A 144179-nucleotide genomic window follows, 5' to 3' on the forward strand; every position below is an offset into this window, starting at 1 on the left:
GTACTATTGAATTTGGTTTTCCAGTATTTTGCTGAGGAATGTTGCATCTGTGTTCATTAGGGATGTTGGCCTATACTCTTCTTGTAGTGTCCTTCTCTTGCTTTGATATCAGGGTAATGCTGGCCTTCTAAAATGAGTTTGGAAGTGTTACTTCCTCTTTAATTAGGAGATTTGAGAAGAATTAGTATTGATTCTTCTTTAAATGTTTGGTAGAGGGGTGCCTGGGTGGCTCAATGTTTTAAGCATCCTACTTTGGCCCAGGTCATAATCTCACAGTTTGTGAGTTTAAGACCTGCATCAGGTGAGCTTGAACCCTGCTCCAGGGCTCTGCACTCTCTCTCCCTCTCTCTGTCCCTTGCTCACTTGCATTCTATCTCTCAAAAAAATTTTTTTTAATTAAAAAAAAAAGTTTGGTAGAATTCACTAGTGAAACCATCTTGTTCTGGGCTTTTCTTTATTGGTGGCTTTTAATTACTGATTCAGTCTCCTTACTCATTATCCGTCTGTTCCAATTTTCTGTTTTTTCATGATTAGGCTTTGGCGTGTTTTGTGTTTCTTGGAATTTATCCATTTCTTCTAGGTGTCTAATTTGTTGATAGTGTCTTATCCTTTGTATTTCTGTGGTGTAAGTTAGCCCTTTCATTTCTGATTTTATTAATTTTATTCTTCTTTCTTTTCGTCCTCACTAAGGGATTGTCAGTTTTATTTTTCAAAAAACCAGCTCATAGTTTCATTGATATTTTCTATTGTTCTCTAGTCTATATTTCATTTCTTTATGCTCTGATGTCTATTTTTTCTTTCCTTCTGCTAAGTTTGTGGTAGTTTGTTCTTTTTTCTAGTTCCTGGAGGTGTCAAGTTAGGTTGTTTTTCTGAGATCTTTCTTTTTTCTTAGAGTAGATATTTATTGCTACAAATTTCCCTCTTAGAACTGCCTTTGCTGCATCCTGTAAGTTTTGGTGTGTTGGGCTTCCATTTTTATTTGTGTAAATATTGTTTTATTTGCTTTCACTTCTTAGTTCTTCAGAAACATGTTATTTACTCCCCACAAACTGGTGAATTTTAAAATTTTCCTTCTATTACTGATTTCTAGGTTCATACCATTGTGGTCAGAAAGATACTTGATGTGATTTCAGTCTTAAATTTGTTGACTTGTTTTATGGCCTAACATGTTATCTATCCTGGAGACTGTTCTGTGTAAACTTAAAAAGAATGCATTCTTGGGGCACCAGAGTGGCTCATTCAATTAAGCATCTGACTTCGGCTCAGGTCATGATCTTGCAGTGAGTTCGGGCCCCATGTTGGGCTCTGTGCTGACAGCTCAGAGCCTGGAACCTGCTCCAGATTCTGTGTCTCCCTCTCTCTCTGACTCTCCTGCTCGTTTTCTGTCTCTCTCTCTCTCTCAAAAGTAAATAAACTTTAAAAAAAAAAAAAAAAAGAATGCGTTCTTGCAGTTGTTGGATGGAATGTTCTATATTCGTTAGTTATATTTGTGTTTAGTCTTGTTCACATACTTTGTTTTCTTACTGATCCTGTGTCTGGATTATCTGTTCATTGTTGGAAATGTGGGATTAAAGTCCCCTGCTATCATTGTGTTGATATCTATTTCTCCCTTTAGTTCTGTTAATCTGCTTTATGTATTTAGATTCTCTGATGTTAGGTGCATATGTGGTTACAATTATTATATCCTCTTGATGAACTTATGCCTTTATATAATGACCTTCTTTGTCTCTTGTGACAATTTTTGACTTAAAAGTCTGTTTTGTTGAAATAAGTCTAGCCAGCCCTGCTCTGTTTTGGTTACCATTTGCGTGGAATATCTATCTCTATCCCTTCATGTAGAACCTTAAATCTGGTGTGTCTCTCGTGGAGATAGAACATAGTTCAATCTTGTTTTTTAATCCATTCATCCACTCTGTTTTAAGAATTTAAGTCATTTACATTTAAAGTAATTACTGATAGGTAAGGATTTACTCTGTTTTGTTTTGTTTTATAATTCCTTTGTCCCTTTCTTCTCTTTATAATTTAATTATTTGTTTGTGGTGCTATTTGTTTGTGGTGCTTTATTTTGTGCATCTACTATAATCAGATTGACAAAAGTCAGAGACAGAGAATTTTGAAAGCTGCAAGAGAAGCCAGTTGTCACAAACAAGGGAAACCCTGTAAGACTAGATTTCTTAGTCTTAGCATATACTTTATGTGCCAGTAGAGTAAAATCATATATTCAGAGTGCTGAAAGAAGAAAAATGCCACCAAGAATATTATACCCAGCAAAGCTGTCCATCAGACATGAAGGAGAGAGGAAAAATTTCTCTTCATGTTTAATTTGTTTGGGGTTCTTTGGGCTTAATGGATCTGGATGTTCATTTCCCTTTCTAGATTTGGGTTTTGTTGTTGTTGTTGTTTTATTTCTTTGAATAAGATTTCTGTTTCTTTGTCTTTCTCTGCTCCTTTTGGGACTACCATAATGCATGTACTTCGTTTATTTAATGATGTCTTATAAGTTATATAGGCTTTTTTTTTTTTTTTAATGTTTGCTTCTTTTTGCAAGAGACACAGAGTGTGAGTGGGAGAGGGGCAAGAGAGTGAGGGAGACGTAGAATCCGAAGCAGGCTCCAGGCTCTGAGCTGTCAGCACAGAGCCCAAGGTGGGACTCGAACTCACCAACTGTGAGATCATGACCTGAGCTGAAGTCTATGCTTAACTGACTAAGCCACCCAGGTGCCACTATATAGGCTGTCTTTACTCTTTTTTTTTTTCTTTTTGTTCTTCTCACTAGGTAACTTCAAATTCCTGATTTTAAGCTCCTCTGATTCTTTCTTCTGCTTTGGCAAGTCTGCTGTTAAAGATCTCTGAATTTTTCGCCTTAGTCATTGTGTTATTTAGCTCCAGAATATCATAAAAAAGTTTCATGGTTTCTTTTTGTTGAACTTTATTTTTTTAAGTAGGCTTCATGCTTAATGTGGGGCTTGAACACCCCACCCTGAGATCAAGAGTCACATGCTTTACTGACTGAGCCAGCCACATGCCCTGAACTTCTCATTTTTATTCATATATTGTTTTTTTCATTTTATTGAGTTCTTTTTCTTTTATAGCTCAATGAACTTTCAAAGGATTATTTTGAATTCTTTGTCAGTTAGTAGATCTCCATTTCTTTAAGGTTAGTTATTGGTACTTTATTTTGTTCCTTTGGTGGGCTTGCTGCTGGAGCACTTGGGCAGGTTGGCCTGGCTCCTAGATCCGTGGGTAGGTGGGCCTACTGCCTGGGTCCACGGAAGCGGGCCTGGCACCAGGGTCCACTCAGGCAGGCTCAAACCTGAATCTCTCCTGTCTTGCCAGGTGCCTGGGTCTCCTGGGGCAGGCCTTGTGCTGGGGTCCATTGGGGTGGTCCTGGAGCTTGGGTCCATATGCGTGGGCTGGGGCCATGAGGGTCAGCCTGGTGCTGGGTTTTCTGGGATAGTGAGTGCTCACTTCACTGTCCTTCCCCCAAGTGAAGCATATCTCTCCATGCTTGCAGGAGAAGTAATGTGGGTAATGTGAAGCTGTCCTTCCTACTCTCTTCAGTGCATCTTTTTTTAATTTCTGTATAATACCCAGGTCCTGTGATCTTTGACCTGGATCCCTTATCTCTCATGCATAGGTGGTTATTCAGATTGATGGTTCTGTGACAAGACTTGTGCTGGAAATTGCTATTCTGCCCTCTTGCTGATGTCACTGTTAGTGGTTTCTGTCCCTTCTGAAATTGCACATTTTTCATCTCTTCCCTTACTCTTGATGCTCTCCCTTGAGACTGTAAATTGTTTATTGTTAGACTAAGGAAATTGGAACAGTTAGTTAATTTTTTCTAGAAACTCTGTTGCAATTGTTGGGAATTGGGGGAAGAAGTGATCATATTTGTGTATCCCATTTTTTTTTTTTCTATTTAGCAGTATAGTCCCAAGTCTTCCTGTGTTCAAAGTACATATTTTCCTTAGTCCATTTGCTTTTTACTCTAAAGAGCCATATAAAAGCAATACAGAAGAAAATGCATTACAAGGTAACTTAGCGAAATGTTAAAAGTTAGGAAGGTTAATATCAGTTAAATTAGGAGCCTGATTTTATTTTACTTTTAAAGTTTATTTATTTCTGTTAGTAATCTCTACTCCTAATGTGAGGCTTGACCTCATGACCCCAAGATCAAGAGTCATATGCTCTTCCAACTGAGCCAGCGGGGCATCCCAGGAGTCTAACTTTAGATTAATCCTGTGTTTGTGAGAATTAGGCCCTATCAGCTTTGAAGCATTTCATAGTCTCCTGAATAACAAGGTTAACTATGTTCATGTGGCTTTATGGCAAGAGCTGAGTACATATTTAATGTTTGGCCTTTTTTCCTTTTTAAGTCTTTTTTTTTTTTTTAATTTATTTATTTATGTACTTGAGAGATAGAGACAGCATGAGCAGGGAAGGGGCAGAGAGAGAGGGAGGGAGAGAAAATCCCAAGCAGGCTCCATGCTTTCAGCACAGAGCCCAGTGTGGGGCTCAAACCCACAAAACCATGAGATTGTGACCTGCGCCACCCAGCCTCCCCTAAGGTTTTTGGTTTTTTTTTTTTTACTGTAAAATATCTTACATATAAAGGGATAGATATGACACATATATTGACTTTAAAGAATATTAAAATGAATACCCATGGACCCACCACCTTGCTTAGAAGGTCCTAGGGGTTTCTCCCCAAAAGTTTTTCTTCCTTTCCATCAAGAGGTAAGTAATATCTTGAATTTTGTATTAATTGTTTCTTAAAAATAGTTTTTTCATGTGTATCTTTTTCTAAGCAAGGTATTGTTTAGTTTTTCTTGGAGATTCTTCACTAATTTTCATGCAGCCTTACAGCTTCAAGAAATGCTTTTTATTTTGTTAAGAAAGCACTTTGGGGAGCATGTATTCCTCTGCTTCTGGATAGCAGAAAGTGTGGGAGAAGTAGACAAATGAGCATTGCTATGCACTCTTTTTGGGGGCCAGCAGGTGGCAGTAAGACAACTTAAATTGGGAAGGTTTTAGTGGGTAAAGAGGTTGGAGAATAGTGATTGGGCCCAAACTGGATATGAGAATTTGGAGTTTGTGGATTTCTAAGCTCTGTATCCACATAGACTGGTGATAAATGTAAATGTAATTTCAGAGACTTAAGTTATTATAACATTTACAACGTGTATTTAAAAAATGTGTTCAGGGCACCTGGGTGGCACAGTCACTTGAGTGTCCGACTCTTGATTTTCTGCAGATATATAAAGGGGGCACTGGTATGACCTGGGGATGTTACTGACCTACTCTTTATCAAGCGAAGTCAGGCCGGACCCACATCTCTCCTAGCTGAGAACGGTATATGAATGCAAAGGGTTATTCAACAGTCTTAATAGTGTAATTGACAGGTTTATGATTAAGTATTTAAATGAATACTGAAATATTTAGGAATGAATGTGGTTTTCTAAAGGCCTTTAATCACTGTGTAAAAGTTACTCTCTCCTTCCTGACTCATTTTTCTTTTGTGTCACAGCAACACTTTACGAGTCACCCGTTCTGCTGCCCCCAGCACACTGGACAGTTCCAGCACTGCCCCTGTTCAGCTGGGAAAGAAAGGCAAAGAATTTGAGTTCTCACAGTTGCCCCTCAAAGTGGAGTTCCTGGAGTGCAGTGCCAAGGGCGGAAGAGGGGACGCTGGCTCTGCTGACATCCGGGACCTGGAGAAATGGCTGGCTAAAATCGCCTGAGGGGCAGAGCTAAAGTGCAGGACAGTTGAACTTGTATGTGTGTGGAAAAGGGTGTGGTAGCCTTGAGTTGATAAAGAAGGGGTACAGAATGTAATAAGAAACATTTTCTTGTTCTGGAAACAAATTACTGTCGAAAGTAACTCGGAATTTTTGTTTTTAAGTTTAGTTCTCCCTCATTGCTTTCTTTTATTTGTGTGCTTCCCTTTGTTAAGGTGTTGTCCCTTTAACATAAGCTTGACGTAAGGTTAGGAGGGTATTATGAGAATATGATTATCATCTGAAAATTTCTTATCCTCTGCCTCAGTGCTTTAGTCCCTTTTGCTGAAAACAAACCCTGTCTGTGTATGGAACTAGTTGATTTCCATTTGTCCTTGGCTGGTTCACGGTCAATACATCATCTGGTCCTTTGTGAATTCTCAGATGTGTGGGTGTAGTTACAAGGTGGTCTCCTGACATGTGAAGACAGGTAGAAAACAGCAAGGCTGTGTTGACAGCAGGTCTGTTTTTCATCAGCTTGGTGACTTGTCCACACTCCAGCCTCATAACACTTAGGTTTCAAAAACATGCCCTGAACCCTTGGAGTTATTCCCAGATGACAGAACTGTAAATGCTAAATCCCCAATGCCAAGGGCCTCGTGTGTTCTGGTGGTTTCCCTTAATTGAGGAGTCTGTGGAGATTTAGAAACTGTTGTGGTTTTCTGGATGGCCAAGGGCTCCTGGATGTGTTCGTGTGCTGTTTGGCCCCTGTTTTGTACTCCTAGCTAGAATGCAGTGGAACACATAGGAATGATAAAAGTTCTCCATAGTTTTAACCAGCAGTGAATATACACTTTAAAAAAGAAAAGTCAGCCTCAAAGTGATGCTCTTTGTTGTCTTCTTGAATGTTGGCTTTTTAAATGGCTTTTATAAATTATTAATGCGTTTCTTGGCAAATAAAATAACCTGTCTGGCTCAAAGCAATGAAATGGAACAGTATGGTGAGTACAAATGGGAGCATGTGTTAGGAAGGGTGCAGGCCTGGTTCCACATCTCCAAGGCCTGCAGATTGCAGCGTACACAGGAACAAACAGCTGTCCCTACTTCACACACTCAGGGACAAGCTCGGCCAAAGCTTCAGATGAGATCAGGGTGGCTGTGGCTAAGTGAGAAGGTAATCCCAGAAGAGTGTGGTCAGAGCATGATGGGGGTGTGGGTGCTCGGAAAGCACGCAGCACGGGCACCCACCCTGGCTCTGAGGGGTCAGGGGGAGTCTGTATAAACACGGAGCCAATAACATCCGAGTGCGGGAGGTCCCCGCATGTGCTACAGCCCAAGCCTCTGGCTGCCGTCACGTCTTCCTTTGAGTGATTCTAGCTCCGCGTGAGACTACAGCTCCCCTCTGCCCTCAACCCTGTTTCCTACACCTCGCTGCTCGCATATGGAATAAGTGCAGGCTGACACGGGGAAGACCTTGGACCTTGACCCTGGTAGAGTTATTATCCTAAAGCCTCAGTGCTGCTAGTGTTCTTTCTGTCCTTTGGATTCTTGGTTTTTGTCCTTATTAGCTACCAGTGATTTAAGGAAGTAGGTAAGAGTAACGAAGCAGAAATCAAAAAGGGTTGTGATAAATGTGACATGTTCACATGATCACAGGTGCTTGTGTGAATAAAAATCAATGGCCTGATGCTTCTGTTAAGAGGCATGTAATCTCTCAGTTTTGCTTTTTTGTTTTTTTCTGGTTAATAAATTGTTATACTTTATTGGAGGAGGCAATATACCAAAAAAGTGACAAGGGGAGCAAGGTTGAGTTGTCTTCAAGGCTGAAAGATGATCTTCCGAAGAAGTAATGTCGTACCTCAAACACTGATTCTCAGATGCTGGTGTGCATCTGAACTGTCCGTGCTGCTTGTTAGCCCTTCTGAGGATCCTGGTCCTAAACTTTCAATTCAGCGGCAGATCTGGTGTGGTGTCAGGAATCCGCGTACTTAGTATATGCTTTACCAGGTACGTGGGCTCCTAGGAACACCCTCAGAAGTCCTCTGCCCTGGAGTATCACATGCACCCTTCAGTAGGTTTTGTTTTTAAGTCTTTGGGCCATGAGCCCTGTTTAGTTCTTCTAACAGGATGAAATAAGCACTCATCCTGCTTCCTACTCCTGCGCTACAGTCATTCCACTCTTGTGCATTTTGGGCCAGGATGAGATCACGAGGGGACTTCCCTCGGGTGCTGGGTAGGAGTTTTGATAGGTCACATGTGTTCTCTCCTCTGTTGGTATCCTCTTGTGGCCCTGCAGCCATTTCTTCATGAGGTGGGAGGCAAGTGTGGCCAGAGTGGAAAGAGATGTCAATCACGGGGGCTGGCAGACAAGGCACAACTGTATGTCACAGATGAGACAGTCATGGCTTGAAAGAGCTCCTTCTTGGGAACATAGCAGTGTCTGAGCCACTGGGTGTGTATGGGCACTGAGACCTGCCCCCAGGCTGGCTGCCACCTGATATGAATGATCCTGTTCCTTGATGAGGGAGAGGTGCAGGCCGCGGGAGATGCCATTGTAGGGGGGTGGCTGCGATGAATATGCCCTGGGCCCGCCATTGCTCCTGGCATGCAGTCTTCCACAAGGTGTGGGGCACACTACGGACTGGGGGCTCTGGGGGCTCTGGGGGCTGGCCATCCTGTTCTTGATCCCAGCTCTTTTTTCAAGCCCTTTTCCAAGGGGGCCCCTCCACTGCCAGGCACCTGCCAGTTTGCTGGGGTCCTAGCCAACAACAGCTGTTGTTAGTGGGGAGTGCCTGGGTTTGCCACTTCTCTTTTCCCACGGTCTCTGTCTCGGCACCTCCTGGGATCCCAATGTCCCCCTGTGGTCCTGTTAATGTGCGAGGTGCTGACGTTCTGTTGACTTAAGATTATGTTTGAACTGAAATACGTGTTTTTGTTTGTGGTATTTTTGGTATATTTGTGTGTATCAGTATACTTACTTTGGTAGTTTTTCATTTGAGATTAGCAAAGGATTACCAAAGCTCCTTTCTCCACTCTTGCTCACTGGACACCAATACAGCTACAGTGATAAGGAAGGCCACCTTGCGCAGCATCACTCAGTGCCATGTGGGGCACTTTAGACAGGTCGTTCACCAGCGCTCTGTAATCTTCCCATTGGTGTCTGGGGAGCCCCAGCTGTGCTCTCTTCACCTGGCAAGGGGAGGGGTGCCGGACGGCCGTGTGGGTAAATGCTGTGTCCTCCTCAGGGAGATTATTCCTTCCCCTTGCTGTCTCAAGTCCTGTCACCCTGAGCACTATAATCCTGGGAAATGGCTTCTGGTCTTAGAACAGCTGGACTCTGGCTTTCATCTGGTGTGTGCACTTTGGCTGTCGTCAGGCCTCTGCCCCTTGACATCCCCTGTACCTCCTCTACCTCACATTTTATATCTGGCAGCCAGGAAAGTTAGGCTTAGTGGGCAGAGACATCTATTTCCTGTCCCTCCTAATTTAGAGGTACCTTCCTTGAGGTGGCAGATTAGAGGATATTCCAGAAACTTTAGAACTTTTGAAGGGAAAAGATATGTAGTGAAATTGAACTCGAACAAGAATGAGACCTGGTACTCTAAGAATCCCAGCATTCTCGGACTGGGGCAGTTCTATGCCTGATCTTGGCCTTTGTGTCCTCTTTGGATTGGTCCCACAACTGTCATGGCCTTCAAGGCATCTTTTAGTCTAGAGATGACTGAGCCCTGAAGGGGCCTCTCAAGGATATTCTCTACTTAGTGCAGGAGGAGTGGGAGGTTGTTTGTGGCTGCTTGGTGTCACCTCAAGAATGATTATGGTTCACCTTAAATTCTTTTTTTTTTTTTTAATTTTTTAATGTTTATTTTTGAGAGAGAGACAGAGCATGAGCAGGGGAGGAGCAGATAGAGAGGGAGACACAGAATCCGAAGCAGGCTCCAGGCTCCGAGGTGTCAGCACAGAGCCAAAAGCAGGGCTCCAACTCACAGACCGTTGAGATCATGTCCTGGGCCGAAGTCAGCCACTCAACCAACTGAGCCACCCAGGCGCCCCACCTTAAATTCTTTAAATGGCTTTCTGGAAATGATCAGAAGGAAGAGAGATTCAGTCCCTGTACCCACCCTTCAAACCCCCAGCCATGGTAAGTGGAGACCAGGGGTGACACACCCCTGAGTCTCAGTGCTGCCTGGGGCTTTCCCTTCCATCAGTCTTTAGGGAGAGTGGAGATCATGGAAATGAGTGTGGCTTTAACCTCATCGGTGTGCCTTGCTTTTCCCCCTTCCAAGTATGTGGAGGACCCAGGTCAAGAGGAGGAAGAAGCAGTGGGCTTTGGGTGGTGGGCCCAGTGCCCAGAGAGGAGAAGAGGGTCTTTGTGGAGCAGGCACTTGAAGAAATCTGTTTTTGCACCCCACACCCCATATATGACTGCACCACTTAGAAACATCAGACAGGAGGTTTTGTGTTGAGAATCAGGACAGTTTATTGTTTGATCAACATGCTGAATCTTCCACATTTTACACAGTTTTATGTAAAGTCAATGTGGCCACTTACGCCTGCTGAGCCAGTAAAAGATGGAAACGCCACCCTCTGTGCTCCTCGTGGCCAACCACTTTTAAGGAGATGGGGGAGGGAAAGTGAGGGGACAAGTCGACACACCATGCGATGCTGGCTAGCCTTCCGTGTATGGAGCCTTCCCACTGGAAGGAAGCTCCCAAACCCCACTGTGAGGAGAAACCATGCCCTGCGGGGAGCGTCAGCCACGTAGGGCTCTAGAGCAGAGTTTACACATGAGAGCCCAACGTTTTGGAACACCTAAATAGTTCATCTCAAACAAAAATTCAAAGGGTGCCCTGGTCTGCAGGCGCCCATGACGATCAGAACGTACTTGGAGACCGGGCCTTGTTGGCAATGGAGGAGCGTGAAATGTATGTGCATTCTTTCCCAGCTTGCTCGGATACGCTGGACAGAACCTTACACGCTAACCGGAGAAGAGCTGGTCTGAGGAGCCCCCATGCACAGCAGCCCTTCCCGTGCAAGTGCACACGTTTGTACACACAAGTTGGCGATGAAGAATGGAGACACCTTGGCCCTGACTGCTTCTGACTTGCTGGGTGATCACGAGCAAGTCGCCCTCTCACCTCTGTCTCCCTGCCTGTGAGGCAGGAAGGGTGCCTGTGAGACCGCTGCCTCATGCTGCTGTTGCTGGGTGGCGACGCCTCCCACGCCTGGGGAGAGGTAGTCTGGAGACTAGAGAGCACACGGCCCTGCTTGGTCGCTGCACAAAGACATACTTCTGTTAGGTCACCCCTCACGTGGCTCAGAGCGGACTCCGTCCTTGGCTACCTGTTCTCACTTCCTGACATCCTCACCTGCCTTCTGCCGTGTGAAGGAATGAGGCTGCTCTACCTGCAGGACACCGAAGCCAGCGGTGCCATTGTCACACCTGGTACTTGAGGGCAGGGACGCCCAGCACCGCCTTGCCATCAGGAGGACAGAGCTGTTGCACTCAAGATATGTCTGTACACTTAGCTGCTGACATTTGAATCCTGGTTTCTGTTGCCTGAGACACTTGAACTGATCTGGCCACTGCTCCTCAGACCCAGGAGTGTTTCAGGATGTTTGAGGGTGCCTACGGGAAGAGAGTGGGGACAGTGATGGCAGAGAGGCCTCTTGACCCAAAGAGACTTGCTCACAATCACCCAGCTTGCTAACCTTGGACTACACACTCAAGCTGCTGATGTCACACCTTCATTCTGGCGTGTGTGTACATCTATAAATATGCCTTCTGCTTCCTGCATCTCATGCTCTTTTCAGATGTCTGTGGAATAGGAGCTTTACTGCCAGCTTTTCTTTGAGACCCCCAAATTAAAAGAGAAAAAGGGGGCCTGAACACAATGACCCTGGCCGTCTCCCAGGTGAGGGCTAGTCCTCAGGGAGAAGGACTGAACGACGGCTTTGCCTCGTGCTGGCCCATCTGGATTTAGGATGTAACACTCACTAGGGATGCAGAGGCAGTTTCATCACCTCTTCTTCAAGGGAATCTGGCCATTTGATGATTGAACCTTAACTCCAAGTCAAGATACCATCTACAGGCAAGAGAACGTTGATGGCACCTGCTCAAAACTAGAGCCAAGGAACCAACCCACGTCTGTGTGAGAGATCTGGCTGCCCCAAGAGACCAGAGAGTGAGGTGTGGAAACCAGGCCTGAGGGAGGGAGCGTCATGGGATGGCATGGCACCACTAAGATGGGAGGACGAGAGGAGACAACTGCCCCTGCCTCAGAAGCCGCAGGGCTAGGGAGAGTCTGGACTCGAGAGAGGACCCTGTGTATGTGTGAGGAAGGCACGGCTCATTGAGGCCACATCGAGCCAAATGACATCTGCATCTCTTACTGCTCCTAGGCTGTGATGGAAAGAAAAAATGTTCGTGGTGCCTTAAACTGTGCACTTGAGAAGGTAACTGAGTTTCTACTCTGTTTTTACAGTAATATTTAAGAAAAGCTACTCTTTAGTACCAAGAAAATTATAATCCACCATACATCCATTCACTGGGACCCAATGCAGATCCCAGCAAATGGGGCTGTCCCAGAGGCCACAAACAATGGCCCTCACTGCCAACCAGGCCAGGTGCTGTAATGTGGACTCCTAGAAATTCTCACGAGGTAAGTAAGCACTCTGTTGTTCCAACAAGCACCACTTGGGGGTGTGCCACGGTGGGGGGGTACTGGCCCACATGGGCGTGCACACCTGTGCATATAAGTATAGAGAGATACGGTGCACATATTCCCATGGCTGTTTTTGCCTGTAGTTTAACACATCTATGCATTAGTTTATTGATGGCAAGACAATCACAAGTTTTTTGACAATATTAAGTATTTCTTATTTCAACACGTTGCAGTACTTCTGAATTTCCAAAACTGTTATCACAATGCAAGTTCCAACTTGAGAGCAGGAAAAACAAGAATATACATTGAGCACATGTATCTCTGTGAGAATGTGTGGAAGGTGTATACACAAGTCTATCTCTATATATAATTATGTACACACATATAAAAACTAAACACATGACATCGGAATTACGTTCATACATCGGTCTTTGCCTACTAGAAGAGCTCAATGTGAATCCTGCTTCCTCTTTTCTTCACCTGAAGATCAATTCCTCTCTAAAGATCAGCTTTGACATACAGTCTCCTTAAACTGAAAGTGTGTGGCAGGCCCACAAGACAAATATCAGTGAGTCCTGCCAGGCTCTACTCCACTTAATTCGGCTGCCATTTTGGATTAGTTTCTGAGAAGTTCTAATGCAACAACTTTAGAGTTCTCCTTTGTGGAGGTGCACCTCCTACCGCTTCCAGATGGTCCTTTAGCTCACCTAGGACATGCGCACAGCAGTGGAGGCAGAGTCCATGCCAGCCTCAAGGGTAGGGTTTACCAAGTGGGGACAGAGTTTCTGCCTACTGCCTGGCTCTGTGCAGGTGCAGGTTCAGTAAGTGTGGGTCTATTTGGAATGCTGGCCAAATGGGGTTACATTACTTAGAATTCTCTTCAGAGATTTTACAGGTTCTCAGGATTAAGCCCTTCTCAGAAAAGAGTCAAAATGGCAAGGACGGCGCTCTGGGCAGCCTTCTAGAGACCCCGCCTCAGCAGTACCCTCAGGCAACCAGAGTGCTGCTACGATAGCCACAAAGGTAAGTGCACAAAGATTACACCTGCATTATGCCAGTGGGGCAGAAATGTATCAGGTCAGCTTTTCCAGAACGGCACTCAATAGTATCAGCAACCGAGGATCTGCACATGCATCTTCAAGGTGGCGGTACCGCAGTCCACCCTCCCTTCCTCAATCACAGACAAATACCGTGTGATACAGGCTCTAGCTTCCCAGACGTCCAAAGAGGAAGGCTTCAGGGTGGCACACACTGAGTTTCTCTTTGCCTTTCCCTTAGAGTCAACCCACACTTGTGGGCTGAATGATGGGAAGGTTGGTTAGAACATTTCAGAACCACACACGGTGCCCCAAGGCTATAAACCACACATGGACACAAGCCCACGGTTGCCGACAGCACCTCATCCTTCCGATGACCTCTTGATCTGCCAATAACTGAGTGGACCACAGAGAACACAAGTTGCCTGTGGCAAGTGCCTTCCACCCCCTTCAGGGCTTTTCAGAGAGGGGAGAGGAGAGGCAGGAGTAATTCCAGTGAGGCCTGCCGCCGGGCTCCCTGCTGTCCACAGGGTCTTAATTTCACCTCGGGACCATGGCTAATGTCTCATTCTGGCCACGGAAGGAGGACAGAGTTAAAAGTTGCCTCTTCAGAGGCTGTTTTGTTCAGTGTTTGATTTAACCAGGTAGGGCCTGTTTGGTAGGGTCTGGGATTGGAGCCTAATTAAGTTGCCCAGTTAATTGTTGGAATTTATTGGGCTGGGATGGGAGGAGGGCAGAGGTGATTAACGGTTCAAAGAGGACAGGAAGGAGGAGGTGTGTGGAAAAGGTTCTCTGTAAGTTTACAAATATACAAAAACAAAAAGCACATCTTTTAAATAAAAATGACTACATTTTTATCTGGCAAAAAGTTGTATACACATGATTTTAAATTTTTTTTAAATTTTAACAGTTTTTGGCAATCTTAATAAAGTACAATATATTACAACCAAACCAAAAAATAGTTGTTTAACAGCTGTTAAGAGTGACGTGATCCCTGATGCCCAGCCTCCCTCCCCACCCCACCCTACTCCTAGAGACAGAGAGAAAAGAAAAATCCTCCCATCTTGATAAGCTCATTTCCCACCCCCCTTAGGAAGCTAACCAATAGGAAGCAACACAACAAGCGAGTAGTGTCAAAGGAAGCTGGCAGGTCAGGCTGCATTAGCAGGAGCAGCCGCCCTCACTGGCTGGGGGTTCCTGGGGTTTGTCCAGCTTGATGTCGATCACTGCAGGGAGCTGCGCTAAGGAAGATGACTCAGAGAAACTACCACCCTGGCTCATGTCCCTGTGCATCCCTCAGCTGCCCCACACAGATCCTCTGTCTTTCCACAAACACCTAGGGACTTGGCTCTGTGCTTGGCCTGGGGAGGAAGGATGCAGGGTCACCAGTTCCCACCCCCCTTCTTCATACAATTCCTCACCCCTACCCACCTGAAGCAAAGCTCATTTGGGCTGTGGGATGACTGTAAACACAAGCAAGAGAGGCCCTTTCTCAGAAGCCTTCCTGGTGACCAGTGCCTCAGCCTTGTTTACCTATCGATCCCACCCTATAGATGTGCACTGGAGGTGGACAGCCCGCTGGCCAGGCATGGATTCCATCTCTTAGCACGGGGCTAAGTGTGCCTCGCTCTAGTCCCTCGCAGCAACACTGACCCCTCAGGCTCTAGTCAGAGCCTGTCACTTAGACTCTGAGGATGCTGCCGGGGGAAGCCACTTCCCCGGGGCAGGGCCTCAGCACAGCCCCCTCTCCAGCCCTTCCCACGGGTGCCCGGGGGCTGTGGGCTGGAGGAGCACTGATCAGAACCACCAGAGGAATGGGTTCAAGATGCACAGCCAGCCTGCCACTCCTCCCACACTGGCCTGATCACCACACAGAAGGCCTCTTCCCGGGCAGCGCTTTGAGGCCTGCTGCAGGCGTCCCGGGATGTTTCTGTGGCACCTGCTTAAGGACTAGGGGAGGGGCTCTTTTGGCTTTAAGTACTATAAAGAGCCATGCTTCTTCTAAAGGTCACATTTTTCTCTCCTTGCCACTTTTTGGCCATGGCGTATATTTTGAGTATTCATTTATCTCTGATTTTTCCTACATCTCAGTTTTCTTATGTGTGTGTACGCAAATACGTTTTTATCTTGTGTATATACGCATGAACACTTTCTTTTTTTTGTAACATGGCAGAGTATGTATAAATAACTGCCTTCCTTCCCACTGGGAAAAATCAAGACTACCTCTCTGCATCTCAATTTCAGCTTCTGAGTGTCACCTGAGGTTTGGGGTAGACCGTGCAAGTGGCACGCGGACCTTGTCCCACAGAGCAGTGGACACTATGGGGCTGTGCAGGGCTGGGCCGAGGAAGCAGGCAGGACGTGGTAGGAAGTGTGTCAGGTAGAGCAGGTTGAACCATGTTCTGGATGTACACGGCCTTCCTGCGCAGCAGACACTCTACTTGTATCCATGAAATACAAAGTGATGTTCACTGTAAACATGGGCAGAGTTACTATTTTTCACTCCCCGCCCTACACTGTCACTCACATCCCTGTGTTACCCAATCCCCCACTGCTTTACAAGTAGAAGCTTAGGCTGTTAGAGCTGGATGAGGTGTTCCAGCCCTTGGAGTTCAGCCCTGTCCTGGCACAGAGGAGGCCCCACATCATACTCACCAGCAGAGAAGGATGGGCTGGAGACGAGGCGAGGCTCTCCCACTGCTCTAAAATACTAAGTGAATACATCAATGGATAAATGGCTTCTCCGGCATCTTTCACTCACTTACCACTTATCAAAGGAAAAGGATACTCCCTTCTTTGCTTTTCTCCTGGACATTCTCCATTCCAGGCAGAGCTGACGCCACACGTCGGAAGAGCTGGAGGGGGAGATGCAGCATGAAACCCATCCCTCCTGTCCCCACAGCTACGTCTCTACCCTCTTGCCTCTTCTTGTCCTGACCCCGGGCCTTGCTTTCCTGTCTGTCCTGCTAACTGTGCCCTGGAGGGCAGGGGCTGCACCTAACCTCTCTCCCTTGCCCATAGCACCTGTCACAGGTCTGGGCCCTGGCAGGCCTGTCACCCAGGCAGGCTGGCCATGGGTCACCAGGAGCTGTGTATCAGTCATGGTGACTGTGAGGGATCTGCCCCAGTGCAGAAAATAATCTAGGCCCTTAGGTGGGCTCCTGTCCCACTGGCCATGTGGGGCACCAACTTTTAACCTGCCCTCAAGACAAATGACCCTCTCCTCAGGGGGTTCTAGGAGTCCACAGGCATCAAGGCAGAAGGGTACTGGGAGCCAGGGCCACACAGTCACATCGGAAAGAGAATTCTGAGAGAAGAGCACACAGGAGTGAGACTGTGACATTGTGGGTTTGGGTGTGGGTGTTAGTGTGATGTGTATGCTGTATGTGGAGGCATATGTGTGGAGTATGTGGATGTGCGGTATCTGTGAATTTGTGTAAGTGTGTGAGGGAATGTCTGTAGGGCGTGTGCACATGTGGGGCTTCTGTGTAAGTCTGCGTAAGTGCACAGGGAGAATTGTGTGTGTGTGGTGTGTACGCCCGTGTGCATGCATGTGTGCACATGGGGATGGGTGCGTGGGGATGTCAGGTGCGGCAGGCATGGAACCTAGGAGGTGACAAGCACAAAGCAGAAGTTTAAGGCACCGGAAGATAACACCCCCTTCTCCTCCACCACATACACCGACTCCGGAGACTCAAGTGAGATAAGGTAGGTCTTGTTCATGGTCTCACCCTAGAGCCCAGCTCTATGAGAGCACCCAGGTTGGTGGCAGGGCCAACAGTGGTGAGGACCCGAGTAGGGAAGTCACTGGTGGGCCTGGCGGCGTATGGGACCCTCTGGGCAGGCCGCAGAGGAGGCCCCAAGTCGGGCAGGAAGAAGTGAGCAAGGGTGCTAAGGGCCCGGTCGCTCCTCTGGAGCTTTCCTTCATGGTCTTCCCCAGGCAGCCCTGCTCTGCCTGTCAAAATGGTCACAGCCTCTGCCACCAGCCAAACTGGCAGCTAGAAGGAACCTCCTGGGGTGCCGTGTGGGGTCTCTGAGAGCAGAAATAATCAGGCTTAGAGTCCAGGAGTCTGCACTGCATGAAGACTCCTGAACCAAATGGGGTTTGGACAGACCACATTTAACTCCTGCTTAAACCATCATCTGGGTTCCAGAGCATGGTAAGATAACAGAGGCATCAGCATCTCCCTGCGCCTGACCCCTGGGGCAGAAGCTACCCGCCTTATGGACTGCTGTCTGTGGTTTCCCCGCCGCCCATGACTTCCCATCAGGGCCACACACAGCAGCAGTTCAGTGCCTCCTACATGCTCCAGGGACAGGCAGCCCCTGCTCCAGGAGATGCCACAGCAGTGGTGGGAAGGGCATGGGCGTGAACAGAGCCATGACGAGGACACTCCGGGCACCATCCATGTCGGGTGAACCGTCACTGCATCCAGACCGGCTGCTGCATGGACAGCCTGATGTAGCGCTCCCAGGCACTGCTGGGGTCGGGGGGCAGGGTGGAAGTGACACCCTTGCGGAGCCATGCTCTTCACTGAGCCCACTCCCTATGCCGCAGCACCCCTCCTGTTGGCACCCGCGCTCACGGGTTACCCTTGTCTGCAACACTCTCCTTCCTCACCTCTTCAAGCCCTCTCTTCCTTGAAGGCAGGGGCTCCTAACCTTTCCTGAACCAAAGACCCCTCTGGCAGTCTGCTGAAGCCTATGGGCTCCTTGTAAGTGTGTGACATCAGTTCTACAGGAGTTTAAAAATGAACTGAAATACACTTATAAAATCTCTAAAGACAAGTTTGTTACACAGCAGCGAATCTGCTTCCCCACGAGCATGTTAAACAGCAAGAGCTGGCAGCAGGTCCCGTAGTAACCCCTTGAACTGCAGTGGCAATGTGGGGAAAGGCCGAGGGACCCGTCACACCACAAGGTGACAAGAACAGGGCTGGGATGTCTACTGTGATGAAGTCACAGGCACTGCCCCCATCACGGAGTCCTGTTGCCTGCATTCATTGCTGAAGGAAGGGCTGAAGAGCAGTCAGAGGTCGGTGAAGACAGAGGGGTAGCTTTTTCCCACCCAAGTCCGCTGACCTGCTGATTCCCACCGGTGGACTCCTTGGGGGTCTGGGGACCTAGGGAGCCCCCTGCTGCGAGGCGAGTAACCCCCACTATGGCTTCTCTGATGGGCTCAATTTCCCAAGCCTCGCTTCCTGCAAGCTCCAACCGCACCATGGGCGGACTCCTTTCTCCAAGCCCACCCGGCCCTGCACAGCCCCGAGCACTTGCCAAGCACGAGGCCATGAACCCCAAAATACTGGTTGAACTGAATTTCCTGTACCCCCTTCCCAAATGAGGCAAGATGCCAGGGAAATGCTGCTCCTCTCACCTGGAAGTTGGTGGCTGGACACACAGCATGTTACAGGGGCCCCGCAACTGGCTGCCTGAATAGTGGCTAATGATCACGTACTGCAGACACCCTCCCCCCGAGAGCGAGCACTCTTTCCCTCTTGTGTGCCTTCCCAGCTCTGAAGGTTGTCAGCTTGTTTCCCATTAGGTGGGGTTTATAGTGCCCAGGCTGCCTGCCCCAGCCTGGTCACCAGCCCCTCAGGCCCACGAGTGATGTGGCCCTGTGGCCCGGCTGGCTGGACTCAGCGCCAGGCGCATCCTACCTGCTTCACATTGTAGCCAGTCTTGGCGCTGGTCTCGATGAACATGACGCTCAGTTCTTTGGCGCGCTGCTCCCCCTCCTCGATGGTTATCTGCCTGCGAGTGAGGGGAGGGGGGAAAATGAGCCCCCGGTAGAGGCAGAGGGAGCAGCCTGAGATGAGGAGGGCCTGGCCCACTAGTCAGCCCTGGGGACAGGGCTCCGATCCAGGGCCCCCGTCCAGCACGAAGGGCACAGGGCACAGGGCACAGGGCATGGCTGGACACCAGCTCTCCCCTTCTCCTTCCACAGTGCCTTCCCTCTCAGCAGCAGGCCCTGCAGCGGGCAGCGGGCCTTCCCATACCTGCCCGCCCCCCAAGGGTCCACCATCCCGTGCAGCCACATCTAGAAAGCACTCTGAGCCACATATCGCCTCTGGGGTAGTGTCAACAGTCCCCGTTCCACAGGAGGACAGTGAGGTTAGAAGTGACTGCCTCAACCTCATACGTAGGGCTTACTTAACAACAGACCTGTGCTTTGAACCTCATTCCCCTTACGTCAAGGACAGGACCCCAATAACGCGGGCTCTGAGTCAGATAATTCTGTGCACACTTCACGAAGCTCATAGTCCAGGACCCGTTGCTTTATCTGACTGAGTCAGGTCCCATGAGATAAGTGGACGAATGCACACAGGTGGCACCTAAGTCAGCCCTGTCTGTGCACTGGAGGCAGCCACGGAGCAGCCTCTTTGGAGGAAGTGTCCCACCCAACCAGACACAGCAACAGACAGGAAATTCTGCATGTTCACACCTGGGGACCAGAACCCTCACACCAGCGCAGGCATCTCACGGGCAGAGACAAAGCACAAGCAGAAGCCCACGGAGGCCTGAGGGACTGCTGTCTGCAGCTGTGTTGTGGCCACGGCCAGGCCCCAGACCACTCCATGCAGACGTCCCTCAGAGCAGTGTCTCTACTGGCAGTGGAAGGTGGGGCTTCAGAGCTGAGACACTGTGGGGCAAGGGTCTACCAGGTGCTCTTGGAGCCTCCAGTGCCCCAGGTGCATGGGGACAGATCAGAAGCACAGACTCGCCACTCACGCCATCCCAGAACTCCTTATCCAGGAGGAGCTGCGGAGCAGTGGAGGGTGGGCCGGGCCCACCAGCACCCTGCACCTTTCACCTCACACCTACCTCTTGTCTGCCAGGTCCGTCTTGTTGCCCACCAGCATGATGATGACATCGCTGCCCCTCTCTGTCCTGACGTCGTCAATCCACTTCGAGGTCTGCTGGAAGGAGTTGAGATCTGGAGGCAGAGTGGGGACACAACAGAGTGAGAGCCAGCCCGAGCGGGGCGAGGGGGAAGGTGGGAAGGGGCAGCAGGAAGGAGGGGGACTGTGCATCCTCATACCCAGACCACTGGGTCTGGGCCTTCCAGGCTGGGGACCCATGCGTCTGTGGAGTTGCTGCCTCTGGGCCCTGCAGAGACCCTCATGTGGCTGACCCACTCCCTGGAAGACACCCTGTTGGAAGGTCACTGTCATAATGTGCTACACAGACTAGTGGTTTTACGGGCCCACCTGAGAATCGGAACTGACTTTGGGGGCTCAGAGAAGAGCATGAGAAATGGGTACACTGGACTTGGCTGAGTTTGGAAGCGTGTGTGTTGGCAGGGGGACCATAGGAGCCCCTGGGGAGGAAGGCCCTACCGAGTGGCTTCCCACTGAGGGGAGCTCAGGTTGGCTCGGGAAAGGCCAGATTTCCAAAGAGAACCCTCAGGATCTGTGAGCAGGAGGGGGGAAGGCGGCCCCAGGAGAGACAAGAGCAATGAGAGATAAGTCCGCTTCAGGGCAGCCCTTTCCTCAGTCAGAAGACGTGGGGAGTAGTTGCAGGGTGATGTCCACCCCTCGGCGGCGCACACATCTGAGGGGCTGAGGGGAGGCAGCCTATCTCGGGAAGCCTCGGTTTACCCCAGCCTGCTCTCTCCCCTGCTCCCGTCAGGCTGCACAAACCCAGGCTGAAGGCCCCATCTCTCACCCGTATTCAGGGTAGGTGGGGAGCCTGTAGTCAGGGAGGGATGGAAAGAAGGGCCGGGCAGAGCCAGGGACCACGGACTCGACTGGAAGCAGTGGGACGCACATGTTTCCCCACGTGATCTCAGTGCTGTGGCTGGCGCCCAGGGTGCCCTCCCGCCACCGGCGCGACCACAGCACAAGGGCTCACCGGGTGTGTTCTGCTGCACCCTCCAGGGCAGCTGCAGCTCTGCACCTGCCCTGGGCCCCCCGGGACGGGCCTCCCTCGGGACTGTGCAGTTGCTCTCAAGAACAGCTGTTCTGGCTACGAGAGCTGCGCTTGTGAGAAGTGCTCTCCCAGCCCCACTTGGCCTCTCCTTCCAGCAGACCCAGTGAGGAGCTGGGATGCCAGCTGGTAAAACCATGGCTGCCAGGTCAGACTGGCCCAAAGACCAGTGTCTGCTCCCATCCTGTCACTCACACACACACACACACACACACACACACACACACACACACAGAAGTCACTCCACAAGGGTCTTTCTGGCCGTCAGGGCCAAGGAGGGCAGGTGGGAGTAGGGCCAGCCTCCTGAGCATCTCTGCTCAGTTCTACATAGAGGCCCCTGCTCTGAGCAGGGCCAGCTCAGTCCTGTACACAGGAGAGTCGGGGGAGGTGGACACATGCTGGTGTTGGAAGGCAACTCACCCCACCACTAAGGACCTGTCTTCTTGCAGTCAGTAGACAAGCACACAGGTGGGCATACACATGCATGTGTGCTCATGCGCGCGCACACACACACACACACACACACACACACACACACACAGGCCCTGGAGCCCCGGTGAGCCACCCTCCCTCTGCCCCCAGGACCCACACTCACTTGTGATGTCATACACCACCACGGCCACCGTGGAGTCTCGGATGTAGCTGGGGATCAGGCTGCGGAACCTCTCCTGGCCGGCCGTGTCCCAGAGCTGCAGCCGCACCTGTCACAAGGGGTGGGACCGTGGACAAGGGGTTCAGTGCCGTCTTCACGGTGGGGTGGGGGCTGGGGGAGGCCCTGGTTCTGTGACACCGGCACTGCCAACTCTGGGGCAGGCGTGGGCTCTCTCAGTGGTGCCCGGTGACGGGCTCCGAGGCAGGCCCTCCCTAGCCTTCTGGTTCTAAAGTCTGGCACTCACCGTACGATCCTCCAAGTACATAGTTTTTGACAAGAAGTCAATCCCAATGGTTGCCTGTTAGAGAAAAGCAAACAAAGGTTAAAATTCAAAGGTGTCAGTTAAGGGCAAAAGCCCAGTGATCCAGGCGGTGACAGCCAGCAAAAGAGGGGATACCCATGCCAAGCCTAAGGCGGGTCCTGCTCTGCTGTCTCTGCCCCCACCCCCGCACTCGACAGTGAGCCCAGTGGTCCCTCTCAGAGGAAGCGGGTTGGTGCCAAGTAAGAATGAGGACGGGTCTTCAGGAAGTGACAAAAGTGTTTGCGCAGGGGACGACAGAGCCAGGTGAGAAGGCTTCCCCAGGATCAAGGCCACTGGCAGGCGTATCTCCTGCCCTCCTTGGGTGGGGGCCTCGAGGAGCAAGAGCTGAGTGGTCTCCCTGCCAAAGCCCGCTTGGCCTCACCTGCCTCCCACTCTCACAGCCTCCCCTTGAGGCTCCTGGAACTCAGGCACCCAGGCTTGGGTTCATCACTGCCCCCAGCAGGCAGGAGTGGAGTGGGCGCAGGGCGACTTGCTGCTGTGTGGTCAGCTGGCTTTCCTCAGGGGCATCACAAACCACCCCGAACAGCATGTCCTGGGGAAACCACGCTGACTCTTTTCTACCTAAACCAACACATTAGGAGCCAACCGTCCCCAGTACACCTATGCCACACCTATGCCCTCTCTTTCCTGGCACTGGGGAGAGGCAGTTGGGCAGGGTGCAGTCAGCCTTGTGGCCAGATGGCAGGGACCCATCACTCACTTGCTGTGTGGCCTTGGGCAGGCCATCCAACCTCTCTGAGCTCACCTGCATCTACGATAGGAGCTATGATAGCATCTATGATAGGAGCTAAGAAGTTGTCCGTGTGAAATGGAGCTGTCACTGCTATGTAGTTAACAATAATGAAGACTCAGACACAGCCTGAATGTCCAGGGCACTGATTAAGTACAGTGTGGTACATCCATGTGATTAGAATCCTTGGCAGTCATTTAAAATCAGATTCTTGAAAATATTTAAGGATTTGAGGAAATGGTCAAGTGAAAAAAAGCAGGTTGTAAACATCATGTATATAGAATAGTATGATCCCAATTTGATGAACTGAAATAGAGACATAAGTATTTTTCATATTTTCTTAGATACTAAAATTAAGGGACTACAGTAAAGCCTTAATAATTCCAGTATGAGTAACAACATTGCGGGTAATTTTTTTTTTGCTTCCTTTGTTATACTTTCCTTTATTTTCTACACTTTCTACAATGAACATGTAATAGTTCTAAAGGCAGAAATAGAGCATTTTGAAACAAAAATAAAGATTAAAAATTAAGCTTAATTGTATGGGAAGCTGTGCAGTGACTTCTGATTACAAAGACCACAACCCAGGGAAGCCCAAGGAAACAGAACCCATGTCTGCAGGTCCCAGGTGGTCTGCAAGCATGCCAGGTACCCGTACATTCAGACCTCCGACTCAATTCTACAGAGAAGTTAAAGTGGCTGCATCCCCATGGAAGGTTGCTTTAATGCAAAGCTGTGGAGTGTTGAGGAATCTTACAATTCTAGAACATGGGTGCTAGCCACACACCTTAGACATACCCCAATTCAATCCAAACCCAAATTTAATTTGAAGATGAAAGACCAGGGCACGTCTGGTGTGACTTTACTAGTCATGGGTGAAGCTGGAAGGGTCAGCACTAAAACACTGGTATCACTTGGGTTCTTTCTACCTCAGCTTGGCACACCTTTCCTACCTGGTGTAGTCACTGGGGAACAAGTCTGGAATTGACAAGTAGCTTATGGACCCAGCCATGTTCCTTAAGTCACACAACATCCACTAAATGATCTACATTAGAGTGACAGTCCTTGTCTTCTGATACCCTTAAGGAGAAATGTGCCAACCACATGGAAATCTCTCACTTCATCAGTGCTCCACTGGCTCTCCAGGGAGTGCCAGGTTCCTTCTGTAAAGTGACCCTTGAGCTAAAACCCAGGTACATGACCTTGGATTGGTGGCTATCCTCCCATATGCAGTCTCCCTTATTTTTTTCTTTTTAATGTTTATTTTTGAGAGCGAGAGGGGGAAGAACCGAGAGAGAGAGAGAGAGAGACAGAGAGAGAGACAGAGAGAGAGACAGAGAGAGAGACAGAGAGAGACAGAATCCAAAGCAGGCTCCAGGCCCTGAGCTATCAGCACAGAGCCCAATGCAGGGCTCAAACTCATGAACTGTGAGCTCATGACCTGAGCCAAAGTCAGATGCTTAACTGATTGAGCCACCCAGGCTCTCCTACAGTCTCCCTTTCTAGTAGTAGAACTCTAGATGTGTACACGGATTCATGGCTACCCCCAAATAAAGATGGTATTTCCCAGCTTCCTTTGCAGGTGGGGAGCTAAATTCTGGTCAATGGGATATGAAGGTGATGGATGCATCTTCCGGGATGGGTCCTTCCTGGGGGCGGTGGGGGGGGGGGGAGGGTAGGCTGACATGCCCACAGCTGCCCTCCTTCCTCTTCTGGTGGCTTGGAACGAAGGTGGGTGGTGTTGAGTCATATTGGCCCATCCAGATGAAGGTGACAGAGTAGTGATGACAGACCAACAAGATGGAGGAAGCCTGAGTCCCTGACCCAGAGTAGCCACCTCAATAGCCCTAGACTGCTTACACCCAGACTACTGTGTGAGAGAGAAAAGAACTTCTACTTTACTTAAGCTACTGTTATCTTAGGTTTCTTTTAACACTAACAATAGCCTAACCAATAGAGCAAAGAACCATGGGGAAACATATCCCTCAAAGGTAGGCAGCATGGATGTGATGGTGATATTCTTGATTATGGTGTAACAATGACAACTCCAATTTACCTCATGTGGGAACAAGGCACTTCTGCTTCCATGAAGGACTGAAAAGTCACCAGATGACATGACAAGAATTGTGCCATTTGGATCAAGCCTTGGCAAAGCTCAACTCAATGGCCTCCACAATCATAAACACCCACTATTGGACAGCCACATACTTTATCTCCAATCACCCCTCACAAAAGCCTGACCACATCAGTGGTACTGAGGAAATGAAGGCTGGAAGAAGCCAACTTCCTACCTCTTCAGCTCTCTCCCACCTTTAGTCCCACTCTCATGGTTCTTCCACAGCAGAGAAATATCTGGTTCCTTAAGTGACCACTCTGTCCCCACCAAGCCAGGCTACTGAGCCACAGCAGATCCTCCAACAGCTGTACAGATTCTTGCCAAAGCACAAACACTGTCCCTGGGAATGACTGAACTATCAGCTCTGCCCAAAAATATATTCCTATGTTTTATTTCCAATAATGGCTGAGTAGTTTTTATCAAATGAACCATCCCACAGATAACTATTATAAACTGTGGAAAAATACAAGTAATTTTTAAGCACTGAAGAGTGATCAAAAGTAGGCATAAAATGGGAGGGGTTACAATCTTTGAAGGAAGGAAAGAGAACAAAGTGAGATCCTATATTTCATCAATTTTTCCCCTGAGGTAACTGCCTAGTTATATAAGTTATAAGGACTTGGGAAACATTTCAGGCTTTCCATGGGAAACCCAGAAAGGCTGGCTTTGGAAGAAAGGGTATCATCTCAGGACTAAGGGTCACGCCAGAGGACTAAGGGAAAAACCCAAAGAGACCTGTCTTAACAAAATTTAAACATGGTAAGTAACCCCTACTCCTATTCCCCCCAAAAGATGAGCTCTCCATAATTTGATTGCCTATTAAAATAAAACTCAACACTCTTCAGAGGAAGGTAACACAATCCAAGAATCTCCTACAACTTATTACAGGTATACTTCATTTTACCATGCTTTACCTTATTATACTTTGCAGATAACTGTTTTTTACAAATTGAAGGTCTATGGCAATTCTATGTAGACCAAGGATATTGGAGCCAATTTTCCAACATTTGCTCACTTTGTATCTCTGTGTCATATTTTAATAATTCTCATATTGCAAAATTTTCATTACTATATTTTTATGGTGATCTATGATCAGTGATCTTTGGTGTTACTATTGTAATTGTTTTGGAGTGCCATGAACTGCATGCATATAAGACAGTGAACTTAATAAATGTTGTGTGTATTCTCTGGCTATTCCACAGACTGGCCACTCTTCCATCTCTCTCCCTCTCCTCAGGCCTCCCTGACACAATGATATTGAAATCAGGCCAATTAATAGCCCTACGGTGCCCTCTAAGTGTTTATGTGAAAGGAAAAGTCACATATCTCTCACTTAAAAACTTTTTGTTTTTACATTTATTCATTTTTGAGAGACAGAGACAGAGCTCAAGCGGGGGAGGGGCAGAGAGGGAGACACAGAATCCGAAGCGGGCTCCAGGCTCCAAGCTATCAGCACAGAGACCGACGTGGGGCTCGAACCCACAAACCGTGAGATCATGACCCGAGCCGAAGTCGGACGCTCAACTGACTGAGCCACCCAGGCACCCCACATATCTCTTACTTCAAATCAAAACCTAGAAGTGATTAAGCTTAGTGAGGAAGGTATGTCAAAAGTTGACACAGGCCAAAAGCTAGGCCTCCGGCACCAAACAGCCAAGTTGTGAATGCCAAGAAGTTCTTGAAGGAAATTAGAAGTGCTGCTCCAGCGAACATATGGACAATAAGAAAATGAAACAGCCTTACTGCCAATATGGAGGAAGTCTGAGTGGTCTGAAGAGAAGATCAAACCAACCACAACGTTCTCTTAAGCCAAAGCCTAGTCCAGAGTAAGGCCCAGACTCTCTTCAATTCTACGAGGGCTGAGAGAGGGAGGAAGCTGCAGAGGAAAAGCTGGAAGCCTGCAGAGGTTGGTTCATGAGGTCTAGGGAAAGAAGCTGTCTCCATAACCTAAAAGTGCAAGGTGAAGCAGCAGGTGCTGATAGAGAAGCTGCAGCAAGTGACCCAGGAGATCTGAGATCATTAATGAAGGTGGCTGCAATAAACAACACATTTTCAATGTAGACAAAAGAGCTGTATGTTGGAAGAAGATGGCATCTAGGACTTCCATAGCTAGAGAGGAGAAGTCAATGCCTGGCTTCAAAGCTCCAAAAGACATGCTGACTCGGTTAGGGACCAATGCAACTAGTGACTTTAAGTTGAAGCCAGTGCTCATTTACCATTCCAAAAATCCTAGGATCCTGAAGAACTCTGCTAAACCTACTCTGCCTGTGCTCTGTAAATGGAACAACAAAGCCTGGATGACAGCACATCTGTTCACAACACGGTTTACTGAATATTTTAAGTCCACTGTTGACACCTACTGCTCAGAAAAAAGGATCCTTTCAAAATATTACCACTACTCATTGATAATGCATCTGGTTATCCAAGAGTTCTCATAGAGATGTACAAGGAAATTAATGCCGTTTTTGTGCCTGCTAACACAACATCCATCCTGCAGCCCAAGGATCAAGTTGTAATTCTGACTTGTAAGTCTTATTATCTTATTTAAGAAATACATTTTGTAAGGGTATAGCCACCATAGACAGTGATTCTTCTGATGGATCTGGACAAAGTAAATCGAAACCTTCTGGAAAGTATTCACTATTCTAGATGCAATTAATGACATTTGTCATTCAGAAGAGGTCAAAACGTAAGCATTAACGAGGAGTTTGGAGGCTGGTTCCAGCACTCCTGGATGACGCTGAGGGGTGCGAGACTTCAGCGGAGGAGGGAACTGCTGATGTGGTGCAAACAGCGAGAGAACTGGAAGTGGAGCCTGAAGATGGGACTGACTTGCTGCACTCAGGATAAAACTTGAACGGACGAGGACTTGCTTCTTATGGATGAGCAAAGAAAGTGTTTTCTTGAAACGGAATCTATTCCTGGTGATGCCAGGAAGACTGCTGAAATGACAACAAAAGATTTGGATAAACCACATAATACTTAGTTGATGAAGCAGAGGCCGAGTTCGAGGGGATTGACTCCACTTTTGAAAGAAGCTCTACTGTGGGTAAAATACTATCAAACAGCATCACATGCTACAGAGAAATCATTTGTGAAAGGAAGAGTCAACCAACGTGGCAGACTTTGTTGTTGTCTTATTTTAAGAAATTGCCACAGTCATCCCCAGCTTCAGCAATCACTACTATGATTAGTCAGCAGCCACCAACGTTGAGGCAAGACCCTCCACCAGCAAGATTACAACCTGCTGAAAGCTCAGATGATGGTTAGCATTTTATAGCAATAAAGGTTTTTAAACTAAGATATCTACATTATTTTTTAGAAATAATGTTATTATACACTAATAGACTACAGTATAATATAAATATAACTTTTATGTGAACTGGGAAAGCAAAAAAATAATTTCTTTTTTTAATGTTTATTTTTGAGAGAGACAAAGGGAGAGAGAGAGAGAGAGAGAGAGGCAGAGAGAGAAGAAGACACAGAATCCGAAGCAGGCTCCAGGCTCTGAGCTGTCAGCACAGAACCCAATGTGGGGCTCTAGCTCATGAACTGCAAGATCATGACCTAAGCCAAGGTCAGACGCTCAACCAACTGAGCCCCCAGGTGCCCCAAATTTGATTCATTTATTACAATATTCACTCTATTTCAGTGGCCTGGAACCAAACCTGCAGGGACTCTAAGGTATGCCTGTATTCACAATGTCTGCTATACAATAAAAAGGTTTAGACATGTGAAGAAGCAGGAAGTTCAAGCCATAATCAAGAAAACAGACCCCTAAATGAGCCAGATGTTTGAACAGCAGAGAATAACTTCAAAATCATTGTTATAAATATGTTAAACATATAAAGGGAAAGACGAATGATGAATTTGAAGAGATACATGGAAATTCTAAAAACAAAAACCAAAAATCTTAACACTACAAAATACAATACCTGGAATGCACTGGATTTGTACAACAGCAGCTAGAACACTGCAAAAGAAAGGTCAGTGAACTTGAGAGGACAAAATAAACTGTTCAAATTGGAGCGCAGAGAAAAAACATACAATAAAAATGAATACAGTCTCCAGAACTTCTAGAACAATATCAAGTGATCTGTTAACATGCAATTGGTGTCTCAAAAAGAGAGTAGACAGAATCAGCAAAGACATTTTTGAAAAATTAATAGCCAGACTTTTCTGCAACTTGATTAGAAACATCAACCTATGGTACCAAGAAGCTCAGCAAACCTAAAACATGAAAAATACAAAGAAAACCACACGTAAGCATGTCATAGTCAAACTGCCAGAACCAAAGATACACAGAAAACTTTGACAGTAGCCAGAGAATGGAAAGACACGTTGAACACAAGGGAATAAGGGCAAAAATGATGGCCGATTTCTCCTCAGAAACAATGGAGGACAGAAGACAACAGAAAAGCATCTTTCAAGGAAACCGCATCACCACCACCATCATGTTGGCCTAAAATTCAATAGCCAGTGAAACTTTTGTTCAAAAATGAAGGCAAATCATTTTCAAATAAGGGGAAGCTGTGATAATTTGCCACCACTGGGCCCTAATTATAAGAAATGCTATCGGCTAAAGGGAACTTTTACAGAAAGAAATTTGAATCTTTAAAGAATATAAGAGCACCAAAAATGGTAAATCTATGGGTAAATATAAAAACATGTGACTTGAGGGGCACCTGGGTGGCGCAGTCGGTTAAGCGTCCGACTTCAGCCAGGTCACGATCTCGCGGTCTGTGAGTTCGAGCCCCGCGTCAGGCTCTGGGCTGATGGCTCAGAGCCTGGAGCCTGTTTCCGATTCTGTGTCTCCCTCTCTCTGCCCCTCCTCCGTTCATGCTCTGTCTCTCTCTGTCCCAAAAATAAATAAACGTTGAAAAAAAAACAAACAAACATGTGACTTGCTTTTGCCTCCTATTTGCATCCATATCAGCAATAGTTCATAACATTCTCCCCTGTTTTTCCATCCTCAGCGTGGCTCCCTCTCAGAAAATGGTCTCAAATCTTACTTTACAACATTAGGTATAAACTACTTCAATTCCTTGCATTTAACCCTTAATACAACAACACTGGTAAGCACTGTAACAATGACTAAACATGACTACTTATCATGAGCCAGCTATTGTACAGAGTGCTTTACATGCCTTACTTAATTTAATCCTGATATCTATGTTATGAGTTATGTTCTTTAGTATTTGTATGTCACTGCTAAGAAAACTGAGTAAAAGGGGCACCTGGGTGGCTCAGTCGATTAAGCATCCGACTTTGGATCAGGTTATAATCTCACAGTTCATGAGTTCAAGCCCCATATCGTGCTCACAGCTAGGAGCCTGGAGCTTGCTTCAGATTCTGTATCTCCCTCTCTTTCTTCCCCTCCCTGACTTGTGCTCTGTCTCTCTCTCAAAAAAATAAATAAACATTAAAAAAAATTTTTAATAAGAAAACTGAGTAGAAGAGATGTTAAGTTACTTGCCCAGTGTCAACAGCTGGAAGAAGCAGAGCCAGGGTTGAAAAGGTTATTTGCAAAGTTGTCTACAAGTGTCCAGCTTTATCCCCACATCCCTCTGGGCTCTGCATGTCTGCTCTTCCTGTTCAAAGCAAGCTTCTGCAGATCCCTGGTTCCTGGCCCCCTCCTCCCAGGTGATGCTCTCTCAGCCATCTCCTTTCCGTATTTTCAACCTTCCATGCTCTGCTCCTTCCTTTTGTCCAAGAAGCATTCTCAAAATTCTCATGTCCCTGTTGCTAAGTGGCTCCCTAGCCATCTGGCATTCTCTCAGCTCTCTTCAAATGGTAGGCTTACTGGAAAAGGACCCCAAACCCAGTCTCCACTTTCTCTCCTCCCACCTCCTACTTGACTAGGGTGGTCCACTTTCTGCCCTCCGCCCACTGAAAGTACACTTGCTACCATTGCCCGGTGCCATTTCATCTCCAAATTGTAAGGACACTCTTTTTTTTTTTTTAAGTTTGTTTGTTTATTTATTTATTCATTCAGAGAGAGTAAGCAAGCATGAACAGGAAAGAAACAGAAAGAGAGAGAGAGAGAGAGAGAGAGAGAGAGAGAGAGAAAGAGAGAATGAGAATCCCAAGCAGGCTCCATGCTCAAACTAACCAACTATGAGATCATGACCTGAGCCAAAATCAAGAGTCAGACACTCAACCAACTGAGCCACCCAGACGCCCCTCTAAATTATAAGGACACTGTTGAGCCAATCCCCGACTGATGCACTTGACCCTGATGACCAATCTTCTTCCCGGACACCCTTTCTTCCTTTGCTTTTCATGACACGACTTGTTTCTGGCTTCCCTGCCTCTCTAACTGCTGTTCCTTACTGAACTCTTGCAGGAACTTCTTCCTTTCCCTGTTCCTAAAATGCTGGTGTTCCCTGCTTGTGTCAGGGCACCTCGTTCTTCTCACAGCTTCAAACAGGATGTGCCGACAGCTTTCCAATGTACATCCCAGGCCTTACTTTTGTCCTGAGCCCCAGATCCAGGTATCCATTTTACTGTTTACTGTTTACTAGACATCTCACTAGACACGGTGTGTCCCACACGGAGCCCATCATATCCCTCCAAACCAGCTTCTATTTTCCTCCCTCCCCGAAAGTCAACTCCACCACTCCAGTGCCGAAGCCTCTGGAAGCCCTCCCGATTCCCTGCTCTTCAGCTGCTCTCTCGTCCACTCCCTCACATCAGAAGAATCCTCAAGCTGATGACTTTGCCCCCTGAGCATTTAGCCTCTCCATTCTTACCACCCCCACCAGCACTGCCCCAGTACAGACCTCCAACTTCTTTTATCTGAATAACCTCAACCGTTTCCTGACTGATCTCTCTGCCTTTCAGGCTCTCCCCTTATAACTAGTCTTTCATCCAGCACCAGGCTCTTTCTAAAACATAAATCTGACTACTTCACTCCCCCACCGTCCCTAGGAGATAGTCCAATCACTTCAGCTTGGCTTACAAACTGTTCAGGGCCTGCCCCTCACTTTCTCTGGTCTCATTTCCCTTATGTCCAGCTTTTACTTAATCCTTTAGTAGTAATCCTCTGGTCAAGACACCACACACACAAAGTTACTCTGTGTATCTGTGCCTTATCTAATGTTGTTCCTTCCTTTGGAATGCTCTTCCATGTGGTTCAAACCTATTCAGATTCAGTTCCCCTGTAAGTCATGTTCTGCAAGTCATCTTCTGAGCCCTCAGGTTGGCCTCAAGGGCCCCTCATTTAACAGTTTCTGTATGGAACTGGAAAGATCTCATACCCATCAGTCTCTCCAACTGGCCAGTGATTCAGTGATTTTTCAACATGCAGCACACAGACGACTTGCTTTACAGCCACACCAGGAGCTTGTTAAACATGCAGATTCCTGAGCCCCCACTCAGACACACAGAATCACAATCTCTGGGGTGTCGCTCAGGGAATCAGAATTCCAGACAAGCCTACAGATAACTCATTTGTGCAGTGAAGTTTGCAAACAACCTCCTAGACTCTGAGCTTGTGCTGTAATCAGTCTGAGGAGGCTGTGGCATCCAGAAGGAGAGGCAGATTCCCTACCTGGGGTGACAGACAGAGGGAGATGCCCATGTATACAGAAGGTGCTATTCATAAGAAAACTAAGGGTCACTCGGAAACCAAGGCCACACACGTGACCTGTGTGGCAGAAGCGGGATTCGAACCCAAGTCTTCCTTACTACAAAGCCTCTACTTGGACTACTCAGCTGTGCTCCCTCTGCTCCCTGAAATCCCTTCATTTCTCAAGCTGTCACTGTGCCCTGAAGCTGTCATTGGGTTTGCGTGGGGGTCAGATCCTGTCTGGCTTCCTATTGTCAGACTCTTACGGTCATTAGCCATAATAGCTCAGCAGAGCCCACTTAAGAGGAACTTCATCTGCATTTTAACAAGGACAACAAAAGTCAGCTCTCTAAGGATGGAGCAAAACAAGAACTTTTCAGATGGCTTTGGCTGGGCCTTGGTTACCAGGAAATTTCTAGCTCCTTGGCATCATCTATTTTCCCAGACATGAGGCACAAGCAGTTGGCCCCACAGCACTGCCAGCTGGAGCCCATCTCTCTCCGGCCAGATCTGCAAGGAGAAGTTAGATACGGTCTTCCCTGGGCAGTCCCTTTCTGGAAAATGCCGTAAGTAATTAATACTCATTCACTTCCACATCCTCAAATGCCTACTATGTGTTAGTCACTGAGCAGAACAAGCCCTTGTCCCTGCCCATGAGGAGCTGGTCCCTCCCCTGGAATGCTCTTCCACATGGTTAATGCCTAGTCAGAGTTTCAGATTCAGCCCTGAACTTCCAACCTTGTAGAGGAGCTAAGATTATCATACAGAAGTATGGTTTTTGATGGATGGAAAAGACAAGAATAGTGAGAAGGACTCTAAGAGGAGGGGAACCCTGTTTCTAATTGATTTCTTGCAAGCCCTCCAGTGAATACTAACTTCCCAGCAGGTGGAAATGGGGGTGTAGTGGAGGATTGGAAGTGTGAGGAAAAAAGCCCAGATGGAGGGAATGGGAGAGTTTGGATTTCCTTTTTTTTTTATTTTTTTATTTTTTTATTTTAGAGAGAGAAAGAGGGAGAATGCTTGTGTGGGAAAGGGATAGAGGAAGAGAGAGAGAAAGAATCTTAAGCAGGTTCCACACTCTGCACAGAGCTCCACACGGGGCTCGATCCCATCACCCTGGAATCATGACCTGAGCTGAAATAAACTGTTGGATGCTCAACTGACTGAGTCACCCAGGTGCCCCAGTTCTGATTTCCTTAACAGCAGAGTCCCTATCAGACCAACCTCTTGCAGATTACTATTACGAACTCTTAACAAAATAAAACAACTATCTGAAAGCACTGGAAAGTAACCAAAAGCAGGCAGAAACTGGAGGGATGTCAACTTTTAAAAAATGGAACAGCCCTGAGTGAGGTTCTCGTTTTTATGACTGAGGGCAGCCCTGGCTGGAGATCAGGGGTGGCTAAAATTTGGCAAGAAACCCACAGTCTTCCTGTCTGAAAAATAAGTCAGATCCCAAAGCTACCCCAATAGCCAGAAAGTGTGAAAAATCCTAAACGTGAGATAGCTACAGGAAGGGCACCCCAAATTCTACAAATTAAAGCTTCCCAAATCTCTGACCGACCCAAGCAGGTGACCAGGAGGGAAGGGCAGGTTTCTGCCAAGCAGTCTACCTAAAACTGAAAACCAAAGCAAACCAAACCAACGAACCTGAAAAGAACTTTAATTTGCTGCCGACCACAGGGAACAGAACAGAGAATCTGGGTCCAACCAATACTCTTCCAAAGGGACAAAGAGAATTCACAGTCTTAATCACAATGTGTGGGATAAACCTTAAATCGCTCAGCATATGAAGTAAAAGCCATACTCTAGAAAAAAAAAGGGAGACCAACCTTGAGGTGACCCAGACACTGAAAGTAGCAAGCAGTTTAATATGATATATGATATGATATGATATATGATATGATATAGCATAATAATGCTCAAATATATAAAGAAAAATATGCTCATAATGAAGGCACAGATTTAAAAAATCTCAGCAGAGAAAGAGAAACTAGAAAGAAGAACCAAACTTAGAACGGAAATTTTTAAATCACTGACGGGCTTAACAAAAGATGAAACAGCAAATCTGAAAACACATCAACAGAAATTATCTGACAGGATAATATGGGGACACCAAGCAAAAAGAACAACTAGCCACCCAGGCAGGACACCCCCTCCCACAAAAGGCCCCAGAAACCTCGGGGACTCCCTGGTACCTGCCACAACCCACTCTCCCTCTTGAAGGCCAGCACGTGTCACAAAGGTGTGTGTGTGTGTGTGTGTGTTGATGGGAACATGTGTATGACTGTGTGGGGTGGACCCATGGACAAGTGAAGACATACACACGTGATGCAGCTACGTATTCATTTGCACGTACAAGTATGTGTATGTGGGTAGGAGTGGGTATACTATGCTTGTGTGGGTGAGTGTGGGGTAGGGAGATAAAGCCCAAATCCATGATATGCACATAGCTCTGGCCATGCCAGAAGGCTAAGAGGCTGAGGTGACCAGGAGGGAAGGGCAGGTTTCTGCCAGCAAACGTAGGCTTCCTTCAATGTCTCCCGATGCTGACATGGTCAGTCCCAGAAGATTTGGCATGCCACTAGCAAAGTGCCCTACCATCATCAAATGGACCTGGATGGTCACGTGTTGTTTTCAGTGACCTCTGCCAGTGCTTTGGCAAGGTCTGAGTACTCTGATGGGTTCCAAAGAACAATGGATAGGGAGCTTCTCCTCTCTGAAATAGGGATAGTCATAGCTTACTTCAAAGACTGCAGATCACAGGAGTTAGACCACATGAAGGTACCCTGCATCAACAAAAATGAGGACTGACCAACTGACTGGGGGATTTTCAAGAGAAACTGTAGAAACCCACCCCAAAGAAGACCGTCCAACATGTTTCTCAGACTGTTTATGTGAAATACATCCCCATGAAGCAATCTACAGGATAAAGGTAAACTGTAATCAAGTGTTTCTGAGAAAGGCTGCATGTTCTAGCTCCTAGTGGAGAGCCAGAAAACATACTGGCACAGTAAAGGCTCTGAGAAGTACTGCACTAAAAAACATGAATAATTTCATGGAACCCAATGTTCCCAAGCTTCCTTGCTCTAGGAAACTTTGTGTTTATAATCCCTGTTAACATCCCTTATTAATAAACTAGTGTTCCCAGGGCTTCAGGAAAGGTTAACCGGGTTCTAAAGGAGACCACATCCCTCTTCTAGCTTGGCATGAAGTCTGAATCAAAGTACTCATTCTCTGTACTTCATTTCCTTTTACAAGTAAATTTATTCCTGCCTGTAACTACATCATAGGAATGTAAAGAGGATATCAAGACACATGAGCGGCAGACTTGACTTTGGGGGCCCTCCGGCCAGTCCATGATCCCCATGATACCCCCCCTGCTCCTAAGTTGTGCTGCACAAGCCTCCTGTACTGCCTGATGCCCCTCCCAGGAGGCCAGGCTGCACTCTACACTCTGCTATTTATTCCTTTAATAATGTGCTTACAAACAGCACTGCTTATGAAAAATGGCAGGCATTTCATTTTATGCAAACTCTGAGGAATCTTAACAAACACAGACTTCCCAGCCACATCCACATTCATCTTCTTCAGAAGGTGGTATTACACAGTGTCAACAGGGGCTCAGACACAAAGCACAGACTGACAGTACATTACACGCCTCCCTCTGCACAAAAGAGCCATTGGCCCATTGGATCCCCAAAGAAGATGTTTCCTGAGGCACTTGTTGAAATTTTTTTTGCTATGTGCATTTATTATGAAATATAATTTTGCATCCATCCACATTCTGACAAGACAGTAATAAAGTCTGCAGTGGAAATTTGCATGGTGATTTGCATAAATTGACTCAAGACTCTTCTCGGGAAGAGAAATCACGAAAAGGAGTGTATGTGTGCCTTTTACTAGCCTTGGCCAGGCCTTGGCCCATGGCTGGGGAAGCATCCATAAGTGGCAGAAAGCAGCTGGGCATGACAAGCCCTTGACAATGAAGCTGCTGTTTGTGGTGCTCTGCACCAACCATCAGATGAGAGTAGAGGGTAGACTCATGCAAATTAGCATGCAAATGAGGTTGGCAAAACTTAAGGATTCAGGCTGGCAAGTGGGCGCTGTGGGGGAAGGAGGCGGTAGCCTCTGGAAAACATGCTGGGCAGGGTCTGTCCCTGCCAGCAGCTTGGCAATGAGCTCTGGGGGAGGGGATGCTGACTCGGGAGGCCACAGTGCAGGTACCTGGGTGCTTTTAGTACTTCAGCCTCGAAGTCTACACAGTCCTGGTGGCCACTTCCCTCCCAGTGGAGAGTGGCTTCGGCTTGCCACCACCCAGTTTAAATATCTATCCATTGCTTTTTTATCTCCTGTGGTCTGGAACATCAAGCAAACAGTATGTACCTTGCAAGTTTAAATAAGGGGTTAAATTTCATCAAAATCAGTCAATCCCTTCAAAAGCCATGCAGAGGCCCATAGATATGTGGCCTGATGCTCCCTGGGAGGCTTCCTGAAGGGCCTTGAAAGGATCCAAGTACAAAAGGCCTCTTCTTAACAGGGTGAAAGATGCCCCAAGTGGTGGACTTTTGAGGGTGTCTAAGAGCCACTGAGGGGAATCCTACAAAGTGAACGGGACAGACTACAGACATCTGGGGACAGAGAACCACATCATGAGTCCCTTTAAACTTATGAAACATAGCAGATGCTGCTGATGGACTCACCCACTACCCACTGACCACCTCTTACTCCCTTGTTTGCCTGAAAACTGTAAAAGTGAAATTCTGCTTTCCCAGCCTCTCCAGAGGCTAAGGATGATCATCGGATGACCCAATTCTAGCCACAGTCTGCTGGAGGGGAGGGGAGGGGATTCTAGGGAAGCTCTTGCTTTCTTTTTCTGCCTTGAATGCAGAAGTGATGTCTGGAGCAGCAACAGCCAGCCTGCCTGCAGATAAGAACCCACACACCAGAAGGAGGAACAGAGCGAGAGCAAGAGCCCGGGAGCCGACAGCATCACTGTGCAGCTGTGCCACCTGAAGTCCCACCGTGACTGCCTGCACCTGGAAAACCTCAACCCTTCTTCTGAAGCCACCACTTGTCAGCCTTCTGTACCAGAAGGTGACCACACTGCTAATTCGTACATGCTTCACAAAGGAGAGGGAGAAGAGGGCAGAGGAGAGGAGGGAGGGAATGAAAAGATGTTAGCACAAGGACAAGTCTGCCCTCAGTCCAGAACCAGATAATTTCCAGAGGAAGCACCTGGATGAATGCTGGTGCCCCAGTGGGTCTCTGAGGGCAGGGGCGTCTTGCCAAGCTTCCTGGCATTCAGGGGGATTTTACTACGGAAGCCCGTCACCTCACAGGTTGGCCACAGAGCTTGATGTCTGCAAAGATTGAACTCCACTCTATTAATGTAATAAAATCATCGTGTTGCTAGAGTTACATGAGGACTAAAGTTCAGTCTTCTGCTAGAAGCACAGAGTCATCTGGCGGAGCTGGCTAGCACTGCCCAGGTGCAAACGCAGGGGTGGTTGGGAGGCCCACAGTTTCCAGCCGGACGCTTTGGTAGCACACTCTTGTTAGCTCCATTCCATCACTATCGACCGAGCTAGTGGCAGGTTGTTGTCTTCCAGGTTTTATCCTGGTCTGCTTCTCTCTATAGTATATCCTAATGCACATCTATGTCAACAGTATTTTTGGCCAATGATTTGCCATCATCTAGACTTTAAGACCGAGGTGAGCTATGGTCTAAATACAAATTAACCTCATTCTTACTGCTAAAAATTGAGGCAACTGGTCTAGGTGATATAGGGGTTAAGGCCTACCCAAATAATTTCCAGGTTAAAAGAAAATGCAACTGGGATGCTGGTCCAGGGTCTGTAATCTAAGTGACAGGCCTGAGATTTGAACCCAGGCCGCCTCTGCATGTACATCATTTTGAAAGAGAAAGAGAGCTGAGATAGAACGGAACATGCTGAATCCTTTCTCCTTGGTGTGTGACCTCACTCTGACCCCCTCTACCAGGGGCAGAAGAGCCTATCCCTGTCTCCCCCGGCTGCCACACGGAGACATGTGGCATCTTAGATTCTATGGAAAAGGGCCCCTCCTTCTGGTCCTCCACCTCCTTCCCACACTCCAACCCAGAAGACTCATTAGTTCTTAGAGCTTCAGGAATCCAGATTTTGTGCAACCAGTCGAGGGGCTACCCCATGTAACAGTTTCAAACGCCTTCACTTGGCTGTTCCATCATTACTTCCCACTTGACTCTTCATTTTGTGTGTGTGTTGATGACACTGATAGTCTTCCAGGGTGTCTGGACAGAAACCCAGGGCCCACTCAGGCCTCTCCCTCCTCTGTACCCCACAGATCCACTCTGTTCACTCATCCTTTCCACTGCCCTATGGTGTCTCTGTCCTAGGCCCAGGCCCTTCACTCACCTCCCACACAGCCCTGCATAAATGCTCAGTGACACTCCTCCCTCCCCTGCCCCGCCCTTCCACACACAGCTGCATCCAGGTCTGTGTGCACCCCACCTACAGCCGTCACCCCTGCCCCAACGCAGTGCTCCACCTGCGTCTCCTACAAACAGATGCCTTTGATCCCATCAGTACCCACAGAAGGAACCCTCAACAGCCCTGCGTTTCCTGCCCCACGAGACCAAGCCCCTCTGAGCATCCAGGGCTTTCCAGTGCCAACCCTCTGGGCCCACTTATCCACAAGGTATGGCAGGCTCAGAGCCTGGAGCCTGTGGTACTTTCAGGGGGCCATGAAAATATTTTCTAACTTTTAAATTTTAATGTCTTTTAAAATCAAGAGAAAAACAAACATAATAATAATAAATATATAATAGTGAATCTAGTCTGGATTATGTACAACAGTTGCAAAATATAATTTCATATATATGTACATTACATACATACACACATACATACATGTATATGATGAAGGAAGGAGCAGAGTACCCAAGAAGGCAAAAGGGGAAAGACCCATGAACTTGATCAAAATGCAGCCTGCCAATAATCCATCCAAAGGCCCCACGCTTACCCTCCACTGCAACAGGCAGACCCCCCCCCCCACCACACACATGCAGTGCTGGACGTTACACTCTGGACTTCCACAGACGTCATCCTTCCTCTAAGTCACCATCCCTCCCTCCAGTGCAGCTACAGTTAAATCCTCCCGCCCTCTCCTCCAGGAAGCCTTTGGTGCCCACTGATAACTACCTCGTCTGATGGTTCTGAGGCCCAAGGCCAGAAGGACTGGTCTCCAGTGGGATCAGAGTGGGAGGTGCCGTAGGGGGTTGAAGAATGCCCCCGCCCCCGACCAAATTCATATCCACCTGGAACTTCAGAATGTGACCTTATTTGGAAATAGGGTCTTTGCAAGATGAAAACTCATCCTGCATTTAGGGTAGGTCCCTAAGTCTAATGACTGGGGTCCCTACAAGAAGAGGAGAGGACACACAGAGACCCCGAGAGGAGAAGGCCACATGAAGATGAAGGCAGAGACTGGGGCTATGCAGCCCCACGGGGAGGAGGTGAGAGGACGAGGAGGTGCAGCCCCAGGGTGAGGAGGTGAAGGGACGAGGAGGCGAGGAGCCCTGCCACCACCAAGAGCCAGGGGATGTAAGGAAGAATTTTCTCCCAGAGCCCTTAGAGGGAGCATGGCTCGGCCACATCTGGATCCTAGACTTCTGGCCTTTAGAATTGTGAGAGAATAAATTCTGTTGTTTAAAACTGCTTGTTTGTGATAATTTGCTATGGCAGCCCCAGGAAATGAATTCAGAGCCCAGAGGGAAGACGAAAGCCTCAGGGCAGAGCGGCCAGGAATGACAGTCTGGTCTGGTCACTGAGGGGGTAAGGGTTCCTCGGGGCAACCCCTTGGCCTGTGCTGGCACAGTGGACACAGCTGTTCTGTTCCTTCCCCCAGGGGCTCCATGGGATCCCGGGAGTGACCCAGGACAGGCAAACTGTCCAATATTTCAGAAATGGCCCTCCACTCCCGAAGCAGCTGAGTAAGCTCCAGCAGGTCGGGGTCCTCTCCCGGGAGCAGCCCAGTAGGTCAGCGGTCTCCTAACTTGTGCTGTGGTGGGAGATCTAGGGACGGGCCACTGGCTCTGGCCTCGGCTAGACGTTCATCTCAATCACCTCAGAGAATTAAAAGAATGCTACTGCCTGAGCCAGCTTGTGAAACTCCAGGCCATCTCCCCAGTAGGTGATGCTAATGTACGGCCATGACAGGGGGCCCATCAGGGTCCTCAAGGGACCTCACGCCAGCCCCTCAGGGCCTCAGGCTTGTTCAGCCCCAGACCAAGGGAGGGCTCACTGCCACCCAGGATGAGATTGAACCCCTCTGCCCTCCATGCCCCAGCTGAGGGCAGGGCCAGATTCTGCAGCCAGACTGTTTTCTCCTATTGTCCCTCCAACACAGATGAGGTACTTGACAAACATCTGTTGTCAGAATGAGTGAATGGGGGAAGGGAAGGGATGAGACACAGAGCCAGAGGCAGGCAAAAGGATGGGAGGGAGGGACGATTCTGTCCTGGGAACTGAGTGTCTCAGCTAATGGTGGGGGCGGATGGAGAGGATGTTTGGGGGGGTTGGCAGGGAGTGGTCAGGGACAACCAACATCCCCCAGAGCCCTTGAGGATCTTGTCTACTTCCCAAATGTCTCTGCCACCATGTTAAGAAAAACAAAATGAACAGTACCATTTCCCCCTCTCTTTCTCCAGAGAGTTCATTAAAATGGCCTGTGTATGCACAGAATTGGATCCCTGGCCTCCCAGCCTAATTACCATTTTAAAGAGCACTGGGAAAGACATTCTATCTCCTGCAATAACAAAGTCAAAAAAGCTCACCATCCGGAAGGTCTTGCTTCCCTTTGCGCTTTCTCCCCTGCTCACCAAGACATCTGGCCTCTGTGGCCTCTTGGCCCGATGGGGTCCAAAAACCAAGCCCTTTCCAAGCCAATTTGGTACCAGTAGGTACTTGACACCAGCTATGGCCAGGCCTTGTGCAGGCCTACAAATGCAGCGGTGGATCTGAGGGATCCTGGCTCCTCAGACTCAGAGCCCGTCCAAGGAGCCAGAGCACATAGGCCGTGAGCTAAAGGAGTCCTGAGGACAACGTGCTAGGGTGGAGGGGGGCCGTGGTACAGAACACAGGGAAGGCCCCACCTACAGAGCAAACATGTGCTCTGAGTCTCAATGAGTCAGAAGAATTTTTCATAGCAGAGAAGAGGAGAGGGAAGGTCATTCCAGCAGAGGTGACACCATGAGCCCAAGTGTGGAGGCATGACTGTCGCCTAGGTGGGGAGCAGCTAGCAGAGAGGCCTGCTGGACCACAGGATGCAGGGCTAGCAATAAGCAATACAAGAGGACCCTGGAGACGAAGGAGGAGATTCCAAGAAACTCAAAGGACATGAGACTTTGATCCATGCCCATGAGAATCACTCTTCACTGCACAGGCCCTAGGGCCATATCTGCTGCCACCTACTGCCAAGAACAGTAGCCAGCCCAAAGTCCCATTGTTTTCAATGGGACACCAATAAGAGGCATTATAAATAACTCAGTATTTTTCAAAAATCAATCAAGATAGTATCTGTGAGATCATTCATATCACACACACACACACACACACACACACACACACACACACACACGAATACCAAGTCAGACTTCAGAACTGAAGTCTGTTAGAACTGTAATCTCAAACAAAGACTAACGTGGTAGAACTCCCTTATGGGGAGGAGGTCTCTGGCAAGCCTGCAGTAGTACAAAGCCCTGGCCTGGAAAGCACACAACGAAGATAAAGTGTGGCCAAGATATTCCATAGCCCGTGCTCAGGGTTGTGCAGAGTACTCAGGGCCCCTCTCCCAGGGCCTCATCTTCTCACCCTTCGATCAACTCTTCCCAAGGCCACTGGTTATCTGGTATTTCACACACAGGAGAGAAAAAGACAGGGAATTAGAGGAGGCAGAGAGAGGGGCTGTATTTGAGGCAAAGATGATGATTGGTCCTGAGGGAGGAAGATAGACTACAGAGCAGACACGGAACTGTAATCCACAGTTAGCTATACTCTGCATCCTCTGTAAATCCAGGGAAGGGGGGCCTCTTAGCATAGCACTCCCCAGTTTGTTCTATAAGTGCTTGTCCTCTGAGGACTCAGGAACAAAAGGATTCTGTGATCAAATATGTGCAGAAGATCCTGTACACTATATTCCTGTTAGCAAATCAAAACCATACACTGATGTAGTAAAAGCCCTGAGAAGCCCTGCAGTAGAAAAGTTGACTGAATTCTGTTTACCAGTGCTCCTTAACTTTGTACAAGCACTGACCTTCCCTCCCTACCTTTTCTTCTCAAGTAACACCAGCTAATAATCTCTTGGAACTAGTATCTTACAGAACCCACTGGTTTAGAAGAATATTTGTCTCTTTGTCAAGGAAGAAAGTATCTTTTTTTTTCCTTAAAAAATATTTGAAATGATTGAAGTTGGTGCCTTTTGTGAAAAGCTACAGTTGCAAGGGAAATTCATTTCATTTGCACAAACCTCCTGACTCACCAGTAATGCCAGGACAATGAAATGTTACTTACCCCCCAGGAGCTCAGTCTTTGGGCCACCTGTGGCCATCTCTAGGCCACCAGTTGACTTCAGCCCACCCTCTAGAGACAGGAGCCAAGAGGTCACTCTGTCTGTCTCTTGTCCTCATACAGCAGTACAAGCCCATCACACCAGCCTCTCCAAGAAGGAATTGCCTCAGCAACCATGTGTGTGCACGTGCATGTGCATAAGTGTCCAGCAAACATCACCATGCTCGAGAAACAAGTTATCCTACTGCTTTCAGTTTCATCTCCCTCATTTTACATCTTGCCTACCCATCCTCCTCTACATGATGACCCTCCAAGTAACCACACACTATAATGGTTTAGACCTGCCCACCGGGAGCAAGAGAACAGAGACTGAAATGTGTCCTCTCTGTTTTTAGAAAATGTTTCCTTTACCAAGGTTTGGATTTTCAGAAGGGCTCAGGGTCTTTACTGGGCTGGGGCTTGTGCACAAGTACGAAGCTCCGCCAAGGCAAAACGGATGCCCAGGGGACCCAGGACCATGCTGCTCTTGGCCAGCATTAGCAAGCCCTGGAGACAGGCCAGCATAGTCTCTAGGTTGCTGTCATGGCTGCAGACATGGTGGGGGAGGCAGGGGAACCCAGGACCTCACCTGGTACGTGTTGTCGAAGCTGTCGTACATGAACCGTGTGATCAGAGACGTCTTCCCGACTGCAAAACAACAAGAAGAAAGGGGTTCAGCTGTGGCATGCAAACTAGAATCCTCCAAACACATATCATGTGAAAAAAACGAATAAGGAAACAAAAAAGCCTAGAGGAAGGATGAAATTCAGAAACAGAAGCAGGAGCCAGACCCTCAGAGATGGACCCTAAGGTGAGGTGGCCAAGTCCACACTGGGTAGGTTATAGGGGAATACTTGCCAGCACCAAGCAAGAGGCCTCCCCAGTCTGGAGAATTCTCACCACCCGCATCCAGGTCTTCCCTGACCCCCAAGAGCCAAGAGTGAGGCAAGAAGCATATAGAAGAATCAGAGCAAGTATGTGCATAAGACAAGATGCTCCTCTTGCATGGACCCATGGTCACCTGGAAATACTGACTTGCCATCGGCCACAGGCTGGGAGGGAGGCATACTCTTTTTTCCCTATTCACTCAGCCTGGGACTAGTAAGGAGGTGGCTTTCCAAGGAACCAGGGTGCAGGGGAAGTAAATGGGCTATCCTCCAGTGTCTCTCAAGGGCAGGACTATTTTTTTGTAGTGTGTGCCTGACAGTCTATCTCCTCACAGAATGTTTAGCATCATTGGATCTTACCAGGTAAATGCTGACGGGACCGCCTTCCATATTTGCAAATGCCCTCTAAGGGGCAGTAAACCCCAAACAAGAGCCACCTACCAGTATGGCTGAGAGAACCCAGGCCATCTCTTGGGAATTCCACAAATGCTAAATTCCCAAACTGTGTGGGGTTTGGCTTCTGACCTAACCCTGTGCAGGTCCCCTGGGGCCTGGCAGTGGCACAAATGCCTATCGCAGGCAGCATTTCTAATTATCTGGGAGGGGAGGAAGGGTGACGAAGGAACAACTGTTGGGTCAGGCCCAGCATGGAGTGCTTGTCTACACTGTCCCATCAAGTCTCCGCCATGGGCCTGGGAATCTCCAAGGGGGACCGGCCCAGCTGAGCTTGGCTCAGAGGCCCTCCTGCTCTGGACTGCTAGACACAGGCAACCCTGATAGGGAAAGCAAAAGAGCCAGCACCTGAAGGTTGCCCTCTCCCTGACTCTTGCCTCTCCCTGACTCTTGGACGGGATGTCCACAAGGCTGGGCCTGCTGGGGTGGCTGGTCACTGCCCAGATGGAGCAAGGCAGCCCTACTTGGCTTCTCTGAGAAGGGTCCTTCTCTGGTTTTGAAGACTTAGTCATACACCACAGAAGAGATGAGCAACCACCTTCCAAACAGCCAACATTTGTAAGGGAAAGGCCACCATCTTCTAGCCAGGAAGGACATCTGACACACTGTTTGGGGCAAACTGGGATGGCCCCATCTTTGACTCAGAACTGATTAGCTGAATTCCAATCCTAGCTGGGCTGCTGTTTGGCCCTGTCATTTTGAGGTGGTCACCATTCCTCTGGACCTCAGTTCTGCATTTTAAAATGGGTATAATAACCTCAAAGACTTCAAAGGGCAGTGGTAAGAATTAAATAAAAGTGCCAGCCAGGCATACAGGAAATGCTTAAAAGTAGAAGCAGACAGCAGGCAACTGAGATATTGAGACGATTTCCAGAATATCAGATTAAAAAAATACTACCACGGCTACTGGATTGACCTTGCCCATCGTGTCTCTTCATTTGGCCATTTCTGATTTGGATCCTTTGTAACAGAATTATAAGTAGAACACAATGAGTTCTGTGAGTTGTTGTGGTAAATTATGGAACCTGAGGAGGGTCATGTAGGCCCCTCGAATTTGCAGCCTGTTGATCAGAAGTGTGGTGTCCTGGGGGAGTCCACTCGTGGTGGCATCTCAAGTGTGGGGCAGTCTCGTTGGGGGCATGCCCTTAAACCAGGGGTCTGATGCCAGCTCTGCCTGGTAGTGCCAGGTCCTGTATGAGCTGGCATCAGAATAGCCACATATCTATTCTGAACCTCTCTGGGGTGAGCAGTAACACACCCACAATCTCTTCTAATCTTACTTGACAACTGTTAGGTATTAATCTGTTAAGTGCTTTCCAATCGCATTAAATCTCCCCTTAACTTTCACATGTAGGTGAGAAGTGGAGGCTTCCCCCATGGAAAGCCCTGGCTGCAAAATACTAAGGGGACCACAGAGTGAAACCCTGAGCCAGCAAGAGGCAGATGAAATCAAAGAGGAGGAAGAGAACGCAGCATCCTCCTTTTCCAAGAGACGGTGGAAGGTTACTGCCTCCCCTGGAAGACGGGGATCTGGGGCTCACTTGCTAGTGACTTCCCTAGGTAGTGACACATCCCATCTCACACCTGGGGGGGAGGGGAGGGGCGAGCATCAGAGAGCAGGGTGGAGAGAAGGCAGGAAGATACAGTTCTCTCCCTGCAAGGGGTGTTTCCCCGGGGCAGCTGAGCACACAGGGAAGAGGCTGTGGAAAGGCAAAAAGCAACTAGCGCCGCAGGAGGTCCTCAGAGGGGCTGAGAACCTAGAAATCCCTGCAAGGGCTTCGAATGCCAAGCCACCCCATCCCCAGACAATAGCCACTGGCAGTGGATTAGAACCGGCTCGCAGGGTGACTTCCAGGTGGAGGAAAGCCCCAAGACAACAAATTGTTTATTGGGGCTGTGCAGGAGGAACGTTTAGGTGTGGGGTCCTGCCGGTCTTTCTGAGTGTTCCCACAACAACCATGATAGCACGTGCCTCCTGTATCTACTGAGTGTGTTCCAGGCACATGCCAGGAGCTGTGCCAGGTGCAGATTTATCTGATAACAGTGAGTGAACAAGAGAGACCAGACCCCTACCCACCTCAAGTTTTCAGGAGTTCTGTGCTTGCGGCAACCCTGCACGAAGCCCTTAACACGGTTTGGGGGGGGGGGGGCTCAACTCTGAAACAGGTGCTCACATCATCCTCATTTTATACAAGGGGAAATGAATTGACAGCCATTTGCTGTCAGGGTCAGACCAAGTGGGACCAGGCTGAGGTAGTCTGACCAGGGAATGAGCTCCTATCCCTGACCCTCCTCAGCATCTTGGGGTCACAATGGGTCTCAGGATTTTGCCAGGTCATTGCTGCCACCACTATGGATGTCATGGAACTCTGGAAATGGCCCCACCAAGCCCTTTTCCTTGGGACCAGACAGAGCTGGGGGGGGGGGGGGGGAGCTTTTCTGCACTGAGGCTGTGTTTGACCCAATCTGGAAGGTCAGAAACTGGGAAGTAAGGGGGACAAGGAGGGGATCAGAATGTGAGGGTGAGCGGGCATGAACACCTAGGCCCAGCACCCCAACTGAAGCCTGGACTGAATGAGGGGTTCATTACTGATTTGCTGCAAAGGGGAATAATTTCTTACTATTCCTCTAGGTCTGCCTTTCTCATTTCTCAGAGCAGAAGCTCCCCCACCCTTCCCTGCCTCAGAGCTTCCCCAAGACCACCCATACTCTGTCCACGGGTGCCAGGATAATGTGGCTCAGATCCTCCACAACTGCCCTGGGTGAAAGGTATGGGAACCTGCGAATGGACAGATGGACAGCTTGCACCACCCACCTCCTTGGCCATCCTGTTCTCTCAGTCTCCCCATGAAGGATGGCAAGACAGCTGCAGCCATCACCTGACAGGGCACTACCACTGGGCCAAAGCCGGGGGCGGCCTGAGAGGGGCAGCAGCATTGTGCATCCGACCAGCTCCTGCTCTCCACCGGCCCCTGCGGCCTCTGGGAACTGCCCTTGCCTCGCAGCTCTGTTCTCAAGGTCACACTGCCCCATATGCCTTCTGACTGCAGCTCTTGGACACCACTGCAGCAGCAGAGCTTTTTCTGAGGACAAAGATTCAGCTCCACTGGCAGGATTATATTAAATAAGCAGGTGTATTGTTACTGAGCTCTTCTCTCTGCTCAGGGCTCAGCAACATCTTCTGGTAGTTTAGTCCCATGTGATTAAGCAGGGAGATGCATTTTCAATCTTTCAACCAAATGAGGGTGAGGAAATTCATTACTGAGCATTTGCCAGAGGCTTTAGAAAGAAGGAAACCCTATTACTGGGCTTCTACTTGGTGCCAGACAAGAAATGGGTGCTTAACTTGGGTTCGCTCATTTTATCCTCATTCCAATCCAACGAGTGAGCAATTGTCACCAAGGTAATAGAGCTGGCAAGCACTAGAGCTGGCATACAGACCCAGATCTGACACCACAGTCATATTTCATGTGCAACACTGCACATGAGACACTGCAGGAGATCACAAAAGGCAGGGAGGGGCCCAGGTGGCTGGGCAGTCGGGGAGACCACAAGGAGGAGGCAGGGCATTCATTCAGCTGTGGAAGGGTGAGGGTGAGAGAGAGTGGGTGTTCCAGGTGGAGGGAACAGTGTGAACAAAGGCACAGAGGCAGAGACAGAAAGCTCATGACAAGGGGCTGGAGGCAATAAGCCAGGTTACCAGGGGGAGTGGAGGTGTGTCCAGGAGCCATGGGGTAGATACATTCAGAGCCTCTACATCTGAGCTCTGTCACAGAGAAAATGGAGCCCAAATAGTGTGTGAGGAGAGGGGTAAGTGTTCAAGGAAGTTCAAGAACCCATTGCCTCTTCAAGGAAGTTCCATGTGGCCAGTGGGTTGATTTCAACCAAAATCCATCTCTGGGGCCAGCTACGGAGGGAGGGAGCGAAGGGAAGGCAGAGACAGGCAAGGCCAGAAGGGCAGGGAACACACCAAGGAGCATGGATTCTCTCCCAAGGGTGGTGGCCATTCCTGAAGGGTCTTAAGTAGACAGGTGGGGGGAGCAAGTGTGACACTTCCTAACTTCCATGATGGCCCACCACATATTCCCCATCCCACATGCCCTTTTTACCATGTACCACTGATGCTCTGTGTAGGGGCAAAGCCGGGTGAGCCTGTGCCTATGGCAGAAATGTCCGTGTGACTCTCAAGGCTAGGTTAGGAAAGGTGGCACAGCTTCTGTCTGGAGCGCTTCCCCTCCCTCACACTCTGAAAGCTGTCTCTTCGGACCAGCCACCATGCTGTGTGGAAACCCACGGCAGCCCACATGAGGGAGGACCACACAGACACCCACCTGACAACAGCAGACCTGTGGGTGAGTGAGCCTTCCAATGACTCCAGCCCTCACCCTTGGAGCCAGCCACTGATGCCCAGTGAAACAGAAACACAGTTTCCCTGCCAGGATCTGCCCAAACCATAGTTTCCTGAGCAAAGTAAACATTCACATTTCATATGCCACTAAGTCTTGGGGTGGTTTGTTATACCAAGTATGTTATACCCCATACTTGGGGTGGTATGTTATACCTCGTTATACCAAGGTGGCAGTAGGCCACCTTGGCAGGCTACCCACCTCTTTGAAGGCAAGAGATCTGTGCTTTAGGAAGAAAACTTATGCTGCTTTGGGCAGAACGGCTCACAGGGGCCAGACCGGGGGCAGCAGTCCAGTGACGGACAGCAGATCTCAGTTAAAACAGAGGCAGTGACACTGGAGAGAAACAGAGCTGGGGGTGGCAGGACCTAATGACTGGTCAGATGCAGAGGAGAGCCCCGGATACCTCCCTGCCACCTGGCTTTGTGACCAGCAGATGATGGAGCCATTCCTTAACCCTAAGCAAACTGGATGAGGAGCAAACACCAAGTAAGTAAAATCACCTGGATTCAGGTCATCCATAAAAGGGGTCTTTAAAACTGTCAGACCAAAGCACAGATATCAGCACTAAATTCAGAAAGGAAACCATTAAAAAAGAACTAATACTAATTTTTCAATCCCATGATTATCTAAGCTTATTTTTCATTATTGCAATGATCATTAAACAGTGATTTTCTTACCTGAGTGTGACTGCTGGCCCAGGAGTTTTGCAAGCCTATCTAGATGAGCTCAGTCCCATACACCCTGGAAATTCCACCAGTGCAGTGTAGACTGGATGCTGGCCCTTCACAATTAGCTACCAGCACCCACCTGCACCGCACTCCACCAGCCAGCCTCCCATGGGCTGCAGTCCCCATCTCAGTGGCCGATCCAAATAAATAGCTTTTTGTACATTTGGGTGGCTTCTAGACAGCTGCAGAGGCCTCTCTATGCAGTCAACAAACACCCACTGGGGGCTTACTCTATGCCAGGCCCGTGCTGGGCACAGAACTCACAGCGAGAAAACAGATGAACCCCTGCTTTTCCCAGCAGCTTTGCTCCAGTGGTGGAGCCATTCAGGTGCAGATACCTAAAGTACGAAGTAGCCTGGGAGGGGCTACTGAGAGCCGAGGAAAAGGCAAGGCCGCTCTGCTGGAGAACTGCAATGGTCTCCTAAAGGAGGTGGCCATTTGGGCTGGGTCTTGATTGATGGGGACGAGGCATCAGGGGGAACAGAGTCCCCAGGGGAGGGACTGGATGGAGCTAGAGACGTGAGCATAGAGCTGCCACGTGAAGCCAAAGTCTCCCAGGGCTCTGGGGTCAGTGCCTATGAGAACTCCTGGGTTTGGCTTGTGCCCAGGCTGAATGATAGTTGAGTGGGCCATAAGCCCCCAGACTCTTGGTCTAACACTGTCTTCCTCCATGAAGGACCCCTCTCCTCCCTGTCATGTCCATGGTAGATGTGGGTGTGGTGGAGAGATCCCGTGAGGGCCAGAAATGGGGCAGAACATGAGGCAGAGCAAAAGAAATTAGCTGGAGAATTTGGAAGGTCTGGAAAGACCTGGCAGAGCATGAACCACCCCCACGGTAGCCTTCTCGCGAATTAAGCCAGAACCTTGGTCCATAATCTTTTCTAGGCCACACATTCACATTTACCGCCCACACCAGCTACAGGACACTGCTGGACAGACAGTGGGGTTCTGCCTGATCTTCCCTGGGTTCACAGAGCTAGGCCCAGAGTGGGAGGCAGGAAAGACCTGGAAGAAGCCCCTGCCATTTCTAGGCCACCCTGGCAGACCCATCTCTTTGATACCTGTGTTTTTAGGACAGCAGTCCCCACGCCAGGGAAAGGGCTTCTGCATCCTTGGCTCACTGCCAGGCCCAGGTCAGAGACTGTCTGCAGCTGTCTGTCAGAAGCGGTCCTCGGGATTGAAAAGGCAAATCTGCATCCCCAAGGCTGAGGCCAATAATAACCTGTTCCTAGGGTGGGCCCAGCTGACTCAGATGTTCTGTCAGCTGAGTTTCCAGAACACAAGTGGGGAAAGCTGTATGAATGCTGGGAAGGGCCTGACTGCTAAAGGGTGCAGTCCTTGCCCTGCAGCTAGGAAGGAGGCAAGGCCATCTGGGCCACTGTCCCTGCTCTGCAGGGGCCTGGGGAGAGGACTCCACTATTCCCTTGAATCCCCCTGCCCATAAGGTCCCCCATTTTGTCCTGACCATGGGATGCACAGCTCCTGGGCCCTATGGTGATGAGAGAAACTGGTGAGACACCAGTTACATCTGTCTGATCCTTGTTTCCTTCTGTGCTATTTTTACAAAACAGAAAAGCCTGGTCTATCCTTCCTGCAAGGTTGACAAGCCTGGAGGCTGGGGACCAGGCTTCCCACTCCACACCCGATCCTGCACCCTGTGTTCACAAAGGCAGCTCCAGACCAGGGCTTTGCCAGCTCCTACTGGAGCCCTGAGGGGCCAGCTGGCTCACTGTAGGCTAAATGAGGAAACGTGAAAAATCCCATTTCAAACCGTCCCCCCAAAGACTCAGACAGTAATTAAGAAATATGCAAAGCTCTTCATTGGACACTTTAATTATGTGTGTTAATTCCCTCTGACAAAGGATGCTCAGCCACCTGGGCCTCACTGAGGGACCCAGGGAAGACAGACAGAGGAGGGAGGAGGAATTGGGAGGAGGGGTCGGCAGGACAGTGCTAGGGGCTGGTCTGGCTGAAGCCCTTCCTCATGCTCCAGTTGGGAACCTGACCTGTTCCTGACACTCTCACTTTCCCCACTGTCCTCCACCCATCCCTATCCCCTCTGTGCAAACCCAGTGATCTTAGGGAAGTCTGCTCTGAGTCAGGGGCCACAGGGTGTCATCCACTGCCTCCCTCCCCTACCAACATACATCTCAGCTCTGCCACTCAGTAGACTAAGAGGTCACTATTCCAATGAGGTCGGGCTAGATGGTTTTGAAGGCCTGCTTCTACTTTGGAGCTGGTGACAAATGCTTACCAAGCCTGAAATACAGCTGGATGAAAGCACTAACACGGGCTCCTTTCCTGCTTGGCCAGAATCCCTCTGGCCCTTGGGCTTTGCCAACCTTCAAACATTTCATCCCATCCCCACAACCACCCCCAAGTGGCCTGGAGCCCTGAGAGGCCAAAATGGGGCTGTGCTCTGGCTGTCTACTCTGTAAGGAGGGGCAAGGGGCCCTGGAGCCAGTGAGGGTGCGCTGGCATGGAGGGAGAGTCTGTGCTGTCTGGCATGTGACTGGTTACATACAAGGAGTACCTGCATTTATGACAGCTGGGGTTAACCACCCCCACCTTTTTTCCTCCCAAAGGATTACTGGTTACTTTTGAAAATATAACTGTTTAAAATAATATTAGGATATCATAGCTATGTATCAATAGCAATACTGAATAGCCTCCCAATCTTTTTGAATACCCCTCCTATGTTTGAGGAGGTCCAAAGCCATCCCCCCCCCCCCCAGTATAGGAGCCTCTCTTGCAGCCATGTTATAGACATATGACCTAGGCTCTCCCATTGGACCCTCACATGAGACTCCACCAAAAATGACCAACATGAATCTCGGGGGGGCTGGGACCCCCTCTGGGTCTGCATACAGAGGTAGCCCTGATGTGGGTTTGAGCAAGAGCTCTTGCCCATATCCAGCACAGGAACCGTGTCTCCCCCTGGACCAGTCCTGGTGTGACTCAGGCTGGTGCTCTGGGCCTAGCTCTCTGACCCTCCCAGAGACTCTGAACTTCCCAATCATTGCTCTAATACATTTACTGTTGGCTTTGCTCAAATCAGCTGGATAGTGAGAGCAGATGTCTCTTGTTTCTAACTAAGAATTCTGAGAGAGATATAAGGCAAAAAATAAGTAAGCTAAAAAGAGAAGGCTGGAGTAAAGAGTTTGTTTACAGAAATACATCTTATGATATCTTACCCCAGCCAGGAAGTGAGACTAAGAAATTATCTGAGCTCCCTGGCAGTCAAAGCAAAAACAAGCAAGCAAACAAAACAACAACAAAAAACAAACCAAAAAACAAAAAACACCCAAAACCAAAACCAAAACCATGACCAACTGTAAGATTCAGAGCACTCACGAGAAAAAACAAACTAGTTGCTAATACTGAGCTTTTTTAAGAATAAAAAATGTTCATTGATTTAGAGAGAAAACATGTACACAAGAGAGGGAGGGGCAGAGAGAGAGAATCTCAAGCAGGCTCCACGCTGCTCCACATTGGCAGAGACCAATGTGAGGCTCTAATCCATGAACTGTGAGATCATGACCTGAGCCAAAATCAAGAATCTGATGCTTAACCGACTGAGCCACCCAGGCACCCCAATACTGAGCTTTTTATAAGAGCTGGGCAGCATAAAGTTCTTGAAAAGAGTCTGGAGGGCAGAAATCATGAGGCAGAAATTTACATACTTATATAATCAACTGGATGACCATCACTGATGAAAATCAAAGATGCTAACCAGCCCCAATAACACCCCCTACCCAAGTCACCGTCCATAGTCATGGGCCCAGACCAGTGTTTCCTACAAATAAATGATTAAATGAAAAACCAAGGTCCAGGACTTAAGCTTATGATCAAGATGGAATAACAGGGACCAGATTTATACTCTCACTTGAAACAACTAAAATGCATACAAAATATATGAAACAATGATTTTCTAGACACTGTATAGTAAGCAATAAAGGACAGTAAACCCTAAGAGACACAAAACAAAGTATGTGAACCCCACAACTCAAATTGTTGCTCTGAGGATATTCTGGGCCATAGCACATGGAGGGTGGAGCCAGGTGGACTCCCTGAGTTGAGGAGACAGTGCTTAGGGTCCATTGAAAACAATGCAGCTAGAGTTCACAGGACACAGTGCTGGAGAGGAGGGAGGGAGACAGACAGACAGACAGACACACACACACACACACACACACACTGAGAGAGAGGGAGAGAGGGAGAGAGAGAGGGAACTCCAGAACATTCTCAGTATTCAGCTGATGATGCATCAGCAAATGTGTGTAAGGAAACTACCAAGACTAGGGAAAGAGCCACCCATATGGATTAAAGGAAACTGTTTGGCATCCACACAGATCTGGGGATAGTGCCTGTTCCTACCAGTCAGAGTAGAAAGCCTCATCATTTGTGGGACACTGGGCTGTGCCTCAGTAGTGGGCAATAATTAGCCCCACTCTAGTGAGCACCACTCCAATCCCAGTTAACAAATCTTAAGGATATTTATAGGAACACAAAAACTATCCAATACATACCATGCAAAACTCACAATATCTAGCATTCAAGAAAAAAATTACCAGGCATGCAAAGAACACCTCCATAGTGGGTGGTAATTAGCACCAGACTAAGCACCACGTCAGTCCCAGCTAACAAATCTTAAGAATACTTAAAGGAATACAAAAACTATCCAACACACAACATGGCAAAATTCAAAATGTCTACCACCCAATAAAAAATAACTAGACATGCAAAGAACCAATAAAATAGATCCTTAATGAGGAGGAAAAAAAAAAACAATGAAAATCAGCCCCAAACTGACACAGTTTGACAAATCAGCAAAGACATTAAAGAATTTTTATAACTCCATTTCATATGTTCAAAAAGTTAAACAGAGATGTGGAAGACATTTAAAAAGACATAAATCAAACTTCTGGATACACTGGATGGGATTAACAAGAGATTAATCCCAGATTAACTGCAGAAGAAAAGATCAGTGAATTTAAAGACAAAGACACAGTGATATTTAAAATGAAACAAAGAGAAAAAAAGAGAATAGAAATAAATGATTGGAAGCCCAGTGAGCTGTGGAATGATGTCAAGTGGACTAACATATATGTAATTAAAGTCCTCAAAGGACTGGTTGCGTGGGAGTGGTGACAGGGAAAAATATTTGAAGAAATAATCACTAAAAATATTTGAAACTTGAATAAAACTTTAAACACACAGATCCAAAAAGTTCAATGAATCCCAGGCAAAGGAAACATAAAAGAAACCAAGGCACATCATAACCCATTTGCACAGAATCAGTGATAGAGAATCACAAAAGCAGCCAGGGAAAAAAGACACATTATGTACATAGAAACAAAGATAAAAAGACAGCAATTTCTCCTCAGAAACAATGCAAGCAGGAAGACAATGGAGCAAAATCCATAAAGTACTATTAACCTAAAACTCGAGGTTAATAACTTTCAGATATGTATTGTCAAAAACAAAGATGAAATAAAGACTTTTTCAAACATTCAAACACTGATAGATTTCATCACCAACAGATTCTCACAATGAGAAATGTTAAAGGAAGTCCTCAGGAAAAAGTGAAATGACACCAGATGGAAATGTGGATCTACACAAAGGAATGATGAACACAACAAATGATTAATAATGGTGAAATATGTAATATTTCTTTCATATTATTTAAAAATGTTTGGGGTGCCTGGCTGGCTAGTTGGTAGAGCATGCAATTCTTGATTTTTGGATGGTATGTTCAAGCCCCATGTTGGGACTTAAAAATATCATCTTTGAAAAACATCTTTAAAAGATCATTGGCTTTGTAAATAAAAATAACAACAGTAGGTTGGATCACAGACCTAAAAAAACATGGAAGAAAAGAATTTTTGTTACCTTGTCAGAAACATGCAAACTGTAAGAAAATGAAGTGACATTTTTGAAGTACTAAAAGAAAAATGTTGTCAACACAGAATTCTATACCTAGCAAAAGTCTTTTAAAAAAGGTGAGGGATGCCTGGGTGGTTCAGTCAGTTAAGTGTCTGACTCTTGATTTCAGTTTAGTTCATGATCTCACAGTTGGTGAGATTGAGCCCCTCACTGGGCTCTGCACTGACAGCTTGGAATCTGCTTGGGATTCTTTGTCTCCCTCTCTCTCTGCCCCTCTCCCGCTTATGTACATGTGCTCTCTCTCTCTCCCTCTCTCAAAACAAACATTTAGAAGTATTTTAAAATAAATAAATAAAAATAAAAATGAAGGTGAAAAAAGGAATCAAATGCCAAAACAATTCACTGCTAGCAGACCCACAACACAAGGAAGAAAGTTCTTTGGGCAGAGGAGGACACCTGCACACTCATACGTACATGCACTTAAAAATCTGAGAGATCTGGATTTTAATCCTGGCTCTGTCACTTATTTGCTTGGGTTAGTTACTATCCTCTCTGAGGCTTAGCTTCCTCATATGTATAATGTGGGCAGAAATGCCTACCATCGTCTCTCATATTATGAATTCTACGAGAGCAGTAAAAAGTTAACATTCTGGGTGAAAGACACACATGGGAACACTTTGTACTATTCTTGCAACTTTCCTAAAGGCCTAAAATTATGTCAAAATAAAAAGTTAAAGAAAAAATATGGTGATTTTTTAAAAATTATGCACATACACACACACATCCATGACTCTCAGATTCCTGGCACATTCAGCAAATGGCTTGTTCTGATTTATTAAACATTCTGGTCCACATGATGCTTTCCTAAGAAACCAGAATGTAAGTGTATTTGGCATCAACTTAGTCTTCTACAGAACCAGAACCTAGCTGGGAAGCTGCTGTGAACCCTTCTAACCATGGGCCAGGAGGCTGAGCAATCCTGGACAGATCAGCTCAGTGGGCAGAACCCATGTGTAACCACCACATGTGCACGTGCACCGAGATGCATACAAATACATACACAGAGACACACACACGCATGGTCCATCCAGCAGGTGCCATGGTCAATCCAGCATGGTCAATCCTGCAGTGTGTGTGGGAACTCTCCAATCCCCCTGGTGACTTAGCTGTGAAACTAAGAACCTTGTCAAGACAGCATCTGCAGGACCTCTTGACAACCACCTGAGACCTGACCATACAGCTTGTGTGGACTGCAGAGCTGGTCCTGACCACAACTAGTGCACCTGCTGTCAGGAACTTCTCTGCCTCACTGATGCATCTCAAACACTCCTATCAGCTTCAAAAAGGTGCAGGGTCTCCCCTCCAGGTCCCAACGGCAGCACCAGTACCTGCTAGCTTTGAGTGCCAGCTACAGCCCCCACACAGCACACACAGTTACCCTCTGGCATGGCTTCCCTGGAGAGCCAGGGTGGGGTAGGCAGAACAGCCTGAAACTCAGCCTAACTCCATTCAGACCCTACACAGGCCAGTCATGTCCACATGCCCGAGCAGCAGCACAGGTGCTATGAAAAATGAATTCATAGTGAGGATATGTATGTTTGTTTGAGAGAAGGAGAGAGCACATGCTAAATTCCCACCAGCAGCTGATTTTTTGACAAGGCTGGTGTTAATGCAATTTGGTAGTTTATTTAACTGATAGGAGCTCTTGGCCCATCCACAGCATGGAGTTTGGCAAAGTAGGATACATGCTCATGTTTATCCTTTCTTCCTGAAGCATATTGCTGGTGTTGTTGATGGTAAAAGCCTCACTAACAGGGAGAGAAGGGTGGGGTAGTGAGAACGGGCAGGCAGTGCTGAGAGGCATGGCATGTGTTTCACAGGTTGTCAGCTGAGGACTAATGAGAGTGGTCCTGTGACAATGGACCCCCAGCACCCATCCATGATGGCACTGCTATGGTCTGGCCAAGAGAGCAACCTTGTTTAGGCAGAGGGAAGGTGGCAGTTCAGAGTGCAGGCTAATGTAAGCAGGGAACCTTCCTGGATCTCCAGCCCCCTTGAGAAGCCCCTGGGCTGGACATCCACAGGTGTGGTCTCTGAGGTCTCCATGAGCATAGGGAACTGTTCTTGGCACTCTCATTGGCCATGGCTTCTTCTCTCCTGTGTATACTCTCACACAGCCTGCCCACTGCTGCTCGCCTTGTTGCTTTGACAAGGGGGCAACCAGGCACAATCCCAGCCCCTGCACCTCTAGAGCCAGCTGTAGGCGGAAGACTGGACATGCAGACTCCCTCTTACGTCAAAAGAAAGAAGCCTCCTCCTACTCTCAGGAGGTGACTCAAGGTCACCTGCTCACAATGCACTTGGGGAGCGGGGATGGCTTCCTGGTGAAGTTGAGAGATGGGGATCATTGTTATGGAGGTAGAGAAGGCTTCTAGATATCCAGGACCCTAGGCCTGGGAGTGGGTACAGGACCACCCAGCAGGTAGAGGTGCACTGTGTCTCCAGCCCTTGTGAATCAGGGACAACTGCTGGCCAGGCACTGGGGTGGCCAGAGGGCCAGGCTGGAGGGAGGGAACAGCGGGACCTGAGTCAATACTGAGGTCTGCCCTCTGGACTTGGACGCCTGGGGACCAGGACAAGGAGATGGTAGCCAGGCTCATCCAGTCCCCATCCCACAAGCTCTGGTTCCCTAAGAAGCCCTCTCAAAAGCTGCACCAGAAGTGGCATGAGTCATCAAGGATTCTAGATTTAATCTTGCTCAAGTCCCTCACTGAGCTGAGGAGATGTGAGGTCAGAGAAGGGGGCTACCTGCCCAGAATCATAGAGCACCAGGGTCATGGTCAGACAGGATCTCTCCTGGTTCACAGTCAGATCTCCACTTCAGAGGTTTCTCTGAGCCCATAGGGCTTTCCAAAGTGTGCTCAGGACAAGGAGATCCAGCCTCCTAAAGTCCCAGTAGCAACACGCAACACAGGAAGTGCCAAGGAGCAGCACAGAGTAAACTGCACTAAGGAACAAAAGCCTGGGTTCTAGAAGGAATACAGATCTGAGTGGCCGCAAAATACCAAGTCATGGCAAAAAAGCAGCTAGATAAAAGTCTGATCCAGTCCTGACATGTGACATGATGCAGCATGTGACAAGAAAACTGGGGGCCCAGGGAGCAAGAGGGCTTGTTCAAGGCCACATGAATTAAGAGCAAGAGCAGAGCAGGAAACAGGACCCCACTCCCAGGGGCCTCCCTCTTATCTGCTTTGGGTGGCCTCAGCCAGCTGCTTAACCTGGGGCAGGTCCTGGCCCCTTCCTAGATGCTCTATCTCCTTGTCTGCAAAACAAAGGCATCGCTAAGGTGTCTGCTCCCTGGAAAATCTTCACCCCATCTGTAGTAGTTATTGGTTATTGTGTAATAAACACCACAACCTTAGCGGCTTAAAGTAACACACACTGATTATCTCACAGTTTCTGTGGGCGGGAGTCTGGGCATGGTTTAGCTGGGTCCTCTGCTCAGGGACTCACAAGGTTGTAATCATGGTATCAGCAAGGCTACACTTCCTTCTGGGGCTTGGCATCCTCTTCCAAGCTCCTGTGATTGTTGACAGAATTCAGTTCCTTGTGGCTTGTTCCAATTTGGTGGGGCTGCCAGCCAGAGGCCACTCTTATTTCCTAGAGGCCACCCATAGTTCTCTGCCACATGACCCCTCACAGGGCTTCTCACACATAGCGGCTCATGTCTTCAAGGCCAGCAAGAGGGGTCTTCTGCAGAAATAACCATGGGAGGGACACCCATCACCTCTGCCATACCATACTGGCCAGAGGCAAGCCTCAGTTTCCATGTGCATTCAAGGGGAGTGCTATGCAAGGGCATGACTCATTCGGCATCACCTGAGGTCGCATCTGCCGCGACCATTTACACGTTCCTAAGAGACACCACCTCTACTCTTCACTCAGTCTCTGCTTCCTCTCCTATAGTGGTGAGGTGGCTTGGTCGCCTGCAGCAGATTCTCATGGGTCTCTCTGCCTCAAGGCAGAAGCTAAAAGATGGCCTGGGACAGAGGCTGGGGGGGATGGGGGCAAAGCCGGGCCCCTGCTGTGTCGACTACATCGTGCATTTGCACACTGCTCTGCACAGTTCTTGCACATCACATCCAGCCCTCCCCAAGCTGAGGTGGATGGATGAGCTCTCCAGACCAGAACGCTGGCTGAGTGGCCCTTCTGCTGCATGATGGAGGCAGGAGAGAGCTGGGCTCTGCCCTCTTCTGACGTAAATGTGAGAGAACCAAGGTGGGAGGTTAGCTGGGCACTTTTTCAGGACTGTATTATCTTCCGATCTGGGCAGCAGCCGCAGTGCTTTGGCTGGATGTGGGGGAAGGGAGGGGAGACTTAACTGGAATCAGAGAACTGCTGGATCCTGGCGCTATAGGCATTCAATCATAAAAATTGACTAATTTGGGAGGAGCCTTTTTTCTCCCTAAAAAGAAGCCTTCTCAGAGGTGGTCTCTACTCAGAGAAGAGCAGAACTAAACAAAGATCTCCTGGTCCCAAGACTTGACCCTACTCACAGCCGCCCGAGCTGGGAACTGCAGGGTCCCAGTGGGGCAGAGCCTACCTGACTCTGGGAGGGAGGGACAAAAGTGCGTCTGCTCCTTGAAGCCCAGCACTGGAGCACTGGTGCTGCTGAACATCCTCTCTCATCCCCCAGGACAAGGTAAGAGCCCTTCTCTCCACTCCGGCTCTACCTGGCTGGCAGTCCTCAACCCTCCTCACAGCAGCAGCCACAGCCCTGGTTCCTCACCTTGTCCTCGACCCGAACACAGAATGGGTCCCCTCACTCCTGTACCCAGCACACACCAGTGCCTCCACGGGAACCTCCAGCCCTCCATTCTATTTGGACAGAACCTGGGATGCACGGCACTGCCGCCCAGAGCTGCAAACCACCCTGGTTTTCCCAAGGCACCAGTGCTGGCCCACAAGCCCTGTGACTGGCACACCTAGGTCCATCTGTGTCTGGTGAGAGCACGTCCCTTCCCCATCTCAGCACTTCCATGGTTCTCCCTTCCCCGTTCTGTCCTCCTAGCCCTCTCCCTTCACTGGATGGGGAAACAAGAAACACTTGTTCTAAATGCTTCACTTAATCTCTTCTGCACAGTGTTTACTCCCTGCTCATCAACAGGGTCAGAACAGAACATTTTCTCCACGTCTCCAAAGTAGCACACAATCCTCAGTGGGACCTGTCTCTCGTGTGGAGGCCACCATCACAGCTCTTCAGTCCTGAACCAGGGATGGGTCTCTTGGTCCTGCCTCTGCCCCAGGGGTAGGGGCAATGGAGGAACCAGAAGGGGTTCAAATGGTCAAGGCTGCATTGAGCTGCTTGTGGCCAGCTTCGGGGTCTATTTTTCTCCAGGCCAGCAACTCCAGGCAAGGGTGACACCTCTGCTGAGCACCAAGCAAGGGGACGGGTCTCCTTACCCACTGTGACCTCAGATGATTAATCTGGCACTGCTCAGAGGGGCCATGGGCAGTGACTAAAATGTGCTTGATTACTGACAATTAGGATATTCTTCACTCACTAGCCACACTGACAAAGGAATACCCAGCTGGGTGCTGAGTAACGTGCATGGGCACCACCTGAGCAGAAGACAGGAGGGACAGGGAGCAGGGATCACCAGGGCTTTGCAGGGTGAGGTTTCAGTCCTTGAGAACAGACCATGAGCTGACCCACGGGCAGGGGACTGCATCAACTGACCTGAACAGGCTGCCCTCTCTGGTCTAGGGCTGGGTTCAGGATGGCAGTCCCCTGCCTCTACTCTGGCTCCCTGGCTCTTGCCATTCACTTTTTGTGCAGCCACTTGAGGTTGGGTTTCTGTCTCCAAGTCAGGGAGAGGGGCTCTCCCTTATATAATGCTGCCCTCCCTCAAGTTTTCACAGGCCCCTAAGCGTATTGGGGAGCTAGAATTCATCAGAGAAGAGCAAGGGAATCCATGGGAGAAAGCAAAGACAGTGGGTCAAGCATCTGTTGGAAGAGGAACCCAGAAAGGGAAGGAGTGAGAAGAGGCTGCACAAAGGACCAGGGGAGCTCACACACCCAATGACCAGAGAGGCAGGCAAGTTCACATACCCAAAGACCAGGAGGCTAGGGGTACAGTTATCTAATAACCAACCTGAGCAGGTGGCAGAGGGGAAGAGTCTGGAAGGGCAGCCAGCAGCCCTGGAGCACCCCTTTGGCGGACAGAAGCAGTCAGGGGACCCGGGGCATTGTGGAGGCAGGAAGGACAGAGGAGTTCAGGGAGGCCAGTTTGGGTACATCTGAGTACAGCGTGGCCTTGTAGAGAAGGACAGGAGCTCCTCCCCTACCACCCTTCATTGCCCCAAAGTTTTCACCACATAGAGAAAGAACCAATAAAATCTATGTACCCAGAGGTCTAAATCTCAGAGCTGGAAGCTCAGGCTCACAAACCCTCCTCTGTGTTCCATTCTCTGACTGTTCCCTGCATGGCCTGGCTCAGGCTGCCTGCATCTCTTGCCTCCAATCAGGCCATATTCATCTTTGTCTTCTAATCCATGAGCATGTCCCTCCTTGGTCAAAACCACCCGGGGGTCCCCACTGCCTGCAGGGAAGACACAGACCCTGTGTGTAGAAGCAAGATTCTCTGAGGCCTGAACCTGCCCACTTCTCCAGGTTCAATGATTTTTTCTAACTATGCTCACAACCTCACCTCCCACACCTACGCCAGAGTCCAGTCACCTTGAACTACACCCAATTCCCCCAGAAGCTCCAAGCCCCTCCCAGCCCCCAACCTTGGCATAGTTGGGCCCTCCGCTCAAGATGCCTCCCTTGTGTGCCTATGAATTCCCTCTCACTATGCAAAACCTCCTCTGGGAAGCCTTCCCTGACTCCCCCAGCAGACCACACCCACAGCCTTGCTTGTGTGCTTTAATAGTCACATTAACACTGGCTGAGATTTATCACCTGCCTACCTCACCAAGCACTGTTCTAATCACAACATGGCAAAGCCTCAGCCCCTGTGGTCTACCCAGGCTGCATTCCTTGTCCTTGGGGAAGTTACAGAGCCGTGAAGATGAGGTGCTCTTCCTGGGAGCAGCTGTGGGGGCCCAGCAGAGCAAGGCTAGGTGAATCTGTCCCAATTCTGCTGGGACAGGCAGTGGAAAAATGCCAACCAGGGAGTCAGAGGCCTGGGAGCTCCTCCCAGTTAGCAGTAACCGTTCTGGGTCCTGCAATCTGTGCTAAAGCCTTTCCTTCTTCGAGACACACTTTCTTTGTTTTTAAAATGGGTACACAGCTCCACTCATCAGATCACAAGGATGTAGGCTATGCAGCTCACTACACAAGAGGACCAATGGGTGATTCTCAAAACCTCCACCCTACTTCTCTCTCATTCATCTATAAAAGGAGGGATTGCTGTCACTGTTTCATTAACAAAATTACCTATCACTTGAGCATTCGCCGTGCGCCATGTACTGATGTATTAGATCTTCATGCAACCTCAACAAGGTAAGGATTGTCCTGCTGTCTGATGAGAAAAATGAGTACATGGTGGTCCTGTTATATCCCAGCACCACCCAGAGAGTGAGAAGTGGGGCTGGGGCAGAAGTGCAGGGCTTAGGAGCACCAGTAAGTGATGGTGCTGGAGCAGGAGCTGGGGCTGGTCTGGTGGGGTGACTGCACACCCCTGTTGGTGCCAGCCCTTTCCCAGCCCTCTCTGCTTACCACACACCCACCTGGCTGCAGAAAGAAGTATCCTGGAGTAGGGGTACCTGGGAGCTGTCACCTGTTCTGCTGTCCTCACCAAAGGTCCTCGGTATGGAATAACTGCCCGCCAGCAGGGAGGGCAGGATAGCCCCATCCCGATTGCCTGGCAACCTGAGTCAAACACACCGTCAGAAGAGAGGAGCCACAGAGCCCTGGGGGCACACCAGGGAAGAGGGCCAAGAATGCCTCCCAGAAAAAGAGGTAGCAGACTGGAGAGGACTCTGCACTGGGACTGTCCAGGGGAGTTTGGGGGGATATAATTAGCAGAGGCCCTGATTACATGCCTTCATCTCTGCAGTTTCTCTGACCTCTCTAGCCAGCAATGCAATCTCCAGGATGAGAGTGTTACTGACTTGGCATCATACCCTGAGCTAGCTGTGAATTACAGGACCAGAGTTAGAGCTCCATCAGCCTGAGTGGTCATCCATCCAGCAGCTTCCGAGGATATACTGAGAAAGCCAGAGAACACCGTGGGCTTATCCAACCACAGAGGCTGCTGGTGGTTGACCCCAAACAGAATCAGGGTCTCCGGGTCCTGATATCTCCAGGCCTGAAGGAAGGATGAGGCCAAGAGAAGGGTTACCCCAGAGCAGGTGGGAACCAGCCACTTAGTTTGATTGGTTCTTCCCTTCCTAGGATTTAGTTCTCAGCTAGAACCCAGATGACATCTTGTCCATGGTGTGCAGGACTGACTTGGGAAGGCTTTAACTGCCCCACATCCTCTCCAACCAACTCCCTTCAAACCACCCCAAATAAGCAGTTCATTCTATGTAAGAATGCAGTGTCTGATATGCAATCCAGCTCAATCAGATTGGAGAGACTGCTTGCTTCTTAGAGCCATCCCCCTGCCCTCCTCTCTGCTCAGGGCCCCAGTGCCCTCTCACCAGCCTAAGGGAATCAAAGACCTCCTCCCACCCACCCCCATGTTGTGATCCATTCCTCAGCAAAGAGCTTGGCACATGATTCCCAAGGAGACATTTATGGCAGACCTGTTGTCTATAAGGCCTCAGTGTTCTGTCCTCTTTTCCCCACAACAGGGCCTGAGCCTGCCTTTGAGGCATGAGGTCCAACAGATCACTATGTGCTTCTCATAGTGACCTGGGTTCATGGACTATGGGTTCAAGGACTAGGTTCACACTAGCAGTAAGTCTGTGGCCATGACCTGCTCTCCCTGAACCCCTGTCTCCTGACATGCAAAACAAGGAGAATTTCACATCTATCACAAGATGCCAGAAAGAAAAGTGCCCTGTGTGGAGCCTAAGGCATAGAGTGTATTCTTAAATGCCATCTGAGGTTAACTGGAGGAAGAACACGGAAACCCAGGAAGGTTAGCTCCATTTCCCATCATCCTCTCCAAACCTTAGAATAAACAATCCTTCCTAGGTGTAGATGTGACCGAGCCATTCCCCAGCTGAGGATCCTCCACCAGCTCCCCACTTCCCTCAGAATAAAGCCCCAGCTCATGGCCAGCCTCTGTGACCTGCCCTCACACCTCATCTCCAGCCACAGGGGAAGCTGGGTGAGCTGGTTAACTTAATGCTGGAAGTCCCTTTCTCTGGGGGAAATCCCACTAAGGCATCATGCCCTTTCCCCAACTGTCCATCCAGCTCTTGGAAGAAAGCTGTGATTTCTATCACAGAACGCACACAACTGAAGTCTTCCTTCTTCCCTGGCCCACTACCCACAGCAACTATGGGGCATCAGGTGGCCAGTGTTCTAATGCATTTCCTGGAAGTAACCTTTGCTTTTAAGGCTTTTTTCTGCCCTCAGGAGCAGGATATCATCTGTTTTTTCCTGGACCCTGCCCTGTCCCTTGGGTAGGCCCCCACCTGGGAACAGGTGGTGCCTGGCCCAGGACACGTGATTGAGTCACCTGGGCTCCCACTGGTCTTGTTACCAAGAGACCAGAATAAATCTGTTTTTCTACTAAAAATAAATCACTTCACCAAAATGACAAAGTACTCATAGCAGTGAACGTTTACTTTTAAAACAAGATCCCACTTAGTTTAGGACAAAAGTTATGAAAATAAAAAGGAAAGCTGGAAATTTCAAGCCCTAAGATACAATAAAGAACCCCTAGGAGTTTATAGGTGTTATGAATCTTTCTCCTCTCCTTCTGAGTCCCAAGCAGCAGAGACTGGCCTATGCCTCAGGGCCCTCAGGCCTTGCCTGGGGCCCCATTTCCTGGGGCCTTTTTGGCTCTAACAAAGCTGCCCATCTCAACGTGAGTCTGATACTTCTCCCTGGCAACCTCCCCCATCTTCTCTTCTCTGTGCTGAGAAATGGAAAAGGATGATAGTGGACAGTTGAGAAAATGCCCAGCACAGTTTTTCTAGCAGTTCACCTCTGATGTCTATGGATTTTGCTTTTTACTCTAATCTTTTCTCACCTTGATCAATGGTTCTGCCCAATAATTTCTTTAAGTCATTACATTAAGATCAGGCAGCACTGCACATTCAATGGTTCATTCATTCAGCAACAGCGCAAGACACAGAGTGCAAAGGACAGAGAGACTTCACAGCCTGGATGGGACACAGATAGTACCACCCTCAGATTTGCCCCCAAGGAGTTTGCAAGGTCAAGGTAACACCTACCAAGTTAAATATTCATTGGCTGAGTTTATGGATGTTATAAGCAAAAAAGGACAGTGAGATTATTTTGTTGTATTTTAGTGGGATTCATTATAATTTGGGGGCTGCAAATGATAATGGGATCACAAAAAAGACAGTACTATTACATCTGCATAGCCAGAACATAATCTAACGGTCTCATTTCTCTCTTCTGGTTAGTTCTCTTGTCTCTGACCCTTAGCATGGAGGGTGCCACGTTTGTCTTCTACCAAGTACAGGTTAATTCTCATCATGGCGTCTCATCTGATTTTCTCATCTCATGCACACCTCTTTAAACAAATAAAGCCAACATTCTGGGCCCACATCCAAGGTACCCCGCCATCATTCCAGACACTGACGAAAGGAAGGAGAAAAGTGGGAGGAGCAAAAACAAGACCCAGAAACTGAGGAACAGAGCAACTGGATTTATGTCCAATCTCGCAGTGAACTCTGGCAACATCCCATTTGGGCATATCCCTTCCTTCCCACCTCTGGTGGCCTTACTGCTTTCTCTTATTTCTTTAGAGAAGGTGGTGGGGATAAGAGTCCCTTGAGAATTTCACCTTCTGTGAGATGTACTATGGGTTGGGCACAACCAAGGCTAAAGGCTTCAACCCAGTGTGAAAGATTGTTAAGTGTTTCTGGTAAAAATCTCCTAGCTTGAGAAAGCAGCAGGTGTCAGGATGAAGAATCCTGCTTCAAACTGCCTTGACTCCCCTCACTTTTAATCTACTGATGGACCATCAGTAAATATCAAACAGTGAGGATAATCTCATCATTTTTAAATCCAGATATTTAATGAGCAAAAGTCTCCTGCAGATGGGGAGAAGGGGAAAGGAACTAAGATCTAGTCCTCTCAGGTGCTTAAATTCACATTTGAGGGGCTTAAAATTCAGTTAGGGGTTTTGTTTCTTAAAAAGCTAATAAACATTTAAAAATCCAGAATAACTGAGACAACAGACAGGTCATGGGGCAACATGTGATAGTTTTTTAAAAATGCTCAGAAAGAAACCAAAGCTACTCCATGGTGAGCGCCCAGGTGGGCTGGGCACAGCAGAGGGAGGGGATCTGGGAGGTGTTGGGAAGGAGACATCGGGATGGGCTTCAGATACAATCCCCAGGCCAACCAAGGGCGCCCTATGTGGTTATGGGTGGTGTGTGGTGGGAGGGCAGGGGTCAGGCTGAGCCAGGCCTTGGGAGGGGCAGGGGGAGCCCTCCAGGCAGTGGAGGGGCACTGAAGACTCCTTAACCCAGAGGAATGGGATGACAGTCGGGGATAGCCCCTCCTCAGCACTGGCAAGCCAGACACCCTCATCCTCTTGCTCCCTACCCCCACACACTTCTTCTCCACAGCAGGGAGAACAGACAAAGCTCCCTCGAGAGGGTGGGCCCCTCGCAAGACCTACTCCCTGTACTCAGCCCACCAAAGGAGCACCAGCCAGTTGCCTACAGAAGCATCTCCTCCTCTGAAGCCTTAGAAGCCATCTCTGACACCTGCCGACAAAGGTGGGTGGGACGCCGTGCTGTGTGCTTCCATAGCAGCTGTTCTCTTGTCTTCACTTGCACAGACCTTTACTGTAATTATATCCACAAATGTCTGAAGTCCCCAGTGGACCATAAGTTCCGGGAGGCAGGGATACACTCAAAGGCCTGACTAAATAAATAAATGGATGATGGAAGGAGGAAAGGAGAGAATGATGGGTGGGGGTGGGGAGAGGGATGAGTGAACAAATGACTAAATGGCCAAAGCTGTGTGCACAGTCACTGTGTTGTATACTCTGAGAATGCCATTCCCATCATGCTCACTGTGATGGCACCTCCAGAGCACAACTGCCAGGGACAAGGAGAAGGCAGGTCAGAGAGAGAAGCTGTCCTGCTGGCCTCAGCCTGGGAACACAGACCCAACTTGTGGTGTCCCTCAATCTTCCTGCTTTGGCAGGAGGAGTCAAAGGGAAGGGAGATCAGAAGAGGCTAGAACACCCAACAGGGATATCCCACATCCCTAGTCCCCACCACACACCCAGATGCACTGAAGGAAGCCTAAACCCCCACAGAATGCCGTCTGAACTTAGGAGGAAGGCATGTGTCCCCCAGGCCCCCTCTCTTTCCTAAGACACCTGCTCATGCCTCTCTTCGCTGGATGTCACCAAGAGTCACAGTTGAGATTAGTGTGCCTCGCCCTCCACACCATCCCCTGTCACTGCCATCAGCACAAGGCCATGGGCAAAAGGCCCAGAGAGAGCCATCTGAACACCAGCAGCATTGCACAGCCTTCCTACTGCAAAGAATCTACTCATTCTAGATCCACAGCACACTTTCCACAACCCCACGCCCTGCCAGATTGACACAGACAGCAAGCCTGTAGTCCATGGTCCAGGGGACAGCGTCATTCTGCTGCCAGGAAGGCTCTCTCCTGGGCTAGAGGTGTTCTCTCTAGAGTGGTTCCTTAAGGTCTTCCCACTCAAACCAGGCCCTGGTATCTTTGAAGGCTTGATGCCCTCTTGGGATTATCTATTTCAGGGTGTTCTTCTCATTACTGGGCTTCGGGTTGGGTACTCCTTTTTGGAATCTAGCTGTCCTCATCTACTGGTCTAGGGAGATGCCACCACTATAGCAGGCACAGGAAACAAGGGAAGGCCACATCCCTCCAGCCCTTTCCCCTGGCCTCTATCCAAGGGAGTCAGCTTATATAGGAAGACCCATGCATGCTCCTCTAGAAGGCTCTGTCAAGCTCAGCTGGCCCAAGTGTCCCAGGTATAGAAGGTGAGGGCCCTCCGAGGTCACATAGAGAGGGAGAGCCAGGGTGGCAGGAGGGCCAGACCTCAGGGGCTCCTTGCACTGCAGAGACTGCAGTGACACAAAGGATCAACACACACAAAACTGTGTGCAGGCAAGACAGAAGCAACGGCTATGAAGGCAATCCCCCCCCCCCCATCCCATCAGGCTCAGGGATGCATATGATCCCCACCTAACTTGGGGGGTCCCAAAAGCCATGCAGAATACAAGGTACACAACCCACTAATGATATACTCAGGGCTTCTCAGGGCCCTAGAGATCCCAGCCAGAAGGAACTAGAGTAGCCAATAGCCAAACTCACTGATGGCAGTCTTTTGTCTTAATGACTGTGTTCCCAGGGCCCACAAACCCTGCCCCCAGCCAAATAGCCCAGCATTCCTCCTAGGTCACCTAACCCAGCCACAAGTCTGGTCAGAGAATGGCAATCCTCACCTCAACTCTGGAAGGCTCCCCAATTCTTTGTTTCCCCAATTCAAGGTCATCTTGATTCCCAACATTAATGATTGGGAACAGAAGATGTGGTTTCTAGCCCCAGAAGTGCCAGCAACACACGGATGGGGGCTCTCTCTCTCTCCAAGCCCTCCCCACCCCTGGGCTCAGAGTTCTAATCTACACATGCAAGGTGGGGGCTCTATCTCTAAGGCCCTAAACTCTCATTTCTGTGATTTAGGAACAAAGGGGGTTTGCAAGGCTCCTCAGGGACCTCAACCCATAAGAGATTCTGAGTGAGTCCAGAGTTTTCACTCAAACTCACAAGAGACAGTCTTATCAAAGCCCTGGTCCTTTACTGAAGCAAGTTCAGACTTGGGATAAACAAATGTTTCTTGAGAACCTACCAGGGTCCAGGCCCTTTGAGAGGCACAGGGGAAACACGGAGGAGGAAGAGAAGTGCCCTCAAGCAACCATTTCACAGAGGCAGAAACTGAGGCTCAGAGAGGCCTCAAACTCTGCTCAAGGCAAAGCACGTAGGAATTCAACTCCCAGGATGCCTGATCCCTTCAGAGTTCTCTCCCAGGGCTCCGGGCTGGGTAACATAAGCACTGGGATGTGAAGACCCCTGAAATCCCTGCCAGCATGGGAAAAGTGAGCTCTGAAACTGGACTCTATTAAAATCAGAAACTCAGAGTCCAGGGCACAGGACTGGCTGGCTCAGTTGATCTTGTTCTGAAATGCCCTGCTTGGCCCCAGGATGCACCCCCGTGTTAGGGTCTGACCATGTCTGACATCCTTCTCTCAACCATCCATCTCAGGTAATGAGCAGCAACACAGGAGACTGCCATGCGACCTTCACAACCCACATGTACACACACCACAGTAGCACTGTTTCCTGAGCCCACAAGGTCCTCCTAAGGTTGCCTGTGTCTCAGCTCCTTGTACAGACAGGCACCAAACCAGGTGAACTGGACTGGTCTGCAAAACAAGAGCTGGGGGTGCTGTCCCCAGCAACCACGTTCTTCCTGAGGTGAGCTGGGCAAGGCCCAGCCTGCGCCTCTGCAGCCCCAGGAGAGAGGCCTCTGGAGAGGTGCACTGAGAACCACTCCTTCCTACAGGTGTCAGAGGGGTCCACACTCTTCACTCTGGTCGTCCCACCCTGGGGCCAACCCGGGTTTCAGAGATGCTCTCCCTGGGGAGGCTGCTGGGCGGCAGGGAAGCCGTTTGTCTCCTTCCCCCAACCCGCCCCCCACCCCCCCGCCCCTGGCCGGCTGCCACGGTGACCTCCCCTCCCCCAAGACTGGCGGTGAGCTGGGAGGTGGGGGTGGGAAGCCTCCTCCGCCGACAACGCTCTCAGGAGGGGTGCTGGGAAGCCAGGCAGGGCGTGTCGCCTGGTCCTTTCTCTGCCCAGCGCCAGGCTTCGCCGCCTCTTGGTGCGCGGCGCCCTGTACCATCCCCCAAATCGGCCTCGCACCAGGGAACCCTAGCTGTCCTCGCCCAGACCCTGAGCCCGAGAGACACTAACGCACGCTGGCATAGGGTAGCGTCTAGAACCTTCCGTGCCCAGTCGGACGCAGGCCAGGGGAGGTAGGCGCCCGGTTCCCCTACAGCCTGCGCCTGCTCCTTCCACAGGAGACAGGTGTTGGCCTTCCCCCGCGGCCCTGGGCTCCAGGGCCCGGACGTGCCCGTCATTAAACATGGGTCCGGCAGGGTCCGCAGGAAGCCCTCCGACCAGACGCCGGCACTGCCTCGTTCTCCGAAGAGGGGCGCCAATCCTCTCCCGGCCCCCGCGGGCACCCCTCCACCTGCGCGGTCGCCCGCAGCCGGTGCCGCAGTGCGAGCGAGCCCGCGAGCCCGGCGCTTTCACGCCCCGGCCGGCGCCGCCGAGCTAGCCGCCGCCCTCCGGCCCCCCGCCGCGCCGCACCGGCCCCGCAGCTCTCGCCCCGCACCCCACCTCCCACCCTCACTCCCACCTGGGGCCCAGCGCCCCCTCCATCCCTACCCCGGGCCCCTCCCCTGCCTGGCCCCGCCCGAGCCAGCCTCGACCCCCACATCCCCATCCCTCCCCTCCGCCCGGGCTTGGAGGGGCCTTTCCGAGCCGGCGCCGGGGCCCTAACGGGGCGGATGATTTGGCGGCAGGGGTCGCCTCGGCGCGGCGCCAAGCCAAGAGAATAAGCGGGGTACTTACCGCTCTGCTCCCCCAGGAACACCAACTTGAATTTTCTCAGTGGGTTCCCAAAATCTCCCCCTGCGGACATGGTGCTGGCAGCCGGGCCGTGCAGGAGGAGGAGGAGAAGCGAAGGAGCAGGGAAGGAGGAGGAGGGCGAGGGGAGGCGGCCGGCGGTGCGGGAGCCGGAGGGGGAAGGGCTGGCTGCGCGCGTCCCTGACTCCCCAGCTGCGTCCCGGCCCCGGCCTGCGGCTGCGTGTCCGGCGGCGGCGGCGGCGGAGGAGGAGGAGGCTGGGGCTGGGCTGCTGCGGGCGGCGCTCGCTGCGGTGCGAGGGGCGCGCTCTGGACGCCCGAGGCGCGGCGCGGACAGAGAGGCGCGGGCGGAGCGGGGCGCAGGGACGGCGCGCGGGGCGGAGGAGCGCTCTCTCGAGCCGCGCGCCGCGGCCCCCTCCCGTCTCCCTCCTCGGTCGGCGCCTGCGCTCTGCGCGCTCCCCAGCCTCTGATGTCATGCGGGGCCCGCGGCGCTGCGGGGCTGGGGGCGTCCGCCCGCCCACCGCTAGCCCACACTCGGCGGGAGAGAACCGCCTGGCCCGGCCTCCGGGGGACCCCCGGATCGGGCCGTCTCTCGTTGCCCCACTACGTCTGTCTTCCCCACTCTTAACTCTGCCCCTCCTTTGAATCCAGAAAAATGACAGGAGAAACTGAGAAATTGTCAGGGGACGTTTGTTTCTGGTCTTTTAAAACCTAGATGCCAGTCCCTTCTTCCACCTCCCGCGACGCCGCAGATGCACGGCCTTATGAGAAGACAGAAAGGAAAGGAGGTTGGGGGAGAGCCAGGTTGTGTGGTGGACCATGTGCGGGTAGACTGGCTCCACTGTCACCCCGTGGGGCCTCTAGCCTGCCCTCCCCTCTCTAGGTCCAGATCCCTCCTCTGGGTGCCTCTGTGGGGTCATAGGTGTCACCTCAGACCTGGCCAGCAAGAGAAGAGGACCAGTCCAAGGTGTGCCTTTCTGAAGCCAACCTCTCCTACAGAGAATTTTACCCTAAGTCTGTTGTCCCCTGGGTGAGAAGGAGCAATGACGTCCGGAATATCAGTGTGGCCGACTCCAGACAGTGCTCTGGAGTTCTTGACCCTGGGGCCACCAGGCTGACAAGACTACTGCTTGCCCTGGCAATTAGTTGTATCTGGACAATGCGCTCCCAGAGGCCGGGAGTGGCCTTCCATTACCCCCTGTATGTCACTGGCCCACTGAGGCACAAAGGACAGGTTGTGAGTGGGTGAGAACAAGGGATCCCAAGTGTTAGAAGCATTCTCAGGACAGCCATATGGTAAGGCATTCTGGTTAATGCAGGTTTCACAAAGCTGCCTACTACTCTCCTACCACCTCCTTCCTTACAGCGGTTCAAAGAACATTAATTTGGGAACAGGCTGTGTGTGTGTGTGTGTGTGTGTGTGTGTGTGTGTGTGTGCGCGCGTGCAGAGAGAAGGAAAGAATGAGAAGCAATCTTAATCCCCAGGTATTACCAAGGAACATTTGCTACCCACTTTCTGACTTACAGGGCTTGACTGGGGTGTCTCCCTGGTTTGTTGACCTAAAGCCCCTCTCTCATTGCTTGTTTAAAAACTAGAAAGTGAGTTCCATGAAAGCAGCTGTTGAAACTCCACTATAGGATCTCAAGGATCTAGCTGAGAGCCTACTAAATAGTTGTAGAACATTTGATCTAATGTCTAGAACGCAAATCAGAACAGCTGTTCTATTTCTCAGTCACCTTTGGTTTGGAGCCTCAGGGATTGCAGGCCAGCACTCTGGGATATCTACTCCACTGTGCCCGGCATCAGGCTCAGGGGGACCCTCCAAACTCCCACTGTACTTCCGCTCTGGGGTTCTCATTCTCTCAGGAGACTGTATCCAGCATGGGGCTGAAGTAGGCTCTGGAAGACGCTCCCATGCCGCAGCCCTTCCTACCTCTGAGTGGTCCCTCCACCAAGGTTCCAGAGGAATCATGGTCAAGTTGCCACCTGGTGCTGTCTTCCTGCACCCTCTCAGCCTTTACTGGGGACATTGTCAGTGGCAAGACAAAGAAGCTGAGATGTGACAGGAAGTGTAGCATCTTTTAGGTGAGCCTGGGCAAGTCGTATACCTTCTCTGATCACCTGGTCCTCTGCACACAAGGTGGTGGGCAGTAGCGGGGGGTGGATGGAACACAGGCCTGTCTTGGCACCTCCAAGCCCTCAAAGTTACAGTACTTTTGAGATCTCTAGTTGTTTCCCTCCCCTGTGCCCTTTTCCCTTCTTCCCTCCTCAAAGCAGAATTGCAGAACTCTGGTTTTATCACATTTGGATATGTCCTTCGACAATACTTTTGTTTGCATCCTTTGAACTTTATATAAGGTATCAAACTGTATTGTCTCCCCATGACTTGCATTTTTCTTAACATTATGTTCCTAAGATATATCTGTTGCTGCATATAGCTGTGGTTCTTCTGTTTTCATTGCTGTTTAGTATTCCACTGTATGCTTTTTACAGTTTTTAAATACAGTTTTAAATCATTTTCAGTAAAATGTGTCCAGATAAAAGGGTGTTTTTTAATTTAAAATAACTTTAGATTCACAGTGATAACATCTTACATCACCATCATACATTTAACTCACAATGATAACATCTCACATTGCTATTATACATTAGTAAAACAAGGAAATTAACATTGGGAAACACACAGAGGTTTCTTTCTGCTACTACAAATGCTGCTATGAATGTTCCTTATGTGCTTCCTAATGCACCTGGGAGACGTTTTTCCAAGATATTTATCAAGTAGATGAACTGAGGTATAGAATCAAATATGTAGGGTGCCTGGGTGACTCAGTCAGTTAAGCATCTGACTCTTGATTTTGGCTCAAGTCATGATCTCACAATTTGTGAGATTAAGTCTCATGTCAGGATTTTCTCTGTCTCTGTCTCTGTCTCTCTCTGTCTTTCTCTGTCTCTGCCCCTCCCTTGCTCATGCTCTCTTTCTCTCTCTCTCTCCCTCTCTCAAAATAAATAAATAAGCATTAAAAAAAAAAAAGAAATATGTCTTTGATTTTAAGCCAAACTGTTTTCCAAAGATAGTCCTCAGGTCATGTATTTCTACATCTTCACCTATGTTTTTTTATTTTCTTCAAGAAAGTCTTGATATTCTCAGCCCTTTGCTGTGATACATACTTTTTTAAATTAAACTTTATATTTTGAAATCATTGTAGATACACAAATAATTGTAAGAAATAAGACAGATTCTGTGTATCATTTTAACTAGATTCCTTCAAAGGTAACATCTTGCAAAGCTATAGTAAAATGCCACAGCTAGGGTGTTGTCACTCAAACAGTCATGGTATAGAACATTTCCATCACTGGGGATGAGTTAAGATGGAGAAGTAGGGGGACCCTGGGTTTTCCTTGTTTCTCAAAAACAGCTGTATTGAGGTCAGATCACTTTGAACACCCAGGAAACCAACCACAGGTGGCAGAAAGATCGCCACATTTGGAGGGAGACAGTGTGGCAGGCTTACTTCAACAAATAAATCAAAGCACACCTAGTTAAAGGTTCAAACACTCCCCACTGCAAGCAAGGAGGAGCTCTGCAGAGGACTGACCAGTGGCAAAGAGCAGCCAAGATGCAACAGCAGACTGCACACTACATGCACTAGAAAAACTTCCTGAAGTGCCAGCCCCTGGACAGTGTATAGGGCCCTTTTTTAATATAGCAGTCCTCTCAGGTACAGAAAGCCTAACCAACTTTTAAAATGCGCAGAAGACAGAAACAGCCAAAATGACAAGGCAGAGGAGTTCTCCCCAAAAGAAAGGTCAAGAAGATATCACAGCTAGGGACTTGCTCAATACAGATATAAGCAATATATCTGAACAAGAATTTAGAACAGTCATAAGACTACTACCTTGGCTTGAAAAAAGCATAGAAGACACCAGAGAAACCTTTGCTGTAGAGATCAAGGAACTGAAAACTAGTCAGGCTGAATTTAAAAACGTTATAACTGAGATGCAATACAGTGACAACGAGGATTGAAGAAGCAGAGGAGAGAATAGGTGATATAGAAGATAAAATTATAGAAAATCATGAAGCTGAAAAAAGAGTGAAAAAAATTATTACATCATGAGGGGAAACCTAGAGAACTTAGTGATTCTATGAAATGAAACAAATCTGTATCATAGGAGTTCCAGAAAAAGGAGAGTGGGAAAAAGGGGAAGAAGGTTTATTTGAACAAATTATAGCTGAGAACTTCCCAAATCTGTGGGTGGAAATAGGCATTCAAGTCCAAGAGACACAAAGAACTCCCCTCAAAATCAACAAAAACAGGTTAACACCATGACATATCATAGTGAAACTTGCAAAATACAAAGATAAAGAGAGAATTTTGAAAGCAACGGGGGACAAAATGTCCTTAACCTACAAGGGGAGACACATAAGATTAGCAGATCTGTCCACTGAAATTTGGAAGGCCAGAAAGGAGTGGCAAGAAATATTCAATGTGCTGAATGGGAAAAATGTGTAGCCAAGAATTCTTTATGCAACAAGGCTGTTCATACAGAATAAAAGAAGAGACAAAGAGTTTCCCAGACAAACAGAAACTAAAGGAGTTTGTGACCACTAAACCAGCACTGCAAGAAAGTTTAGTGGGGATTCTCTGAGTGGAAGGGAAGACAACCAAAGCAACAATGATTACAAAGGATCAGAGAACATCACCAGAAACACCAAATCTACAGGTAACACAATGGCACTAAATTCATATCTTTTAATAATCACTCTCAATGTAAATGGATTAAATACTCCAATCAAAAGACATAAGGTATCAGAACATATAAAAAACCAAGATCTATCAACATGCTGCCTACAAGAGACTCATTTTAGACCTAAAGCCACCTGCAGATTGAAAGTGAGGGGTTGAAGAACCATCTATCATGCTCATGGACATCAAAAGAAAGCTAGGGTAGCCATACTTATATCAGATAAACTAGATTTTAAAACAAATACTGTAATAAGAGATGAAGAAGGACATTATATAATAATTAAGGGGTCTATCCATCAAGAAGATCTAACAATTGGGGAGCCTGGGTGGCTCAGTCGGTTGAGCACCTGACTTCGGCTCAGGTCATGATCTCTCACTCTGTGAGTTCAAGCCCCACGTCAGGCTCTTGTGCAGACAGCTCAGAGCCTGGAGCCTGCTTCCGATTCTGTGTCTCCCTCTCTCTCTGCCCCTCCCCTGCTCATGCTCTATCTCTCTCACTCTCAAAAATTTATAAATGTTTAAAAAAAAAAGATCTAACAATTGTAAATATTTATGCCCCCAACCTGAAACACCGAAATATATAAATTAATTAGTAACAAACATAAAGAAACTCATTGATAATAATACCAACATGTCGAGGACATTAATACCCAACTTACAACAATGAACAGATCACTAAAGCAGAAAATCAACAAGGAAACAACGGCTTTGAATGACACCTTGGACCAGATGGACTTAACAGATATGTTCACAACATTTCATTCTAAAGTAGCAGAATACACAACCTTCTTGAGTGCACATGGAACATTCTCCAGAATAGATAACAAACTGGGTCACAAATCAGCCCTCAATGGGTAGAAAAAGATTGACATCATACCATGCATATTTTCAGACCACAATGCTATAAAACTTGAAATCAACCACAAGAAAAAATTTGGAAATCCCTCAAACACATGGATGTTAAAGAACATCCTACTAAAGAATGAATGGGTTAACAAGGATATTAAAGAAAAAAAAGTACATTGAAGCAAATGAAAATGAAAGCATGTCAGTCCAAACCCTTTGGGATACAGCAAAGGCAGTCCTAAGAGGAAAGTACATTATAATTGAGGCCTATCTCAGGAAGTAAAAAAAGGTCCCCAATACACAACTTAACCTTCTACCTAAAGGAGCTAGAAAAGGAGCATCAAGTAAAGCCTAAAGCCAGCAGAAGAAGGGAAATAATAAAGATTAGAGCAGAAATATATAGTATAGAAACAAACAAACAAAAAACAGTAGAACAGATAAATGAAACTAAATGCTAGTTCTCTGAAAGAATAAACAAAATTGATAAACTCCTAGGCAGAGTTATCAAAAAGAAAAGAGAGAGGACCCAAATAGATAAAATCACAAATGAAACAGGAGAGATCACAATCAACACCACAGAAATACAAACTATAAGAGAATACTATGAAAAACTATATGCCAATAAACTGGGAAATCTTGAAGAAATGGAAAAATTCGTAGAAACTCACTCACTACCAAAACTGAAACAGGAAGAGGGAGAAAATCTGAACAGACTCATAACCAGCAAAGAAATTGATTAGTTATCAAAAATTTCCCAACAAACAAGAGTCCTGGGCCAGATGGCTTCCCAGGGGAATTCTACCAGACATTTAAAGAAGAGTTAATACCTTTTCTCAAACTGTTCCAGAAAAATAGAAATGGAAGGAAAGTTCCCAAACTCACTCTATGAAACCATCATTAACTTGATTCCAAAACCAGACAAAGACACCACTAAAAAGGGGAATTACACCACTGAAAGGAGATCACTAATCTGATGAATATAGATGCAAAACTCTCAACAAGATACTAGAAAATTGAGTTCCGTAGAACATTAAAAGAATTATTCACCATGATCAAGTGGGATTTATTCCTGGGCTACAGGACTGGTTCAAGATTCACAAATAAATCAATGTGAAACATGACAGTAATAAAAGAAAGGATAAAAACCATATGATCCTGTCGATAGATGCAAAAAAAAGCACTTGACAAAATACAGCATCTTTTCTTGATGAAAACCCTCAAGAAAATAGGGATAGAAGGAACATACCTCAACATCATAAAAGCCATATACGAAAGGCCCACAGCTAATATCATGCTCAATGGGGAAAAACAGAGCTTTCCCCCTAAGGTCAGGAACACAACAGGCATGTCCACTCTCACCACTGTTATCCAACATAGTACTGGAAGTCCTAGTCTCAGCAATCAGACAACAAAAAGAAATAAATGACATCCAAACTGGCAGAGAAGAAATAACTTTCACTATTTGCAAATGACATGATACTTTATGTGGAAAACTCGAAAGACTCCACCAAAAACTGCTAGAACTGATATGTGAATTTGGCAAAATTGCAGGATATAAAATCAATGTACAGAAATCAGTTGCATTTCTACATACCAATAACAAAGCAGCAGAAAGAGTAATCGAGGAATCCATCCCATTGACAATTGCACCAAAAACCATAAGATACCTAGGAATCAGCCTAATCAAAGAGGTAAAAGAGGTGTACAATGAAAACTATAGAACACTTATGAAGGAAATTGACGAAGACACAAAGAAATGGAAAAATATTCCATGGATTGGAAGAACATATATTGTCAAAACGTCTATGCTACCCAAAGCAATCTACACATTCAATGTAATCCCTATCAAAATAACACCAGCATTCTTCACATAGCTAGAACAAACAATTCTAAAATTTGTATGGAACCATAAAAGGCCCTGAATAGCCAAAGTAATGTTGAAAAAGAAAACCAAAGCTGGAGGCATCACAATTCCAGACTTTAAGCTGTATTACAAAGCTGTAATCATCAAGACAGTATGGCAATGGGACAAAAATGAACACTCAGATCAATGTAACAGAATAGATAACCCTGACATGGACCCACAAGCGTATGGTCAACTAATCTTCAACAAAGCAGGAAAGAGTATCCAATGGAAAAAACAGTCTCTTCAGCAAATGTTGCTGGGAAAACTGGACAGCAACATGCAGAAGAATGAAATTGGACTACTTTCTTATACCATACACAAAAATAGATTCAAAATGGATGAAAGACCTAAATGTTAGATGGGAAACCATCAAAATCCTAGAGGAGAGAACAAGACACTAACCTCTTTGACCTTGGCCACAGCAACTGCTTACTAACACGTCTCTGGAAGGAAAGGATATTAAAAAAAAAAAAAAAGAGCTATTGGGACCTCATCAAGATGAAAATCTTCTGCACAGCAAAGAAAACAATAAACAAAACTAAAAAGCAACTGAATGGGAGCAGATATTTACAAATGACATACTGGATAAAGGGTTAGTATCCAAAATGTATAAAGAACTTATCAAACTCAGCACCCAAAAAACAAATAATCCAGTGAAGAAATGGGCAGAAGACATGAATAGACACTTTTCCAAAGAAGACATCCAGATGGCTAACAAACACATGAAAAGAGGCTCAATATCAGTCATCATCAGAGAAATACAAATCAAAACCACAATGATACCACTTCACACCTGTCAGAATGGCTAAAATTAACAACTCAGGAAACAACAGGTATTGGGAGGATGCAGAGAAAACGGAACACTTTTGCACTGTTGGTGGGAATGCAAAGTTGTTCAGCTATTCTGGAAAACAGTATGGAGGTTCCTCAAGAAATTAAAAATAGGACTACCCTATGACCCAGCAATTGCTTTACTAGGTATTTATCCAAAGGCATTTATACAAAAATGCTGATTCAAAGGGGCACATGCACCCCAATGTTTATAGCAGTGCTATCAACAATAGCCAATTACAGAAAGAGCCCAATGTCCATTGACTGATGAATGGATAAAGAAGATGGTGTGTATTTATATATACATATATATATATGTATATATATATACACATATATATGTATATATATAGTTATATATATATACACATATATATGTATATATATAGTTGTATATATGTGTATATATACACACATATATATGTACACACATATATGTATATATGTATATGTATATATGTGTGTACATATATATATATATGTGATCAAAAAATGTAATCTTATCATTTGCAACAATGTGGATGGAACTAGGGTGTATTATGCTAAGTGAAATGTCAGTCAGAGAAAGACAAATATCATATGATTTCACTCATGTGGAATTTAAGAAACAGAACAGATGAACATGGGTTAAGGGAAGGAAAAATAAGATAAAAGCAGAGAGGGAGACAAACCATAAGAGACTCCTAAATACAGAGCACAAACTGAGTGTTGCTAGAGGGGAGGTGGGTGGGGGGATGGGCTAAATGGGTGATGGGCATTAATGCCCTCCTTAAGGAGGATACTTGTTGGGATGAGCACTGGGTGTTATATGGAAGTGATGAATCACTGGGTTCCACTCCTGAAAATAATATTACACTGTGTTAACTAACTTGAATTTAAATAAGTAAATTAAAAAAAAAAAGAAAATTTCCATTGTCAGAAGGGTCCCTCATGTTGTCATTATATTCTCTTCCTGGCCTAACCCCTTCCTAACTTTTGGCAACCAACCAACTGTTCTTCTTTTCAATAATTTTGTCATTTTAAGAATGTTATATAAGTGGAATTATACAGTATGTAACCTTTTGGGGGTTGGTTTTCACTCAGTATAATTCTGTGAAATAATATATTTCACTCAGTATAATTCTTCCAGTTTGTGTGTATCAGTTATTGGCTCCCTTTTTACTGCTTGGCTGAATCCATGGTATGGATTACCCCAGCTGTTTCTGTTTTTTGATTTTTGTTTTTTATTTTTTTATTTACTTTTTATTTTTAGGGAGAGAGATAGAGAGCATGAGCCAGGGAAAGAGGCAGAGGGAGAGGGAGAGAGAATCTCAGGCAGATTCCGTGCTCAGCATGGAGCTGGACACAGGGCTCGGTCCCATTATCCCAGAAGCATGACTGGGGCCGAAATCAAGAGTCAGTCATGGGGCACCTGGGTGATTCAGTCAATTAAGTGTCCAGCTTTTGATTTCAGTTCAGGTTATGATCTCCTGGTTCATGGTGCTGAGCTCCGAGTCAGTGTCTATGCTGACAGTGTGGAGCCTGTTTGGGATTTTGTCTCTCTGTCTCTCTCTGCCCCTCCCCCCTCCCCTGCTCACATGCATGGACAATCTCTCTCACTCTCTCTCGCTCAAAATAATTAAATAAACATTAAAAGAAAAGAGTTGGATGTTCAACCGAGCCACCGAGGTTCCCCTGGATTACTCCAGTTTGTTTAAGCACTTACCTATTGAAGGGCTTCTGGGTTATTTCCATATTTTGGCCACTACCAATAGAGCTGCTGTGAACAATCATATACAGGTTTTTGTGTGACTGTAAGTTTTTTATTTCTCTGGGATAAATGCCCAGGAGTGCATTTGCTAAGTCATATGATAGTTGCAGGTTGCATTTAGTTGTTTGTTGTTTTTTTTTTTTTTAAATCAAATGCCAAACTATTTTCCAGAGTGGCTGACCACTTTACCACTTTACATTTCTACTAGCAATGTGTTAGGGATTCAGTCTATCCATATCCTTACCAGCCTTTGTCTTCATCACTTTTCATTTGTTTTTTAAGCCATTCTGAGAGGTATGAAGTGATATGTCATTGTGGTTTTAACATGCATTTCCCTAACCACTAACAATGCTGAACAAAGCTTATTTGCCATCTATATATTCTCTGTGGTAAAATATCTGCTCATGTTTTTTGGCCATTTTTTAATTGGATTGTTTGTGGGGAGTTCTTATGTTGAGTTCTGAGAGTTCTCTATATATTTAAATACTAGTCCTTTGTCAGATATGTGGTTTGCAAATATTTTCTCTCACTTTGCAGAATGTCTTTTCAACCTCTTAACAGGGTTTTTGTTTGTTGGTTGGTTGGTTGTTTTTGTTTGTTTTTTTCATTTTTTTGTAGAGTAAAAGTTTTTACTTTTGATGAAGCCCACTTACTGATTTTTTTCTTTTGGTGCTTTTGGTGTCATGTCCAAGAATGCTTCATTTGATCCTAAGTCCCGAAGGTTGTTTCCTATGTTTTTTCTAAAAGTTTAAAAATAGGTTTATGTTTTACATTTAAGTCTATGACCCAGTTTGAATTACATTTGTATGAGGTGTGTTGGAGGGTTTTGTTTTGTTTTATGCTGTGGATGTCCAGTTTCTTCAGTACCAGTTTTTGGGAAAGGCTATATTTTCTCTATTCAATTACTTTTGCACCTTTGCCAAAGGTTGGGCCCTGTTACTGTAGGGGAAGGGTGAATGTCCAGACTTCCTGCATGGTCTCCACTGATAGCACAGGTTGAAGCCCTCAGTCCTGCCTGGTGGGGATGAAAGGCATTGTCTCCCATCTTGGCCTTCCTTGACACACCATTGCAGCTCTGATATTGCTTGGTGGTGGTGGAAGTCCATACTCACAGCTTGGACATTTGCCAGGATAGGTAGGTATTGGGGGAGATCTCAGTTTTTTTCTGTGGTACTTGACTAGAGTAGAGCAGTTATTGACTAATGTTTTCTTTCTTGCTAGGCTCTCCTTTTCTTGGTCCATTGGTTAGAGAGAGCAGGCTTTCGTTGGGGCTTTATTTTTTTCTGTACTAGGCGATGTTGTTGTTTTTTTTTTTTTTAAGTTTATTTACTATTTGAGAGAGAGAGAGGGAGAGGGACAGGGACAGGGAGAGGGAGGGAGGGAAGGAGAGAGAAAGAGAGAGAGAGAACACAGAGGGGAAGGGCAGAGAGAGAGGAAGAGAGAGAATCCCAAGCAGGCTCTGCGCTGTTAGTGCAAAGCCTGATACTGGGCTTGATCTCATGATTTGAGCCAAAATCAAGAGTTGTGCACTTAGCCAACTGAGCCACCCAAGCACTCCTCAGTGGTGTTTTGAGTCACCAGCTTCTTCTGCTCCAAGTCTAGGATATATGAGGTAAAAAGAAAACATAGGGAATTCATCACCATGTCATTCCTTGTGTCCCAAGGTCCAAAACAGGTTTTCTTCTCTCCACCTTTCAGTTTTCTTAGCTTTGTTTTCTACATGACATCTAGAGTATTCACTTATATTTAGCAAGAGGAATAGTGAAAAGTGTGTGTGCTCCACCTTCCGACATATATATTACCAATACCCTGGAAGTCTCCATCACCCTTTCAGTCATTATGCTGCTCCCACAAAGCAAATAACTATTAAGATATGTCAGCATGGATCGGTTGTGCCCATATTTGAACTTCATATAAGTCAAATAAAACAATGTGTACTCTTTTACATCTAGCTTCTTTCATTAAATACTGAGTTTTTGAGATTCACCCATGGTGTTGCATGTAGTTACAGTTGATTAATTTCCCTGCTGTGTAGTATTGCACTGTGTGATTGTATCAGTTCATTTATCCATCAGTTGTAGAGGGACACTTTGGTTGTTTCCAGTGTTTGGTTATTACCAACACTGCTGACTTGTCCAGAATCAGTAAATGTTTCTGGGGCAGAAGTAGTTCAAATGTTGAGCACACTCTTCTGGATTCTCATTTTCTCCAAGATCTAGGCCTGCCACTTTTTTTCAAAGTTTTAAGTTTATTTATTTTTGAAAGAGAGAGAGAGATGGAGAGACAGAGAGACAGAGCATGAGCGGGGTAGGGGCAGAGAGAGAGGGAGACAGAATCCCAAGCAGGCTCCAGGCGCTGAGCTGTCAGCACAAAGCCCTACATGGGGCTCGAACCCACGAGCTGAGAGATCATGACCTGAGCTGAAGTCGGATGCTTAACCAACTAAGCCACCCAGGTGCCCCTAGGCCTGCCACTTCTTTACTACTTTGCTCTCTCTCCAGTATCTTCAAGTATATTTTTAAAACTCTGTGCCTAGTTCCTCTTGTTGTCCTGAATGAATTTCCTGTCCTTCTATCAGAAGAGGCACAGGTTTGTCTTCCTTTATTGCTTCTTGTTCCTTCTTAATTTTACCAATATTCTCTGTTATATCTTCGAATATATTTGTTATATTTATTATACAATCTTATACCGTTGATCTGTCCTAGACCTACATTGTGTTTGGTTTGTTGTATAATCTTGTATAATGGTTTTACTCCTTGGGTCTCCATTGATTGTGGCTTGTGAGCTTCTTTTTCCCTTGTGGTTATCAGCTGCCCAGTCTGATAATGGGTAGGGATATGGTAGAGGTCTGCTTTTGTCCCTCCAGTGAATATGAAGAAAAGAGTGGAGTTGAGCCCTAGGATGGAGAACTTCAGGGACTCCAGAATTGCTACTCAACATCCCTCTTGCCATCGTGTCACAGAGAACTTTCCCTAGTCAGAGATTCCTCTTAAATTCTTTGAAAAAAAAAAAAACAGCACTGAAAGAAGACAAGATCTTTAGAATGGTCAGCCACCATTCACAAGGAGATCATCCCACTGTCATTGAAATGCTCATGTGTCAATCCATGAGGGTTTTGAGGAGACTGGGATGGAAGAGTAAATGCCTGGGCATCTGGTCAGTCTGCATGTGTTTTTATCAGAATCTCAAGTCAGCATGGCTCCAATATTACTCTGCGATTCCTGAGCAGCCAAGCTATTGCCACTGACTTCTTTCCTCCAGTGGCAGAGGCTACCAGTCACCTTCCCTGGGAAATATGGGAGAGAAGAATGAACAGAACTTAAAATCTCCCTTCCTGAGTATTTCTTCCCACCTCTGTACCTCCCACCCCCACTTGAGACTGCTATTAACTTTTCACATTAGTTCACCCCAGCTTTTTTTTTTCTTTTTTTTTCTTTCTTTTTTTTTTTTTTCAACGTTTATTTATTTTTTTTTGGGACAGAGAGAGACAGAGCATGAACTGGGGAGGGGCAGAGAGAGAGGGAGACACAGAATCGGAAACAGGCTCCAGGCTCTGAGCCATCCATCAGCCCAGAGCCCGACGCGCGGCTCGAACTCACGGACCGTGAGATCGTGACCTGGTTGAAGTCGGACGCTTAACCGACTGCGCCACCCAGGCGCCCCTAGTTCACCCCAGCTTTAGTCGCTCCAGGAACCAGTCACAATTTTTATATTAGTTGTGTGACATCATTTCTGTGATTTTTTTTATCACTGATAGTTTTGGAAGCAGCCAGAAGACTAGGCTAGTTCTGTATGTTGTAAGGCACTACTATCCCTCTTTCTCCTCCAACCTTTTCTCCTGGAACTCCTTGTCATTATGATTAATGTCCTCTTCTTTTTTCTTTGTCTTTCTTCTTTTCTTTTTCTACTTACTCTAAGTTTGATTATAGTTTCTTTATCTCTACTTTGCAAAATACTATGCAAGAGAGTCTTTAAAGTTTGTTTTTATTTCTTTACTCTTTTGATTTGTTTTGACTTGTATTTGTCATGAATAGCCTTGATCCAATCATTCTAGTTGTGAATCGCTTGTTTGAGTGAGCAATTGAGCTTCTGTCATGTCAAGTTCTTATTGAGATCCATTAAAGTGGTGCGTCCCTAATATTTAACCTACCATGGGGGTGGGGAAAGTTAAAGTATGTGTAAATTGGCAAGTCACTTCTAGTGACTGGGTGTGGATGGCCGGAGAGCTAAGCAGTGGGTCAATCGATAGAAGGTTGTGACTGCAATAAAAATATCAGGGCAATGATGAAGGAGGTCTACAGGATTCCAAATGTAGGCAAAGTTTCTGCCTCATAGTCTTAGGTTATAATCTTTGCTGATGACTCTTCAATAAAGAGAGGATTGGTTACTGTACGAAGATTAGTAGGTTCAATTATTGGGGTGTTACAGGGTACCGTAAGACCCACAGTCTGTTGCAAGAATTTTCATATGAGTGAGAGACAGGTAGGGGCTCAGCCTCCTTATTGTGCTCATGGAATACTGTGGTCTTCTCTTGGTGACTAGGAAATGGAACAAGATCAGAAAAGAATCTTAGAAGGAGACAGCTCCCTATTCTATGGAAGGTGTGGTTTTCAGAGTTGTTGGTGACTGGATAAATTGATAAACTGGTTGAATGAGTAGATGAATTAATAGAAAGAATAAAAAGATCCATAGGAGATAGAATGGACTGATTTGGGGGCACCTGGGTGGCTCAGACAGTTAAGAGTCTGACTTCAGCTCAGGTCATGATCTCACAGCTTGTGAGATTAAGCCCCGCATCAGGCTCTGTGCTGACAGCTCAGAGCCTGAGCCTGCTTTGGATTCTTTGTCTCCCTCTCTCTCTGCCCCTCCCCACTTGTGCTCTGTTTCTCTCTCAAAAATAAGCATTAAAAATTTTTAAAGAGAAAAGAATGGACTGATTTGTGAAAGGGTAGCTTTGTTGGTGAGTAGATGGATAGATGAATGTCTGGATGAGTGGTTGTATCTATGTATGTATCCAAGTATAGGTAGATGGATGGATGTTGGAGTATATTAATATAGAAAAATGGATAGATAGGTGAATGGAAGGATGAAGGGTTGATGGACAGGTGCAACAGGTACAATGTCTGGATAGGTGAATGACTATGTATATATATGTATGTAAGTTTGTATCATATGTGTGTGAATGGAATAATGAAGAAGCAGGTAAATGGATGTCTGAAGGATGGATAGACGTAACAGATAGATAGAAACAGAGCTACACAGGTGAGGAGTGATGGATAATGAGCGAATGTATAACTGAACGGTGTCAGTGGATAATGGATAGATGACAACACGGTGCGCTTTGAAATTAGGCCTGTAGGGCCACCTCGGGGGTTCAGACAGTTGAAGGTCAGACTCTTGATTTCAGCTCAGGTCATGATCTCACCATTTGTGAGATCAAGCCCCGTGATGGGTTCTGCGCTGACAGCATGGAACCTGCTTGGGATTCTCTCTTTCTCTCTCTCTGCCCCTCCCAGACTTGCGCTCTGTCTCTCAAAATAAATTTAAAAACATTAAAAAGAGGAAAAGAAAAAGAAATGAGGCCTGCATTTGCATACTGACTTGGCACACTAGCTGTGTGACACTGGGTAAAAGGCTTTAATTCCTCTCAGCCTTGGGAAAAATTTAAATATTCAAGAAAATAGAAGTCACAAGTTACAGTAAAAAATTTAAGGGGAAATACTATTGAAAAGAACTATTTCTGAAAACAAAAACATTCAAGAAATAAATATCATTAGCTGGGAGGATATAAAGATCTTATTTGAAATTAAATTTCCATCAACTGAAATGAAGATTTCAGGAGTAGAGAAGCTGGTAAGATTTGGAAACATTTAACTATTTACTAATATTACTACAAAACACTTTACAAATTATAGTTACAAAATAAAATATAAATGCTATTTATGTAAGAATATTAATATCACAGTAGGTAAAGATGTGGGGGAGGGGAAAAGAAGGCTCTGGATCTAATGTCCTCATTTTTCATATCAAGGCATCAAAGGATAATGCTTAAATTGAAGTATGGAATGTAAAAACAATTACTGTAATCTCAATGTGTTTTCCTCCCAAGTCTTTTTTGTAATCATAAAAAGATCTTTAAAAAAAAATCTAATATTGGGGCTCCTGGGTGGCTCAGTAGGTTAAGTGTCCGACTTCAGCTCAGGTCATGATCTTGCAGTTTCATGAGTTCGAGCTCCATATCAGGCTCTATGCTGACAGCTCAGAGCCTGGTGCCTGCTTCGGATTCTGTGTCTCCCCCTCTCTCTGCACCAGCACCCCCCCGCCCCGCCACCTACCTCGCTCATGCTCTCTCTCTCAAAAATAAATAAACATTAAAGAAAATTTAAAAAATCTAATATCTAACATAGCTAATAAAAAATATATCTAATATATCTAATATCTGAGAAATATATATTTCTCAACCTAGTCTCAAATATATATCTAATGTATATAATTATATATTTTTATATTATTAAGCATAACAATTAGAATTAGATGTAATCTTTTAGATTCCTTTGATTTCTTTTTCAAGTTTTCAATATAAATGAAATTAAATGGAATGACATTACAAATAGCATATATAAAACAATCACATATTTATCAAAATCTTTTGATGTATCTATTTAGCCCTTCTGCAACACACACATGAGAAGACCCTCCTAATGTAAATGCTAATTATTTATGAGCAGTGGCATTTGAAATTTTTTAACCTCCATGCAGTGCTTGAATAATTTATAATATGTATGCCTTCTTTTTACAAAACTCATACTGGTTTTCTTTCATGTAAAAGAAAAAAAATTTTAAATTATCTGCTTATTCTAATCTTGCTATCACTACCGTAAGTAGTTTATTTGCAGGAGTGTGCTGTAATCTTCTACAGTTTAACTCTAGAATTACCATAAATTTTCTTGGGAATGTAACCTCTCACCTTAAGGCCTTAGAAACTGAAATGCTTGTTTTATTTTGTGTGTGTAGTAGAGAAAAGTGTTATTTTTTGTACGTCTGGTAGAGAAAAGTAGTTATCAAGATGCTCGTTATAAAAAATTATGAACGTTCACCCAGAGCTGCAAACTATATAGGGGGTAGGAAATTGATTTGCTCACAACCACTTGACAAGTAATCCTTGACTATGTCCCCTCTGACCTTGTTATAATTAATCTGGGTTTATAAACTAAGGAGAGTGTCTGTGGAACACGAAATTGAAGGTAAGCTTTCTTCCTTAAAAATATTTAGGCAAGAATATATGGCATATTCATTTAAAAAGAAAACATAGGGTGTCTTTAATGACAATTATGGAGTGTGGCCAGAGGGACAGGCTGCCTGGCTTCCCCGGCATGGAGCTTTATCTGGTGGGATGCCAAGGGTACAATACTTCCCTGCCAGCTCAGAGCTATGAGGGGTTGATTTTGCTGTATAACCACTAAGTCATATACAGAAGGAGTTGCCTGCCCGCCAGCCAATGGGGTTGAGGACCAAAATTTTAGAAGCTCGGTCACAAGGTGGTTTTCTTTGAGAATGCAGGGTTCCGGCTGACAGGTAGTGTCCCGGCTTTCTGTGGCCACTGTAATCAATGACCACCACTTCGGTCGGAGTTGGTTCTGACCAACAGAGGATGACAGAAATGTATTCCTACAGTTCTAGAGGCCAGAAGTCTGAGAGTAGGATCACTGGGCTGAAATTAAGACGTCAGCAGGGCCACACCATCTCTGGAGATTCTAGGGGAGAATCATTCCTTACTTCTTCCCATTGCCTTCTCTTCTGTGTGTGATCTTCCTCTGCCTCCCTCTTAGCAGACACTTGTGGTTGTATTTAGGGTCCACCCAGATAATCCGGGATAATCTCCCCATTTTATGATCTTTTTTTTTTAATATTTTTTAATGTTTATTTATTTTTGAGACAGAGAGAGACAGAGCATGAACAGGGGAGGGTCAGAGAGAGAGGGAGACACAGAATCTGAAACAGGCTCCAGGCTCTGAGCAGTCAGCACAGAGCCCGATGCGAGGCTCGAACTCACAGACTGCGAGATCATGACCTGAGCCAAGGTCAGCCGCTTAACCAACTGAGCCACCCAGGCGCCCCTTATGATCCTTAATTACATCTGCAAAGTCTTTGCCATAGAGCGTAGCATTCACAGCTTCCAGGGAATTTGGGCATGGACATATCTTTGGGGGCCATCATTTAGCCTACCACGGGTGGTAAGATTAAGAAAGCTAGAAAAGTGTCCAGCTCTACAGTGAGGCTCTACAGTGCCTCACACTGTAGAAACTGAGGTTTCCATTTCAAAGCTGTGAATGCGTGAATTACTCTGATCAGAAGCCCCCACCTGGGCGGGGTCTCTCGCTGTCCCAGAGCAAGGTAGAGGTTCAGGCTTTCCTTGGGGCTCCCCTGGCACCCACTGGCCTCCTTTGTGGGGCCTCTCTGCAGCTAGAGGATAAAGCCTCAGTCAGAGAAGATAGCTGTGCTGGCTGGCTTGAGTGTTTGTTGTTTTGGGCCCTTGGCAAGGACAGGAAGGAAGAAGGGGCTGTACCGATCCACAAATGGGGTTTCATGCTTCTGGTCCCAACTCGTTTCAACAGGAGTCAGCTCTGATCACATTGTCTCTTTTCTTAACTGTGCACAGGGCATCTGTGTGGAGCACCATTCACATTTAAACGATGGGGCCCACAGTTCAGGAGCCAGAACAAAAAGGAGGTGTTTGCTGTGTATGTGTCAGGATGTGTAGCCCCCTCTCTGGATTGCACCGTCTGCTTTGCACCCCCAGAAAATCCCCATACTCGACTAAGTCATGTGGGTTGAGAGGCCCTCCCAGCACGGGGTTGAGTACCTCCGTGCCACTGTTTGAGTGTGCAAGATGTTCCCCAGGAACACAGTGAAGTGGGCAGAGACAGAAGGGTGTGTCTCTGGGGATTCTCACCCAGCACATATGAATCATGGCCACATGCGGTTATCTATCCAAAGATGTGGAATAATACTCCAGAGGTATTCAGATAGACAGTACAGTGACTTATGGATTCCTGACTCATTGTCTTAACAACCAAAGGCTTGATGAACATGTTGTTCTTTCCCCCGTCCCTGCAGTCTGAGAGGGCCCATCTTTGCAATTTTACAGAAAGCCAAGTGAAAGAGTATGATTTCAAAACTCTAAGATGTGTAGGGGCGCCTGTGTGGCTCAGTTGGTTAAGCATCCGACTTTGGCTCAGGTCATGATCTCCTGGTTCGTGGGTTGGAGCCTCACATCGGGCTCTGTGCTGACAGCTGGGAGCCTGGAGCCTGCTTCGGATTCTGTGTCTCCCTCTCCCTCCCTCTGCCCCTCCCCTGTTCACATTCTGTCTCTCTCAGACATAAATAAAAACATTAAAAAAAAAACAAAACCCAACCCCTAAGATGTAATATTAAATGAATATTAAAATTCATTGTTAAAGGACAGACTTTATAAAAAATCCAAAACTTTATTCTTGAAATAGGTAGCTTGTGGATATTAAAGTAAGCTATGTATTAATAATTAAGCTTCCAGGGGTGACTCAGTTAAGTGTTGGAGTCTTGATCTTGGCTCAGGTCATGATCTCATGATTCGTGGAATTGAGACTTGCATCAGGCTCTGCTCTGACAAGGAGGAGCCTGCTTGGGATTCAATCTCTCCCTCCCTGCCCCTCCCCCTCTCATGCTCGCACTCGTTCTCTCTCTCAAAATAGATAAATAAACATTTGAAATAATAATAATAATTAAACTTCCACTGGGGTGCCTGGGTGGCTCAGTCAGTTAAGCATCCAACTCTTAATTTGGGTCGGGTCATGATCACATGGCCAGGAGATCAAGCCCCATGTTGGCCTCTACACTGAGTGTGGAGCCTGCTTAAGACTCTCTCTCCCTCTCCCTCTGCTCCTCCCTGGCTTGTGCGCGCTTTTGCTCTCTCTCTCTCAAAAACAATTAAGCTTCCATTTAATAAGTAAATATTGTGCTCGGACAAGAGAGAACAAATATATGTAGATATTTTTGGGTAAAAAGCTATTAATTATAACATTTCAAGTTCAAGATGAATTTCAAGCAATAAAGATTAAAATGTTATTACAATTTATGCTGAATGTTAAAAATAATAATCCAATTTTTTTTCACATAATTTGTTTTCTCTCCTATCAGTGCAGCCTGAGAAAGTGGGGAATGGAAAAGTCACTTCTTTATGTCTTTATTAAGTTAAAAAAAATCAGACTTTTGGCTTGAAGCCACCTCCATCTACAATAAATTACAGGGCAAGGTGGTACCTTGCAACATGGTAACATCGGCCCTCGTTAAAAAAAAAAATCATAAAAGTAAATTGGTAAAAGTTTTACGATAGGGAATGCTTTCCATCTGAGGGCATTTCAATACAAAGACCATTTACTTAAAAAGATAGTAAAATGTTATTGTGTAATAAAACCATGAGGGCAAACCTAAAATTTACTCAGAACCCCGAATTTAACAAACTGTTGGAAAATCAAATCCGAAGTGTGAGTTTTACTTTGAGGACGATGCTGTGTTTTTTTCCCTGGGGTGAAGTTATGGTAACAATAGCGCCCAACTGAGATACGTGCGTGACATTTTGCCACTTTCTACTGTAAACTGTAATACACGGAAGCGCATAAAGCTCCACGTACAACTCCATGCGTTATCACAAAACAACGCCTCCACCACAAATTCAAGACATAGAACACGGAAGGCTACAACCACGGAAGTCTCCCTCATGCCTCCCCAGTTACTAAACTTTCCTTCCTTGTTTTCTTCTGTCTCCAAGTTTTTGGCCTCATCAGCTAGAAGGCTGGAGTGCCACTAAGTGAGATGGGAAAGTGAGTTCGGGCAGAGAGATGGGGAGTTCAGTTTGGACTTCACTCTCCAGCCGCCTGGCGGTCTGCACCGATTCCTCCCACCTTCTACCCACCAGTCATCCACCTGCTTGTTATTTCTCAAACACGGCCCTTCTGTCCTCCTCCAGGCCTTTCCCAACATTCACCTGGATTCTCCGTGGCTTCGCTGGACTTTTTAAGGGTGTGTGTATGTGTGGAAATGTAAATACTCACAGGGTCCAAGCCAGTGCTGTGGAGACCGCAGCAACCCTAAGGGTACAAGGAGTGCTCTGTGCTCAGCTCCAGTCCCTTGACATCAGGCAGGAGTGCCGGGCCAGGGTTTTTCAAGAGAAACTCCGGAATTCAAACTCTCCCAAATGTTTGCAGTTAACTTAAAAACACAAATGTCATGTGGGCCAGTTAGAACCCGTGTGCTGGGCCCAGAGACAGCCAGTTCCCAATGTCTGCTTTATAACAAGGCACATTCTAGGCACAGGGATCGGCTCCAGCCCTTCAGGCAGCACACAGCCCAGCTGCTGGGAGCCTGTGTGTGGCTGGGGTGCTCCTGATGCTCACTGGTCCTTCCCTCAGCTCTGGACCCGCTGGAGCATCCCACTTCCGATCTTTTTCAGCCCCAGTGCCTCCAGCAGCCATAATGACAAGAAGGAGGCCTCCTTCCCTAGAACCCACCTTTGCCAGCCAGGCTCCCTTTCCCAAGTACACTTGCAGCCCCAGTGGCCTTTTATTAAGCCCAGAAATCTGGTTGCATCTTGCCTCTTACACTGTCAGTGCCTTTCCATTACCCACAGGCAGCATCCAGGTACTAAAGCAGGTGTGCACGGTGCAACCTATCACTCATTACACTCTGCCAACTGAGACCTATGCACCCCCTGCCCTCCAGGTAAACATACCCCAAGCTTTCTGGCCTCTGAGCCTTCACTGCTGCAGCCCCCTCTGCCCAGAACACCTCCATTCTCAGGTCCTGCTCAACAAACTTGACCCATCCTTCACGATGCAGCCCAAGTTCACTGCCTGCACTCCTGACCCCCAATCTTCTGGGGAACTGGCCTCTCTCACCTTTGTGGTATCACCACATACCTGCTCTTCCCCCTGCATTCCCAGGCGAGTGTCCTTCTGTCTATATGCACTTCTTCATGGCACTGCTGGCCCTGTAATAGGTTATTAGCCAGTTGCCACACTATATGTGTGCCTTCTTGGTTAGGTCTGATTTGCTTCCCAAATTGTAAATTCCAAGGGTGAAGGGGTTCCGTTTGTCACGTTCACTCCACAGGCCTGGTGCCCACCACTTACCTGATACCAGAATCCACAGGATGGGCAATTGGGACGCTCCCTGAGTGGAGATGCCCAGGATACAGACATAGCTTTCTCTCTGAAGCCTGCTCCTATTTCAGGGCCAGGCCCTAGGAGGTGCTCTGGGAACTGAAGGAAAGAGGGTCAGAGGGACCTGAGGCCCCTGGAGCCGCGGAACAGGGGTTCCGAGAGGGCGACGCTGTGACGACTGCATATGCAGGCTGAGTGAACCGTCTGCCCACAACAGGTCCGATTGCCTCTGGAAGCCCTGTGTGCCTTTTGGTGCTTCCTGGCATCTTTTTCTTTGCTTTCCTTGTTCTTTAATGTGTTCATTACACATTCGTACTGAAAACGCAGGTAAACAGACTAAATTGTGCTTTGTCGCGGAGCAGGAGAGAAGGACATTTTCTCAAGGCCATGACCTGCGAGCGGGTGCCCAGACTCTGGGCCGCTCTGGAGGCCGCCGTGGGATGGATGTGTGGAGCCCCGCAGGGCCGAGGGCGCCGGGGCGGGGAAGCCGGGCGGCCGGAACCCCGGGCAGAGCACCCCATCCGGGCGCGGAGCCGGCCCGGCCGCGCGTGTCTTGGGTCCGCGGGGCTGACTTCCTCCGGGCTCCCGGCAGGACCAGGGCCCAGGGACGCGCGCGCCCCCTGGTGGCCGACTGCCACGCGGCTGGCGCACGTGGCCCCTGCGCGGCGCCGCTCTCTGCAGACCTCAGCTCCCGGTTCCCGGCGCGCGCCGCCTCGCTGCAAAGGAGGGAAAAGCAGCCAAGACCGCTGTCCTCCTTGCCTCAGGCTCCTCGTCTGTGAAATGGCAAGATAATTGGATCTCATAGGGCTGCGGTGACGAGTCTAGGTGCAAAATTGTCTAAAGCATTTGGGACGGTGTCTGAGCGCTCCACACACCCGATGTATTGAAACTCTGCGCTTCAGGAACCCTTCTGGAATCTCAGTATGTCTGGGGAGGCTGCCTGGATCTAGAGGCCAGACAGAAACAGTGTGAAATCGGCCTGGGTCCTTTGCCAGTGTAGACGGCAAAGGGAGAGCTTCTGTCTCATCCAGACACCCCCGTTCCTCTTCTGTAAACTAGGGGTAATGAAGTGTGATGAGGATCAAGGTTTAAACCAATGTTGGTCCCTATCTGGGATCTCTGAGGTCACTTTTATGGATTTGGCATCTGGAAAAGGGATACCTCGTGTTTCTCACGCTGATGGATGACAGAGTAGAGGGAAGGGGGTTAGCAACACTGGGGGACTGAACAGGTGCCCCTTTAAATTAGTTACTCTATTCTGCCCTGAGACTGAACCTCTCTGACTCCCAGCTCCAAGCCTGGGGCTTCAGGGTCCAGATGGGCAGAGAGAAGCAGTGGGAAGAAAGGGATGGGGATAGAGTAGCTTTCAGCCCACTCTGGGCTGGGTCAGGCTTGAAGCTTTGGCCAAGAGGAAGGCTGCAAATGCAGCCTTCAAGCACTGCATTTGTGCATTGTGGCTCCTTCAAGCACAAGCGGTGAGGGGCTCCCTGTGTGAGTGCTGGGAGTATTGAAAGGGCAGCCCCCTTGAGGGTATGGCATGGCCCACCAGGATCCCCCCAGTGTAGACTCTAGGAGGGGACCCTGAGCTAAGAGCACCTTCCTGGGATTGGCTGGCTGGGGCCCTAAGGCCCTTCTCCAATGCCCTGACCCAGGAGCCGGGAGCAGGCCGGCCCCACCACTCACAGCCTGGTGTAAGCCAGGCCTCAAGACCCTCCAGAAGTCTCTAAGCCTGGACCTGACTGCCTCTCCAGGCCTTATCTCTGAACTCCTTCATGGGTCCTGTGCCCAGTGGTCTCTCAGAACTTGTCCAGGTTTTCCTGCCTCCTTCTCTTTACCTGAAGTGTCTTTGCACCTTGGAGTCTTTTGAGATCCAGTCCAGCCTGCAGGATGAGCATCAACCCATTTTTCTGATCTCTCAGCCAAATGAGCTCAAAGCACTTGAACTCTGCCCTCTGTTAAAGTCTTATTCTGGTTCCCGATATGCCCTTAAAGGCTAGTGACCCTGTGTTTGTCATCTCCAGTCCTCATCTGCATCGGATACTAAATGAATAAATGGAGACACAAGTGACAACTAGAAGGGGCCTCATTTTCCCCATTCGTAGGATAGGACTAGCCATACTGGCCTTCCAGGGGTGGTATGCACTGGCTCATCGCCTCCTCCTTCCCAGGGTCACTCGGGCAGCTGTACTTGTCTGACTCCTCAGCCTCCCCAGTCCTTTACCCCTTTCTTTGCTCAGCAAACCTCTCCTGTCTCAAGAGGAGACCCTGTATATCTCTCTCAACTGCCACCCCAGCTCTGCTTCCTCTGCTTCCTCCCCCACCTCCCCATCCCCCTGCAAACTGTCTGCTGGCTCAGCCTTGCCTGGAAATCATCTCGTCACCTTTTGGGAGCCAGCATTGATGTTGCCTCCTTTGGAAAGCATTTCCCCCTCCCCGACAGCCTGGCCTAAGTGTCCCTGGGAGCACCCACGTCCCCCAGGTTCGCCCCCAGTGGTAGAAGATTCTAGTACTGTCCGTATCTGCGTTTTATTTCTTCTGAACTCACCCCACACCTGCAGTTCAGTCAGGGACATACATGCAAGTTCTGGCCAACAGGCTGGGAGCAGAGGTGAAAGCATGTTACTCGGGGCCAGAACATTTACTTACCAGTGCGAGACCTTTGAGGATCTGCCCCTGCCTTGTCAACTGCAGTGGCATGTTATGAAATGGAGGGACCTCAGAATACTGGATTACTGAGCCACTGCTCCAGAGAGCCACCTAGACCCACAGTAGACTTTAGGTGAGCAAGACAGGAACTTCCGTTATGTCACATGACAGATTGGTCAGGGGACCACAGCATAGCCAAGCCTGTCCTGACTGAATTCCAATTAGATGAGCTTATTAGGTGAGTGGATAGAGTGGATGGGTGACTTTGGGAGCCATAAAGATCCATGTGCATTTTAGTTATTGTTATTGTCATCAAGGTGTGGCAGGTGCCCGGGGGAGGGGGGACAGGGACTTCAGCAAGCTGGGGTGACCCCTGTGTAGTGTGGGGACGAATGGCAGGAGAAAAACTTTCTTTCACTTATGATTTGCCAAGGGCTTGCCCACGACCTCTTTACATATTTAATCTCTGAGGAAAGGTTATAATGAATCGGGTGCTATTGGCAGGAGATGGATATTTTTCCCAGGTATGTAGTTCCTGTGCTTGTAGAAGATAGGATTTCTCTTTTAGATTTGCACGGTTTCTCTGTCTGCCTCTCTCTCTGTCTCTGTCTCTGTCTCTCTCTCTTTCACACACACACACACACACACACACACACACACAAAGACAGAGCCCCTGCCAATCTCTCACTTTGGGATTCGGTAATATAATATTTTAATATCAACCCGAGACTGACTGGATTCAGCCCCCAGTTTAGCTGCTTCTCTCCATCTTTGAGAGCGATTAGAGAACTCCCATTACGGCTTTGTTTCCTAAGCGGGACTCTGCTAACCCACCACCAGGTGGGGGTGTTCCCTTGTGGGTCTGTGTTCAGTTCTCTCAGGGCCTTTTCTCCTGAAAGTTTTTTCCTCCTTGTCCCCTTTCTCTGCGACTCTCCTTTAACTCAGCAAGGGTAATGTTCTTGCCACTTGAATAGAAGCTGGGTAAATGAAGTGGTACCTGGTCCTCCCTACCTCCATAGCCCTCAGTAGATTCTGCCCACCGCCCCCATGGGTCAGTGAAGTTCCGTGGGAATAGAGGGGCTTCCCCCCATTTCAGCAGAATAACTCAGTAGGGGCTCTGGGGCTGCAGCTGGGGCTCGAGTAGAAATATCTGGGCAGCCTGGTTTAAGTCCAGACCCAGCCAGGTGTTATATGGGTGAAGTTGGCCACAATGATCTCCTCGATTTCAGATTCCTCGTCTTCAAGTGGGGCCTTAGGACCAGGCTGGTCTCCCTCATGGGGCTGTGGTGAGGATCACCCCAGAGGGCTTTAGGCCAAAGGATAATTTATGAAGATATGGTATTTGATTTTCACTGTGGGCCTAGCCCTGCATCTGGCCTCTGCAAGGTTTCCAGACTCAGGGGGAAGCAGGGCAACTAGGGAGCCTCAGCCTGGGAAGGGACCAGAGATTCATACTGGCAGGACCCAAGTGCTTTGGGAGCCAGACCTGAGGATGGTTGGTGCTAAATTTCCGGCCAGCCAGCAGGAAGACAGCAAGAAATCAAACATAACCGATTTAAAGAATAATTGTGACTTTTTTAAGCACACTTAAGCTTGGAGAGTGAGAATTCCACTCTCAGTACTGGTATGAACTTAATATAAATGTGAGCTCTTAGACTGTTGTTCATGCCCGCTGCCTCCTGATTTCAGCCACCCAGGAAATCAGATTAACAGGCACCCCTTCCCTAATCATCTTTTACTTACCAAAGGCCTACAGAGTCTCTAAATTTCTCAGTGGCCTAGGCACAAGTGGGCGTCCCCAAGGTTCTGCTGCACTGATGGCCCACCACACAGGGTTTAGAGACCACCCACATCGGCCTCACATGAGGGGCCGGTTGAAAGTGCCACTCCTGGGCCCTCTTAGATCCACAGAGATCAACTCGGGGGCTAGCTGGAGAGGTCGGGAATTTGCATTTTAACCACATCCTCTATGAGTGTCTAGCACTCTAGGAAGTTCCTTCAGCTTTGCTCTAGAAGTGAAATGAAGGTGACACCATTATATTCTCTGCTGGCAATCAGAAGAAAAGATCTGCTGTGGAGCAGAAGCACTGGCTGTGACCAAGTGACCGATGATGATTATGATATTAACTCTGATTTATGTCATGGACTTAGCTGTTGGTGTTCAATTCCACTTACGGTTATAAACTCAGGCAGGGATTATTAGGCCTCCTGAGAGCCCAGGACCGTGGGCTTTGACAGTTATCTGCAGAATGTCACTGAAGGAACAGGGAGCGTCTGCGGCCTGCTCTATACCAGGCTAATGGGTTGAGAGTCGCATTATCTCCGATCTCCATGGCTATGGGCCCCTGAGGTTGTGGCCTGGGCACCTTCTCTGGCCAGAAAGTACAGTTCTGTGGGCTCTCTGACAGATACACATGACAGTACAAATTCATAACGAAGTTACAGCAATAGCAAAATTATAATATATTAATAGCAATATCATAATAGAATAAAGCCTTGGGAGGGCAACCAATCTTCCAGAATCTGCAGGCTGGCATCCGATGTTTGTCAGCTCAGCTGAAGGTAGGGCCTTCAGAATTTGGTTACATCGCAGCAAGAAGGACCAGGATTAGTTGCAAGGAATCATTTTCCAAGCAGACCCATTTTAAAAGCTGAAACTGGCCCCTGAGGTTGCATGGAGCCTCCCTTCCTGAGTGAGATCTTTGGAAATAAAAAGGTGGCTTAGGAAATAAAGCCATCTCTAATGGTGGCTTTCACAAAGACTTCAGTCTCATGGCAGTTTGGCCACTGACATACATTTTTTGGCTTACTACCATATAAGCCGTTCTCAGAGGTGGCTTCTGGTATGCTTCTGGAGGGTTCTTCTAAGAGGAGTGGCACTCAAGAGAGTCGTGTATGGCAATAACCAGTTCCCAGCTGCTCCAGAGGACATGGTGAGCCAGGTGTCTATCTGGCAAAGGGCCAGGTTCAGGGGCAACCTGGTGGGACGCTGATGGCCAAGATCCTGTTCATAAGCTCTGAGCTCGTGCTGTGCCTCTCCTGCTGCTGTCCACTGAGCACACTCTGGAAGAAGGCCCAGTGTAGACAGAGGGAGGTGAGGGGAGGTCTCAGGAAAGCTCGGTGGAGCGCCATGTACTAGCACTGCCTTGCACAAAGCTGCTTTGCAATAAATAAAATACTTGTTGATGAAAGGCCTCCTTTGTGGACTTCTAACTCTGAACCTTTACCACATAGCAGCGGGGTAGTGCAACCCAGGCCCACAGAGGGGAAGTGAGAAGAGGCTGAGAAAATGTTAATACAAGCTTGTTTGGAACAGGGGAGCCGACCATGCTGGCCTCTATTTTGCGAGCTGCAGCTTGCCATCCAGCTTGGTAGCCCTTGACGTCCCCTCAGCTTCATCACTTGCTCTGCTGACATCTGGACTGCCCGTCTTTACTCTTTGACACACAGGGTGAGGTCCAGACAGGGAGGCCCATGTGAGGCCACCTCGTCTGCTCCCAAGAAAACTTGGGGAGGGTCTTCTCATCAGTCTGAGTTGAGTGGTCTCGTCCTCACTTTGTGGGTGTGGGAGGTCGGGCTACGGACCACTTCACAGCCCTCCTCAAGTCTTCACCATGGTGTGGCATTCTTACTTAGCACAGAACGGTCTAGAGTTAATGTGAACAGCATCTGGATGACCCACCCTCAGGGTTTCTTGGTCCCTGCTCTGGTGCCTGAGGATGAGGGAACTGAGAGGAGACTGACTGGCCATACTTCCCAACATGGCAGCTTCCAAGATGGCCTTTAAGAGCAGAACGCAAAGATCTGAGGGGAAGGAGGCCAGCCCCTCCTGGGTTCCGTGCTGATGCCGAACGGAGACTCAAAGGGGCTACAGCCAGGCTCCCCTCTCCTCTAGCCTGGATCTGGCCATTAATCATAATCCAGCCCTCTCCCTTTTTCCTCTAGGAAGATATGCCTTTCCTCTCTCCACTTAGGAAACCACCCCCACCTCCCAAGGCTGGTGAGGGGCAGGGGCTGTTTCGGTGGTCATCCAGCACTGAGGAGAGCCTCCTGAGGATCCAGAGAAGACCTGGCCCTCCAGCTCAGTGCCCATCCAGCCCAGGTGCACAGTGGACCTAAGGAATCCTGAGGGAGGAGGAGGCAGGGAAGGCGAATGGAGACTGGGGTTTTTCTCTTTTTTTAAAAAAAAAAAAAAAAAAGGAAGTGATGTGTTAACAGTGAATACAGGCGGGTGTTGGGGGGCAGGGTCCACTTTCTGGAGCAGGGCAGTGGCTGGCCGGGCCGGGCATCCAGGGTCAGATGAGGCCCGCAGCCTTCTCCTGCACATTGTATTCCTTGTTCCTCTTCACCCGCCAGCTGATGAACACGAGCAGCAGCGTGCCCAGCGCCTTGTAGCCCACCTGCAGGCCCAGGTACCTGTACAGCAGGAGGAGGTGGGGCCAGTGAGGGGGTATGGAGGCTCTGTGGACCGGGTCCCAGGGCCATGGAGAAGAGCATCATCATTTCCACAGTGGCCCAGGGACTATGTTGTCAGGTAAGGATCCATTACCACCCAGCTGGGGACCACTTTCCTCATCTCTCTGACCCACGGGCAGGAGCCTCCCAGAGAATAGGCATGATGTTCCCAATCCAGTAGTCCTTCCCCACCCCTGCACTGCCCCCCTCCCTGCCCCCCTCTCCCTGCCCCATCATGCTCCCAGGGCCAGAGACAACACTGCAGCCCCAGCCAGTTTGGAGCATCTGGTCCTCCCAGCATAGCCAGGAGACGGGTGTCTGCTCACTGCCCTCTTGGTCCAGCCCTCTCCCGGCCTTCTATGCCACTCTGACACCGTTTCCAGACACCGTTTTCAGACTCTGTTCCACCCCCTCAAGCCCACTCTCCCCTCGGTTTCTGGTCTATATGGTGATGGGCAACAGGTGAGATGGCTGGAAGGGGTGCTGAGGCAGGTTAGGCCCACCTGCCCTTGACCTGTGCCATGAGCCACGGTGGGGCCACCTCTCTCAGAGCATGGGAGATGGCCTGCATCATTCCACAGCCACAGCCTCGCCTCAGACTGCAGCCAGTCCCTTTCCCTTTGACAAACTTCTTTCTGCTGCTTCCCCTCCTGAGGGACTGTGGACCAGGGGCTAGCTCCCAGTAGTGTGTGCGTGTGCTGGTGGGCTCGCTCTCTCTCTCTCTCTCTCTCTCTCTCTCTCTCCATCACCTGGATGGCTCTCTGTCACCAGTGACCCCTGGTCCCTCTCCATGGCAGCACCCCTCTAGTCCCCTCCCTCAGAAGCCTGGCTGCCCCCTCCCCCCCCCCCCCCCCCCCCAGAGCTGCCACAGCAGATGGCTGCCCTCTGCTCTGGGCTGGGGCCTGACCCCCTCTCCAGCCCCCCCAAGGCGGGCTGCCGGGCCCTCACCTATCTCGGAGAGCATCATTGTTGTAGTAGGCACAGGCCCCGCGCCTCCCTGAGCACTGAAAGCTCCACCGGATGCAAGAGTAGTCGATGGTGAGGCCGTAGAGGGCTGGAGATGGCAGCCAGGCTGGTGTCGGTGGGAAGAGAGTTGAGAGAGTCCAGTCACATGGAGGTGCAGGCTGAGGCACCCGACCGGGTGACAGGAGAGCACACCCACCCACCCATCACCCCTGTGTGGTTTGCCTGAATGAGACCATCTCTGCCCCGGTCCTGGGAACCACAGTGACTTTGGAAAGCCGAATAGCTTCCCCAAAGCATGAATTCCTCTTTCACTAGAGGCTTAGAAAAGGGACCTGAGCCATCCTTTCGGGGCAGTGAGTCACAGAGGCCACCGTGATGCCAGCTCAGACATACCACATAGTTCTCACTCTGGATTGGTCCCAATGGAGATAGGCTGACCTCCACCTTGTGGCAGGAGCCTCCTGAGGGCATCGACTCCTCAAGTCCTCACAGGTGGGTGGGTACCCTTGTCTTAAGAAGGAGGAAGGTGGGCATGGCTAGCTCACCGTTGCATAGCCAGGAGGGTCAGGGCTGGGCTCTGAACCCTGGTTTCCTCTGGTCCCATCTTTCACCACAACAGGCTGCCTCTGTGGCTGAGACAGCACCCCCACAAGACCCCCAACACTCTGGCTGCTCAGAGCCTCTACCCCAGCCTCCTGAACTTCCCCACAGCTGAGTGGTGAGGCAGAGGCTATGACGTCCTGGTGTTAAATATTCAGAATGACTCCTGTATTGTTAGCTACAGTTCTAGGCAGTCTCGGGACTGGGGAGGGGCTTGTCCGGGATTCACACCCCAAACCCTGCCCTCAGAACAGTCTCCAGACTGTCTTTAGGGCCCTGTGAGAAGCTGCTTCAGGAAGAAAGAAAGAGGAAATCTGCTTGTGGCTCCACCCATAATGGGAACCTTTGAGAACCAGCCTCTCTACTCAGACCCTGCTCACTTCCAAGTCTCCAGCTAAGCGGGGGATGGAAACTGGCCACAAGGATTGTCCACCAAGGATGCTTCCCTAAATAGAAACAAAATCCAGAGAAATTTTCAACCAAATTTCAGTGGGTAATTTAAAACTTGCTGGGTTTTATCCATGTCCTTCTTTCCACCCCAGAGTGGGGCTGTGTTCATGGGTGATGAATGGAAATGCCTTCAGCCTGGATTTTCTAACTGTGGTTCCAGATGGAGTTGTCTGAGCTCCAATGAGAAAACAAAGGCAGCAGGTGCTTTGAGCAGTGGGACCGTGACTGTTTGCAAGGCGGCTAGGAGAAGGTCCTCAGAGCCCATCCTAGCTGCTGGCTGTGTTGAGCAGAATGCAGGGTTTCCTTCCCAGCAGAGATTTTGGAGCAAGTTATACATGAATCATGTATGATAGGCTAAATGACAGCAAGGAGGTGTGGTGATGGCAGTGCCTCTGCCACCAGGACAGGGTAGAGCCCACTGCCCTGCATCCTCCATGCTGGTAATACAGGCCTGGGGAGGAGGGTCCGAAGGCACCGTGCTGGAAGGAGGGGAGCAAGTGACCCGAGCCTGAGAAATCCCATTGAAAAGGCTGGTTCATTCCTCAAAGGTTCTCGCTCAGCAGGCCCCACCAGGCACATCACCAACACACCCCAGAACAATAATGGAGGGCCAAGCGAGGTCTGGCTCCTGGATAATAATGCACGGTGGGCCCTGCAGGGATTTCAGCATGTAGGGTCAGAAAGTCCACTCCCATAGCAACTGAAGTCCCTCTGGGGCAATTGCCATATTCCCCACGGCAGTGTGCACACGCTGGGTCCTTCATACTCAGTTGAATTTAGTCCCTTTACTTGGTTTACCTGTCACTGCAAGGGTCTGCACATTGATTCCTGAATGTGTCAAGAAGGGAGGATCCAGCACGAGCCTCTGGGAAAGGGCGGTGAGGTCCACACATGCCCCAGCCTCCCCCAGACCATGCCCCCAGGGAGCTTGCCCTTGGGTGGGGGGTGGGGAGCATTACTGATCCTGTGCTCACAGCTCCATCCCTCCGGATGGAGGGTGGGCTCTGGGCTGCTGGAGCGTGGGCAGGGCTTGTCGACAGAGGCTTCCCCCCACCCCACCTCAATGAGAAATATTTGCTGCATAGAGGCAAGGGAGGGAGTTTTGTAAAATGGGAGGGAAGCCAGGGCTGGGCTCAGCTGCTGTTCTGGGACAGGAATGCAGGGTTTTTGTTCCTACAGCCAGTTCTTGGAGAGAGATGAAAAAATACCTGCCTTCAATTCTTTATTAGGTATTCTCAGCTGTGTCCACTTTTCATTTTTCTTACATGGTTTTGTTTGGAATTAATGCCATAGATGGAATCTTTCCTAACCTCAAGGAACAGGGAAACCGTCCATATAGGGTCTTGGCCTTTGCTGATGCTTGATTATGCACAGCTTCTCTTCACAGCAGAGATGAGAGAGGGCTTCCTGCAGCCCCAACCTGCACTTCACAGCCCTCAGATGCCTGGTGCCACTCCCCAGGAAGGAAGGGGGCATCGCAGACACTTACCCAGCAGGCGCATCAGCAAGAACTGTACCCCAATGGCAAATGACTTTTCTTCCTGGTTCACCACACTGTAAAGGAAGATTGGAAGTCAGCAGCCGGAGGACTGAGGGCTGTGCCTTCGCTCAGGGGCAGCCAACCTCAGAGCATGCCAGAACATGCTGACAGCCACCTGACCGACTGGATTCACCTCAGCCAAGTGCTCCTGTTGTTTATATCTGTGGTTCTCAAAGCATCATCGCTGGACCAGCAGCATGAGCACCTCCCCACACCCCAGGAACTTGTTAGAAAGGCAGATTCCCAGGCCCTACCTCAGACCTAAGAGTCAGATCCTCTGGGAGTGGGGCCCGGACATCTGTGCTTTAGGAAGCCCTCCACGAGATTCTGTTGCACGCTCGCATTTGAGAACCACTGGTCCCTGTGACTTTCAGGGTTGCCCCGTGTCCCCTCCAAGAGGCAGAGGGCAGAAAAGGCTGGGAACGGACAGAAGGATGGGGAAGGGTGTGTTCAGAGCAGCAGGCCCGAACAACTCCCATGGAGTGTAAATAGCAATAAAGACATCCCTGATGAAAGTCTAATTAAGGCCCCTGGGCTGTAGGCTTCTGTGTGCAACGAAAAGAATCCTCTCCCTGGGGCCAGCTTCCTGGGCGTGTGGCCTGTGCAGCCTCCCAGGCCCCCACCCTCGGAAAGGCCCCACGTCTGGTTTAACGGTCTGCTGCGGCCGTCTTGAAATTCTCAATAATTTTGGAACCAGGAGCCTCCCATTTTCATTCTGCACTGGATCCTACAGATTATGTAGCCAGTCTTACCCCTACCCTTCTTCCCTCAAGAGGGGATGAATGTTTGGCTGAGGAAGGAGATTCAGAGAGAGATGGGGAAGCTGTCTGTCAGTGGTATTGCCAGGCCCTGCCATCCCAGCTGGGCGTGGGGCAGAAAAGGAGGACACCCCATCCATAAGGTGGGGAGCCAGGAGGTGGCCTGCAGAGGCATCAGGCTTCTCTGTGCTCTGAAAACCCACACTTCTGGGTGGGTATCTGTGGGGGAAGGGCATTCGGGGCCGAGGGGACATCAAGGAAGGGAAGTCAGAACTAATCTCCAGGTCCCTGCACACGTTTTGTTCTGTCCCCACAGTCCTGCCAGCAGAGAGGAATGGGACCCTCTTCCAGTTCCTCTGAAGGAAGGCCCAGTGAAAACAGTACTCGTGGGGTGCAGCAGGGGAAAAAGACAGCCACTTGGGACCCCCCAGTGGAAAGTGCCTCAAATCTCAATCTAATGGATGCTCCCTTTATGCCTATAGGTCCCTCCGGTGGCCCAATTCATAAGTCTTGGTCATTGTCCCTGGGCAGACTCCCCTAGATTCTGAACTGAATGGGGCTTGGGCACCCCAGTTTGCCTTCTGATGGAAAACTTGAGCCTCTTATGGTGTCTGCTGACATTGGAGGTGAATTAACTCTGGCATTCTGCCCACTCTCTCCTTCCACATTTCTGGTGAAGCTTCCCTCACAGCCTGTATTTCCATGCCTAGTTGGGGGTCAGGGTACAAACAACAGTTGGGTCACCTACAAAGTCATCTTTAAGCTTCACCTTCTCCACGCTAAATAGCATCTGTTTTCCCATCTTTCCCAGTGGGATTTATCTTTAAACAATTTTGGGGTCCTGGAGCCTCTTCAATTTCACTTCAGCCCCTGCCAGACTTCGAAGGGAGAGGTTTCCTAGGAAAGCCCATCCTGTGGTTGAAATGATGCTCCTTCTCCACAGCTCCCTATCCCTAAGGCTTGTTGGAGTCTTCTGGGAGGCAGACTGCTCAGGGACTTTCCTGTGACATTTCCTTTCCTTATCCCTCTCCTCATCCTGGCCACCCACAGATCTTTCTCAGGGTTAGAGGGTCCTCCACGGCCCATGTGGTCCTGGTGCAAGAGGTAACCCCACCCAGAGGCCTCAGGTGAAAGTACTCATGCTTGGAATGCACAGGGTGGGGAGTGGTAGAAAGAGGGTACTGATGGTATTGGGAGAAGCAAAATGCTCTGGCTCTGAGCATCCCCACACGTTCCTGTGGAATATGCTAAGAACACAAGGTTCTGACTGCTCTTTTTCTGCGCCATTTCTCAGGATGGTGGTTGCAATGAGCAACCTGGAGGCATGGGGTAAAATCTTCCCCTAGACTAAGAGCAGTCTTGGTCTATATAGCTGTGACTCTCTCAAGCTCAGTGTTCCTCACTGTGTCATAAGCTCACTGCATGTGAAACATACACCTGGGTGCTCCAGGTCACCCCATGGGATGTGGAACACAAGGATAAATGATGTTCATGCTCCTTACTGTGCTGTAATAGTCCTTTATCTTTGAACCAGGAGTCTCCTGTCTTCTGCCAGCATTCTTGAAACAGTAACAAAAACAGGAGCTTGGTAGTTTGCAAGCTAACTTATAATTAGGATAAAATCCCAGGTCCTGACAAGCGGCTGCTTCTGTTCTTCATCTCCTAGCCTTTTGGGAAAAATAGGTCATTGGCACCTAGCTACCTGTTAATGATTCTTAGAGTTTGGTTAATAATGATAATTAATATGTAGGATACCTTATATTTACAAGGCAATTTACCAGGTAATCCTAACACCAGTCCTTTCCTGTCAATTATCATTAACCTCTTTTCATAAATGAGGAAACTGAGACTCGGTGAGGTTGGCATTCAGCCAACGCATGGCAGAGCTGGGTCTTTGACCCTAGCGATGGGCATCCAAATCCTGTGTTTTTCCCTTTCTTCTTTCAAGGTGGGTGAGGACAGGAAAGAGGCGGGCAGGGGTGGGTTAGGTGAACTTGGTTGAAATGTTGTTTTCCCTTTTGCAGAGGATGAGGTGAAGGAAGGGTCAGTTCCCTGCTAAAACTTCAGAGACATTTCACCGCCACTGTAATGGAACACCTCTGTCCTCCCCTCCCACCTTGGCCAGCTTCTCCCTTCTGACTGGAGAACTTGGTCCTGGCTCCTCACACACTGGGCTTTTCTTATTTTCATTCTTCCTCATAGCCTTCATTCTGTCTCTGGAAAAACTTTTCACATTTTTCTTCCTTGATTTTGTGCATCTAACTCAATTCTCCTCCTTCTTCTCAGTTCTTCCAGGATTTAAATATGACTGAATCTACAGGCATTTCCACAGCATGGAACCAGGCAGCCCGGCTTCATCAGGACTTAACTCTTCATGGCTCTGCCCTCCCAGGGCTGGGGTCTCTCAGTGCAGAGTGGAGGTGCCAACAGGGCATATGGGTGCCCTGAGACAGACTGAGGCAGCACAGTGAGGGGCTCTGCACCAAGTCTGGCTCGGCAGGGCCCCCGGCATTGTTGTGTTAGTATCACCGTCCCGCATCATCCAAAGAGCATTGCACGATCTCGCGGTCCGTGAGTTCGAGCCCCGCGTCAGGCTCTGGGCTGATGGCTCAGAGCCTGGAGCCTGTTTCCGATTCTGTGTCTCCCTCTCTCTCTGCCCCTCCCCCGTTCATGCTCTGTCTCTCTCTGTCCCAAAAATAAATAAACGTTGAAAAAAAAAAAAACAACAACAACAAAAAAACAAAGAGCATTGCAGATTGGCATTCAAAGGACTCTGAGGGAAAGGAAGGAGAGGCAGAAGCAGGCAGCGTGGGGAAGGAGAGGCGCACTCACCGCAGAACCATCATGTAGAGTGGGTTGTGGGAGATGCAGGCTATGAAGGCCACGAAGGAGATGAGGAAGATGGCCGGGAGCAGGAAGTGGGCACAGGGGATGGGGCATGATCCTGTCTTGGCTGAAGAGGACGCGCCGGTCACACAGCTGCAGTTCAAATAGGTCTTGGGAAGGAGAGGGAGAGGGGAGGGGGAAGTCTGCTGTTATCATTTGGCCTCCACACGTGACAGACGCCTGCACCAGCTCTGGCCTAAGAGCCCCTCAGATTTTGACAGCTCTGCCCTGGGGAGCTGGGCGATGCTGCATGTGGAGGCTGGAGAGCAGACCCGGTGAGGGGTTCGAGGTGCCCCACGGATACCACCTCTGACCTCTGTTTGGGCAATCAAAACCATCTTCACCAAAACCGGCCATCTAGCATGGGCTGGGCCCCTCCAGCGGTTCCACTCACATCAGGACATGCAGGATCCCACTGCCAGGCAAGGCCTACCCAGCTTGGGACCAGGGGCTGGGAGGGCTCTCTTCAGGGCCAGGCCGGCCTGTGCCCAGCAGCAGTGGTTTTGTGGGTGGTGTTCTTGCAGTTTGTGTGCTTATTGCACGGAAGGTAAGAAAGGTATAAATAGGAGACAGCAGTGGGAACCTAGCTGAATCCACTGAGCTCTTCATCTGTTAGGCCTCTGCCTGAGCGGAACTCCTCCCGTCTGTGAAGGCCTCTAGCGAAGGAGGTCCCTGTCTCAAATCTGCAAGTCCAGATGGTTCAGCGCTCTCGTAAGACTGGCCTTGGTGGCCACTGCCCGTGACAGGTGGTCTTCACCTTACCTTTCACAGCATCTGATGGACTAGCCTATGACCATTTAAGTGTCATAGCAGTTACAAGGCTAGGACCAGAACTAAGGAGCTAGTATGCCCCCTTCTGGCAGACAGCAGGAACTACACACCTTCTTTATTTTGGCTGCCAGGAAGCTCAGAAATAAGTTATGTGCAGTATGGCTATTAGTTCCCTCAGTCTGGATTTTTTTTTTTAACATAGATCTTTTCCCTTTGTAATTTACCGTCTGTTCTTGATATTATGCTAATGGCTCTGTGTAATTATTGGAAACCTGTCAAGATGATTTCTGGAAGCAGATGAGTCAGAGGTAAGTAAATAAAGATAAGGAAACCACAGAAGCCACCACAGACTCATTTGACTAGAAAGAAGGCAATGGAGAGAGCATCATGTCTGCACTCCTTGTCCTCCACCTGCCCACAGAGGTGGCTGTGGGAGCAGCCTTGCCCTGTGCTCTCAGAGGATGATGCTAAGTGGGGCTAGCCTTGTCCATGCCTTCCACACAGGCTTAAAGGAACGAGGCGTATGCTTTTCCTTAGGGCATCTTTAGCAGAACTGAACAGACTTTCCATTGCTTTTAGGAAAAGGTAGATCCAAATCCTCAGCCTGGCCTGGCCAGCCTTGGCCTATGTGTGACATGCCTCTCAGCACCAACCCTGGCCTTCTCTGCTTTCTCCTGCACCCAGCTAGGTCATGCCCTAGGGCGTTGCTCTTGCTGTTTCTTTACCTGGAATGCCTCACTTCCAGGACTTTCTAGGGTCTTCCTCTTCTGGTTGTTCAGTTCTAATGTCACCTCTTCAGGGAGGCCCCCAGACACTCTCTGTCCATTAAGTCTCTTGGGGGCATGGATTACATTCTAAAACTATCTTGTGCGTTTATTTGATAGAATGCAAACTCAGTGAGAGCAGGCACCTTGTCTGATGGGTTCACTGCTGAATCCTCAACTTCTGTGGCCATGCTGGATGTTCACTAAATATTTGTTGAATAACTGAACAAATGTCTTGACTTGGTTTGCTGCTGACTGACCCTAGAATCCAGGAGGCATAGCACTCAGAGGGCTATTAGAGCCTTGCCAGGTGGGCATAGTGAATGTGTGTTGCACCACTGGAAGGCTGCTGGTGAGGAGATATGTGACCTTGAACAGATGTGTCCCAGACTGAGGCCGGGTCCTGGGTTCTAGTCCCAGATCTGTCCCTAAATAGCTCAGGACTTCAGGTCAGTTGTGTGGCTACATGTAGGGGCTGACAGGTTCCACTGAATGCCCTAGGTCACACTTCCAGCTCTAACCTTCTGGGGCCACATCACAGAAGATCCTCTGCCCTCAGTTTATCTAGGCCTGCCTCTGTGGCTTTCCACACAGCCAGTATGCAGGATCCAGGATGCCCATTAGGATCCTTCGGGATGAGGCTCAAAGGCCTCAGCTGAAGCAGTTCTTTGGCTTGTTTCTGCTCTGAGCATTGTTAGGCCTCAGGAATGTGAATCTGTTGAACATCGGCCAATCTTTAATTGACTTTGGGCTGTAGGCATCTGGTCATGACCTTAGGGAAGGGGAGGTGGAGAGAGGGCGGGTGTGGCCCAGAGGCCAGAAGCTGGGAATGAGTGTGAGGTGGGTGGCAGTCTGCCCATCCTGGAGCCTAGGAGTGGTCTGCGAGGGCACATGCTGAGCACAGAGACCCCACGGGCTTCTCCCACCCTTACCAGCTGCTTGGAGGCTACCGAGCTGACGTTAATCTCACTGCAGCCGGCGTGGCACGGGGAGAGGTACTCCACTCCATTGTCTCCGCAGACCGGGTGGAAGATGGAATCTGGGCACGAGCAGTCCTTGCGGCAGGCAGGAGGCTGCGGATGTATAGGACTTGATGTCCTGCCAGCAAAACAGGAAATGGGGAATCAAACAAAGCAAGACCAAAGAAAAGTCTCCTCACGCCAGCCCAGTGTGAGTTTCCCGCCTGTTTAGTGTGCCTGTGTGTCTCTGTCTTGGGCCCGTGCCACTCTGGGACCTGAATGATGCTTATCGGAGCCGATGGTGAATTGACTGCCTGATCAGGGCTCATGGCATCACCAGGTGCAGCTCAGCAAGGCATGGTCAGCAAAACCCACACTGAAGAAAGACGTCAAGATACCCAACCAGCCAGGACTCCTATGAAAGAGACAGCCGATGCTATGCAAAGTCACAGGTAATATTTCCCTTCCCTTCTCCTTCATCTGTGCTCAGGCCGAGGGAAGGCTGGGGCTCCTTGAGGCAATCTGGGGTCGAGAGGGCTCCAGTCTCTGGGTCTATGGAGACATTGCCTAGGTCACTCCACCCCCTGTGCTGCACCCAAGGGGGTTTCACCAGCTGACCTCACCATTCTCACCCCCCGCCCCCGCCACATCTGATGTTCATGATCGTCTCTGGGGAGGGTAGGCATAGGCTGACAAACCCCAAGCCAGGGGGCTGCTAAAACAATGACACCACTGATAGTTAACAGTAATGGGGTGCCTCTTATGTGCCAGGAACCATGCTCACGGCTTTTCACCCAGCCATCATGACAACTCTTCAATTAATTCCATTGCTTCTGTGATGAGAAAACTGCAGATGAGACAAGTAACTTTCCCCAGCTACAAAGGGCTGTGCCAGACTCTCCCCAGTCTGATGACAGAGCCCTGTGCTAAAAACCCCCACTCAGAGCAGCCCAGGGGCTCCAAGCTCTCTTGGCCTCTCTCAATCCACAGTCAGCCTGCAGAACAACGCACCCTGGTGGTGGTGGGGGGGGTGGTCCCCGCCCTGAGCAGCCCTCCCGTCCCTCCTTCACCCACCAAAGACAGAAGAGGTAATTTCAGAGAAAAAGAGAAAACACCAAGACAGAAAGGTACAGTATGTCCAAACGTTGCAACCTTGTTAGGCAAAATGTAAAAGAAGTCGTTGGAAGGGGCACTCAGGTAAAAACAAATGCTCTTTGTTCAGCACCCTTCCCTCACAGGCCCCTAAAGCTCTTCCTGAACATGACACCAGATTCAAAACTTAGGACCAGGTTGCTTTATGCAAACCGACAGGTGTACTTTACCTGCCCTCTTCCTCACCTGCCCTAATTTTGTTTGAGTCTGCCATCACTTTCATTGTTCTTTCCCAGATCTTTTCAAGTCCCCTTCTCTCATCTTTCTTCAGCAGCTCAAGGAGACTTTGTAATTGTAGCTGGCACAGAACTGATGCTAAACATAGCTTATTTCCTGGTTCTTGAGGCTCTCAGCCCTACAGATTCATCCTGAAACCAAATTAACCAGTTTTTGGTACTTCTTAAAAACAAAACAAAACAAAAGACAGAACTCTGACCCTGATTGCTGGTGACCCAATAGGACTCTCTGATTTCTTTTCATAAGTGAGCATATTATTCAAGGCCTCGTTTTCTAAGTTGCCACACAGGAGATTAGATCAAAAGCGGAAAGGACAGAAGAGAGGAGTTGAGGAAGCAGAAAGGAAGATGCACGACAGCCAGATCCAGGCTCTGGCCTCAGTGAAGGGGATCTTCTCACCTCTCGTTCCCATTACCTGGGGGGGTAGACCTCCGCTATAGTGGGGGTAGAGCATCCCATGAAGAAGAGAGGGGCACAGAGGATCATGGAGATGGTGATGATGGTGGCAGCCACGCGGGGAATGGTTTGCAGAGAGAAAACGAAACGTTTCATGAGGATTCCTCCAAACAGCATCCCCAAGGCCGCGGCAGGGAGGTTCACAGCACCTACAGGTAAAGAGAAGCTGGTCTGGGTGTACAGGACTGGGAGTCTTGTGAGGAGCCGCAGACACTGAGCTGAACCATGGACAAGGAGACACGACTACCTGAAGGGACATTTGATACATTCAAATGCTGTGGTAAGAGCTGACATTAATTCAGCGCTTACTGTTTGCCAGACACATCTACAGAGTTCTCTTGATGTAGCAGATTGTCCTGCTTGTGCAAAGGAGAGAGAAATAAATGGGGCCCTTGCAGTCACAGGGATGTGGGTTGAATGTGCATTTAGTAAGTGCTTTTCATTACCTGGCCCCTCGTTGCACCCTCACTGTCACCACATGAGTCACACAGTGGTGCTCCCTGCCTGATGTGCTGGTTGGTGCCTGAAAGCTAGAGGGGTGAGGCCCTGGCCACCTTGCCACATCCCTATGGTCAAGCTCACCTGTGGACTGGGCTCAATAATTCACTTCAGTACTTGGTTGGGACCACATCAGTGATTCTCAATCTCAATTGACAAAAAATACCAATGCTGGGCCCCACCCAGAGATTCTGCTTTCATTGACTGAGGGTGGGGCCTGGGTATCTGTACTTTTTAAAGCTGTCCAGGGGGTCCTAAAGTGCAGCCAGGGTGGAGAGTCACTGGGCCACATACTCCTTACCCAGGCAAACGTATTCAGGTCCTTGGTGAAGAAGGGAAAAAACCAGGAGGCATTTTGCCTAGTCCCAAATTACACCTTTCTCTTTCCTCTGTTGCCCCGGATGATGTCAGGACCTTTGGGAAGCCCTTAGGCTTCCAGCTCCTCTGATGGAAAGGAAGGCAGACCCCAGCCTCTGCCTCTCCCTGCCTGGAATTATAGGGGCCCCAGAGATCTGCCAAAGACCTTCTAGATGGCTAACCAGGAAAAGTGTCCTTAAAATTCTTTCCCCAGGGCCACAGTCCTCTTCTGGCTCTTATCTGTGTCCGGTCTGGCCTCACCCATCCTGTATGGGCGGCAGAGGGCCCAGCCTCTCCTTCAGGCAGGCCCCCTAGCTCCTACAGCGCCCTCACCCTCTGGACTCACCGATGAGGAAGTTGGCATAGGCTGCGGAGGCACCATACTGCTTCTCCAGGAATTTGTTGAGGAATGTGGAGAGGCCGGCAATGACAGAGGAGAAGGTGCACTGGGCCAGGACCACCAGCATGAAGAGCGGGTTCATCAGCAACCTCAGGAAGATGCGGGGAAACCCTGTAATCAGATGGCTGTCAGGGGCCAGGCCTTCGTGGTAGTCATCCCAGGGGTACCTTGATACTAGGTCACTGCCCTTCCTCCTCCTCCAGGCAGCTTTCCTCTCTTTCTCATGGCAGATCTGAGGCACCCAAGTGTTCAGTGGCCAGTCTGGGGGCACAGAGCTGCTCAACTCCCACTCAACATACTCACAGGCTAAGTAAAATGAGGACATGCCTACAAGATATCAGGCGGAGGCTGGATAGAAATAGGACTAACACCGGGAACATTCTCCTCACATGACAGCCACCTCCATGTGAAAGGAGGGGACAGAACACGGGGCCAGACCATGGAGGCAGGGCTGACTGCTAAATCTGAGTCTCCTGAGACCTGCAAAGAAGCAGTCACCAGGACCCCTGGCAGAACCCCTCCTGGGAGATGGGCCAGTTACAGACCACCTGTTCTTACTGACCTTCACCACACACAATACCACATGGGCTGGGGTACCCCCTGAACCTCCCTCAAGACAGACCCCCCCCCCACCTCCAGGGCTTTGCCAGGTCAGTCAGTTACGTTTAATGAAATCCAGCAGGGAGCTTCTTGGCTTGACCTCGTCCATCTTCCTTGCCTCGTCCACTATGGCAGGAGACCTCTGAAGGCAGCGAAGGAGGTGAATGTTAATGTCCGAGGCTCCTTGTTGTGACCCTTCCCTGGGCCCTTGACCCTCCTGGTCTTGGTGGCTCAGGGATGGGCAGCAGTGAGCTGCCCACCCCGGGTGTGTGTGGGTGTGGGTGTGGGTGTGGGTGTGGGAGGGCACCCAGAGAATGCTCTCTTGAAACGAACACCACCTGCATGTTAGTGAACCCAGAGTTGTGGCTGCCAGCCAGAACACATCTATGCCAATGCCTCCTGAAATACCTCTGAGCATGTTATCACCTCTAACTTTCCCGTGACTGATGCCAAAAGGTATCTGATCAGATCTCACTCCCTGTCTCTCTGTCGTGGCTGCACTTCTTCCCTGTCCTCAGATTCCAGGGGCTGCAGGCTTCTGGGATACACTGGTCTAGAATGACCTCTGTTTCCAGCTCTTTCTTTCTATCTCCTCTATGGAGTCACTGCTTCCTTCCGGGCCCAGAGTTGAGTCCTGCTCAACCAAGGCTTGGTCCCGGCCCCTGGCCCACGCTTTCTGTTCATACCACTTCAGCGAGCTCGCCTACCACTTATGAACTCATCAGCTGCAGCTCTGCACCCCTACACAGGTGTGCATGGCCCCCCCAGGGGAACACACTACCAGGCGTGGGAGCTCCCATGCACTGAGTGCTTAGTTCACATTGGACACTGTGCCCAGCATGCCACATGCACTGTCACTCCTCATGGCCTCCTCTGAGACAGGTGCTCTATCTCCAGTATTGTAAAGGAAACTTAGACACGAGGAAGCTTGTCCAAGATCACTTGGCAAGGTTTTAAGTGACACACCTGGACTCAGACTCAGGTTTGCCTGACTCCAAAACCACCACGATGTACTGCCAACCTCCAAAACTCTTCCCCAAGACAAGTGAAAGCTCTCCTACCCCTGTTCCTCCTCCCACACAGGGGCCTACATCTCACTGCCCAATGTGGAGCTTTGGCTCAGAACCTTGATGCTAACTTCGGTCCCTCTTCTCCTCCAGTCTGGCTCACTGCTGAGTCCTTGGCACCCCCTCCAAGAATATCTCTGCCTGCCCTTGCCTCAGCTGTCCAGCAACCACTGCCCCGGTGCTCGGTCTCATCCCCTGTCTCTACACCGGCTTTTTCAGATGGTCAGCCTTCACTCCTCCCTGACTCCCTGACCTTCAACCCAGCTGGCCACCCAGTTACTGCAGTGCCCCAGAACTTTAAGTTTTAGACCCTCAGCCTAACATCAGAGCCCCACCAGACTTCTCTGTTTTCCATTTTCATCCTTTCCTGACTTCGTTCCCAGCAGACAGGGCTGGCAGACACATGGAAGGTCCAAGTGCTCAGAGTAAGCTCACTCTCAGGCCACCCTTATGCTCTTTAGCTCTAGGGACCCCCTTCCCACTCAGTCCTGCAGGTTCAGATGGTGCCAGGTCACATATTCTGCTTTTACTAGCTCTTAACTCTTTATCCCAGTTTAGATGAACTCATTTGTTCAACTACTCATGTAGTTTCCCAAACTACATTCCCTGAAGCTGTCCTGACACCTGAGGTGTTGAAGTGGTAAGGGAACACTGGTGAGAACCCATCTTTAGGGAATTCACCAGCACTCTCACCTAAAGCCTTTGAGAAGTCCTGTATCATGCAACTCATTTAGATTTCATGCAGAATTTGCTTAACTTGCTGCAGCTTCTCAGTTCGGTTTAATTTGATCCCCACCTCCCTTTCTTGAAGTTCTATAGGTAGAGTCAGGGGTTCTCAGAACCTTACCTCCACTTCCCTGATCATTGTTCGAGGAAAGAAAAAAAAGGGGAAAGAGGTGAGAACCAAGGAGGCTGAGGAGATGAGCAGCCCGAGCCACCAGGCTCCAATCCACCGGGGGTCTCCGGGGCTCAGGTTAACTGCAGCTGGAGAGAAAGCAAAGGGAACAAGTGTTTTCTGGATGAATACGGAATCTCACTTTACTGGAATGAGGGCCTCTGATCAAGGGAACTTTCTTCCCAGGATAGAGAAGAGGTAAGCCATGAGCTAGAACCTGGGTCAAGACAACATTCCCTCTCCAGGCCATCTGGTCTCCAGAGCATAGCGGCCACTCTGCATAAAGGAGAGCATCGGAGAATCCCCAGGCTGAAGGAATCAGAACCTTGGCCTCACCTTATTTTATTCCCAACCCCTGGTAGGAATAATAGCAAAGGAGGCTGCATCCATTCTCCTCTAACCAATCAGAACACTGAGGACCAGCGAACTCAACCTTGCCCTGGTGCAAGGTTAAGGCTAGTGAGTGCCATTTGATTGCTCAATTTTATCCATTCTTAACCACTGAATGCTACTGCTTCCCAACTCTATTGACCCTAAGAAAGGAATCCCCATAGTCCTTAGGAGGAGCCTGAAGGAACAACAATCATCAGAGTGGGCTCCTTGGCCTCCAAAGGAAATGGTTTTCCTGGCAGGTCTCCCATCTGCATCTGAGAGTCTGCCATTGTGTTTCTCTTTGTAAAGAAACTACAGGGGCATAGAGGGAAGGAGAAGGTAGCAGTATAGCCCACAGCCAAACAATGACAGACATCTCTAGGCACTGTCCCTGGTACTGAGAGCTCAGCTGCTAGTCTTTTTGGACAATAAGAGGCAAGAATCAACTCAGGAAATGCCAGTAAAAGGGCAAAGATGGCTTGACCCTGAGGCAGAAAGCTTCCCCTGGCTTTTCCCCATCATGTGAAGTCAAGGCAGGAGATACCACAAGGAAGGCATCATGGTCTGATGGTCCCCAGGAACAGGAGTCTGTGGACTCTGGCAGCATGGCAGGTTTAATGCCTGTCTACATTCTTTGTGAGATGGGCAGACCCTGATCTGTGTGTGAAGAACTGTTGAGAGCATTATTCCTGAGGGTCTGGCTCAGACCTGCCTTCCAGCCATATCTTCTGGCTGGCAGGAACTTTATGTCTCACCCTCACACCCCACACACATTCCACCTCTTGGCTTTGTCCACGAGTTTTTCTCCACCTGGAGGGCCTTCCCTCCCAGTACTACCTGCAGAAATCCCACCCATCAGTGGGGCTTGATGCAGACATCAGCTGCCTGAGAAGCCCTCCCTGCCCACCTCAGGAAGTAGCACTGTCTCCTGCCTGCTTGGAGCTTCCAAAGCACTTCGCCCACCCCTCTGTTATAGTGCTGGCCCTCCCTGCCTTGTGGGAGGCTGGGTGCCATGGAACAAGCTTACAAAGGCGACGAGCCCTTGCAGGATTCATCATGGGGCTGGCTCCATGAATGGTTAACTCAGTGCTTGTGCCCTGGTCTATGGATTGTATTTTCTCTTTTTTTTTTTTTTAACGTTTATTTATTTTTGAGACAAAGAGAGACAAAGCATGAACGGGGGAGGGTCAGAGAGAGGGAGACACAGAATCCGAAACAGGCTCCAGGCTCTGAGCTGTCAGCACAGAACCCGACGCAGGGCTCGAACTCACGGACCGCGAGATCATAACCTGAGCCTAAAGTCGGCCGCCTAACCGACTGAGCCACCCAGGCGCCCCTGTATTTTCTCTTTCTAAGATACACAGTGATTTAGTCCATACCATTTTGTGAAGAACAAGAGCTCACACCTGTGAACCTCTTAATATATATCAGGCATGTGCTAATCCTTACAACGACTCTATTTTACTATCACTAGCCCCATCTTACAGATGAGAAAACTGAGGCACAGAGAGATAAAGACACTTGCTAAAGAGCACTCAGCCAGTGAGAGGTGGAATCAGCATTAGACACAGGTTGTCTACTACCAATGCCCACAGAGTTAAACACGATGTTATACCCTTCTGGATGTGACTCATAATCCATGTGTATATTTTGTGTACTGCTTGGTTTTTTTCCCCTCAAAACAGCTCTTATCAGATCTTTTTTTTTTAAACAATCAAAACCATCTTAGAATCAAAGAACCATAAAACTATTTTTTTTTTTTTGAGAGAGAGAGAGACTGAGCACGAGTGGGGGGAAGGGCAGAAAGAAAGAAGGAGACACAGAATCCAAAGCAGGCTCCAGGCTCTGAGCTGTGAGCACACAACCAGACGTGGGGCTCAAACCCACAAACCATGAAATCATGACCTGAGCCGAACTGACTGAGCCACCCAGGTGCCGCCCCCATAAAACTATTTTTTTTTTTCAACGTTTTTATTTATTTTTGGGACAGAGAGAGACAGAGCATGAACGGGGGAGGGGCAGAGAGAGAGGGAGACACAGAATCGGAAACAGGCTCCAGGCTCCGAGCCATGAGCCCAGAGCCTGACGCGGGGCTCGAACTCACGGACCGCGAGATCGTGACCTGGCTGAAGCCGGACGCTTAACCGACTGCGCCACCCAGGCGCCCCATAAACTATTTTTAATACCACCACCAAGACGGGCAGCCGTGTTAGCAACACCTGAAGCCCTGCTCCAGGTCTCAAGGTGTCCTGTTACAAACTTCTTGAGGACAGAAAGTGTGTTTTCCAGCCCAGCCTGGGAAGAGGAGGTGTGCTGTCTGCTTCTGGCTGGCTGTCTGAGGCTCTGCAGGAGTGAATGAGTGAGGGAAAGAGGAGTCCTGAGCATCTGGAGTGGAAGTTTCATTTTTTCCTCGACTGTCTGGGGCTTGGGAGGCTGCTTCGTGGAACCGGTGATGGAATGGGCATCCTCGCCCACACTCACCTGTGTCCACTCTGCCGTAGTCCACGAAGATCTGCAGCATGACGGAGCCCAGCAGGTACCCGAAAGCCGGCCCGAATACAGAGATGGCAAATAAGATGGCTGGAAACGGGAGCAGAGAAAGGAGGCTGAGGAGATTGAAAGGGTACCAGGCTGTTTCCCTAGCTGAGGGATTCCTGAGATGTCAGGAATCTGTCCCCTGGCCCTGACAAGTCCACACTGAAGGCATTTCCCATAGACAAGACCAGAATCCCTCAAGGTCCTGAGATGCGCACAACCAGAACTGTTTCTCCTCCAGCCAGCTGCCAGAGAGATCCACTTGCAGAGAGGAAAAGCCTCCTCAGCATTTAAAGTTTCCTGCTGGGGGTGCTGGTGGGTGAAGCTTCCTGCAAATGCAGGAGCTGTGGGGCCACCAAGTGGGTGGGTGTGCCCTGTCTGGTTTGGGATGTGGGCCCTGAGAATGCTCAGTGTGCCGTGCTCTAAGGGAAGGATGGGGCTGTCAGATGGTCATCTGTTATCTGCTTTGCTTTTGCCTCTTTGAAGCCAAACTGCCCTAAGTGGACGGTTTGGGAAGACATGTGTACCCCGGCCCGTGCCTGGAGGACAGGACAATAACATTCAGGGGCTGATGAAGGAGCTGCCGTGTGCCCAGCATGCAGCTCAGTGGTTATATACATTACTTATGTAATCCCACAGCTGCCCAGTGCACAGATACTATTAGCCCTGTTCTGTAGGTGAGGAACCTGGGGTCCTGGGGCCCAGCTACCTGCCCAGGCTCACACATCTGGTAGATTAACTGAGCTGGCCTCCAAACCAGATCTATTTGCTCCCCAAAGCTCTGCCCTCATTTGCTGTGTTGTGGCACAAAGAGGGTTAGGCCTCAATTCAGCCCCTCAGGGCCTGAGGAGTGCCACATCAGGACCGGGCCCCTCCCCACAGCCTTCCTCAAGCTCGTGACTCACAGATGTACAGGGGTGAGTTGTTGGGCTCAGAGAAGTCATCCACGTAGGAGATCCCGAATGGCTGAATGGGAACCGTCCCAACGCCTGCCAGCAGCTGGGCGACCACCATGAGACCCCACATGCCGCTGGTCTCCTTCCGGGAGTCCCGGGCGGTGCTGTGGCACTTACTGGGGGGCAGGTCCTGCCAGTGCTTCTGACAGAGCTCAGCTTGGAAGCGGCTGCTGTTCCCTGCAATGGGAGAGCATTGCCGGTTACCACCACCCCAGTCTCCGGGTTCCACCAGCCGGCCTCCGAAGCTGGCCTTTCTCCCAGGCCTTTTGAGAGCGAGTGGAGGTGACAGAAAGGTGAGTGTGGGCTTCCTGTCCTGCAAGCAGCCCTTCCTAGGTGGAAGAGGACACTATCCACTCATGGGGAACCATTCTTTGTCCTCTATGGGTAACAGGCAGGGAGCTGTGCATGGAGACCAATGCCATAATTCCTGGAGGAATCCCCCAGTTGCAAAAGGGGAATCCAGGATCAAACCCCAGGCTTACCAGCCTGAAGTGCTTTGTGCTCAGCCTCAGGCCTGGGGTCCCCAGGGTGTGGCTCTCTTTAGCAGGACAAAGGTTATTCTGTCTCACAGAAGACAGTGTCACCCCCACCTTGGATGTGTCCCTCCTGTGTCATGACTCCTTGAGCCTGATTCCTGGATAAGCCTGGCACTGTGTCATACTGGAGAGCCTTTTGCCAAAGGCATTTAATGTCCTTACCAAACATGGGCAGCAATCAAGAATCATACGACTTGGGAAGCTGGAAAGGACTTTGAGACCTTCTAGTTCAATCTCTCCTCTTACAAATGGGGAGCCAAGGCTGCACACCCAGCAGCCAGGCTGCACCTTAGACCCTTCTGTGAGGCCCCCAGAAACTTCCAGTGGGCACCATGCTGCCTATGGCTGTGGGGACCTGGTCAGGCTGGACTGCCATCTCATGCCCACACCAACCAGTAAGCACTGTCAGCTCTCCAAGGCCTTGAGAGCTCTTGAGGACTCCCTTCCCATAAGATCCCTTCTTTACTTACCTTGTCCAGGCCAATGGAAACCACTGAAGTCACCAATCTTGCTCTCCTAACACGATTTCCTCGAATTCCCATTTGGGATGCTCCCAGAGAGGGTATAGCCCTGATCTAAGTGGGCCTCAAAGCCCTACAGAGAGGAAATATGAAGGCTGTGGGCCAGATCTGCCCCTCATGCTTTGCCCAGGGCTGCTCTGGATGGTGGGGCTAGGGAGGTTCTGCCCTCCTCATTGCCCTCTCTCTTCCCCCAGGCACAACATGCTCTGTACAGCCTGGCCCCACCCTCACCTGTCCTCTACGCTGGTGTTTGTATAGGACACACTTGAAAACTGCTGGCCTGCAGGGTTCCCCCATCAAACAGGGAGTCCTGTCCCAGGAACAGCAAGGGACAGCAAGATGTCTTCTTGTCAGGGCCATCCAGACAGGGAGAAAGCTTGGATGCTAAGTCATGAAAAGACTCCTGGGCCAAATTTCATTCATCCTCAGTTGTTCAGTTATTTGGCCAATAGTGACTATGGGCAGACATACCACTCAGGTGAAGACAAGAAGGTGACTGAGACAGGCATAGGTTCTGCCCTTACAAATTCTCTAGCCTTTTGTGGTATACAGATCATTGAAGGAGCACCCACAATAGTGCCTGATCCAATCAAAACCCAATGAGATATCTTTGCACACCCATCAGAATGGTCATTGTGTGTGTGTGTGTGTGTGTGTGTGTGTGTGTGTGTGTGTATACCAAAACAGAAAACATCAAGTCTTGGGTAAAGATGTGGAAAAGTTAAGGCCCTTGTACGTTGCTGGAAGGAATGTAAAATGGTGCAGCCATATGGAAAACAGTATGGCAGTTCCTCAAAAAATTTAAAAATATAACTACCAGGGGCCTCTGGGTGGTTCAGTTGGTTAAGCATCCGATTCTTGATTTTGGCTCAGGTCATGATCTTGCTGTCTGTGGAATCGAGCCCTGTGTCAGGCTCTGCACTGGTAGTGCAGAGCCTGCTTGGGATACTCTCTCTTCCTCTCTCTTTGCCCCTCCCCTGATCACACTCTCTTTCAAAATAGATAAATAAACTTTAAAAAAAATACAACCACCATATGATTTAGCATTTACATTTTTGGGTATATACTCAAAAGAATTTAGAGCAGGAATTGAACAGTATACCAGCCTTCATAACAGAGTTATTCACAATAGCCAAAATGTAGAAATAATCAATGTATCCATCAATGGATGAATGGATAAATAAAATGTGATATAGACGCACAATGGAATATCACTGAGCCTTGGGCACCTGGGTGGCTCAGTCAGGTAAGCATCCGACTTTGGCTCAGGTCACGATCTTGCGGAATATCACCGAGCCTTAAAAAGGAAAGGAATTCTGACACGTGCTGCATACACAATGGAAGACCCCTGAAGACATTATGTGAACTAAAATAAGCCAGGCACAGAAGTACAAACATCGCATAACTCCACTTATATGAAGCAACTAGAATAGACAGATTCATAGAGGCAGAAAGTAGAATGTTGGTTACCAGGGGCCAGGGGCAAGGGGGAATCAGGAGTTGGTGTTTAATGAGGACAGCTTCAGTTGGGAAAGATGAAAAGTTCTGGAGATGGATGGTGTTGACAGTGGTACAATAGTGTAAATGTACTTAATGCTGTTGAACTGTACATTTAAAAATGGTTAGAATGGTAAATGTTATGAGATATATATATCCACAATAAATCATATAGCTTGGTCCACATGAGTTGGGAGAGAACAGAAGGCACGTAGGAGGAGCACCATACCCAGTGTTGGTTGGGAGAGGGTTTGGGAAAAGATTCCTGGGGAAGATGGCCCTGAACTAAGAGGAAGCAAAGGGAGTAGACAAAGATTGGTAGTGAGGAGGACTGAGAAGCAGCCTGTGGCGGGGCTCAGAGATATGGGTAACACGCTCCATGGCACAAAATGAAGTTCAGGGTGGTCAGCGTGCAAGTATACTCAGGGTGAGGCATGGCTGCTTCTGGAGGGCTTATGTGTGCTGGGAAGGGGCATGGATTGTATCCTAAGGAAAGTTCCAGAAGATCATGAGTGGGGGTAATGCAACGAACACACTGAAGGGATTAAGACCAGTTTGCAAGGCCCCTGTGTAGGGAGTGGAATTGACCTGGTAAAGAGATATTTCAGTGGCAAAATAGGTAAGGCTGTGCATTCCAGGAGGGGCAGGGGGTGCTGGCTGCTCCGTGGTTATGTAGATGGTGATGCACAGCCCAGAGGCATATGTGAGACACAGGCCAGGCTGGCTGCAGGAGTGCAGGTGTGTGACAAATGAAGGACTGGAGAAGAAGTATTTTTTTCAAGAGTTGTAGTTCTTGGAGTGCCTGGGTGGCTCAGTCGGTTGAGCATCCAACTTTGGGTCATGATCTCACAGTTCGTGAGTCTGAACCCCATGTCGGGCTCTGTGCTGACAGCTCAGAGCCTGGAAACTGCTTCATATTCTGTGTCTCCTTCTCTCCCTGCCCCTCTCCTGCTTGCTCTCTTTCAAAAATAATGAACACTAAAAAATTTTTTAAAAAGTTATACTTCTTTATTTCTCTGATTCTTGTTATTTTACTACATTCACATTTAATAGAACACTGTTGCTGGCTTTGCTGGCAGAATTATTTTTTTGTGGGACATTTCATGGTCATCGGAGATCGTAAAAACGACTGGCTTATTAAGTCTTCACACGGCACCTTGCATGCTACACCAGTGTCACAAAAATACTCACGAAATTTCACCTAATGAAATGTCCAGGAGGCGAAAACGATCTGGGGATCATTTGTTATTATTAACCACTAAAGTGTCAGATTATATGTCAGGAACTGCCTTTATTAAAAATGTGTATTTAAAAAATATAACCAGTTGGCCCCAACTCCAAGTCTACAGAGTTCCTCTTTGGCTCTTCTGCATTCCAAATCTATTGAATATCTCCTAACAAACTCTCTTTTCCTTCTGCCAGTCCTGAATGGGGCCAAATCCACCCTGGCACAGGCTGTGACTCATGCGAAATTCACCTGCAGAGGGCAAGGATTCCTTCACCAGGGAGCAGTGCCCTGAGGGAAGCAGCAGCTGGCTGTCCTGGAGGGAGCAAGACCTGGAGCCAGGAGGAACAGGGCACCACAGTGGGTAGGACCCACTGCTCCCTGGCTTGATGTAGGCACAGGTGTTTATGTCAGAGACAGACATAGTGTGAGCTTCCCAAGAACTCATGCCTGGGACTTTCTGCAGTGGGTAGTCATGGCCAGCTTGCTCTGGTGAGAGCAGAGTCTTCTAGACTTTAGACCATTAGGCTTTTCTCTTAAAAACCTAGAGGACAGGGGTTGGTGAATCCAAGGGCTGGAAGAAGGGGGAGGAAAAGACCTTGTATCAGAAGACTTTGGCACAACTGGGAGTGGTGGGGGAGCTCGGCTTTCTTCACCTCACTCCATCCCTCTCCTCCCTAGAGTGGATTTCTCACCTTCCTTCAGGAGCTCAGGCCCATGTGAAAGAGAGAGAGCAACCTCTCCCCATTTCGCAAGCATTCCAGCAAAGGCCCTATACCCAGTTACTCTCCATTGACTTATGGAAGCACATCACCCTCCTCTTCCAGTGTTGCTAGCTCCAATCTTCCCACCGTGTCAAATCCGGTGGTAAGGTCAGAAAAATGCCTGCCTCTTCCAGTCACCACAGACTCCAGAGGCTGCCTGCCCACCCAAGGTCACTTTCCTCCATCTTGGAGGGCCCTGGGAAAGGGAGGGAGGGGAGTCTTCATTAGAGGGATGTCAGTCTGTTTCTCATCTTCCCTGAGGCAGACTTCTGGAAGGCTCAAGTTCATCAGAGCACATTCTTTTCCCACAAGACACCAGAAGTCTGGCTGTGCCAGTTTTCACAGGGCTGTGAAATGCTAACTAGAAACAGGCTGGGACCTCTCCCCTCCTCCAGCTACCCCAGCACAACCCCAGCTGCACGTGAGTCAACCCTCTGACTCATTCCACAATATAAATGCAGAGTTTCAGTTCTAATTTCTAGACCTCTCAGTGGGTTTGGAAAGATAGAGGACTGTGGGAAGAAGGTCCTCTTCCCCAGAATGGAACCCATAAAGACAGGGCAAATCTGGGCAGACCTAGGTCTAGCCACTCCATTGTTCAAGGACACATGTTCCAGGTGTGGCCAGCCTGAGGTCAGGCTCCCAAGCACATAAAGATCTGAAACTGGGTCCAAGAGAGAAGCCTAGAAGGGTCAAGCAACACAGGAAGGCCATGGCAAATGGGGCTTTCCTTTGATCATTTCATCATTCTGGTAGAGGAAAGAGAGAGTTCTTCTGGGAAACAGGAAACAGAACAGCAGCAGTGAGTCCTCCTTCAAGTCATTTCCTTGAAAGCCACACATTACCTCCCTGCTCAGAAGACGGCGTGGCTTTGGGTGAGTAGAGTCAAGTGAGGAGGAGGTTAACAAGACCCAAGTCTCAGATGCAATCCATAAGAGAATAATAGGGAAAGGTAGGAAGGTGCTTCCAGAGAGTTTTCTGGAAACATGGCCAAGGTGCAAGCCCTCAGACTATCAGCAAACTCCTGGAACTTCATTCAGAATGCTCTACTCTGAAGGACCTATTTCCCCATCCTCCTAAATTCAGCTACTCAAGTTCTTCCCGAAACTCTGGCAACACCCACCATCAGGCCTGGAACAGACTGTCCCAAACCTGGTCCATGATTCGACTTCTCAAAGCGGTTTGCAAAGTGGGTTGTTCACACGTCAGAAGTGATTAGATTCTCAGTGGAGTTCTCAAAGCCTTATTAATCTGTAAATACCCCTGTAGTAATATGTGGTCTATTCCCATTAGACTGACTTTCATTTTGGGAAACTAGGAGAACATATTCTTCTGCACCAGCAGAAAACAAAAGAGTTAGGGTTGACAGCCTGAGTCACATCATGGGGCAATGGAAGGAATTCACATTTTGGAGCCAGATAAACTAAGTTCAAATCTTGGTTCCACTGCTCACTGGCTGGGGGACCTCTCAGAACCTCAACATCTTCATCTTCAAAATAGACATAATAATAATACCTACCTTGTAATGTTATATTAGGATTAAAAATAATGAGTATATCATAACCTGGGACATAGGGATCACATAAAATCAATTTTCATCCAAAGGGGTCAGAAGCTTTAAGAAATTTAAAGGGAAAAGGGAGATGGCAGAACTCTGGGGACAGGCAATAATGCCCAAGTTTCTAAGAACTTGGGGACTGGGTCTAGAAACCAGAGACAAGTAAGATCAGTGCTGATCACTGGCAGTGGATAGACTGTAATAAAGGAGCTGCTTGGAAGGTTTCCTCTCTGTGAAGGAAAAGAGAGCTTGAGGGAGGAAAAGGAGAATATTCTTGTGTTCTGCTCTCAGACTGTTTCCAAAACTAGTTCTGAGGCTGAGGCTGGGCACCCCTTCCCACACAGCCACCCTGGCACTAGAGGGGCCCTGGGGAAAATGCCTACTTGTACTGAGGAGGCCATGTGACCAATGAGCTGCATTGAAAGGGCAGGTCCACTGCACATTATACTGCAGGCAAGGGGCTTACCCCACCCATACCTTTGCCCCTGCACCCTGAGGAATTGCCACCAGGCCAAGAAGGAGGCATCACCCGGCTTGGCTTGTCATCAAAACTGTTTCCTAGTGGATAGGAGGGAAGGAAAATATACCTCAATGAGCAGGATGGTGGCTCGAAGTCATTTAATTTTAATTCTGGAAGAGATGTGCACTTACTATGCACCCTCCAACTGGGAATGAAGCAGAACTTATTATTCACAGATTTATTCAGTAGGCTGATGAGGAGCTCTTTGGAAAAAAAAAGTGATTAGCTGAGCCAACATGAGTTCATCAAGAGTCAGCCATGCCAAACCAACCTCATTTCCTTTGTTAGTGGGGCTCCCAGACCAGCAGGAAGTTGTAACATGGTGTTACTTGACTGGAGGAAGCCTTCCGACAAAGCCTGTCATAATATCCTGGTAGACAAAATGCGGACACGTGGCTGGAGAGTCCTCTGGGGAGAACTGGCCCGAAGCATGCCCAGGGCAGGCATCAATGGGCCAGTGTGACCCAGAAGATGGTGGCCCTAACTGCCCACAACTCAACACTGTTGTCGAGGCCTGGGGTGAAAGCAGGAACAGCTGACAAATCGTGAATGACACAAAGCTGGGAAGAACGGTTAACAAGATAGTCCAAAGCCTGAAAGCTCAAAATTAGGTCTGAGGGTATAAAGTGGGGCTGCAACCAAAGAGAACAAATCTAATAGAGTCAGTTTGGGCTGTTATACCAAAGTGTCATAGACTGGGTGGCTTGTAAATAACAGACATTTATTACAGTTCTGGAAGCTGGCAGTCTGCGATCAGGGAGCCAGCACAGATATGTTCTAACAAGAGCTTCTTCTGGGTGGCAGACTGCTGACTTCTATGTCCTCACAAGGCAGAAAGAGAGTGAGGGAGTTCTCTGATGTCTTATAAGCACTCTGATCCCATTCATGAGGGCATGACCCTTGTGACCTAATCACCTCCCAAAGGCGCCACCTCCTAACACCATCATGTTGGTCCTGACTTCTCTTTGCTCTTCTCCCCTGTTAGATCTGAGCCTCCCATCCTTTCTGATGGTGGCCAATCTGAGCTCTGAACCCTGAAAATTCCTCTTGTCCCTGAGAGAAAGAAACTGCTCTTGCTGGTTTCCTGCCTCCTAGTGGGTAGCACACTGCCCAAATGTGCCTCGTGATTCCCATTTCAAGCCTTTGGGCCACAGGAGGTGTCTGGGTACTGCCAGAAGTTCTGCTCTACCAGGTGTGGCAAGAAGAGCAGAAAGTTCCTCCCTGTGTCCCCTAGGGATCCTCAGGGAGCCCCAGGCCTCCTGCAGGAGAGATCAATGGTTTCTTCAAACCATATACTCCAGCGGGACAGGGGCCTGCACTCTTTCGGTGGGGCTACCTCTCACTCCCTAACAGTTTTCCTGGGGTGCCGAAAGCCAGTAGAATTGTAACCAGCCTTTCTTTTCTACTCCATGTGCTGACTCTCCCAAGGAGACCCTCCAAGCCCCTCACCACACCTAAGGGATCCTGCAGAAGTGATTCTCCCCTGGAGCAGGATGCAGGATACAACTTGCAGGATACAGCTCACCCGGCCCCAAGCACGGCTGCCACCCAGCCTCATTCCTGAATGGGGGAAATGACTAAACAAGCCCTGAGGGCCTGACGGGGAGGGGGAGCCCAGCTCAGGTCCCTACTCAGACCTCAGCCAGAGACCCAGGAGAACAGGGGGTCTCATTTCCAGGCTGGCCAAGGTTGGGGGCGGGAATTGTGGCTTGCCCACAAAACAGATGGGAAGAAAGCCTGACAGAGTCGACTACTCTCATATCAACTGCTTGGGCCTTTAGAGAGACCATGGTGCTATTGCCATGGAGATGACCCGTTGACTCCTTCCCCTAATGTCGAACACTGCAGACTAGCATTCTCTATCACTTCTCCACAGTGGTTTCTATTCTTTCCTACACTCCGCAGTAAAGAATGTTCCACATCAAATCTCATTAGTTTTTGTCGGGCTCATCCGTTTGGGGCTGTTTTTTCCTCAGTTGATTTAATAACCCCATGTGTTTTGTGATTTCTCCCCTCTTGTTGTTTTCTCTTTCTTTTCAGGTTAAATAGATCCAACTGCGCCAACTGCCCACCCACTCATGCCCCCCAACACACACACACACACACACACACACACACACACTTACACCTCCCCCCATATGCCCCCCACCTCCACACCCCCTCCAACCCCTGCCACACACACTTTTCCCTCTCACGTATATCCCCATCTCCACCCCCGGCATATCCACACTGTTCCCCTACACCCTCTAAACACCTCCCCCACCTTTCTTCCCTTGCATATGGCTCCAGCCCCACCTTTCCCATCTTCAAATACATCCACCTCCCTCCACACCAGTACACCTCAACTCCCTACACATAAAACACCTCCCTCCCCTCCACACCTATACACAATTACCCCACAAACACACTCATACTTCCCGTCTACCCCGCACAGCTTCTGAGCATACCCATCTCACACTACAGCTGGGTGTTCCCCCACTGAACACCCCTAAGCTGGTCTGCCATGAGCAGCTCTCCCAGCGGAAGGGAGCTGCATGGCTCCCACCATTCAGTGGAGTGCATTCTGCTCTGGGGGTTGGGGAGCTCATTCGAAGCCTTGCTTATCATCCACTGAACAAGGGGCACAGTCACTCAGGGCCCAGAGGCTTCCCCTCCTTACACCTCCTTCCCACCCTCCTTCTCAGGGATGAATGAGCCTGGGTGAGGGGCTGGCACATTTATGAATAAAGGACTAGAAAATGACTCTTCCCTTTCTTTTCTTGACTGCTCCAAAAATACAATCCAACCCCCACCTCTTATCTTACAGGAAACTCCTTGCCTGTGTGCATCCATTGTCTGTGTAGGGGCCCACTTCCCTCTGGACTTGGCCCAGGAGCCTTCAGAGGTTACACCTCGTCCTGCCAGACTCTGGTTTCCGAAGACTCCTCTCTTATCTCCTGAGAGAATTGGTGTCACATTGGCCTGTTTCCCATCTACCGAAACCTTGCTGCGCCTTCCAGAAGTGGTCTTGGAGGTTTGGCTGGGTAGCTAGTCTTTTCTCTAAAGGCGCCAGGGCACATTTCCGGACCCCTCTGACATTTAGAAAATCTAAACATTCATAAATGTCTGCCTGGCCTTTTTAAAATTAGCAATTAGTTGTTAAAGGTCTCCATGATTTCCACAATGTTCAGCCCCTCTTTTTTTTTTTTTTTTTTTTTTTTTTATTTTTTCCTAAAATACATAGTTACTCTTCATTTCCCATGTTCATTTCTGGAGTAGCTTTGCTCCAAGGAGACGAAATCAGCAATCAAGACATAATAGGTCTGGGGGTCATTACTCATGAGTAACAAATTTCAAATGTCACAACAAGGGCAGGCCAAGAAAAATGTGCTGGACAGCTAACACAGGCCAGGCACTTCACCTATACTATCTTGTGTTGATTTTGCCCCCAGGACACCCTGAAAGTGAAGGTATTATGGGTTCTATTTTACAGACAAGGAAACCGAGGTTCAGAAAGTTAAAGTAGGAGCTTGGCAAGTAGATGGCTTAGCCATTTAAATGTTGAAGTCCGTGTTCTCTCCATAATACCAGGCTGCTCTAACTGAGGGTCTGGGAAGAGAGCAGAAAAGCAGCCTAAGCTTCAACTAAGAGGAATCCTACTGACTCACATATGGAGGATGCAGCAGAGACTAGGTTGAGGGACAAGCCCTGCTCTGAGCCACAGCAGAAGACCTACAGTGAGGACCGGGGGGAAGCTGCCTTCGAAGCCCCCAGGACAACAGGCCCATCAGTCATGAGCTGTGAGACTCTGCTCACCACAGGAAGCAGGCCCCCCCCTCATTTGTGACCCTAGTTTAACCAGCATAATACATATCTTGTCCCCACCAAATTCTGAGCATGCATCTTCCCAGCCCTTGAAGCCCTGTGAGCGAGGGTCCATTTCATGTAGGGAGGAACTGAGCCTCAGAGTTGTGGAGGAGGTTGCCTGGGCCGCACTGTGAGGGAGTGTCAAATCCCGAGGACTGCCTGACTCCGGAACACCACTCAGGGTGGTGCATTTAATGAAATTCATTTGTTCCTGATCGCCTTGCATAATTCAAAACTAAAGTTCCTGTAGGAATGCATTTGAAATAGGAGTCGCATTTCAAACTTTTTCCATGAAGTAAGACTTTCTGAATATTTTCATTTGCACATTTTAGCACAGCGCCTGCCCATGCTGCACTGGAGCCCAGCACACAGCCCCTGATAGACCCGATGGATGTGGCTCCTGAGCCAAAGTCCTCCTCATCCCACCTCCTGGCACTGGGAAGATGCCCTGAAGGTGGCTCTGCCCTAGCACTTCCAGCTGCTGCTCTGAACCCAGCCAGAGTAAGGGAGACTGCTGGCCTCACCCTCGCAGATAGAATTTACAAACACAAAATGAGCAACAACAAAGAAAAAGTTTCCTCTACTGGCCTGCGATTCCTCCCCACAGGCTGAGAGGCAAGCTGTGGTCCCTGTCCCCATGCCCTTCAGTCCCCTTTCACTGGAGTTTGGCTAAGAGCACTGAGGTCAAGGAGGGAATGGCAGAGTGAACTCTGAGCAGGGAAGATCTTGGTGGGCTGAACCCCAGCCAACGGACCATCCTTAACAAGGAGCAGAGTGACTGCTTTCAGAGACCCGCCTGTCTCTAACCACCCTCTGTGGTGGCTTCTCTGTGCGAAGGAAATGCCACTGGTATGTGGCCCAGGCTGCAGGCAGCCAACCCACCAACCCATGGTGTGTGGTGCCTGGCAGGAAGCCCTCCCATCAGTCTGGCCCCCGCGCCCCAGGCTCCCTTGCTGATTTCATCAACCCAGTCCTCATGCTGGTGGGGAAGGGCAGGGACACTGGGTCTGGAGTGGGCTTGGCACACAGCTCCTTGGGAGGGTGGCCAGGAACGCCTGACTCTCCTTCAGAGCTGGCCTCAAACCCCTTGTCTAGACTGAGGAGGAGAAAGAGCATGGTAGAACCCCTAGATTTGGTTCTGTCTTCCTCCTGGACCTACTTGAAGGATTCACTCCCTACACAGTCCAAATAGACACAAAGCCACAATGTGTTCATGATAAAAGATTAGTTCACTGGTGATTTATGTAGAAATCTAAAATATTCCCATGATCAGAACCCAACAGACATCTCATCACTAGATGCTATTATTCCTGTTCCATTCTTTTTCCAATCCAGCCACCTGTCTCTCTCTACCATAGGTCTCACAATCTATAAAGGAATCCCTTCTATCATTCTAAGTGATTCACCTCTCAAATCTGACCTCCACATATAACAACAACAAAAAAAGCCTGGTATTTAAGCAAACAAAAATCAGTTGTCCCTTGGCCTATTTTCTGATGGCTCATTTATCCTCAGACATCCTCAATTCCAATACAGCGGGCCAAGGATGAGCATTTGTGGATTGGCCTCTCACTGCTGTTCATCACAAAACCACTGTCCCTTCTTACATCCCTGAAAAGAGGTGCAAGTTTATCCCAAGCCAATAAATTATCATAAAATTAGCACCAAAGCAGGGTTGTTCCTGGCGTGCCAAGTGAATACAAATGCAAAACCACTTTGTAAGGCTATTTCCCAACCAAGAACACACAAATTTCTGCAGAAGAAAAAAATCCCAGTGCAAATGACCCCACAGCCAAACATGACAGAACACACAGGAAATAAGCCACTGTGAACAAAAACAAGCAAACACAAAAATGGGAGGATTAGCATCCCCAAAACTTCAGCTAATGGACTGAAAAAGACTATAAAATTAAAATGTTTAAAATAAGAGACCTAAATAAAAATATAAATCATAAGCAAATATCAAAAACCATGAAGATCGAGCAGATAGATTTGAAAAACTATCATAATAACTTTTGGAAGTTAGCAAAATATATAGAGCCATTAAGATATACAATGTATACTAGGAGTTGGACATCAGATGAAGAGAGTTGGAGGGAGACTAAGTGAACAGGAAGACATATCTGAGGAAATCACAAAGGAAGCAGCTTAGATGAATAAGGTACTTGAAACTATGAAAGATGAGAGACAAGGAGAACGGGAATAAAAATATATATATTTATGGATCTTTAGAGGAAAGAAAGGAGAAATAGGGCCGTGCAATATGCAATATCAGGAACATTCTTGACTGAAAAATTTTCAGAATCAAAGAAAAACTTTAATCTTCAAAATAAACAGCACATTGAACTTCAAAATAGACATGAAAAATTAACTTACGTTTAGACACTGTATGGTACACATGCAATACCACAAAAAAAGAGAGAAAATCTTAAAGACAACTAGAGAGAAAAAATGGAATTCCTACAAAGGGATGACAATTTGACTGATGGAGAAGCCCCAGTGAGAGAAGCCCGAAGACAGAGGCTTTGAAGTACCTTCAAAGCACTGAGAAGAAATAACTGTGAATTTAAAATCCTGCTTGCAGCTAAACTAAACTAACTAAACTACAATGTAAGAACAAGGGTAAAATTGTCATTTTCTGACATAGACTTAGATATTTTCTCATCCATGGGTCCACCTGAAAGTAATGCTAAAGAATATATTTCAGGAAAAAGGAAATTAAATCAACAGGGGGTAGGTGAAATGCAAGAAGCAATTGTGAGCAAAGAAACTGGTAAACGTGTGGGTAAATGTGCGTAAGTGTTGACTTTATAAGTAACAACAATTATAATAATAATGAGCACTGGGGGGAGGTTAAAGACAGGCAGAACTAAAGTACTGGTCAACAAAAACATGGAAGATGGAAGAGGAGACCAAGTAGTAAAACATCCCAGCAACCTTACTTTGTTCTGTTGGAAAATAGAGACATTTGTCATCTTTAGAGTTTGTTAAATCATAGGTCAGTGTGAAAATGTGAGGGTAAGGGTGAGGCATACTGTGTTCATGGACTTGCCAACTGAGTAAACATGTCCATTATCCTCAAATTGATCTATGAATTTAATGCAATTTGAATAAAAATTCCAGAAGGAATTTTTTTAGATATACACAAACTGATTATAAAATTTATATGGGAAGAAATAAGAATTGATAAAATAATTTCAAGAAAAATAAAATTGGAGGAATCACAGTACCCAATTTTAAGTCTCAAAACTATAAAACTGCCTCTTAATTATGATATAATGCTGTTCTTCATCTCTTGTTACAGTCTTTGTTTTAAAGTCTAGTTTGTCTAAGTATGGCTACTTCAGCTTTCTTTGATGTCCATGAGCATGATAGATGGTTCTTCAACCCCTCACTTTCAATCTGCAGGTGGCTTTAGGTCTAAAATGAGTCTCTTGTAGGCAGCATGTTGATAGATCTTGGTTTTTTATATGTTCTGATAACCTTATGTCTTTTGATTGGAGTATTTAGTCCATTTACATTGAGAGTGATTATTAAAAGATATGAATTTAGTGCCATTGTGTTACCTGTAGATTTGGTATTTCTGGTGATGTTCTCTGATCCTTTGTAATCATTGTTGCTTTGGTTGTCTTCCCTGCTCACCCCCCCACCCCCTCCACTCAGAGAATCCCCACTAAACTTTCTTGCAGTGCTGGTTTAGTGGTCACAAACTCCTTTAGTTTCTGTTTGTCTGGGAAACTCTTTGTCTCTTCTTTTATTCTGTATGAACAGCCTTGTTGCATAAAGAATTCTTGGCTGCATATTTTTCCCATTCAGCACATTGAATATTTCCTGCCCCTCCTTTCTGGCCTTCCAAATTTCAGTGGGCAGATCTGCTAATCTTATGTGTCTCCCCTTGTAGGTTAAGGACATTTTGGCCCCTGCTGTTTTCAAAATTCTCTCTTTATCTTTGTATTTTGCAGGTTTCACTATGATATGTCATGGTGTTAACCTGTTTTTGTTGATTTTGAGGGGAGTTCTCTGTGCCTCTTGGACTTGAATGCCTGTTTCCTTTCCCAGATTAGGGAAGTTCTCAGCTATAACTTGTTCAAATAAACCTTCTGCCCCCTTTCCCCACTCTTCTTCTTCTGGGACTCCTATGATACGGATAGTGTTTTGTTTCATAGAATCACTAAGTTCTCTAAGTCTCTCCTCATGATCTAATAATTTTCTTGTCCTCTTTTTTTCAGCTTCATGATTTTGCATAATTTTATCTTCTATATCATCTATTCTCTCCTCTGCTTCTTCAATCCTCATTGTCATTGTATTCAGTCTGTATTGCATCTCAGTTATAGCATTCTATATTTCAGCCTGACTAGTTTTTAGGTCTTTGATCTCTGCAGCAAGGGTTTCTCTGGTGTCTTCTATGTTTTGGGAAGAATTCCCCATCTTGTTATTTTGGCTAAGTTTCTGTTGTTTGTGTGTTTTAAAAGCTTGCTATGTTTCCAGCATGTAAGAGTAATGCTATATCAAAATCCAAAGGAGAACTCAGGCAGCAATCTCTTTGACCTCGGCCACAGCAACTTCTTACTAGACATGTCACCAGAGGCAAGGAAAACAAAAGAAAACATGAACTACTGGGACTTCATCAAGATAAAAATCCTCTGCACAGTGAAGGAAACAATCAACAAAACTCAAAGGTAACTGACAGAATGGAAGAAGATATTTGCAAATGACATATCTGATAAAAGGTTAGTATCCAAAATCTATAAAGAACTTATCAAACTCGACATCCAAAAAAAAAACCAAAAAAAAAAAAAAAAAGAAAACAAACAAAACAAAAAACAAAAAACAACCCAGTAAAGAAATGGGCAGAAGACCTGAATAGACACTTTTCCAAAGAAGACATCCAGATGGCTAAGAAACACATGAAAAGATGCTCAATATCACTCATCAGCAGGGAAATACAAATCAAAACCATGATACTACTTCACACCTCTCAGAATGGCTAAAATTAATAGCATAAGAAGCAACAGGTAGGGGTGAGGATGTAGAGAAAGGGGATGCCTCTTACACTACTGGTGGGAATGCAAACTGGTGTAGCCACTCTAGAGAACAGTATGGAGGTTTCTCAATAAACTAAAAATAGGGGGACCTAACTGGCTCAAGTGGTTAAGGGTCTGACTCTTGATTTCAGCTCAGGTCATGATCTCACAGTTCATGAGTTCTAGCCCTATATCAGGCTCTGTGCCGGCAGCGCAGAGCCTGCTTGGGATTCTTTCTCTCCCTCTCCCCCTCTGCTGCTCACATGTATGCTCTCTCTCTCTCAAAATAAATAAACATTTTTAAAAATTAAAAAAAAAAGAAACCCACTAAAAATAGAACTACCCTATGATCCAGCAATTGCACTACTAGGTATTTACTCAAAGATACAAAAATAAAGATTCAAAGGGGTACATGCACCCAATGTTTATAGCAGCATTATCAACAATAGCCAAAGTATGGAGAAAGCTGAAATGTCCATCAAGTGATGAATGAATAGAGAAGATGTGGTGTGTGTGTGTGTGTGTGTGTGTGTGTGTGTGTGTGTATTCCATTTGCAATGAATTGGATGGAACTAGAATGTATTATGCTAAGCAAAATAAGTCAATCAGAGAAAGATCAATATCATATGATTTCACTCATATGTGGAATTTAAGAGACAAAGCAGATGAACATATGGGAAGGAGAGGAAAAAGAAAGAAAGGGAAACAGACCACAAGAGACTCTTAATGATAGAGAACAAACTGAGGGTTGATGGAAGGAGGTGGGTGGGAGATGGGCTAGATGGGTGATGGGCATTAAGGAGGGCACTTGTGATGAGCACTGGGGGTTGTATGTAGGTGATGAATCACTTAATTCTACTTCTGAAACCAATATTGCACTGTATATTAACTAATTAAAATTTAAATAATAAATGAATAAAATGTTAACCAATACAAAAAAACTATAAAACTACAATAATCACGACAGTGTGACAGTGGGAGAGAACAGACACAAAAACTAATGGAAAAGAATAGAAAGTCTAGAAAAAGACCCACACAAATAGGACCAATTGATTTTTTTTTAATGTAGCCTTCATGCCCAGCCCAGAGCCCAAACAGGGCTTGAACCCACAACCCAAGATCAAGATTTGAGCTGAGATCAAGAGTAGGGTGCTTAACCAACTGAGCCACCCAGGCCCTCCCATTGATTTTGGATAATGGTGCAAAAAATATTTAGTGGAGAAAAGACAGTCTTTTTTGACAAATGATACTAAAACAATTTAATATCCATATGCAAAAAGAAGGAAAGGAATCTTATAAAAAACTAACTCAAGTGGATCATAGATCTAAATATAAAGCTATACAATTTAAGGAAACACGGAAACACACACACACACACACACACACACACACACACACACACACACACACAAGAAAATCTTCCTGATCTGGGATTAGGCAAAGAGTTCTTAAATGTGCACCAAAAGTAAGATCCATTAAAGAGAAAGAATGATAAATTGTATTTCATCAAAATGAAAAACTTTTGCTTTGCAAATGACACTGTTAAAAGAATATAAAGGAAAAGCTGAGGACTGGGAGAAAATATTTGCAAATCTGATGTCCAGTAAAGAATCTGTATTCAGAATGTATAAAGAACTCTCAAATTCAACCATAAGAAAACAAATAATTCAATTACAAAATGGGCAGAAGGCTTGAACAGACACCTCCCCCAAAAGAATACATGCCTGACAAATAAGCACATGAAAAGATGTTCAACATCATAAACTTACATTTACCAAAAAAAACTATATGTAAATATTTACAGCAGCTCTATTTGTATTGGTGCAAACTGGAAACAATTCAAATGTCTTTCAACAGGTAAATGGATAAACTGTGGTAGAGCCATACAATGGAATACTATTAAGCCATAAAAAAGGAATGAACTGCTGATACGTGCAACAATGTAAGTGAATTTCAAACGTCTATGGTGCAGAAACAAATCTAGTTTCAAGATGTTATATGCTATATATTTCCATTTCTGTGATATTCTCAAAAGCCACAAATTAAAGTGATGGAACTGGGCTAATGGTTGCAGTGGTTGGGGAGAGCATGACCATAAAGGAATAGCATGATGGGGGTGTTGGAGTGATGGGACTGCTCTGTATTTTGACTGTGGTGGTTACACAATCTATAAATGTATTCACATTTAGAGAACTGCGTGTCACCCCTAACACAAAGGCAATTTTACTTGCTAATAATTTTTTTAATGTTTCAACATAAGGATAACTAATAATGTATACCTTCCAAACGAGTAGAAGAAAAAAAAATAAGACTAAAGAAATAGGACATAGCAGTAGAAGGAAGAAAAGTATACAAATAAACAACGGGCTTAAGCACACCAACTACAGGAGAGTGGCCACCTCTGGGGAAGAAGTGAGGAGTCAAGAGGGTGTTAATGTCTTCTTTCTTTTTTGAAAAGGGGTATCTGGCAACCCAAGTGTCCATCAACAGGTGAGTGGATACATAAAATGTGTTGCATCCATACAAGGGCATACTATTCAGCCACAAACAAATGAAGTTCTTGATACAAGTTCAACGTGGATAAATTTTGAAAACATGATGCAAATTGAAATAAGCCACGTACAAAAGGACACATATTGTATGATTCCACTGATATGAAATATCTAGATTGGGCCAATTCATAGAGACAGAAAGCAGATTAGAGGTAACCAGGGGCTGCAGGGAGAGAAGAATTCGGAGTTACTGCTTAATCAGTACGGAGTGTCTGCTTAGGGTTGACGAAAAAGTTTTGGAAATAGTGGTGATAGTTGCACAATACCGTGAATGTAATGAATGCCACTGAATTGTACACTTCTATCACTTACGATGGCGTATTTTATGTTTTACACATACTTTATCACAATTTTAAAATAACATGCCAGAACTGCTGGATTGTACACTTTAATTTTTTTTTATGTTAATTTTTGAGAGAGAGAGATAGAGTGTGAGCAGGGGAGGGACAGAGAGAGAGGGAGACACAGAATCTGAAGCAGGCTCCAGGCTCTGAGCTGTCAGCACAGAGCCCGACGCGGGGCTCAAACCCACGAACTGTGAGATCATGACCTGAGCCGAGGTCGGATGCTTAACTGACTGAGCCACCCAGGCTCCCCAAAAATAAAATAACTTTTTAAGAAAAGGGAACTCTTACTGGGCAATCGAGTGTTATTTAATTCCTCGTTCATTACTTGTGTGAAATTCTCCTACATCTCTCCTTATACTACAGGGCACATCGCTAAGAACCAGGGACTCCCTGTCTCAGAAAGGCCACTTGTCCAAGAATCGGGAGACCCAGGTCTGTCTCTCCCTAACTCACTGGTACCCTCGGGAAAGTTACTGGACAGCTTTGAGTGCCAACTTCTCATCTTAGACCTCTTCTCTCCCCTTCACAGGTGTCAAGGGGACTCCAATGAGATCACAGTGTAAGCGTGTTGTGACCTCAAGAGTGATGGATGAATGTAAAATGTTGGGAAGTATTAAACACATGATTAAACATGCAGAAAATCCACAGATCTCATCATGGTCAATGCTTTGACCTTCCACAAGCCCATCACAGGCACTGCTCACAAGCGTCCCCACTTGTGTGCGCTGGGTCATTCCTGGCACAAAGCACAGGGAATTACAGAGAATCACAGGGGGAGGTGAGCCACCAGCTTCACGCTCTGACCTCAGCAAGCCAGGGCTGCTCCAAAGTTCTTCATGATTCCATATGTTCTCACTTTCAGATGTGTTTTGGGGAGAAACAAAACAATGAAATCCAAGGATGCTTTCTGGTGGGAGGGGACAGCATGGCCCAGAGTGGTATCCACTGCCCCAGTGGCATCCCAACCAACTTTGGTGAGATGCCCACTCCTTGCTTATCCTCTTGGAGGCCACTTACCAACACTGGTCAAGGTGTACTGGTAGGGCTCTGAGAGGAAGTGTGGGAGAGTGAGGACAAAGGCACCCGAAGCTAGGAGGAGACCCCCAATGCCAATCAGCCGTGGACGGTGCACCCGGCTGCCAAAGTAGCTGACGAAGATGATGAGGATGGCATTGCTGATCTGCAGAGAGAGCAGAGGGGCTGAGTGAGACCTGAGACTCTGTCCCTACCCACCCACAGGGAAGACCTGACTGTACCTGGTCCAGGAAAAGCAGAGAGGTGAGAGGCCGCCCAGGGTCAGCCTTGCCCAGAGACCCTCACAGAGGGTCCAGCATGCGCTCTTTCAGCTCTCCCCTATTGGCAGAAACCCTTACCAGCCTCAGCCTTCTGGACCAGACCAAGGGAAGTATCTAGAGACCATGTAAAGCTCACAGCCTAAATTTCAACCATCTTAGAACCAAATCTTTTGGGGGCAAAGTCCAAGGGAGCCTCCAGTTCTGGCTGGCTCCTATCAAAGCACATGTTCTCTAAATGCCCTAAAGACTCTGGCTCGGTAGTCAGAAAATCACCAAGCAACGTGTGCTATGTCACTTCATCCTGGAACAACTCTCTTTTTGTGACAAAAGTGGGGCTCAGAATATCAGATAACTTGCCCATGTTATGGGGTTAGGAGGTGGCTTGAGCAGGGACTACTGAATTTAAAGCACCCAGTCTTAGGTAGACTGGTCTCCTGTCTCTTGGAGCAGTGGGTTCCTGTCCCAGCACATCTGCTACTGACCTGCCCCTGGCCCTCCTTGGGCCTACTTCCACTCCTGCTAGTGAGGGAGGAGGACCAAACCACCCCCTGAGTTCCTTCCAGGCTGCAAACATCAGTAACTCCACATTCTTGGTGCTCCCTGGAAGGTGTGGTGTCTGAGCCCCACCCTGAGCCAGGGAAGGGATCTGAAGTCTCAGCCTGGGGAGCAGGGTCTCAAATGATAAAAGGGGTGCTAGCAGATCTTCTGACTACAACTCTATCCAAAGAGATGCCCTCTGCCCCAGAATGTAAGCTCACCTGGACTGGAGGAGCCTTAAATGCCAGCACTCACAGCCCTGCCCTATCCACACCACAGCCTTCTGGCTGGAAAAGCATGCACCCCTGTCTCAGGAAATAGGGGTCAGAGTCTTGCTACATGGCTCTTGCCAAACCACCAACTGGCCAATTCTCAGTTTTCTTCTTACGTGACCTCTCAGCACCATGTGATTCCAATGACCATTTCTTTCTCCCTGAAACACTTCTTTCACTGAGTTTCCAGGACACCCACCTTCTAGTTTTCTTCTCCTGGGGGCTCCCTCTCCATTTCCTTAGCTGGTTCCTCCTTGCTCCCCTGAACTCTCGACTCTGCTCTTGTCTTGGTGACCTTACCCGGTCCCACGGCTTTACATATTCTGTGTGTGCTTCTAATTCTCACAGGCTTAGCACACCCAAACCTCATGTCTCACCTTCCCCCATTCCCCCTCCACAGTCCTCCTCATCTCAGTCAATGGCACCTGCATCCCGCCAATGCCCCAAGCAAGACACCTGAGCATCATCCCTGACTGCTCTTTCACACCCATGTGCAACCATCAGCACGTCCCCCTGGCTGGACCTTCCATAGCCACCTGAAAGCTGAGTGCTTCTCTCCACCTCCCTCACTACCTCCTGGTCTAAGCCACTGCCACATCCTGCCTGAACTATTGCAGCAGCCTCCTAACTGGGCCCCAGGGGGGCCACTCTTGCCTTCCTGCAGCCTGTTTTCCACCTGGCAGACAGAGTGATCCCGTTGATGTGTCAGACCATGCTTCCTCTGCTCAAACTCATAAGAGTAAAAGACAAAGTCTGTCCCAGAGCCTCCAGAGCCCTATGGGGCCTGCCTCCCTCTGTGTTAAGGCTCTGATGTGCTCTCCTCCATCCCCCTTCCTCCCTCGCCCCAGCTGCTCTGCCTCTAGCTGTTCTAACACATGCCCTCGTCGGGCCTTTGTACTTGTTGCCCCTTCTCTTATGTGTCCACAGGGCTCCCTTGTCATCTAACCTACTTTAGACCTCTGCTCAGATGGAAATGTCTCATTAAGGTCTTCTCTGAAAAATAAGGGAGTGGCGCTGGGTGAAAGGGGTGAAGGTGCTCAAAAGGTACAAACTTCTAGTTATAAAATAAGTAAGTACTGGGATGTAATGCCCACCATGGCGACTCTAGTTCATAACACCGTATTGTTTATTTGAAAGTGGCTAAGACCGTGGATCTTAACTGTTCTCATCAGAAGAAAAACAAGCTGTAACTGTGTGAGGTGCTGGATGTTAACTAGACTTATTGCGGAGATCATTTTGCAATATACGCAAAGGTCGAATTGTTAGGCTGTATACCTGAAACTAATATTATGTTAAATGTCAATTATATCTCAATAAAAAATGAATTAAATATAACTTATATTTATGATAATTAAGTATAACTTATAATTTAAGTTATTTTAAATATATTTTATAATTTAAATTGTATTTAAATATTTTTATAAGTTATATTTAAATACATCTATTTTAAATTTATTTTAGAGAGAGCGTGTGTACGTGCATGCACACAAGCAGGGAAGGGACAGATGGAGAGAGAAAGAATCCTAAGCAGGCTTCATGCTCAGTGCAGAGCCTGATGCAGGGCTTAGTCCCACAACCCTGAGATCATGACGTGAGCCAAAATCAAGAGTCAGACGCTCAACCAACTAAGCCACCCAAGTGCCGCTAAATACATTTTATAATTTAAATTCTATTTAAATATTTTCATAATTTAAATAGAATTTATATAAAAAGTTATTTAAAATAAAACCACCACTTCCCTCCATGACTTTATCTTTCTTCATAGCACTTACTGTAATCTGATTTACCAAATTTTATTTATTTCTGTAAACAAATGTCATATTTATCATTAGAATGATATATGAGCAGAGGTTTTTATCTGTCTGTTCATTTCTGCCTCTCCATACCTAGAACAGTGTTTGACACATAGTTAGTGCTCATTAAATATTTGTTGAATAAATGAATGATAGGGTTTTTCAAGAAGACACAATTGCTCAAAAGATTCCTGTTTTGTGGCCAAGAGTAAGATGGTTTATAATATATACAGAAAGGGGGTGTGAAGGTGTGTGGGGAGGCAGCCTAGCCTGATCTACGGGGTTGCTCTGGCCCCTGGCTAGACATGGTTCTAGAAGATTCTGAAACCCATACCCAGAAGCAAAGCTTTCATTTATGCTTCTTAGATTTTTATCTCCCCATCCTTTTATTTCTCTATCATTTTTTCAAGAAATGATTGTAACTGTCAGACTAGAAAGGCTAAGCTACCTGAGGCTGACTTTAAAAGGTCTGGGTGAGGAGGGGTAGCAAAGCACCCCACAATGGGGAGGAAGGCCTGGGGTGCCCGAGCCCTGTCCATCTGGATTTGGCCCCTCCAGCACTGCCAGCGCCTGGGCTCATTTCTTGGAGAGAAGTGGGGCCTCCACAGCACTTATGGCTGATGCTGGCTTAAGACCTTAGTCCCCAAACTTCTCTTCAGCAGTGGAGTCCCTTTGAAAAAGCCATTTTTCCATAGTAAAATATAACATCATTTGATACACATGAATGAGGCGGTTCTAGCTGAGGTGAGGAGGGCCCTGCCATCCACACCTCAGCCCCTCGGCAGCCCCTGAACAGCTCGTTGACATCCCGTTAGACCCCTGAAAGTTGTTACTGAGCCCTTTTGTGACACCTCCCTGCCCATCAGTGTCCCCAAACACGGTTGTCCCCAGGGCAAACTGGTGGCAGGCATTAAGGGTGGGGCCCCGAGGGCTCCCTCTGACTTTGCCCAGGCATGGCCTGTAGCAGTGAGCAGAAGAAGCAGCTGCCTCACAGGGCAAGATGCCCATGTCTTCTCCCGTCAGCCAAGCTCCTCGTCCTGTCGCTGGCCTTTTGCACCCAGCCCTCCCCTCCCCTTCACTCACCCGCCAGCCTGGAAGGCTCTGGGACCAGGCAGCGGCCCGAAGCCTCATGCACCTGGAGGCTGGCCACACACTCCACAGTCAAGATGGCCTCACCTTCCCCTCCGCCAGGCCTGTTCTCCTCTAGCACCTCTCAGGCTTCTGGCGGCAGCCTCCCTGTAGTCTGTGGGACTTCAACCCTGCACTCCAGCAGCTGCCAAATCCTGCCTTTTCTTCATTCGCACTGTCGCTGGGGTCCTCTTCTCCCCCAGCCTCTCCAGCCTGGCTTGGTGGCACCAGCTCCCAGCCAGCTGACTTCTGGATGCACTGTCCCCCACCTCTAGTGTCTCCCAGTCACCTCTTCCAGGGGGTTCCCATTCATGAGACTGTTCATCCTGCCTGGCTCTGTTCAAGTAGCCATGCCAGTTCCTTACCACCTACCACAAAAGCTGGAAGCCTCGAGCTTGACCATAAAGGCCTCCCCTGATTTGGCTGCCCTCTGCTCTCCTGCTCTGCTGCTAAGAGGCCTACTTTACTACTCAGTCTGTTTCCAAATGCCTGCATCAGAAACAAGAGTGTAGAAAGCTCTTTGGCTGAGTTTCCTCTCCTACCTTCCTACACTCACCCATCTACCTCCCATACACACAACGACATACACAAATACACAGACAGATACACACTGGCACAGATCTTCATAGACACAGATACACAAATAACACACACACAT

The 144179-nt window shown here is 48.1% G+C and overlaps 2 protein-coding genes across 2 annotated transcripts in view; both read right to left on the reverse strand.

The window, feature by feature from the left end:
- Positions 1-10172: 10172 nt before the first annotated feature.
- Positions 10173-71895, reverse strand: RAB6B (RAB6B, member RAS oncogene family). Its single transcript, XM_040480230.1, has 8 exons — positions 71499-71895; positions 43935-43993; positions 22245-22298; positions 21944-22049; positions 20245-20356; positions 19080-19173; positions 16208-16274; positions 10173-14645 (listed from the first exon to the last, which is right to left on the reverse strand). The coding sequence occupies exons 1-8, from the start codon at positions 71566-71568 to the stop codon at positions 14581-14583; spliced, it is 627 nt and encodes a 208-aa protein (XP_040336164.1). The 5' UTR covers positions 71569-71895; the 3' UTR covers positions 10173-14580.
- A 26976-nt stretch (positions 71896-98871) lies between these two features.
- SLCO2A1 (solute carrier organic anion transporter family member 2A1) overlaps positions 98872-144179 on the reverse strand; it is a 46298-nt gene continuing 990 nt past the window's right edge. Inside the window, exons 3-14 of the mRNA XM_040481115.1 lie at positions 139514-139676; positions 120056-120283; positions 119097-119195; positions 116196-116332; positions 114345-114423; positions 113628-113792; positions 112386-112575; positions 110555-110720; positions 108034-108197; positions 104393-104457; positions 101836-101959; positions 98872-100848 (exon numbers count right to left, since the gene is read on the reverse strand). Of these exons, the coding sequence (XP_040337049.1) occupies positions 100728-100848; positions 101836-101959; positions 104393-104457; positions 108034-108197; positions 110555-110720; positions 112386-112575; positions 113628-113792; positions 114345-114423; positions 116196-116332; positions 119097-119195; positions 120056-120283; positions 139514-139676 (1701 nt within the window). The 3' untranslated portion in view covers positions 98872-100727. The remainder of the gene's footprint in view (positions 100849-101835; positions 101960-104392; positions 104458-108033; positions 108198-110554; positions 110721-112385; positions 112576-113627; positions 113793-114344; positions 114424-116195; positions 116333-119096; positions 119196-120055; positions 120284-139513; positions 139677-144179) is intronic.

Source organism: Herpailurus yagouaroundi, unplaced genomic scaffold (genome assembly GCF_014898765.1).
Source record: "Herpailurus yagouaroundi ecotype Mexico unplaced genomic scaffold, PumYag 159, whole genome shotgun sequence".
Lineage (NCBI taxonomy): Eukaryota > Metazoa > Chordata > Mammalia > Carnivora > Felidae > Herpailurus > Herpailurus yagouaroundi.

Coding starts and splice junctions, on each gene's coding strand:
- RAB6B (XM_040480230.1), bottom strand. CDS start 71,568: ATGTCCGCAGGGGGAGATTTTGGGAACCCACTGAGAAAATTCAAGTTG. Junction 20,357..21,943: donor GGTGGTGTATGACATCACAA/GTGAGTGTGGGT, acceptor CTCTGCCTCCAG/ATCTCAACTCCTTCCAGCAG. Junction 16,275..19,079: donor CTGGCTACAATGTGAAGCAG/GTAGGATGCGCC, acceptor CTCCCCCTCCAG/CTCTTCCGACGTGTGGCGTC.